Here is a 139,180-nt window from a genome sequence, read left to right as displayed (position 1 = left end):
CTTTTTTACACGAGCAGCTCGTCAAAGTTCAGGGCCCTGGGGATGTTCCGGTGGGAAGGAGAAATTGATGGCGTCTGGTATTTTCTTTGATGCAATCTTCTTTAGTTTCAAGGACTGTACAAAAGTCCCGTGTCTCTGCATGGAGAAAACACCAACATCAAGAAGAGCAGTGTCTTTGCGTACAGCCCCCAAGCCTCTCCAGTCAACACCAGACTCCAAAGCACTCGCCCTTGTTTTTTCCAGGGTCACAGCTCCTGCCTCTGCCTCTTGTCTTCTCATTTCTGGTTTCTGTGAGTTCTCTCATACACCCACCCACCTGTGGTCCCAATACCCACTCGAACCCTTTGCCCACATGGTGCTAGTTTCTGGGCAGACTCTGTGGGTATGTCTACACAGCAAAGAAAACCCATGTCTGGCCCTTGCCAGCCAACTTGGGCTTGCAGGGCTGGGGCTGCAGGGCTGTTTCATTGCTGTGTAGACTTCTGGGCTCGGGCTGGAGCCTGAGCGCTGGGACCCTCCCACCTCACAGGGTCCTAGAGCCCCGGGGTCAAGCCCACGTTTGGAAGTCTGCACAGCAATGAAGCAACCCCAGAGCCTGAGCCCCGTGAGTCCAAGTTGGCTGGCGCAGGCCAGCTGCAGGTGTCCAATTGCTGTGTAGACATACCCTGCTAGGCTTCATTTTAGGTGTGGCCCCTTAACTGTCTCTCACAACTCTCTTAAGTGGAGGACCCTCAGTTTGGATGAGGTTTTTAACAGCCCGTTACAAGGTTTCACCCAGCTCATAACAATATAACACGGAGCTCAACAACAGCCACGAGATTCATCCAACAATCTCCAAGCACTGTCTGAACCTCAGTACAGCTTCACAGCCCCCTCTGGGAAGTAGATATTCTTCCCCTTTCAAAGGGGGAAACTGAGGCACACAAAGAGCTCAAGTGACTTGTCTGACGTGCCAGAGCTTGGCCCACAGCCCAGATCTGCTGACTTTCAGTGTGGTACTGAAACCCCCAGGCTCTGTATCCAGTGAACTCAGCAATGCCCCTTTCCCTGGCAGGATGAGAATAGGACACGGCTGCACTGCCGAGTTACCCTGAGCTCTTACCGGGGTTTATGAGCATAAGAGAACTCACTGCACTGTTGACACACAGAAACCTTGTACCTGGGTTTGGAGGTGCTTTATGCCCAGGGTAGTTTACCCAGCTTTGGGGGTGGGGGGTTAGAGCCTAGGCTCTGCTTTAACTTTGTCTGGTGCTTTCCCCTCCCCCAATTTTGCAGTGGGGACACAGGCTAACTAACTCCAGTGCTAATAGTCCTCCAAAGCACCCCCACAGGCCCCAGATGGAAAAATAACATCTCTCACGCTTGACAGAGAACGAATCCTAGCGTGTCTCAGCACAAAGCACTGTGGGAAATGCCCCCAGGCAGGCACAGGTGAGCAGAGAACCTGAGAGGACCCAGAGATGGGGGTAGAGCTTTGCAGTGGGGCTGTTCCCACACCTGGCCTAGGCTGCAATCACCTGAGTTCGCTGTGCAGCATAGCCGTAGTCCTGGGGGTGGGCGTTGGGCAGGGGAGCATAGCACAGAAGAGAACCAGATAGTTCACTCAGCTGTCTGCCCCTGATGCCTTCCTGACTATGAGAAGCAAGCCCTTCAGGGCAGGAAATGCTAGCAGACCAGGACAGCCGGCTCCCCTGGGTATACTCTGACCAGGAGGAGGACTGCATTGGGATGGGAGTCTTGGAGGGCAGGTCACTCCTTCACCTAGTGACCGGGTGTCACGGGCATAATGAGCCCTAGTGCTGGTGTGGGAGATTCAGTCATTGTCCGGCCAGGAAGACTGACTAGCTTTAATGAGGCACAGTGCCAAAGACCTGGGTGAACCCAGCCCCCTTCCGCTACAGCCTTTCTCTTCCAACACGCTGTCCTGCAGTAGGGAAGTGCTTGAAACAGAGCCGGAGGCCCATGGACACGGCAGTGTCATCATGAGGAGCCCACGGTGCCAAAAGCCCCATGCAGGAGAAATGTCTCAATTCTGTACACAGGACGGTGCCCTGAAGTCATTGGCTCCTGTGGGGGAAACCTGCCTGCTCCCTCCCACTGAGGCCCTGGAGGAAAGTCCCAGTGACTTAAATGGGAGGCGGATTTATGATAAGAGGCGAAGGAATGTGGCTCTGCCCTGCTGAGAAAGGGCCTGGGGCCTATAACGAGGTGGCCTGTCTTGTTGCAGGTGGTGGGAGGAGCCAAACCCTTGGGGACTACAGGTATCCACCCTTCTGCAGGAAGCAGGTGGGACAGGCTGAGCTGGGGGGGAAGCTGCAGGGAGATGGGGCCTGCGAGGCCCCAGGAGGGAAGCACACGCTGCTGCTTCGAGTCTGTGAGTAGCTCCTGGATTGCCCCTCGCTTTGGTGAGACCTGCTCAGGTGCAGTGACTCCCTGGCCGTGGGTCTAACCACGGGGCAGGTGGGGGGAGAAAGGCACGTGGGTGAGCTGGGCTGGTGCCTGAAGTGACCCGGTGCTGAGTCTCCTTTGCAGAGTGGCGTGGCGGGTGGGAAGGGAGGCGGCTGTGTCTTGCTGGACAGTGAAATCGGATTTGTGTGAGGGAAGAAGGGTGGTAGCTGGGGGAGGGGCATGGCTTTTATGTCAATGGGTGCTCTGCCCAAGCAAGGGCTGAGAGGGGGCTTCAGGGTTTTGCCCCCATGTTAATAGTGAAGATCAGCAAGTATTGACACCTGCTGAGCACGATTGGGCAGCAGCTCCTTGCCTGTCTGACCCTCTCCTTCCCTCCTCCTGAGGGCAAGGGTAGAGAGTGCTGGGTAAGTCGGGACCTTCTTAGCGTGCTAGGAAAGTGTGTTGTCTCTGTCTGCCCTCTCCTGCACCTTCAGTTTCTGAGGCCTTCGCCTCTGTGAACAGACAGCAGCTGTTCTACTCTCCTAGCTGCTGCATCTCTCTCATGGGGCTTCTGCTTGGTTCTTGGTACAGTCGAACCCCCGAGAGACGAGCCCCTGGGGAATCGAGGTTGTTCATAACTCTGAAATGTTCATAATGCTGAACAAAATGGTCTGGTTCTTTCAAAAGTTTACAGCTGAGCATTGACTTACTACAGTTTTGAAACTTCGCAGAAGAAAAATGCTGCTTCCCCTTTGGTTTCTTGGTAGTTTATGTTTAACACTGTACTGCACTTGCTTTGGGGGGGTGGGGTGTCTCTGCTGCTGCCTGACGGCGCACTGTCAGTTCCGAAGGAGATGTGTGGTCGGTTTGTAACTCTGGTGCTCGTAACTCTGAGGTTCTGCCATATTCCTGCCATGCCAATAGCATGGCTGCTTTCTGTATACGAAAACAGAATCTGGGCCCCTTTGACTCGTGGTTCTAAAGGTGCAAAATCTACCTTTTGCTGAAGGATTGCACTCCACAACCTAAGCTTTCTATCCCCAATGGTCATTCAGAAGAGCTTCCACATATGGTTTGAGCATTGGCCTGCTAAGCCCAGGGTTGTGAGCTCAAGCCCTGAGGGGGCCATTTAGGGATCTGGGGCAAAAATTGGGGATTGGCCCTGCTTCAAGCAGGGGGTTGGACTAGATGACCTCCTGAGGTCCCTTCCAACCCTAACCTTCTATGATTCTATTATATGAATTGCGTGTGACTGAGGCCTGCCTGAGTCTGCAGGTGGCTTGAAAACAATGGCTCCACGAGTGAAATCCAGTGGTGCAGGTTTCACTGTCTGCGGTGTTAGCCATTTCACTGATTTATTTTAGCATCTCATGATTGTCCTCCCTTTGCAACCCCAAACTGGCTTCCCCGCCTTCCTGGGTGCCCTCAGCCCCAACTGCCCCCTCCTCAAGTTTAAACCCTCTGGCTTCCTCCCTGACAACTTGCTTAAAACAAACCTGTGAATTCTGCAGCAGGCAGAAAATTAAAAATGTAGAGAGCAGTGTAGGATAAACAGCATTGAACAACGTTAAATACCAGCAGGCAGAGGGGTGCTGGTTGAGTTATTCATTCTCCTGTTTAATTCAATAAAACCCTCTGTCTCCTTAAAACGGGTAAGAAGCTGCCACTGACTCTTGGGCGTGCTGCAGGATATAGAGCAGTGGTTCTCAACCAGGGGTATGTGTACCCCCGGGGGTACTCGGAGGTCTTCCAGGAGGTACATCAACTCCTCTAGGTGTTCGCCTGGTTTTACAACAGGCTATGTAAACAGCGCTAGTGAAGTCCGTACAAACTACAATTTCCTACAGACAGTGACTGGTTGAGACTGTTCTCTATGTGCTATAAACTGAAATGTAAGTGCAATATTTATGTTCCAATTGATTTATTTTATAATTATATGGTAAAAAAAATGAGGAAGAGAGCAATTGTTCAGTAACAGTCTGCTGGGACACTGTTTTGTATTTTTATGTCTCATTGTAGAAGCAAATAGCTTAAGTGAGGTGGATTTTGAGGGTACGCAAGATAAATCAGCCTCCTGACAGGGGTACAGTAGCCTGGAAAGATTGAGAGCTGCTGATTTAGAGCCTGCGTGCTGCACAGCATGGGGCCCTCAAGTGTAACGCACAGAGACAGGTGCACGGTGTTCTCCTCTGTAGCTTTAATGTGATTCCCTTCGTGAAAGGCAGTTATTAATTCAGCCAACAGGGCCTGCTGGGCTGAGCAGTCTCTCCAAGCCTCTCACAGTTGTGGCTATTGCATTAATCAAAGCTCCTGATGCCATTAAACTAAGACGGAGCACCTGGCAACTCGCTGAGGGCAGAGGCACGGGGTGCTGGATTCTAGAGGAGACAAAGGGTTAAGAGCAAATTGTTCTAGGTGTCCTAGCGTCCGGACCTCCAGGGTATGCCCACAGCTGGCCCAGGTCATGGAGGGCTTGGGCTTAGGGGCTGTTTAGTTGCAGTGTAGATGTTTGGGCTCGAGCTGGATCCCAGGCTCCAAGACCCTCCCACTTTGCAAGGTCCTAGAGCCTCAACATCTACCCTGCAATTAAACAGCCCCTTTAGCCTGAGTCGGCTGCCACAGGCCAGCCATGAGTTTTTAATTGCAGTGTAGACGTACACTGGGAGACTGGGCATCCTCTGAGAGTGACAGTAAATACAAATAACACTTGTCTCGCTTCATAGCACTCTTCAGCCATAGCTCTCACAGCGCTTCACAAAAGAGAGTAAGCATCTTTATCCCCATTTTTCAGCTGGAGACAACTGAGGCACAAGGAAGGACAGTGACTTGTCCAAGTCACCCAGCAGGCCAGTGGCAAGCTAGAAGTAGAATCCAGGTCTCCAAGTCCCAGACTGCTCTTCTACCCGCTGGCCCATACTGAATGGGAGCTGGAGAGTAGGGAACGGCCAGTCTGAAGCACTTGGGTAACGGGGATGGGGAATCTCGGCTGAACCCGCTGGCTTGCAGAGAAGCTGGGGAGCTTGTCCTTTGCCAGGGCCTGTCAGGTCTTTAGAATCTGTGGCGAGTGGATGGCGGCAGCATTCTCAGCTGTCTCTTGCCTTTGTCAGGGCTAGAGGATTCCTATTACATGAGCCTAAGCAGTATCGCCTTGGGATTTACGCCTGGATCTTTAAACATGCTGGACTCACAAGCCCCGCTGGCAGCTCTCTGTTTAGAAACTTACAGCGTGCTGTAAAACTAGAGTTAATTCTGACCCCAGCAGCAGGCTAAAAACCAACAAATGCCCAGGGCTGCTGCTCCTGTGGCCTCGAATAATCTGTTAGACCATGCCTGATCCAGCCCAATGCATCCACCATACAGAGGGGGAGAGGAGGAGTCTGTCCTCTTTGAAATGCTTCCTCAGAACCAACTTGAAATGCTTCATTTTTGTCTAGGACCGGCACTCTGGATAGGAATCAACCATTTAATTAATTTTCATCCAGCCTTGATCAGATCCTCCTTGTAACCAGCAGCGGGGCTGTTAGCAGGGAACTGCTTTGCTGTCCCAAGAGGGGATTAGCCCAGCATGCTGTCTGCTGGAGCAGATTGGGAATGGATTATTAGGAGGATGGCAGTGACATGTTTAAGTGTCCCTGGTGGCTCCTGATCTCTCACTGCACAACCCATGTTTACAGGGCCTGCCTCTGATCTTGCTGATGCGGGTATAAATCTGGAGTGGTGCCACTGGGGAGAGTGAGTTACACGGGTGTAAATCAGAGCAGGCCCTGGCTTATAGAAGGTGTTATGGAGGGAGGTGTGAGATGGGGCTGTGTGCAGAGGGCCCCAGCTGAAGCCAATGGGTGTGAAAGGGATGGTTCCTGCTGAGGAGCTTTGGATCAGGCCTCGGGGCAGATTTCCAAAAGCCCTCGATGGTGGCCCTATGCTGCCCTCACTGCAGTCGATGGTCAAACCCGCACTGAGTAGGGTGGGAGCAGAGCTTGGCCAACGTGGAGTGCTTCTGGGAACCCCCAGCTGGACAATGTATGACCCCAGGGGTATGCTCACTGTCATAAATATAAAAGGAAGGGTAAACACCTTTAAAATCCCTCCTGGCCGGAGGAAAAACCCTTTCACCTATAAAGGGTTAAGAAGCTAGGATAACCTCACTGGCACCTGACCAAAATGACCAATGAGGAGACAAGATACTTTCAAAGCTGGCGGGGGGAGGAGAAACAAAGGCTCTCTCTGTCTGTGTGTTTTTGCCAGGAACAGAACAGGAATGGAGTCTTAAAACTTAGTAAGTAATCTAGCTAGATATGCATTAGATTCTGTTTTGTTTAAATGGCTGATAAAATAAGCTGTGCTGAATGGAATGTATATTCCTGTTTTTGTGTCTTTTTGTAACTTAAGGTTTTGCCTAGAGGAATTCTCTGTTTTGAATCTGATTACCCTGTAAGGTATTGACCATCCTGATTTTACAGAGGTGATTCTTTTACTTCTATTAAAATTCTTCTTTTAAGAACCTGATTGCTTTTTCATTGTTCTTAAGATCCAAGGGTTTGGGTCTGTGTTCACCCATGCAAATTGGTGAGGATTTTTATCAAGCCTTCCCCAGGAAAGGGAGTGTAGGGCTTGGGGGGATTTTGGGGGGAAAGATGTTTCCAAGCAGGCTCTTTCCCTGTTAGATGCTTGGTGGTGGCAGCAATAAAATCCAAGGGGAAAAAGGTAAAATAGTTTGTACCTTGGGGAAGTTTTAACCTAAGATGGCAAAAATAAGCTTAGGGGGTTTTCATGCAGGTCCCCACATCTGTACCCTAGAGTTCAGAGTGGGGAAGGAACCTTGACTCACTGTGGAAGGGATTAAAGTACCCTTGGGGTGGAGAGACAGTGCTACATTTAGGAGCAAATTCCACTCTGGATTCCCCCACTGTTAAGCCAGAGTTTCACTCTGGTGGCATTTAATCTAGATTGACAACAATGTGCCTGTAGACAGAATCGGGCCCAACCTCTCCCAGCTCTTCATTTTCGAATCCCCCACTCGGCCCCTCTCGCAGAGAAATACAGAGCGATGAAATCTTCCACTGACACTGCAACGTGGTCTCTCTGCCTCGCATGCTACCGATGAGCGCTGGGCCCAAACTCGAACAGACGCAATGACTTTTTCCCTTCTACGCTCTATCCCTTTTTCACTTGCCCATTTTTTCATCAACACCACCTTGGTCACAAACCTACATGCAGCAACCGTTATATGTGTGTGCGTGCGTGGGTGTGCACTTCTCGGCTGTAAATACAGCCCCTCCCTGTGCACCAGCAGAAGGCGGGGGGGGGGATAGTGGTGGTGGGGAGTTGGTGGGTAGGGTGGCAGACAATTGCATCAAGGAGTTATTGAGTTCAGTCAGTCATTGGTTCCCAGACAGTCCTGAGTGGCTCATTATCAGCATCTGAGTAAGTCAGGAAGGGCCTTCTCCCTTTGATCAGCAGGAAGGTCAGTCAAAGAGGATGATTCACTTTCTTTCCCTGGCAATTTGTCACCGCCTAGATGACACATCTCAGTGGCCCAAACAGCTTTTGAATGAAGAACAATGGGGCTCAGGAGTACTTTCAGGGCACCTTGGCTTGTAATTCTCAGTTTCATCCCTCTCTGGAGGAGTTCAGGTTGTTTTCCAGCTATGATGCGTGCACTGAAGCCTTTGGATAGGAAAGGGTGAGGGACATGGATTTGGGAGTTTAGTTGTCAGGGCAATGCAAGGACACTTGGAAGGTTTGCAACAAGTATTTGAGGGTCAGGCCAGAATGCCTTTCTTTATGTTTGTCTCGAGTTGCAGGACCGCGTATTGTCCTTCCAGCCAGGCACACACATATGGTGTGTAGCGCTACACACAACAGGCAGTGGGAAAGGGCCAGGGAGGCCAGATGCTGAAATATTAGCCACTAAGCTGTCATCTTGTCGGGGGAAGGCAATCAAAGAGACGGGGGATAAAAAGTAGACCCTGTGAAGTCTGGCTGGGATGGATCTGCTGGGCCTCTGACTTGGGCTGTGGGATCATCAGAGGATTCAAATTCCAAACCGTGAGTTGGGATGGGGAATGTTCGCAATGGAGCAAGTTTTGCTCTTGGTTTTGGAGAGGACTTGCATAGCATGCTTCCCAGAAAGGATCCTAAAGTGACCCACAGTGATACATGGGAGGGGGATCAGTGCGTAATCTACCAGTAAAATGCAGCTGTTGCTGGTCTGAAATGCATCAGCTGTCTGACAGCAGTGCTAAACCATGGTTGAAGACCGGACATGGAGGATGTTGCCTCCTGTTGAAAATAGAGGCTGGAATTGAGGCAGGAGGTAGAAGTGGTCTGGGTACAAACCCCACGTCATAACTGTCGGAGGAAGGTTCTGCAACTGGAAAAGGAAATAGGGAGGGAACACAGTGGCAGAGAAGGTTGTCTGTAGTTTTGTCTAGAGGGGAAAAACCCCAGTTCTTCTGTGTCTAGTCCCTCACTATCTCCACAGACACAATGCCTCTAAAAACATCAGAATGGCCAGACTGGGTCAGACCAAAGGTCCGTCTAGCCCAGTGTCCTGTCTTCCGACAGTGGCCAATGCCAGGTGTCCCACAGGGAATGAACAGAACAGGTCATCAAGTGATCCATCCCATCGCCCATTCCCAGCTTCTGGCAAACAGAGGCTAGGGACACCATCCCTGCCCATCCTGGCTAATAGCCATTGATGGACCTATCCTCCATGAATTCTCTGACATCCTTCCTCCCAAGAAGCCGTGACTTGCTCTGCAAACCGTGCTACTGAAATCCAAGTCCAGTAACACACACCCACCTACCACCCGAGCACACAGCAGGCGGGGGCCTGAGAGGGAGCGATCGGTGTCTGAATGAACGGATCACAAATGCCAACCTGAGCCTTGACCACACTTGGTCTCTGCAGCGGTCAGCACAGCTGCCGGAGCAGGGCTAGTTTGATTCTGTAGTGGGGGTTGCGGGGGGGGTGATCACAGGGAGGCAAGAGTTGCCTCTTGGTAATGGTCAGCAGCATGGCTCTGCAGCTGCCTGCTATGCTCTGCCTCTGTAGTCTGCTTTTGATGGCCAGTGTGCTGATCTCATGAGAGAGCAGCAGCGCGGCTGGTAGCACGTCGCTGGGGCTGGAGCTTGGCTGAGGCGCTGGAAGAGGCCATAAGCTCTTAGGCAGGCGCTGGTGGGGCCGGTGTTCCAGCTCTTCTCCGGAGACGGGCCTGAGAGCAGGATCCAGCCCTCTCTGAGCACCCGCTAGCAGCGTGAGGAGACGAAAGCGCAATTTGTTGTCCATTGTGAAAGGGCAGAGCAGCAGCAACAATAAATCCTGTTAGTTCGTCTTTAAGTGCAAGGCCAGGACTTTCTGCGGCTTGTGGCTTTTGTCCAGCCGGGAAACAAATGAAACCTGTGTTGAATCTGCAGGGATGGCGCTGTGTGTCATTGGCTATTTGCTCCTGGGAGAAGGGATCTTTGTGCAATTCACTGGAGGGCCCTTCTTACATTGCAGCACATCTCCTCTGCACTGGAGGCAGGCCTCCAGATGCTTGGAGCATCCTGTGCTCTCTGGACTAGCTGACCTTCCATTCTGTAGCATCGGGCTGGGGAGCCGCGTGTGCACAGATTTCCTTGCCAGAATCCCAGCGCTTCTGCTCCTGGCTGGAACTCCCATGAAGACGGACTCTGGCACAGGGCTGAAAGCAGAAGAGCTGCTAAGATGGGCTAGGATGTTAATGAGGCATTTCAGAGCCTTGGGTTTAGTCTATTCGGGAATGTCAGCGAGACTTTTTTGAGGGGAGTGGGGAGGGAACCAGCGTGCTGTCTTCTGAACTGGGTCTGCCCTCTCCCTGTATGATCTGTGCTGGGACTGGGTGGGGGTTTTCTGAGGTGGGTACCCAGCTATGATACTCTGCCCTGCAGGCTGTTTGCTGAACGTCCGCATGAGGGGCAAGTGCAATTCGATTGCAATTTGTGCAGCTGTATCTTGTATGGAAACTCAGAGCCTGCTGGTCACTGAGAACCAGTGCAGGAAATCCTGCAGGACTAGAGCCTGCTCTCCTTGAAGTCAATGGCAGAAATTCCCCTCCCTTCAGTAGATGTCGTGTCAGGACCCTAGTTCAAAGGCTTGAGCTTTTGGCCCCCAAGGTCCTTGTCATCAGCAGGGATTGGACCTTTGTTGACTGTACCCAGACCTCTAGCTTCATTGATTTGTATTGTAGCTGATTGGGGCCAGTGGAGTGGGCGGGGACCTATTTGTATTGCCAACTGCAGGCAAGTTTATACAACCATCAGCCTGTTTGTTCCATGTGACTTTTCCCAGTGCTAGGTGGGCACATTAGAAAGAACCCCGGTAAGCAATGCAATATCTTGTTACATAGCAATTCCCACACACACACCCCCGCCCCAGCATGTATTTGGGGTTTCATCCTGCTCCCACTGCAGTCAATAGAAAAATTCCCACTGATTTCAGCGGTGGAGGATTGGGCCCATTTCCCTGAAGCATCCAGGCTAAGCTGTCCATGCAGCTTGTTCTCAACCTGCAGCTCAGAGCCCTCGGCTCACAGGGTGAGCCCACGGATCCGGAGAGGGCACTTCATGAGCACCAGCCAGCTAAGCAGGTAGTCCTTTCCTCCCTTGGACTGTATCCTCTGCTCCCTGAGAATTGTATCACTGGCTTTTGAATAGCTTATGCTCCCCACCATTTGATCTGCTACACCTCCGTAGAACAAATGCAGCTCCCTTTAACCCACGGCACCGTGTCCTCCCTGGGTAAGCAGGGCAGGATGCTTCGCATCTAGCTCATTTTGACACTAGACTTGTTCCTGGGGTGAAGTCATTGACATCAGCGCTGTTACAGAAGGGATGAAAGTGCCAAATACCGGCCTGGTCTGACTGAGTGTATTAAGGTGCATGGAGTCAGACCCTCTTGCTCTGGGTCTAAATTTGCCCTGTTGCCTATGTGTATACGTACAATTATCAGCTGCCTTCTTGCCAGCTTCTGTGAGCAGGGCCTGCCTATGGCTCGGAGCTTAACTTTGCTTTTTGTTAGCAAAGTTTTGACCATTACTTTAGTTCAGGCCTCCCTCTCTGGAGGGAGGAGCAAGTGGAACCAAAATACCTGCCTCCTGCTTTCTGAATGGAAAGTAAGTGAGACCAGCCTGTCTCCAGTCCCCAAATGGATGGGAGTCTTGATTTCCCTGCAATATACACTCTAGCTGCCACAGTGGATCCTGGCCTGGGGAGACAAATCCTCTGTTTGTAAATAGCAGCTTTAATCCTAGGCTCTCCAAGCACTTCCGGGGTCATTGACAATTGCCAACTCCCAGCAAGCTCAGTCCCTGTGACTACAGATGGGGAAGCCAGAGGCACAAAGGGGGTGAATTCTCATCAGGGGGTCAGAGCTGGGAACTGCACCCAGGAGTTTTGATTGCCATCCCCCTGCTCTGATCTCGTGACAGCCCTCCCCTAGCTGAGGGCCACCACAGGCTAGGTTAAAGGTGACTCCTAACCAGTGAGTGGCCTAGTCAGTCGTACGGTTGCCCATCTCCTCCTCCTCCAGGCAAATATTTCCGCCGAGCACTTTGGACTCCTTGAGGAATCCAGCCCGCCCCATGATGACCAAAGTTGCTAACCCCCAATGAGTGCAGGAGTCTGCCGTCCTATTTATTAGAGCTTTAAAAGGCACTGTCTGGCCTCCCAATGGAGTATTTACAGAACTGACACGAACAGCTGTCCCAGTCAGCTCGCTCATAACAAATTGGACCGCTGGCTGGAATGTGGTTTTGCTGCAAGGGAGTAATACATCTTATTACTAAACAATGAAGCACATGATGGATGGTGATGAGTCTCTTCTTTCTCTCTCCCTCTCAATGATCACACAGAAAAATAAACATCAAACCACCAGTTGTTCCTGGAGACTGAGCAAAGGCCGTTCGCTCCACCAAGGGGACACCACTTTGGAAGACCTGGTGCCAGCCGTGGAAAGTTCTGCGGCAGGATATTCGTTACGCTGTCTTCTCTCCAAGACCCGTTGCTGTGGGGCCTGGAAATGAAGGGAGGAAGGAATGAGAGGAGAGGGGGTGGAGGCAGGGGAGCAGATACAGGAGAGATGTAAAGAGACTGGAGGGATGACTTGTTGGCCATTTCCATTCTCTCCCCTTGAAAAGTTCTCAGCTAGCTGCACAGAGCCAAATATAGTCTTGGTGTAAGTCCAGTGGGCCAGACTCTCCTCTCACTTGCACCAGGAGGAGCTTCACTGGACTCCACTTAAAAAAACAGTGGGAGTCAGAGGAGAGTCAGGGCCTGTTGACATCACCCCAGAGCTGGGTGGGTTCTACGCCGTATAACTGGGCCCTCAGTCAGAGGGGACATCCCCATCACTCTGAACTCGGAGAGCTGTGAAACCACAGGGCACAACAATCCACGCAGCCTCACCCTGTCTGAGCGGGGAAGCTGGCAAGATAGGACCAGCCGGCTGGAGGAGTTGCAGGCTTCCCTGTGGCAGGCTGAAGCTGCTGACAGGCCCATGGTACAACCATGGGAGGTGGAAGGCAGGGCCATGTCTGTGGAGTGGCTGTGACTCTGAGACGCTTTTCCCCCTCGATACAGACAGGAGCCTGTCACTGACATTACGAGTGGGCCTCATGGTTCCCCTGCCTCCTTAGTTCTGGGTGGCTTGGAAGGCCTCTGCTTGTTGTCTGTCTGGGGTTGGGTCAGTGCGAGGACAGTATCCAACTTCTCTGCTGGCTTTGATATTTATTAGGTGCTTGATCCTATGCCACTGAATGGGGGTTACACTACTGACCTCAAGCGGGAGGAAGATTCGATTAATGCTGGATTTAAGACCCCAAGTCCAACATGAAACCATATTGTATGGTGGGGAGAGGAGGGAGGGGATTCAGGGAGGCATGATCAGTCCTTGAGCCATATGGGTTTCATGGTTTGCATCACTTTAAATTCTTGTCTGCATGGGGTTTTAATCAGCGAGGGCCATGGAATCAGCGAGGGCCAGACTATTTTCATTCACACCTGTGTAAATCTGGGGTAACTCTGCGTAGTGTCACTGGAATTAGTTTGGATTTAAATGGGTTTGACTGAGATCCGAAGCCTCTGCTTCTGAACAGCCACAACTAGATACAGGCCTGTTCTGGTATGTTAACAAGGGGTCAGACCCAAAGCTTATCTAAGAACACTGCAGGCATGTCAGCGGACTTTGGGGTGTGGCCCCACAGGAATCCTGTGAAAGTAGGAGGCGTTTTGGGGTTAGCTAACTTCAGGAGGTGACTCACGACTGTTTGCCGCACGCACTGCACCTCCTGCTGTTTTTGAGAGCAGCTGGCATGGGGGTGATTGGATTTTTTTTTCCTGTGAGCATGTTTCCTCCTAAATTGAGACTGACGTGCTCAGAACAGGTGGTGCTGTGATTTCACACCAACTAAATATGGGTTGGAATGACGCTGGGGGCGAGGAAACCAGCTTTCCCTTCTTTCAGTCCGGAGAGCCTGGAGAGGAAGCACAGAACAGTGCTGTCAGATTGGGATGGGGAGATGGAATTTGGCATGCAGCCCACAGAGGAGCTGCACTATGCACAGTGTCGGGAGGCCAATTAAAGCTTACTTAAAATATTAGCATATCAGCAGGCAGGAGTTTTTTTCCAGTTGGATTGGTTTCACTAGGGGACCAGGGCCAGTATTCAGCTGGCAATTTTTCTTTTAACTAAATTACCTCCATCATCCGACCTGCCGGAGCATCGTCGGGAGCTGCTAGAGAAAAGAAAGCTAAGGGCTAGACCTTCAGCGGGTGCAAAACTGGTGTCATGCTGTGGAAGTTGATGAGGCTGCGCTGATTTCAAGTAGCCAAGGATCTGGCGTTCTACTCGGGAGCTGGGAAAAGAAACAGCCCCTGTTCTACCATGTGTAAAAAGAGCTTTCCAACCCACCCTGCAGAACCTTCCTTCTCTGCGTGCCATGCCCAGCACATATTTAAACTTTGCATCTCTTTGGGTGAAACTGCTAAGTGTTTTTCTGGGAGATGCACTCACTCCTGAGTGGCCTTGTCAGTCAGACAGCGAATAGAGTCTGAATGGAGCATAAACTGGAGAGGGTGGATTCAGATTACAGGTGTGAATATTCCAAGGGGTGCCCAGAGGTGCTAACCAAGTTTGGGCCCACATACAGGGTGCTGTACAAACACACAGGGAAAGACCATTCCTGCCCCAAAGAGCTTGCAATCTAAAGCTCTGATCCAGACCTCACTGAAATTAATGGGAGTCTTTCCATTGACTTCAATGGGCTTTGAATCAGGTCTTACACAGACCAGCTGGCAAAACAGGTGGGAGCATGATAATCCCATGTCACACATGGAGAGCTGACTTGCCCACCATAGCACAAGGACACTGGAGTGAATCTGGAGCATCCTCGTGAGTGACTCTGGATTTCTACCAGGGGAGTTGAGCGCAGAGTCTGACCTATTGAATGAACCGCTGGGAACAGCAAACTTGGATCATTTGGATAACACAATGCAGGAAAGGGCTTGATTTTTTTTTTCTCACAAGCAAGACCTGTTTAGCACAGGCTTTTGGGCCATGCATATCTGTCCCTATTTCTTTCCCTATGGTATGGATCCAAAACTTGCCAGGGAGGGAGAAGCTGGAGAGAGGGTGTGAAGAGGAACAAAGAAGTATTGACCATTGACAGCAATCTTGCATTTATAGGCTGCAAAATTCAATAATTGCCTGGGGATATGTGCTCTTGTTGACCGTTCTGCTCCTCTGGCACAATGGGCCTTCTCACCATCAGGGTAAAGCTTGTCTGTGTAGGAGACTGTTTTCTCGGTGGCTGGTCTAGGGCATGAACTCCTCCGGGAACTACTGCCCATCACAAACCTCCCCACTTTCCTCACAAGTGCAAGGTGCGCTTCTTTGACGTTGCATTCTCCAGCATAAACACAGAGCAGCATGGAAGGTTTTTTGTTTTTGTTTTATTTAAAAAGCAAACGAAAACCCTGCCCTGTACACCCAATTCTCCCTGTTGGAGAGATGAGCGAGAACAGACCACGTGTGACAAATATATTAGCCACTTTGCTCATTGCGCTGCTGGAAGAACCTCTGTGGAATAGAAATAATGGGTGCCCCAAGGTAGATGCCTAAGTCCAGGAGTTCAGAGGTGCTGAGCTTAACTTCAGAGGGAGCTGCAGAGTACTCGCCACTCCTGAAAATCCACCCGCTTAATCAGACACCTAATCATGGATTTAGGCTTCTAACTTCAGGCACCTTAGCCACACAGCTGCCTTTCCTCTATATTCACCCCAAAGAGGCCCAGCTGGGTCTGCTGATCATCAACATGGCAGTTGGCTGGCTTGCTTCTGAGGTTCTCTTTCCCCTTTTGAAAATATGTAAAGAGACAGAATAAATAGCCAGAGAATCCAGTGTTTAATAATGTGCTGAATGTTTCTAATTACAGCAAAAATTAAATTATTGTGCCTCCCTTCCAGAATATTGGAAGCTTCAGATCTCATTCCTGACTGCTCGCATATGGTTACCGAAAGTTGAGCCAAGCAAACAATTCGCAACAAATAATTTATTCAGTGGCTGCTGCCTCTCTTTCAGCTTGTGGACTATCTGAGAGTGCATCGCGGTTTCCTCGGATTTATTGCTATTCAGACTTATTCAATCAACCGGTTTTCACTTTTTTATTTTCTGCTTTGCATATTGATATAAATATTCCAAATCTGAGCTATGTTGGTTAGTTGCGACCGCACAGCTTGGAAGAGGGCGCAAGCAATTCGGATGTATGTGAGAGAAAGAGAGTGAGTGAATACGGTGTGTGAGACACTGGGACGCCACACCATGGTACAGTAATGTAGGGCCAGGCTCTGGGGACCTTACTGACCGGAACAGATCTATTGAAGTTGTTGGCAATATGCCTGTGAATAACTGCTTCCCATTGGCAATCGAGAAGTTGCAATCTGGACCCTAGATCAAAACTTTGAAATTCACTTTCTAAGAATGCTTCTGGCCAGTGAAAATCTGTTATTCATGTTTACAGGGGATGGAATTCCCCCCTGTGCAGAGGTCTTTGCCTGAGTGGGAAATATGCTGTATACAGGCCTCACGTTGGCTTTTCGCACAGGGGTGAAGTGCATTTAAAAAAAAGAAAACAGCGCGAATGTGGCTGAAACCAACTTCGGTTAAAAACATGCACAGAGATTTTCAGAACAGTCCTTTTCTTACCATGATTTCCTCTGCTCTAATTAGCAGGCTGGCTACAGAAAACCTCCCATTATAATGTTCATGAGAGTGGGTTTACATTTGTTTTACACTTCTTCTTAGGAGGCCTCTTCTTAAGGGGGTTTAATGTTTTCTCACCAAGAGGCGTGGGTTATGAAGCTTTAAAATAACACGCATCTGGAAAAGCCAATTAATAAAATAAAACAAAACAAAACACACAAATCTGGTGTGGCATTCTCCTAAATTAACAATTTATAGATAATTTATAATTCTCATGTCATTAGGCAAATGTACTTTAAATTGATTTCAAATTAGTGGGTTAATGATTTCCCCCAGGTATCATTTAAAATGGGCAACAGGCGTGGTGTTTTTTAATAAAGGGGCAGGTTGCAATACCCAACTCTTCATTCTGTAATTGAAGCAATAATTGGACTGATGGTCACATTCGAAAGCTGCATTGATCTGCATCAGGAGAAACTGCTGACTGTCTCTATTGGTAGGACCAAGAGGGGGTGGGGAGAAACTCGTGACAATACTGCAACCGTGGCATATTTTCTATTTTATAAAATAACTTCCTTTTGCTTTAACTCCAGGAAATGGGCTAATGCATCCGATTGATTTAATATTGTTAAATAACCTTGCAATTTATAGCACTATTAAAAGTTATTCAGCAACACAGCAATCCTAGCTATAAGGGGACAATACTCCCCAACAGCATTACAATAATTCAGTGGTTGTCACATGGTTTCCAAGCTCTTAGGAATAAGAGATCAGCCCAAGGCTATAAGATTTAGAAGACCGATTAGAAGGCCACAAGCAGAAACTAGGTCAGTTCTTTTGTGGGGCCATGCATTATTTTGTCATCTAAAGTCTGAGAAACTAAATTTAATGCTGCAAAAACAGCATGGTCTGGTGGAGTGGGCCCTGGGCTGGGAGATGACACCTGGGTTCTATTCTCAGCTCTGCAAGTGAGCTTGGGTAAATCACTTCACCTCTACATGCCTCTCTTTCTCTCCCCCCTGCCCCTTTGTTCCATCTTGTCTAAGTTGTAAGCCTTCTGGAGCAAAGACCAAGTGCTTATACAATGACAGACGCTTGGTTAATCTAGGTGCCGCTGTGATGCAAATAATGAATCTCTCAGTTTGGCCAGTTATTATGGGACACTTACTGGTCCTGCTAGTGTAAATGCAGAGTAACTTCATTGCCTTAAATCGCCTTACTCCTGGTTCACACAGGCAAAACTAAAATCTGGGCACCCTTGCCATGTGGTTATATATGGTGTCCATTAAAGAATTGATCCTCTGGGAAGTAAGAAATGATCATCCTCATTTTACAGAGCTGAGGAGTAGAGAGAAGAAGGCCCAGATCCTCAAAGGTGTTTAGGCTCCTAACTCCTATTGAAATCAGTGGGAATTAGGCACCTGACTACCTTTTGAAGGTGTGGGCCTAACTGACTTGGCCAAGGTCACAACATGAAGTTTGTGGCAGAGCTGGGAACAGACTCCTATCCCTTGAGTCAAGTGCTGTAATCACAAGCCCAACCTTCTCCTCAGTGGGACTATGAATTGTGGTATAAGTTGGGAACAGCCTGAGCAGTGTTGGGCTATTATTATTCAGCACCATGGATGGAGACTTAGGTTTAATTTAGAGTTATGGAGGATTGTACTTTTAGCACCATGGACAGTGACTTGTGAATTAAACAGCTATGGAAATGGATTTTGTTGGCAGTACATATTTGTGAAGTGCAATCTCCCGATGGCTTGCTGTTTACACAAACTCTATTGCTTCCAAGCTTTGTATAACACAATTAAATTCCTCCTGTATTAAAAATTGATATTGGATGAAAAGATCAGGTATTGCGGGGGCAGGGGAGGAAGTTGGAGAGAATGTTGTGCTCTCCCTCCCCTTTCAGGCATATCGTTCCCATAAAAGCTACCATAGAGATCCGACCCACAGTTCTTATGATTAGTTTCCATCAGTGCTGTTCACAAGGTGAGAAAGATGCCTTCAAATCGGGGTGATCCCGCTAAAGATGAAATGCATACAAACTAGGAGAAAAGCGCCCCTTAGCATCTCCTTCTCTCCACAAGTGTTGCAAACAATTTGCAGGGATAGATTTATGAGCGAGTATCTCCTCACAATATGTTTGAGCTTCAAGGACACTGAAACAGTCTATCGCTTATTGCACAGAGCCACTGCTGTGAGTACACTATTCAGCTCATAATTATAGTCTTTCATCTTATTAGCATATGTAAGAGTTTTTATATAAATTTTATCCAAACATTCTTAATGTATTAGGCGTCCTCTTTGTGTCTGTTGTACCTTCAGGGCATAAGGAATGCTCCGCGCTTGGTTTTTTTAATGTAAATTAGACCTTAACGATGCACATAAATCTGGAGACATGCTCCTACCATTTAAAAAGGATGCCATAAGATGTGTATGAAGAGGAGCTTAATGATTTAAAGCCCCATCTCTGCACCATGCAATACAATTTATTTTTATATAGATATCTCTTCCTTTGTGTGAAATATAACGACATGCTTTACAGTGAGTCAATTAAAGCAACATGGAGAATTGTGGGGGAGGGCGGAATTATGGTGAAGAAATTCAAGAGAAGTGGCATGGTGCTGGGGGAAGACATGGGCTTTGTAGATAAGATGGGGGAGCAGGAGCACCCCAAGCTGCAGAGAGCCCAGAGGAGAGGGGCAGGCAGGAGAGCGAGTTGTGAAGAGCAGGAGATGGAACTAACCCCAGACTGGAGGATCAGCACAAAACCTAGCTAGGCACTGCCTAAGTGGCCCGTAGGCCACATGCTGGTGCTCTGCACAAGGGTGGATTTTCCACAGAGTGGGTGGGTAGGGGGAGTTGCGGTGTTTTCACTTAGCCGCTGGGTCTGGGATCAGGGTTGGTTCTGAGGCTAGTAGCTGCATCCGAGTTCAGAGGGGCATGATGGAGCCTGTGCAGTATGGGTTTTGATCCCTTTCTGAAGCTGGGTAAGAAGTCGGTGTATCCGCTTCGTTCTTCCATTTCGCGCAGCCTGAGTGCTCCAGCTGCAGCAGTTCTCACCCTGCATAGGTGAGCATGTGATGGGCTTTGGAGCAGGCCCTTGACCACAACTGGAGTCTTCCTGTTGGCTTCCATAGGCTTCCTAATGGATTAGTCCTGTCCCTGGAGAAGCCAATGACATAATGCCCACTGACTTCACTGGGTGCAGCAGTCGGTGGGGCTGGCCTGATGTAGCAGGGAGGAGAATTTGCCCTATGTTCCAGTTGTAAGTGGCCGAGTTTCTTCGTGAAATTGTGCCAGGGCTTCCCGCACGCCCTAGCAGGTGACCGAGTGGTTTGTCTGGTCATGCCGATATTTTGTTCTCTATGTAGATTCCTTCTCCCGTTAAAATGCATTTGATTTATTTCTGCCTTTTTGGCTTCAGACATATATTCCGAGTCCACAGGAATTGTGACCTGATGGGACTATCTGTCTTCAGCACAATGCAGTTCTCTGGCAGGTACGATGTGTGTCTGTATGCAGAGAGAGAGGAATTGCAGTTTCTGTAGGCTACCGTTGCTGAAATTTATTTGCTTTCTTAATGTATAAAGACTGTCTCTCGGGATTAGCCAGGGTAGCTAACGCTATTGATTTCTCCTCTGGGGTGGGGAAGGTTGGGAGAAGGACCAATTTCAAAAGCTGCGTCAGACGTGCTTGAGCGTCAAAAAGCCTTCGTTAGGTAATCGAGGTTTTTCATTTTGTGTGTATTGAGGCCTGATCCAAAACCTATTAAAAACACATGGAAAGACTCCCACTGACTCATTCCAAAGAGTTGACTCTACAGGAAGGTAGAAGAGGGGAAGCATGGTCCAGTGGCTAGGACCTCTGGGTAGCTACTGCTATAGGAGAGTCTTGCAAGCAATTGTCATTTAGCATTAAGGTAAATACCTTGCAACTGTGAACAAGACAAAGGCAGAGAGCTCATATGCCTTAAACAACCTCCCCTTGGTTTCACCACCTTTTCCAGCTGATTTTAAAACTGCATCTTTCAGTACTCAAACCAAAGTGTTTAAGCATCAGATTTAATACATAAGAACCACCATACTGGGCCAAACCTGTGGTCCATCTAGCCCAGTATCTTTTGTCTTCTGACAGTGGCCAGTGCCAGGTGCTTCTGAGGGAATGAACAGAACAGGGAAATTATCGCGTGGTCCATCCCCTGTTGTCCGGTCCCCGCCTTTGGCAGTCAGAGGCTTAGCCATCTTGGCTGTTAGCCATCAATGGACCGATTCTCCATGAACTTTTCTAATTTTTTTTTAACCCAGTTACACTTTTGACCTTCACAGTGTCCTCTGGCAATGAGTTCCACAGGTTGACAGTGCGTTGTTTGAAGTACCACATGCATACCCACACTGTATTGCTCCAGGAACAGTGTGCAGTAGTGCCGATGGTAAAACTGGGAGGCAGAAAGCAGGGAAAATGGGAAGGAAACTTTATTTTACTTCAGCTCTTTCTGTCTGTCTGTTTCTCCGTCTCTCTCTCACGTCAGGACTGATGGTTAGTTGATGCAGGGCTGGTGCTGAGTGGTTGGATATGTAAATGAACTCTTATTTTCATCGGGGATCTTGGTAACAAGAAAAAATCATTAACGCCATCAAGGCTCATCTCTTTTAACACCTGGCTCCTCTCTGGAGAATAGCTAATCGTTTCTTATAAGACTCCAGTGACTTTTCCTTAAGAACTGTGCTTGGGGGGACAATTTCCAAACCATTTTCTTTTATTTCCAAATTAAAATCTGTCACTTTTTTTTTCTCTTCCCCCTTCTAAATGAATAGCTTTCACTTCTGCTGTGCTCCTGGCCTGCAGCCGCCTCTCTCAGTTCATGCTAATATAACCCAGACTGATTAACACAGCAGTGAAAATACAAGGTGAGAGTCTCATTCCCGGTCCCCGCCCTCCTCTCGCTGAAATTCAATGGGTCTGCATGAGTGTAGTGGTGCACAGAATCAGGTTCCATGGGCCAGCTGTCAGATGGTGCAAATCTGCAGGATGGAGGCAGTGTGGGCTAGTGAGTAGGGCAATGGGAGACCTGGGTGCCATTTCTGCCACTGCCTGCTAGGTGACCTTGGGCAAGTTGCAACTTGTCCGTGCCTCAGTTTCCCCTTCTGTGAAATGGAGATAATACCTCCTTTGTAAAGCACTTTGGGATCTATGGGCAAAAATTGCTATGTAAGAGCTAGGGATTACTATTGGCCATTGTCTTCAATGGACCTCTGCTGATTGGCTCCAGCCCATGGGAGGATCATGTGCTTGAGCTTGCAGTGAGTTGGTTTGTTTCATGGAAACCTTGAGCTAGGCCAGAGCTGTCTTCTGAATCAGCCGTAAAGGTGATGAATGGCTTTCCTGGAACAATAGTTTTTACCTGAGGATTGGAGGAGGGAGCGGCGGGAATGGCTGGTCCCCTTGAAACAAAGGGAAGAGATCTAATTAGACAATTTGCAGCCTCATTCCTTTTTATAGCTGTGGTGCCCTTCACGAGAGGGAGGGAGAGCGGGGGAGAGGGTGTGGGAAGGGTAGAGCTTGCGACAGAGGAAATGCGGGCAGAGGAGAAGCCCAGACACCGTGAAGGGAGGGAGCCTCGGTGAGTGGTGGAAGAGGAAGACGTGCATGGGGAGAGGAGGAGGAGGTGGGGAGGAGGAAAGAGGGTGAAGAAAAGGGGAGGAAGGGAGAAAAGAGGAAGAGAATCTCTCTGAAATATCTTCTCCATCCCTCCAGAGGCCTCTAGCCTCCTCCCTACTGAGCCCTGGCTCCTGCCACTGCTCCAAACCCTGGGAGGGGGCACAGGTATGCTCCTGGGGAAACCTTAGGAAATGTCCCAGAGAGGCAGGTCTCTCTCTAGCACCAGCATCTCTGCTGGTCACTGGAAGGAATCTTCCCTCTATGACCAACTTCAGTCTAATCACTGGGGAAGCGCTGTGGCCACCAGCCCTGCGGGTACCAGGGGAAAGACCAGAAGATCCGTATAGCAGCAGCTCCACCAGCCCCTTCTGTGCCCCCAGATGGTCCCTGCACACTGCAGCAGGGCCCTGCACTGCATGGGGGCTGCCTGCTCTCTCTGGAGCCCCAACAAATTCTGTGCCCCCTCCCAGTGATACTTCTGCTGGGGCTCTGCACACTTGGTGGAGGTCGGGACAGGAGAGGTCCGCAAGGGAATCTGACCTCGGCACCTCTGCTACTGTCCCATCCAGAAAGCCCCTTTCTGGATGGGACAGTAGCAGATGTAACTGTCCGGGAGTGCCTCTGTTATTGTATGGCTGTAACCTGGGGGACTGCGGCAAAGATCCCATTAGAAAGCCGGGTACCGGAACAAAGTTTTGTTTTTGTGTTTTAAAGGGGGAGGGGGCGCTTTGGTTGGAGCCATTGTCGCTAAATAGCTTCTTGTGGCCCTGTTGGCCTCTTCTTAAATTGACCTTTGCCCCCGGCTCTCTCCCTTGGCCTGAGGGCAGTTCTGGTGCCACCGAGAACTGTGGTTCTCAGCCCACGGGCCATTTGCGGCCCGGTCAGCACACAGCTCTGGCCCATGTGACATCCTCAGGTCCATATAGAGAGTATCTATGTTGTGTGGATGCGGCCCATATAACATACAGAGCTGCATATGCAGCCCACAGTGGGAAATAGGTTGAGAACCACTGACCTAGAAGGACCTTCTCCCTAAACAAAGGGCCCCCCTCTCCCACACTTGTATGGCTCGGACTCCATACAGAAGCAGAACGACCTGCTGCTGCTTCCTCCTTCCTGCTCTGCTGCTCCGGGAGAGCGAGCTTGACGTTAGCATCTCTGCTGCAGTCCTAGCAGGGCATGCTGCCAGGGCCATCTTCTCTGCAGCCCTCCCTCCCTCGCCGGAGGCATTGGGCCCAGCTGGATCTGTTCGAGCTCTGGACAGAGGACCGGACGCTGCTGGGACAACGGGTGAAAGATGGCCCTGGTCGAAGGCAGGTGTCCTGGCTAAGGCTGCTGTCAGAGGGCAGGGCATGCTGCCTGGGGCTGTCTGGATGAGCTTTACGTCATGCTCCCAGAGGAAAGGGAGCCTTGGCCTGTCTGCTGCAGTTGTAAAGGGAAGGGGAGAAGCTTCTACATTTTGAGAAGCTTTGTGCAGCAAGCACAAATCCAGCTCTTCCCCGCGTAACGCGCTTGTGCCCCATCCCTTACACCCCCAAATGCAGAACTCTCACACCCGTGTCCTCCTTGTGCAGGGCACACCTAGAGGGTGGGCGTCCAGTGGATGAAGCTCATGTGGCACATTTTGCTAGGCAACTGTTAGGTGCCTTGTTTTCAGTGCACTGTTCCTTTAATCTGATTTACTATCTGCAGCCCTTTCATGGTCAGCCACGCATGCATTGTGCACGTTCTGCCTGGTTTTGGTGGCCTCCTTATCTGAATAACTGGCAGCGTCTGTCTGATCTCTACGACTGGAGACATGCAACTGTTCTGTGTGCAGCTGCTAAAGTGAAGGCCCCGGGTTGGAGCTCTGGCCCTGCCTGGCTGCTGTCCACTGGTCACAGTCAGAAGGTCCCCTGTGTTGGCACTGACCTATCATGGAGCAGATCCTCAGCTGGTGGAAATGAATCTCATGGTGTTGACTTCAAATCATGACTGATGGGAGCTTGGTGATTTGCACTGGCTAAGGTTGCATGATTCCAGTACCATTTTTACGAAGAGTTCTTGGTTGCCACAGCTAAGATTTCAGCGTCCTTGTTGCTGCTCCAGTGTTTGCCCTCTGGTAAAGGCCAATGATGCACTCTCCAATTGAAGAGATTCTTCCAGATGGAAGATGAAGGACAACAGTTCTTCCCCCCCCAGAAAATCTTCACAACCCAGCAACGTGTCCTGTCCTGGCTCACTTAGAGAGATGCAAACGACAACTGTTGTGTGCAAGCCACGGCGCTCATGCTTTAACGGCACTGCAAATTACACTCATAAATTTGGAGCACAACTAATTGTTTTATAGAGTAGATGGTATTTTTTTCTTTTAATCTATAAACACTCCGATACCTTGTTGAGCAAAAGGCAATTTATACAGGGTGGGAGGGGAAATCCTGCCAAAGCCAGGAAAAGGGGGTGGGTGTAATTAACTTCTGAAGAGCACTTTGGGAAGAACCTGCTGAAGACCCATTCAGCATTAGAATACAACACAGCTGAGCACTTCCAGCAGACCGCCGAACGCCGCAGGCTTTGTGAATTGCGCTGTTGTTGTTTATGTGACGGTAGTGCTCAGAGGCACCAGCTGAGAATGGGGCCTGGCTGGGTTAGGTACGATACACCTGCATTGTGACAGATTCCTGCTCCGAAGAGCTTGCAAATAGATGAGATGGGTGAAGGGAGTGTGGTGGTCCTCCAGGGTACAGATGTGGAAAGGTGTGTAAAGTATCTGTGAGCATGAGTCAGTGTATTGGACTCTGGCCCTAGGTGACTGGCTTAGGGTCGCACAGGGGAATCGGTGGCAGAGCCAGGACTTGAGCCCATATCTCCAGAGTCCCAGTCTAGTGCCTTAAGCACTAGACAATCCTTCCCCCACAAGGGCTTCGTCCCACATTCATGGAAGCAACCAATAAAGCCCCCATCGATTTCAATGGTGGTGTATCCACCTCTGTAACCCTCCGAAGGGAGATTTTAGTCCTTCTCTGCTAGCCGCCTCTTGACAGCTACCAGCACTCACATCACTTGACATTTTGGAGTCTCAACGTTTTCCGTGAGGAGGACTCTGCTGCAGGGCATGGGAATCCCATCTCCTCCCTCCCCACCTTCGGGATCTCTCCCTCTCTTCACCGTGAGATCAGATCATTTAAAAGGCATGTTTGGTGCAGCCTCTCTGGGTCCCCTATTTATCACCTTCCCTCCTCCTTTTTTTTTTTTTTCCCCCTACCTGGATTCCCTGCATTCGATTGGCTTGCTCTCTTGAATTTTAAGAGGAGTGACTTTTTATGACTGCATTTTAATTCTGTTTTTACTTGGCAGGACAGTTTATAAATAGAACTCCTGTATTTTATACTCTCTCGTGGCCAGGCTCTGATCTCGGTTACTCCAGTGCAAATTGGAGGAATAATTCCACCAGAGCTGATGGAACTGCTCTTGATTTGACCCTGGCGTAACTGAGCTCAGGATCTGGCCGTGCATATCAGACCTTTTGAGGCTGTGGGTTTCCTCCGGATTTTAAATAGGCAGCGAATGTGCATTTTAATAACAAATCTTCACCGTGAGCATAGCTTCTGCTGAGTGTGCACGATTTATTTCCACATTACAAGAGCTGGAAAGGTTGGTGCTGGCTGAGCTTGATATACTGTTTGGGTTTTGGCTTTGCTTCGGTTCAGTAGCCTCTGGCATCGCTTTGCGCGTGGGTGATGGGCTGACCGTGAAGTCAGCAAATATGGCTCTGAAAAGGAGGGGTGGTAAGTGGGGGCTTGGATTGCAGAGTGAGAGATGCCGAAGAACTTGCCTGGAGAGAAAATAATGTAAGAAAATGTCCTAGAGGACTAAATATGACACTTTAATAATTAGTAATAATGAAGCTTAGCGCTTAGCCACTGATTTGTGTTCAGAGCATGTTAGAACCACTTGTATGGAGTAGGAGAGTGAGTGCTAGGATTCCTGCCCGCTCTGCCCCCAGTGTGTTTGGAGAGTGCCTAACACAAGAGGATTCTCTTGAAAATGTTACCCTGGGTCTAAATTCCATTTTCAAAAGGGATGTGGATACTGAAGCTCTTAAATCACTTAAAGGCTTTTGAAAATACTTAGCCCTGCATTGAGTGCAAGGGACTGGACTAGATGACCTCTCAAGGTCCCTTCCAGTTCTATGATTGTATGAAAATGTTCTACATTGTCCCTGCCTCAAAGATCTGGTAAGCAATGTCCCTTAGGCACATGCTTAACTGGAAGCATGTCAGTAATCCTTCTGAAGCTGTTTTCTAGATGGAGGCCCCAGGAAAGAAGTAAAATCTGAAGGGCGAGGAGAAGAACGTAATCCAGATGCATGACCTTGTAGTAAATAAATACGCAGCCATCATGAATATCCTAATCCTTAAGGCTCCACTTCAGCCAACCCCTCAAATACATGCTTAATTTCCACTGAAGTCAAGAAACCTAAGCGTGTGCATAAGTGCTTTGCTGAATAGTGATGGATGGCTGAATCGGGGCCTACTGGGCTGCTAAGGGGGTGTCTGTGACCTGGTGTGGAATAAGATGTTGTTAAATCCATTGGTCACGGTTGCAAAGCCCAGCAGTTCAGAGCGGTTGGGGTTTAGTGTCAAGTTATTGCTGGAGACTCCCATTGGAACCATCACTGTTTAAAAGCGGGGGGGGGGGGGAAGGAAAAACCATGATAAAAAGGGGGTGGCAGCAGGAACCCGAATCTCTCACCCCCAGTGTTAGTCAGGATTGAGTCAGAGCTGGTGGAGATGGGAGCCGGGTGAGATCACCTCTCTCTGGCTTGCTGTGGGCTGGCTGTCCTGGGATCAAGACAGTGGCAGTGTGGGTCCTGGAAGATGATGGGAGTGGCAGCCTTGATGGTTTAAAGCTCACTGCTTCCAGTCTATCCCTCCCACTGCTCCGTTTGGTGACATGTTCTCTTCCCCCACCCCAATTAAACAATGCCCCAAAAGGAGTGTTGGCCTCATCCCGTTAACATTCACCCATCAAAACACATTCTAGTGATTTCAGCCATAATCATTTCCTACCTTCTGGCATCTCTCTGCTCGTTACTGTGCTCTCCAGGCCTGCATACTGGGAGCCCTGAAGAGCCCTTAGCCCAGATCCTTCAATTTAGACTGGAATGAACGAAGCTGGTTTTGCTGAATTTTCCAAACAATTCTCTCTAACCTTGGACAACTTAGGTCGGTTGGGCAGAAGCCTTGGTTCTAAGAATGAAACTCCCCTTTCACGCAGCCTGACTATTCTGTAACCCTCGGGCCTTGTCACTTATGAGTAACGTGAGTCGTGTCCAGTCCGGTGTCAGTGTGGGAGTCTGAAACCCCGGCTTCTATTCTGTACTGCCGGTGTCCCTGGGTTACAATGAGGCTGATATTTACCCACCTCTGATTGGGCAGTGCTGTGTAAGTAGCTTACTGCTCGTGTGAGCTGTCGTTCGTGTGGCATGAGTTCGTTAGGACTGCATTACTTACCGGCAGCATTTTACTGCTTGGATGCCTACACTGCACTAAAACACCCAGGGCTGGCCCGTATCCGCTGTCTCCGGCTGGGGCTGAGGGGCTGTAACATTGCAGTGTAGACCTCCGGGCTCAGGCTGGCACTAGGGTCTCTGAGCCCGAATGCCTACGCTGCAGGTTTGAGCCCTGCATCCTGAGCCAGCTGACCCAGGCAGCAGTGGGGGTGTTCTGTTGCAGTGTAGACACGCTCGGTGAGGGTTGCAGTTGATTGCAAACGAATACTAATAAAATCTTTAGCCCGCGCAGCAACATCATGTCTTGTCTTTGTGCAGCATGTTAAGGGGACGTTATTTTTTAAAAATGTATAACGTTAACAGTCTTGGCTTGGTGCTACTTTCCCTGTTCCTCCGCCTCCAACGCCAGATTCCCTTTTTTACGAGGTGGGTCATTTGGAGTAGCAAAAGTTAGTGCTAGAAAAATATAATCCCCTCTTGGCAGCAGGGTTGAGCTCTGCTATCTTGCAAGCTCCCGGGGCGTAGCACCATACAGCAGGGCATTTCAGCTTCTCAGCAGTGTGCACGCACGCATGTACAAATGTATGAAGTGGGGGAGAGGGCCACACACACACACACACACACACACACACACACACACACACTCTGTAATTAGAGCTTGTTTTGAAAACAATTTATTGTAATTTTGGAAAAACTTGAATCACTCTGAGGTGCTTAAAAGCAGCAGCAGCAACGTTTGATTTAAAAAAATCAAAATATCCCAAATTGGTACATACGTCAACCAGCTCAATTATTTTTATATGTAAAAAAACACTGGAAACAGCTGCTGGGTGTGTGTGTATAGACATGTGTGGTGACCTCTGAAGGTCCCTTCCAGCCCTACATTTGTATGATTCTGATTAAAACCCAAAGCAAAACCATCCAAATCAAATCAGGTGTTCCCAGACCTAGTGACATACCAGATATGGCTCTTCAATCTGCCCCTAACGCAGGATTGAATATGTCTAATCCTGCTGCTTACACTGGTGCAGACTTCATTCTCAGCTTTTCCTTGATGGGCTGGTCGGGGAGGAGGCAGGAGAGAATTACTGGCTGGTTTTGAAAACGACTCTGTCTGGCATGGTAGAAGCCATTACACCAGCATAAAACTGTTTATGCCAGTATAGTTTACTCTGGTTTGTCAAAGAGAAATATGCTGTAACCCTATCAAGTGCCTTGTACTGATATCACTGTGCCCACATGAGGGTTTTTACTGGCATAACTTTGTTGGTTAAAAATCACATCCCTCATTGACCTAATTATGCCAATAAAACTCTTAAAGTGTAGTCCAGCCCTTAGTGGGCAGTGGGTGAGAGAAAGTTTGGCCTTTGCACACAGTGTCCCCAGTTCTCCAAAGCATATTTAAATATATGCTTAATGTCAAGTGCGTGCTTAAGTCCCATTGACTTAATGAAGTCAATCAGTACAAATAGATCCAAGTTAAATGAACTTGGTTTTGTGACCTTGATAAGTGCCCACCCACCCACATGGCCATGATAATCCTGGAATAAGTGCCTATAAGCACATGCTTAAGTGCTTGGCTGAACTGTTGAGGCCTTGATTCATCAAGTTGTGGAGTTTATCCCATGATGGCAGAATATGTGGGTGGGTTATGGGTACACATGTGCTTCCTCTCCTTTACCAAGACCACAAAATAGAATTCACTGGAATAAACCTGCCTCTGTGTTTCTGGAACAAATTCCAGACACTCTATACGAAGCAAGAGGGAGGCAATCAAAGAAATGAGGTTTAATGTAATTGTCATTAGCATTCAAAAGAGGAAGCTCCTCTTTTTCCACCCCTGGAAACAAATTGTCAGCCTCTGTCTAAATACCCAGCAATGCACTGACGAGTAAATAAAAAACCTCTCAGGCTGTGACACTTCTACCGCGGCATGATCGTGTTTTTATTTACTGCTTCATTTAGCTTTTTAGCCGTCGCTTTAGCAAGGCTCAGGGCTGGTGTCTGTGCTGACTCATGGCCTGTGCGATTCCACTGACTGCCGTGTGGTCTCACGGGCAGAAGAATGGTGGCTCTTATTAAAGGGCCCCTGCTGGAACAGGTGGGACTGAAATTTTTGCTGCTTAGTGGGTTGTGGCTGCCACTTACTAAAGCTGGGCTAATGGTGTGAAGGGCCAGACAGTGTATTGCTCTGCAAGCCCTACTCTCCCCAGGGAGGGGTAAGTCAAAAGGGGGCAGGGTTAAGGTGGGGCAATCGCTGCCCTGCCCCCCTCCAAGACGGGCTTGCAGAGCATAGAGTGTGCTGGAAGAGGGAGAATTGCATGAGATCCTGTGCTCTGGGAACACTGTGTTTGTCTGCAGTGCGGCCTCCTCTGTGCAGCATCCAGTGCAGGGCTAATGGCTAAACCCAGCCCCTAAGCATTTTTCCTCCCTCTTCCTGGTAATCCGACTGTTTGAAGGAGTTTGCTGTGACGGTGCTTTGTCACCTCCTTGGGTGCGGGCATTTCCCGCAGCTACCCAGGCCGTTGGGTTTTACTCGTCTGCGTTGCAGTATCCGATTCACACGCGTATTTGTGGCAGAAATCAGGGAACCCCAACGATACCGTATGGCTCACTTGGCCAGTCATAACTAAGCAGCACAACTCAAATGTCTGCTATTTGTGGTCAATTGAGGGGATAATCTAGTGGCTGTATAATTCTGAACATCTAAATTTGCAATCTGCTTGGGGATGTTCCGTGAGCAGATAGAGGCGAAATCCATCTGGCGTGACTTGCTGGGAATTGTTCTCTCAGGCTTGGCTCTTCCGCACTGCCACTTGTGGGCAGGTTGGAGAGTGCAACGGCAGAGAGCAGGATTGCTTGGGGGTGGCTGAGGGGTGTGTGTGTGTGTGTGTGTGTGTGTGTGTGTGTGGAAAGAAACAAGGAACTTTTTGTTGCTGAGAAAGGTGTTGTCTGCCCTGGAGCCTGACATTGTCATTGGTGTGTCCAATCCAAGCAGAGCAACTGACCCCGCTTGGCCCCCATACCACTGGGCCTCAGCCCTGGCCATCTGTGGGGAATGAATGGGGAATTCTGGATCTCTGGCCCCTCTGCTGAGAGACACCACCCTCTTGCTACGGTGTAAATGCCTCGGCACTAGGAACAGGCCTGAGACCTGTCAAACTCGTTTCACAGTGCACTGATGAATAGCAGCAGCTCTGTGCCGTGACCCACCCAGCTGGATTTGAACTGGTGATGTATGGGTGATGGGCTCTGCTCCCTTGAACCATCCGTTTCACCCTCCCCTGCCCCTGGATGCTTGCAAGTGTGAGTCTCTTTCCTGCTTGCTAGAATGAAGCAGGCAGGTAGAATGAAGGATTGGGGGATGCACCACCATATTCACATGTAAACCTGCCCAAATTGGAGCTGGCAGAGGGGCACAGATCCCTGCTTCAGCTATCTCACTCACTCTTTCTCACACACACACCCGTCTCGTCCCACCAACCAGTCCTGAGCAGGGTGTCTCCCCACTTCGGGGAGCTGGGATCAGAGGTGAAAGGGAGCCGATATGCAAAGCGGCTCCTTGACGCTTCCTTGTCACCTCTCCTCAGCCTCTGAAATTGCCCGTTTATAGCTGCTAACAGCAGGAAGCGCGGAAATGATGTCTCCTTTGACATTTAAATTGTAGACTGCATTTCCAGTGAAATTTCCCTTCCCCGCTAGATGTTGGTTCAGGTGTTTTTTAGCCTTTTTATTTTATTAGGATGATTATTTGTTGTCAGGCTGCTCATGATTCAGAACTCACCGGCCTTTTGCTAGGAAGCTTGCGGAAAGCATTCTCTGCTCATAACCTTTGCTGGTGCATGGGACTCTGGCATTGGGCATCCAGCCAATGGGACAGGAACCAGCCTCCCGGCTCTCGTGTGCTCGGATCTGCAACCCCCACCAAACAGAGTGTGCATCAGTCCAGGTGCTCTTTAGCTATTGACTCTTCAGCTGTTACCGCAGGGACTAGCTGCTAAATGAGAAAGCAGCCAGGTCTCCTGGGAGCTCCCCTTTCAAAGGGATAAAGTCTGGGATTTAGAATCCAGCCTTAACATCTCTTTATTTTAAATCCATCGTTCTGTGGGATGGATAAAAGTTGGCTTGTGTTTTTTGTTTTTGTTTTTAACGCCTCATGATGAGAGATGCTTCTTGTGAGTGCTGTTAATTGGCTGGGCTGGGAAACCATATTGTACCAGTGCAGAGAGAGACTCAGAGGCTGGAAGAGTTTGGTGGGAGGGTTGGGGATGGGGGAGAGAAAGAAAGAAGCCTGACCGAGTGAATGAAGAAGGTGGCAGGCAGGTGAGGGAGGAGGGGCGGAGTACAATGGGGAGTCTGTGTGTGTGTGCATGACCATGTATAATGGGATGATACTGATTTGTGTTTTGTGTCCTGCTCTCTCAAGCCAGCCTCAGAAGAAATCCTGGGGGAAAGACCTAGTGGTTCTACCTCCTCATCCAGTTATTTCCCACCCTGGGCTGACTGGGATTCAATCCATTGGCCCAAAAGTTATTTGGTGCATCTGTATCTCCTAGGGAGACCTCTTGCTGGTGGATGGCATTGCACAGTGCTGACCCTAGGAGGTCAAATGAAGGGAAGGGAAGGGAGAAGGAAACCCCACCTGCCTGAAGGCTGTTGGATGCCCCACTCCTGCAGAGTGGGGGAGGGCTTTCCATTCTGTCGTGCAGAAGTCCAGCTGTGCAGTGAGATCTAGCTGCCTCTGGGGAATAGCTGTCATAGTGCTTATTGGATAATAACCAGCAAAAGCTTTGGATCTGCCAGCAGGAGAGTCACAAAACACTCAGAGGAGTTCGCCATGTGCCTTGTGTTTGCTTTCTGCCCAGCGCGTTGTGTTGCGGCTTTCCTGAGAGACCCATGGGGCCTTTTCATCAGCCCGGCTTTACGGAGATGCCCTGGGATCCAGCTGCACGGCCAGCTTTGGCATTGCAATGAGTGTTGCCACAATTTAGCTTTGTGGGGAATTGTCGCTAAATCCCCTTCTGCTGCTTTGCAGACGTACCTCTGGTCATGTCACGTTACTGCTGCTTTGGTCAGAGCCAGCTCTAGCCCAGCATATTCAGGCAAGGAGAGCAAGGGCCCGAAGCGCTGCTGTATGTTGCGGGCCCTCCTGCCGAATAAATGCTTGTCAGGATTCTTTTAGCATCAAAATCACCTGCTTTCAGTTATACGAGTGCAAAGCCAGTGGGGTGCTTTGTGAGCACGTTTTGGCCCATTGCCTTTGTTCTCTAGTATCCAAATTGTATAGATGTGAGGAACCACATAAAACCTCCTGTGGGATCCCTTTGAAACAGACGCCTCTAGTGCTCTTCTTCGGCCACCACAGGGTACGTGTCCATCCCCGGGACCCTAGCTGTGGTGTTGACTGTAGGCTGCTAGCAGCTACATGGCACAGGTTGTTTTGCCTGGGAACTTGTTCTGAAGTCCCATGGTCTTGGCCAGGCTTTACAAATGCCTCCTGCCGAGCTGGTCTGGGTCTGAGGAGATGCAGCTGAGTCTCATTAAGCGAGTCAGCCAAGCAGGGCAGGTAGCCTCTCTTTACACTAGAAAGACTATTTAAAAAGCTGTGGAAAGGGAGTCTGTCTGATCTGGAAAGGAGTGAGTGATAGTGTTGTCTGGAGAAAGCAGATACATAAAGAACTGGGATAACATGCTGGATAATTAGGAGGGATTTTTAAAATGCTGTTTAGTTCTCAATAGGGTTAAGATGTATTGGATAAAAATACTGCAGGTAGGTTCTGGACAGCAGTGCTTTTAAGTGGAAGGCTCAGTCTGCAAATGAAACCAAACCCCTTTCACATCCTTGTTTCTGTGGTGTTGAACAGCTGCCCTGTCCTGGCCCAGAAGTGGCTGCATTTTAGTAGTGGGTGAGCTAATTCTTGTATAGGTGGCCTGATTTAGTTGGTGTTGGTCCTGCTTTGAGCAGGAGATTGGACTAGATGACCTCCTGAGGTCTCTTCCAACCCTAATCTTCTATGATTCTATGGAAAGATTCAAAGTGCTTTGGAATCCTTCAGGATGGGAAGGGATTCATCATTGTGAGAGGCCTGATTCTCCTTTCTCTTATGCCAGTGTAAACCAGTAGTAATGCCATCAGTCAATGGAATTACCTGGGGCTAAATCAGACCCCAGCTGATGACTGAAGTGTATGGTGTGTCTGCGCCGAACAAACAAAATATTGTAACTGCAGCAAAGATGACCCTTTGCATCTATGCAGCCTCTTTCATCGGCGTTTCAAAGCACTTGACAAACATTAATGACCTGAATCCCACACGTCCCTGCAGAGTAACATAACCCCCAGCTCACAGAGGAGGGAGATACGATACTGAGGCTCAGGTCAGAGCTTTCACAAGTGTCTATGAAACTTTTAGGATGCCCAGCTTGAGTTACGTAGGGTCTGATAATTGTTTTAATAGGTGCTGAGCACTCACAACCCCCGTTCACTTCAGTCTCTGGGCCTTCACTCGCCCCAGGTCACATAGGAAACTTGGAGAACAACCAGAAATAGAACCCGGGCCTGCTGATTACCAGCTCTGTGCCTTTAAAAGGTGCTCTGATCCTGTACTCAAACCCCGCTTGCACCCCACTGACCTTATGGACTTACTCCTGACTGACACTGGTGAGCGAGAGGAGAATGGACCAGAAGAGCATCAGTGACGGAAGAGCTCCATTGAAATCAGTGGCCATATATTGGGTTCCGTTCAGCAGTGCAGACTGAGGGCCCTCACGTACAATAGAAATACAATGGTGTTTGAGCGTAGCAGAAACACTAAAAAACTAATCAATTTCCGTTATAAATTTATTACGGCTACTTATCTTTTTAAGGTTCCCCCCCCCCATATATATTTTCTCTTAATTGACTTGGCTTTATTTAAAAATTCTGTCTCCATAAATCTTGAGCGACACTGAGTGTTGTAGAGTATATCAGCCCGTGGTAACATTTCCGCTTGGCTTCTAATACTAGATGGGAAAGAATTATTAGGCCAGCTAGCTTGTCTCTGCTCCCTACAGTATATTTTCCCCTATGTTTTGAGTGGTCCAGGCTTAAATTGGCTTGGGGATCCCATACTTCTTACAGGAGAAGATTCCCCAGTGTTACAGACATTTTTTTTCCTGATGCCCTGGGTTATTTATATTCCCCTTTACTCCACCGACTACCCCCTGCTCCTTCCCTCTTTAGATAAGTGTCTCTCTGAGGGTTAGTATCTGAGAGAGGTCGGATGGTCTTGGGGCTAAGCACCTGACTGTGGCCCAGGAGAGCTGGATTCAATTCCTGGCTCTGCCCCAGGCTCCCTGCATGACCTTTGGGTAAGTCATGTAGGGCCAGGTTGTGTGACCCCTATGGTCCCATTGGTGTCAATGAAATACTACTGATTTACTCAATAGAATAAGAGGCTCATAGTCTGGCCCTTACTGCCCAGGTTACTAGTGGGATAACAATGCATTAACTTTCCCACCCTTTGTCTGGCTGGTCTATTTCGACTATAAGTTCTTTATGGCAGGAAGTATCTTACTATGCATACAGCACCTAGCGCATTAGGGGCCTCGATCTGTTGGGGCTTCTGAGCACTACCACATGGCAGATAAGAATGGGACCAAGCTCGACATATTTAGCTCTCCGAACCTTCTCAGACTCTGCTCCTCCAGAGCATAGTCAGCTTCACAGCTGTTCTCTGCCACGTCCGCACTTTGTTCACTACTTTCTGGTGCGAAGAACTTTACGCAGCCAGGTTCTTATGGCTTTTGTTGTCTCGGTGACATTGCACGGTGGTCTAAATACAAGAAAGGAGGTGGATCACTCGAGTCTTAGGTATTACACAGGTCCCCGGAAAATCGAGGTTAATTGCTGAGGTTCTCTGGGGTAGGAGAGCCCTTTACCTTGGGCAAGTTCTATGGGGACTGGTGAAGGGAGGGGCCCACACTTCACCCCGGCTAGGTCCAGCAGCACCATTTCCAGAGATCTGCTTTTCAGAAGGGTGGCCGGCAGGCTTCAGTGGTGGTTGTGGAGCATGAGGTCAGGGTGTCTTGGGACACAGCTGGTGTTGGCTGGTAATAACCGCGGAGGTCAGTGACAGCTCTGTCTGTAACTGATCAGTGAAAGAACAAGCTCAGAACTGCAGGTCAAGAAACAGCAGCTGTCCTTACCCTGGAAAGTCTGATAACATAATCTTCTAGTAATACCAACATCATACTAGCAGCTGTTGGGAGAGAGGGGGAGCAGGGAAATTGGAGCTCTGAACTGGGGGTGGAGGGAGGTGGGAGAGAAGAGGTTCAAGGAGTGAATGTCCCAATTGATGGCTGGAGAGATGTCCAGAATCAGAGTTTTGGGATGGGGGTGGGGAATGCTCCAAAAGTGAATCCCTGAAATGAGGAGGCTAGTTCTGGTTCTGACTTACTGTGGTGGTTTGGGGTCACATTTTGAGTTGGCGTCTCCCTTCCCTGCTGAATCCCACATTTTGTCACCTTGTCCAACAAAGGAGATGCACAGAGCACTCTATGGGTCCGCTCCATGGGCTGGCTGGCTGCACTGGTTCTGTGTGTGTTAGAAAACTTCCCTCTCCCCTGAAAAGGAGCCATTTCAAAAGGACCATGCTGATCTGCTTGGCAAGGGTGGTGACTGGAAATCAGCAGTGACCCCTGGGCTGGCAGGGCTGGATTAACGCAGGGGCTTTAGGGGCTGCAGCCCGGGGTCTCAGGCTAAGGGGAGCCCTGCAGGCCCGTGGGCCGGATGGGGCCTACTGCTTCTTTTCGTCTGGCCTGCGGTGCTGGGAACAGTCTTTCTAGCTACTTCCCTGAAAATCTGTTACAGGCCAGGCTGCTGTTCCACCAACGTGCATGCAGCAGATGTAAGCTGAATAATATGATTTGTGGCATCAAATCTCTCATTAACCAGCAAAGCCAGGAAATAACCCTCTGAACCATTGGGAAGCTGGGACTCCCAATGTCTCATAGCAGGTGTTTCTAACACTAGTGACTCATGAGCTATCAGACTATCCACTGGTCCCTCAGGGCATGATGGGCCACTTACGAGGCTGGGATGCTTCCAGCATTCAGGGCCGATGGGGACCCTGGCTTCTCATGAGACATTAGCCCAGGGTCCATCTACAGAGCCTGATCTCATCTGTGCCTCCATCCGTAAAATGTGGGTAATGACACAGCCTCCTTTACGAAGCACTTTGAGATCTGTGGATGAAGAGTGCTCGGTATTACCATTAGGATTCAGACGTGATGAACAGTTTTCCCCTTCTTGCCTTGTTCCCCTCCCCTCGGGCCACAGAAAGTAAGCAGGCCTGCTTAGGCAGCGTCTCTTGCTGGGATATCCCAGGATAGTCAGGGCCCTGTGCAGCCCGGACATACCCTGCTCAGAAGGGAGTGAGATGCACGTCGCCACTTGAGAGGCGATGGCCAGAGATCCTGGAGTCTAGAGTGGCTGCCCTTGCTGGACCATAGAGGGGAAGCACAGATGCAGTTGGCATGAATTGTGACAGAGGGAAGGCTGGGTTTGGTGGGCTGGGAAAGGGGTGGGGGTTTATTGGGTGCGGGTGCATGTTACATTTTTAGCATGTGGCTATTTTTAACTCTCCCCCGCCTTCCTTAGCACCCTCCAGCCCATGAGAAAATTGCCCTCCAAAATTCAATGCCACAGCATATTACTCTCCAGCTCATTGCTGTTTAATTTAATTACCAAATGTCATTTATCCTTCCTCCTCACCAGAGAGCTACCGATTTCTTTTACGTTTCAAAGGAATCGCTGCTTATTCTGCCATTCTGGGGGTTTCATGTGTAATTGTAAATTGCTGAGCCTGACCAGTTGAAAATGAGCCCTGGCGCGCTCCTCCCTCGCACAGGTTAATCTAGGTCCATCTCTGGATTGTTCACCTCCAGAACCAAGAGACCTGCCCCACAGAAAAGCCCAGAGACACTCTTCCTCCCGCCCTCCCTCCTGCCCTCCTGTGTGTTCCATTAGGACTTGGTGTCTCAGCCTTTCCCTGCCGCTGCTCAGCTTAGAATGAGCTGCTTCACTCGGCCACGCCTTGCCGGGCTACGGAGCCAGATTGGGCCACGCTTGCACTCGACACTGCCTTGCTTTGCAAGCAGCCTTCAAGCAGAGCGAAGTATTGCCCAGCATGAACAAGAGTGGCACAATCTGGCTCTATGTGGCAGACCCTGAGCTGCTGCCCTGGGATCTCTTCTTTGGAAGCTGCAGTCAAAAGTCGATTTAGCGAGAGCTGGCTAACATGGCTGCTGGGGCGCTCAAGGCAGCAAACGTTACAATGGTAGACGATATGCTTCCCCTGACACCCCTCCCCCAACAACAACAATAAAAAGTGCAATTCACCTGTGGAACTCATTGCCACTGGACATCAAGGAGGATAACAGCTTAGCAGGATTCCTAACCAGGACTGGAGGCTTGTGTGTAACAAGCACATCCAGAGTGACAGTATAGCAAGGATTTTAAAAAAACATTGGCAGGGATTTAAATTTGTCAACATCCTACCTCCAACTAAGGGGATTAGAGTGAAATTTTCCTTTTGCATAGGTTGTCCAGCAGCTGCCTACTGCAGGGTTTCTTGCCTTGTCCTCTGAAACACCTGTTGGAACCTTTGCTGATCTGATCCAGCAATGCAATTCCTGTGTTTCCGAGAAGCCCACAGCTCCTGGCCCCCTTTATTAATTGGGTCACATTCTTATCTCTCCCTGTGTCGCACTACTAGATACTTGTATCATCCTCCTCACTGATTTGAGCACCCGTCCTCTTTTTACCATGAGACTTCTTCCATCTCCCGGAGCTCCACCCTCCCCAGCCAGTGCAATATTGTTGAAAAACCAGTTTTCTATGGGGATGATCTTTTTATCTGTCAATCCAGCTCTCTGCTCCTTGAGTCTGTGTCCACTGTCCTCTGTGCAACTCGGACCCCTGGGTCCTGAGCCTTGCCCCCTTATTAGCTTGCTGGATCAGCTCTTCAGAGCTGAAGAGACTGTTTGTTAAGGAAATTCACAAGAGGCCAGATGCAGGCAGGCAATAGTGAGAAATTTGCAGGACGTGAAGAGGGGATTCAATCTTCAGGCTCATTTCTGGGTGGAAAAGAAGCCGAGCACTGCTCTCTACTCAGCGAGAGCCAAGTGCGCAAAACCCACTGGGTCTGTCGTGCTTGATACTCTCCCTGCTGCTTTGACACAAATCCAAAGCATCTCATTGATTTTCTGTTTTGTTCACTCTGAGCTCAGCAGTATCAAATTACTCCTGTTTGCTAGGCTGACTTATTGCCAGCCATTTCCAATTAAACTACCTGGCAGAAGAGACTCTAAGAGGGGGGCAGATTTGTCCTCCCTCCCAGGTGTTCCCCTCCCCCACTTTGCAGTGGGACAAAGAGCCACAACAAAGAGCCCAGTGGATTAAGATCACGTTGCAGAACCCGCACAGCATCCCAGTAGGAAACCAATTCCCCTTGTCTGAGCCTCCTTGTTAACGCTCTCAAGCTAAGCAGGGCCGGGCCAGGCCAATGGTTCAATGAGAGACCTTCAAGGGGCTTGCCAGCACTCCTGGAAGTGGTGTGAGTGACTGGAGAGGAAAGGTGGGGCTCTCAGTACTGAACTGGTGCCCTGGCATGGCCCTGGGGCCCTGTGCGGCTGGCAGGGTTGTTTTTCACATGAGGCATAATGAGACTTTGACAGACTATCTAGATGGTAAGTTCTTTGGGGCAGGGGCTGCCTTTGTGTTCCGTGTTTGTACAGCGCCTGGCCCATGACTCTGGCTCCTGGGTGCCATGATAAAATTAATAGTAATAACTTCAGTACTTACCTGGACCCCCTCACTGCCGTGTCAGAGCATTTCACAATCTTTAATGTATTTATTCTCACAACACCCCTGTGAATGCAGGGTAGTGTTATGCGCATTGGACAGGTGGGAAACTGAGGCACAGGCTAACTGACTAGCCCAAGGCCACACAGGGAGTCTGCAGGGACTTGAATCCAGGTCTTCTAACCCCTGGACCATGCTTCCTCTCTGTCACTAGAGTTCCCATGACACTTTTTTTTTTTTTTTTTTTTTTTAAGACTAAGGGACATCCTATGTACTGATCTCATTGCAACTTTTGCTGACTATCCCACCACCCTGAACTTCCTCTGCTGTTTAGCTGAATGTGGTATTCTCGCTAGAGGGACGTGGTACGAAGCGTGTTCTGTGATTCTACCTGCAACACAAGTCTGTCCCCAACATTTTGTTTCTCTGTGTTTACACTTTGAATGCCCCCCCATACCCTACTTATCTGTGGCTTAGGCAAGATGGATTATGCAATGTATGTCGGTATTTTCCCTTGTGAATCGTTCCTTCCAACCCCCTCATGGCTCTTGATGTTCCGAGGAGATCAGCAACTCATAAAGACCGTAATGTTCCTACAGTACGTTTTATCTTGACAGCACCCCCTCAATGAAAGGGGGAGGGAACCTGGGCGTGTGGCTTACGGTAACTTCACCAATGTTCTGGGGACTCTTGCAGGGCCCACCGTCTGCCATGCAGCATTAGGGGAAGGGGAACAGCAATAGGCACTAGGTACAAGTCGGCTTGATTCAGTAAGCACCAGGGCACGAGTGGGCCTTTAAGGCCATCTGGTCCGCCCCAACACTTGACTTTCTCGCCAACTCGTTACATTTTCAGTCAAGCCCCTTTGTGTTCTCGGCCATGCTGCCCCTTGCGTTTCAAGGAGCTCCCTGTAAACATCTGCGAATCTGCCTCCTTGCCCTCTTTAAAACTCTCCTGCCAAGTGCTCGGCGGCTGGTGCACTGAGACAGGTGCCATGTGCTCGGCGCTGGTGCACTGCCTGTCATGCTGACCCATGCTGCCTCCTTGTTGCCTTGTTCTCCCCATGGCTGTCTCCAGCTGTTGTCTCTTGTCTTACGCTTTCGATTGTCAGCTCTTTGTGTTCTGTGTGTGTACAGTGCCTGGCACCATGGGGTTCTGGGCTATGGCTGGGGCTTCTGGGCCATTCCTGCAACACAAGGGACCCTGCAGAGCATCTCCAGTCCTGGAAGCTTTGCAGCTTCCCAGAGCTGTGATCTTTGTGCTGGGCTTTCCTCTTCAGCTTCTCTTTTGGAAGCCCAATTTCTCTGTTGGCTGCGAACTGGGGGAACGCTATTTCCCGTCGTTTACTGCGAGCACCAGAGACCCGGCCACACGCTGAGCGTTTGTGATTCTTGGTGAACAATCTCTTCGCAAACCTTGTTTCCCCAACCTGTTGTCAGACTTATTTATTTTTGGACCTAATATACTTTTGACTCAGCTCTAACTGAATGTGTGTCCTGGCATTTTTCTTAATGATCTCCTCTGATTCATCCATGTTCGTGCTTAATTGGAGATTAATTGGGGAAAAATGGTGTTTGTGCATCCCAAAAAGGGAAACGGATTGTCCGCATATGTCTTGTGCAGCCCTGGCAAACAGCAGGGAGGAGCCCAGCAATATTTCTGGCTTGCCCTCCACCTTGATTTCAGCATCCCCGTTGCTCACCCACCCCTGTCTAGGCTTCGGAGCCTGAGCGCTAACCCAAGCCGCAACGTCTACACAGCTATTCTGAGCCTCACTGACATCGGCTGTGTAGACGTACCCTGGTGGCACCAGCTTAGGTGAATCTTTTAAGAGTCACTTAATCAATGCCCAACTCCTTCTCCTCCCTATGATCTGCAGGATTCCAGCCCTTGCAGGATTCGACCCCCACCAACATTTGGGGCTCAGCATTGAGTGCCCATGCTGGAGAGTAAGGAGGCATAAGGAACCCTTTCGCTTCCCTGCATGGGCTGCCTGCATCACAAGACCCTAGTGATGGAAGAGCAGCTATTGCCTGACTCCTAGTCCCCTTCCTGCATGGGTGGGGAGGGAAACCCCACCCCCATATGCTGCCCAGTGCTGCTGAGCTGCCAGAAGGGGATGCAAGCCTGGCCAGGAGTAGGGCTGGCTCTGGTTACTTCACCCCATGGAGCACTGGGGAAGCGGGGACCAGCCTGAGATTCTAAGTGGGTCTCGATCCTGCAACCACAGGCTGTCACTGCCGCGCAGGTAGCCAAACCCACGTTAGCTTCCCCTCCCTCGCTCGGGTACCAGAACAGCAAAGTTACAGCAGCATGGACCTCAGCTGCCTGGAAGCCCGAGTCCTTGCTCCAGTGTCTAACCCGCCTGAAAATCCATGCGGCTTTGCAGCTCCAATGCCCAAGCTGGCCAGATGAAAGCTAGCTCAGCCATGCCTGCACAAGCTGTAGTCATGCCCCATGGTTGCTGCGCAGACCTACCCTTAGAGTACAGGTCAATGCCTGCCCTGCTCCCCGGGGCAGGGCAGCTGTGCACAGCCCCTTCCTCAGGCTAGGTTGCCAGCTTCATGATCCAGCCCTCTGCAGCAGCCTGTTTGTGGTGTAACGTCTTAGAGAAGGGCGCATGCTGCACAGTTCAGACCCCATAGCTTGGAGGGGTCTGGATTTCAAGGGGTGGCGGGAGGAAGCTGAGACCCTCGCTGGCGTCTGTCAGCTGCCTCCAATGCAGGAGCTGTAATCCCAATGCAGGGGGGCTGGAACAATTTGTACAAGGGGGGTGCTGAGAGCCATTGAACCAAACTGTAAACCCTGTATAGGGTGGAAACCACTTTGAGCCGGGGGGACAACGGCACACCTAGCTCCAGCAACTATGTCCCAGTGTGATCTGAGGTCCTTGGAAGACAGGTGCAGGGTGTGTGTGTGTGTGTGCACGCCCAAAGGTGGCTTGGCTTCTGATTTAACATAGCTGCTTATTTACACCTTCCCCAGGAGCTCCTCTGCTGGATCGGCCCTAATGAGGGAAGAGGCAGCGGCTGGGCATGAGCAGACCAAGGGAGACGGGCTGTGATTTCTCTGCCAAGCCTCAGGGGCACTAGCCCATTGTGGATAACCAGAGACTCATGGTGGAAGCAGCTGAACAAAGAGCTGCTCCCTCCCCGCCCCCGGTTCTGGCTACCTACATGAGCCTCTAGCCCCTGCTCGGCAGCCCTGTAACGCTTGTTCAGTAACTGTCTCCTTTCAGTCACTGAGTAGGGAAAGAGAAAATAGTAGAAGGGCAAGAGGGTGTTTGGCAACACGAGTCGCCTGTCATCCCTGGCTAGAAAAGCTAAGCTGGAGGCCCGCTGGGTATTCCTGGCTCACCTTTATCACAAGCAAGGGCTAAAGAGATGATAAATAGAGGCTTATTCCAGCAAATACACCATTATCCATTAACAAGCAGTTAATGGCACAGCGATTCAATAACCATCTCTCATAACAGACAGGGCGTTCACACTGACAACATCTTGGCTAAATGCAGAGGTTGGGCTTCCGGGGGAGGGTTGGGTGGGATCTCTTGCTGGAAGAGGGTTTAGGGGTGGGGGAAGTTTGGGGTTGAGTGAACCTGGAGGTTTTAAACTCCTCGCTCAGCCCCAATCTGGTGACTTAGGACAGGTATTTCAGTCCAGCGGCCCACAGCTCTGCCATGGTGAATGCCGACCTCCAGCACGCTGCAGCTCTTTGTCGTGCTCCCCGCCTCCCCAATACAGGCACTGGCTTGCAGGCCCCGCTACGATCCCTGCATGCCCTGGGTGGAGAGGTATGAACACAGGGCAGGGGAATCCCTAGGTTGTGTAAATCCACCAGAGCCGGCTCGATACCACCCACTTCTGGCACCGGGGGTGTACTGGGGTAAGGCCAGAGCATGCTGAATTCTCTTGAGCCTTGAGGCTGCTGTAACCAGTGGCCATACCAACACACCCAGGTACCGTCAAGATCCGGAGGTCCGAAAGGTGGGAAGAAGTCAGCTGTGCCTGTCTCCAGATGTGCCAAGTCCAGCTCAGGTGCACCTGAAGATCTAACCCAGGATATTTAAATCTCCTTCAGACTCCTGAGGCCTGATTCTCCACAGCCTACAACCTTGGGACAACAATAAGACCCAGCTCTTGTATAGCTTCCCCCTGCCCCTCTCCCAGGAGTCCAGCTGAGTGAATGCCCTACCCGTCTGAGATGGTAGAATAGTGCCTCTGTTTGCACTCCTTGCACAGGCGCAGGGCAATGGAGAATCCAGCTCTGGGGGAGGCGTGCTTGGCAACACTAACTCTCATCATTCATGCCTGTTGCCAATTTTAACCGGCCACACACTAGAGAAAAGGAGCACGTTTGAAATATGAAGCTCCACGTTCCTGCTTGTCTCTTAACAATTCCCATTCTTGCTGGAGCTACATGAACCAGCTTGTCACTGAGCGCGCCGGGTAGAAAATAGAGAACCTTGCAACCTCTCCCTTCACTGGTAAGATGTGGGGGAAAGCTTCAGTCATTTTTCAAGGGAGCTAAGAGACTTTCTTTAGTGCCAGTGGACGATGCACTTTTGTGGAAATTGACATAAAATCTATTGCATGCTATTTAACCAGAGGGAGTTTGGTGTCGAGGAATTGGTTGTGCTACCAAAGTGCATTCATGATGGTGGTTGCAAAATATTCAGGTTTTGTACTTGAATAGCATCTTTCATCCAAAGCCCTTTGCAGGTGCTCACTGATTAAGCCTTGAACCAGCCCCGATAGGTGGTATTGTTCTCATTTTACAAAAGGCAACCTATGATATTCAGGCCAAAATCTTCACAACTGTCCATTCACTTTAGGAGCCTCCATTTTCAGCCTCCCCACAAACATCTTGCACTCAATTATCAGAGGTACAGAGCCCTCAGAATTCCCATGGACTTCAACTAGAGTTGTAGGTGCTCTGACCTCTGACAATCCGACCCCTCGGTGTCTCAAGTTGGGTACCCAAAAATGGAGGCACCTCCAGGGAATGGGCACTTGGGGCCTAAGGGACTCACCTAAGGTCACTCAGGGTGTCTATGGTAGAGCTGGGTCTTGAACCAAGGCAACCTGCCTCCCGGTCCCTTTCTCTAATCACTAGGCCATTCTCCAACAGTGCTGAATTAACCAAAATATACTTTTTACTGGGCCTTTTTACTCTCTCCCCCTGTTCTTGGAATGCTTCTAAACCCAGATCGGGAGGGATCACCCCATAATGGAGCGTGTGGACAAGACTGTCTCCTTTACCATCTTGGGCTGAGCGTCCCTGTGCCTACTGTCCCACTAAGGAATTTAAGCCATGACCCAAGTGATGAAGGCACCATCTACACTTAACAGGGAGACCCAAGTGTCTCTGTTGTATAAGTAGGGGCATAGCGAGCAGATCGAGGGACGTGATCGTTCCCCTCTATTCGACATTGGTGAGGCCTCATCTGGAGTACTGTGTCCAGTTTTGGGCCCCACACTTCAAGAAGGATGTGGATAAATTGGAGAGAGTCCAGCGAAGGGCAACAAAAATGATTAGGGGACTGGAACACATGACTTATGAGGAGAGGCTGAGGGAGCTGGGATTGTTTAGCCTGCAGAAGAGAAGAATGAGGGGGGATTTGATAGCTGCTTTCAACTACCTGAAAGGGGGTTCCAAAGAGGATGGCTCTAGACTGTTCTCAATGGTATCAGATGACAGAACGAGGAGTAATGGTCTCAAGCTGCAGTGGAGGAGGTTTAGATTGGATATTAGGAAAAACTTTTTCACTAAGAGGGTGGTGAAACACTGGAATGCGTTACCTAGGGAGGTGGTAGAATCTCCTTCCTTAGAGGTTTTTAAGGTCAGGCTTGACAAAGCCCTGGCTGGGATGATTCAACTGGGAATTGGTCCTGCTTCAAGCAGGGGGTTGGACTAGATGACCTTCTGGGGTCCCTTCCAACCCTTATATTCTATGATTCTATGAACTTGCTTTTGCTGGTAGCTCCTTTGTACCAGCCCCACAGCGTTACATCTCAGTGAAGTCCCAAGGGATATAGTTGCTTAGAAGAAGAATTAATCTCCTTCCCTTTGGTCAATGAACGTCTCTAGAGAGACCCCAGCAGCAGATACTGCTCTGGGAGGGATGCTGGCACCGGAGGAGATTTCAAGCAGCTGCAAGAATGTGGATGAAGGATTGGCAGTGAATTGACTCCTAGATTGTCTTCTCACCTCTTGTTCATAGCTGGTTGGATCTACAGTCGTTGGCCCATTGTGAGAGGTTTGGGGTTGAGGGGAGGAAGGAGAGATTCTTGCCAACCTCAGTTCCATCAACAACCTCTTCAATTGTATCTCCCCAGCCCAAGTAGTCTAATAATGTATCGATTTCTGTCTTCGCGTTTTATACAGGTTGCTATCAATGTTGGGCACTTGAGTCAGTCAGTAAGATGTGGACTGGGGACCTCAGCCAGGATTTAATCATTACACCATCAGTGGTGACATTTCAGGCGACAGATGGCTCATTAACTAACTGGACAGCCCCTGTTTGGCTTGTTCCTGAATTGCTTTTTGTGACCAGCTGATACTTTGTTTTTTGTTGTTAATTCACTTGGAAATGTTGGTTCCGTTGGGCAGGAGCCTGGGATGGCCTATGGCAGTGGGGTGCAATGGGGGGATGGGGGAGTTCAATGCCTGAGCCAGGGCATTTCCAGATGAGGACCAGCACTGCAGTTGTTGAGGTCTCAGCGCCTCTCCCTGTCACGTTGCAAGCGTCATAACGTTTGGCAGAGACTGACAAATGTGTTCTCAGCTATTCCGTGCTGGGAAGCTGCATGGGCACCCCAGATGGTGATGCTGCGCCATCCTGGAGAGGGAGGGTGCGGGGGGGGGGTGGAGAGATGAATTTCTCTAATCCTAACTGTAAGTGGCTAACAGCGGCATTTACTGTGCGCTAAGCGTTTAATTGTGAGGCGCTGGAAGTCCATTGAGTCACCCGTGATAAAAGACCGGTACGTGCAGATGGCAGAGATTGCCGCTGATGAGCCTGTTATGTACTCGCTGAGCAATAAACACGATGAGAGGGGAGCAATGGCTCATGCTGATGGCTCGTGGGCAGGGCTCCTTGCAAATGCCGGCTGCGCCTTTTGCCTAATTTGTTTTTTGGTTTTTGATTTATTTATTTTTCCCTCTTAGGGTTTTTTTTAATGTTGCTGCTAATTATTTGTGTATGCGACAGTTCCACACTGCCCTCTAAGCATCAGCATCTGTGCATCCCACAGAGTTGCTGGTAGTGAGCTTCTCTCTCAGAAGCATAACCTGATAACTACAGTCTTGATTGCTGAAGAGACACTGACCCAGACCCCAGTGAGAACTGTCCCTGAGACAGAATCTGTTGGGGGTCCAGGTCCAAAGCCAGTGCAGACAAAGTAAAGATTCCTGGGGTTCCTAAGGTACCAAATGGTCTCAAATCCTCCTTGAAGCTAGTTGCCAGAGGGGGCACTCGACACTTTCCAGAATACACCCATCAGCTCCCAGGATAAGGTCCTTAGTAGATCCAATCTCGTCTGTCCTGCGTGGTGCAGTATTCTAACACTTGATTAGATGGTCAGACCTGCAGAGATCAAATCTCTATTCCAATCCCAATTGGAATTTCCCAACATTCAGGGGATGTGCCTCAGGGGTTCTGGGCCAGACCCATCTCAGCTTTCAGGATTTGATTTCCTTGGTTTCCCTTTCCCTGCACAGGATAAGTCTGTAAGGAGTCCTCCTGAATGCAGGCTTGCAGGCCCTTGGGAGCGATTCCGACGGCTAGAAAACCATGGAATAATAAATGGCTCAATCAGTTGATATCCATACAGCAAATTGAATATGCCTGGGGCTATGTAAGTGTTAGGCATGTGATCCGTGCTGTGTGGTCGTGTGAAAGGCCCAGTACGTACTTCTAGAACAAGGCCATTCCAAGATGAGGGTGTTGAGCACTTTTCGGGATAGAGCTCGTTATGGCATGCGTGGCAAATTGCCGGTACGATTATGATGGGTCCCGCGCTTCCTCTTCTGGGGGGGTCGGGCGCAGTTTCCTGCCCTGTCCCACTAGTAACCCAGAGAAGGGTAGTGGAGAGGGAGGGACCCGGGCCCGCCCTCTACTCTGGGTCCCAGCCCAGGGGCCCTAGGGATAATGGTAAACCACTTGAACTAGTGCTTCCTTCCCCTGGGCTACTTCCCTCTCCTGCTCTTCAGCTTGTGGGGCTTCCTGCCCTCCCCTCTCTCTGTCCCCCCGCCCCCAGCTGGGTGTCTCTTTACCTAGGGCCTTGGTCTTCTAGCCAGCCACGGCCCTCCTTCAAACGGCACTCTGCTCCAACTCCTTCCCCTGGCTGATTGAGGCAGGGGGTTTTTAATCAAGTGACTAGCTTCAGGTGCTCTAATTGGCTTCAGGTGCTTTTAATTTATAGAAACCTTTCTTCCCTCGACAGGGAAAAAGGCTTCTCCTGGGACTTACATATCTCTCCTATGTTACTCTCCTGTTGCCTTCTGGCTATGCTGTATCACACATGATAGCCCGAATCAGGAAATCAGCAGGAGCAAAATGCCTTTTCCAGGTGAATATGGATTATAGCTCCATGCTATCATGGCAGCTGATGTGCCACTTTTTGGCCTTGGGCAACATTTTCAAAAGCACCAAAGTCCCATTGACTTTCAGTGACACTTGGGCTCCCGAGCACCTTTTGAAAATGGGACTTAAGCTGCTAAATCACTGAGGCAATTCTGAAAATCTTGCCCCTTGTTCCCGTTGTGACATCACAGCTGGCTGCAATCTAGTATTAAGACACTCTGCAGTAAAATTTGAAACCCTGAGAATAGGGGGTAAGCGGGGTGGGGGTTGGCCTTTTTGTTCTGATTGTGTCAAACAGGGTCCAACCTCCTAAGAGATCCTTGAAGTGTCGCCATGTCCCTCCGAAAATGGGACCGTATTCAAAAATGATTTGATTTAGTAAAACCCCTTGACACATCCAATATTGGAAATGTCATTTAGACAAAGCTCCATTTTCTCATTGAAATGTGCAACAGTTTTCTGGCCTGCCGCTCTGCGAAAACTTCTAAAAGCAAAAAGTATTCGGTCACTAAGCACCAGGTAGCGCTAGTTACTGGGTTAATGATGCTGGCCTAATGCCTGGTGGAGGGGACCTCGTGCGGAGAAGTGCACTGAGGAGATGTCTGCAAACGTGCTTGAAGGGGGAAGGTAACCTAGGAAGTGGGCAAGCGTAACTGGAAAAAGAGTGTAGCCAAGAAATGTGGTGTGTCCCCATCCTCCACCAGTTCAGCTCCCATGGAGCTCTGGCTGTGAAGCTAAATCTGCCCCATATCCTAGCAGAAACCTCAGGGATGGGTGGTGACCCTGCCTATCCCCCCAGGGTGTCATGCCCCTTGCCTTGCTGGGACAGCGTTACTTCCGCCTTCCTGCATCAACATTAGTGAATCTGGCTCTTAACCTGGAATTCCACCAGACTTTTTAAACTGATTTGAACTTCTTGGGGCGAGAAGATGGTCTCGTCCAGTGCCTAGCACAGCAGGTCCTTGATTGGTGCCCCTAAGCGCACCCACAACCCAAATAATAAATCCCCTGTTTGATTCCTCCCTGAGACCGAGCCTGTATTGTCCCACCAGCTCCAAAGAGCTGGCTTTGTGTTGCTGAACTAATTAAAAAATAGCAACCAACTTCACGACTGTCCCTTGGACCCGGGTTCCCAGCAGGATGAGCTAGACCTGCCCAGTGGCCTGGTGCTAACTTGTTGGTCCTGGCCCCTGCTTGCTGTGGGGAGCAGAAAGCCCTCCACTTCTTGTCCTGTCTTTTGTCTCGTGGAACCTGCCGCTTCCCCACTGAAAAGTCGTCCTCTTCCTGCTCTCGGGTGGTCCAAGAGCAAGGCCAGCCTCCTGCTCCACCTTCACCTCGAGCTGCCTCTGCCGAACGGAGACCACGTCATGAGCAGAGCTAGAGAGACAGCGCTTGCTTCCCTTCCGCTCTGAATCCTGCTGCGGCGAGCGAAGGATCAGCGTGGTACTCACTTGTATGAGGGAGGGAGGGAGGAAAGCAAGCCGGTGCAGTGTCATGTGCCCCTTTGCTGGCCTCCTTCCCTGGGTTTAAATCCTTGGGCATTGCCTCTTGCTGTCCTGGCTTCTCTCTCCCCCCGTTGGGTCTCAACAGATGCCGTGAGGAACACTGGCACCAAACATGCAGAGAAAAGTTCCCCTCCAGCAAAACAGGCCGGAGAACTTCGTGTCTGGCAAACCTTATGCGCCTGCCTCTTTGAAACAGCTTCAGCATTGATTGATCCATCCATCCCCTTACTATCCTCTGTGATCATTTTGGTCTCAAATGGCTGATTTCATGTCTCCCTGACTGCTTTCCGCCCCCCATGGTGTCCTACTTACTTTAGTATCCCTTCTTTGCTATTATCCGGTGTTTTGCTGCTCTTCCCGGAATGCCTGGCAGCAGATCACTTCCTTTGCGTGAAAAATGAGTGAGATTATTCAGCAATTTTCACAGTCCTTGGGCCGCCCTTGGTCAGGCCGGGGAATTAATATCCTTTCTCGCTATGGCCCCCTGGCACCGGCCCAATTCTTCACGAGACATTGCAGATCTTATGCCCATGCCTTTCTCTCCGGCGCTTTCCATGAGCCCAGTGGGCGCAGCCTCCTTTTGCAAGACGGGTATGTTCTCTACGTCCCGTTGGCGAGGGAGAGCTCTGCAAAGGCCGCTCGGGGACTCCTTTCCAGGCTGTAGAATAGAGCCAGTGCCTTTGGTTCAAAGGTCTCCTGTGGTTTTCCACTGGGCTTTCCCTGCTACCTTGAAACCTTCCTAGGATGGAAGGAGCAAAGGACAAGAGTGCCCCACCTGTTCCTCCCCGTGCTCCATCTCTGCTGTTGCTGCTGTCTGTGGGGCTCCTTCTATTCCGTCACAGCTGCCATCCTGCAGAGTGTCTCTTCAAGCCAAACAACCTGTAAGTTTCTGCAAACTGTCACTCTCTTCAGGGGAGAAAAAAGAACGAGGAGGACTTGCGGCACCTTAGAGGCTAACAAATTTATTTGGGCATAAGCTTTCGTGGGCTAAAACCCACTTCATTGGATGCATGCCGTGGAAAATACAGTAGAAAGATATTTTGACAAAGTTCCTGTTCTACCTTGGTGGGTCTTGTGCTTATTGGAGGGGAGGGATAGCTCAGTGGTTTGAGCATTGGCCTGCTAAACCCAGGGTTGTGAGTTCAATCCTTGAGGGGGCCATTTAGGGATTTGGGGCAAAAATTGGGGATTGGCCCTGCTTTGAGCAGGGGGTTGGACTAGATGACCTCCTGAGGTCCCTTCCAACCCTGATATTCTATGATTATTGGCGGATTTTGCTCGCCTTGGAGCTTCACGGCAGCCCTTAGCTTGGCCATTTTTCTGAACCCACAGTCCAGGTCGACTCCTGTGTCCGACCAGGAGTTGGGAGGATTTGGGGGGAACCCAGGCCCACCCTCTACTCCGGGTTCCAGCCCAGGGCCCTGTGGAATGCAGCTGTCTAGAGTGTCTCCTGGAACAGCTGTGCAACAGCTACAACTCCCTGGGCTACTTGCCCATGGCCTCCTCCCAACGTCTTCTTTATCCTCACCATAGGACCTTCCTCCTGGTGTCTGATGATGCTTGTACACCTCAGTCCTCCAACAGTCCGCGTTCTCACTCTCAGCTCCTAGTGCCTCTTGCTCCCAGCTCCTCACACGCACACCACAAACTGAAGTGAGCTCCTTTTTAAAACCCAGGTGCCCTGATTAGCCTGCCTTAATTGATTCTAGCAGCTTCTTGATTGGCTGCAGGTGCTCTAATCAGCCTGTCTTAGTTGTCTCCAGAAGGTTCCTGATTGTTCTGGAACCTTCCCTGTTACCTTACCCAGGGACAAGGGACCTATTTAGCCTGGGGCTAATATATCTGCCTTCTATTACTCTCCTATAGCCATCTGGCCCGACCCTGTCAACACCCCCCCACACACACACACAATGAAAAAATTGTGGGGTGTGTGTGTATATCTTGCTACTGTATTTTCCACTGCATGCATCCAATGAAGTGGGTTTTAGCCCACAAAAGCTTATGCTCAAATAAATTTGTTTGTCTCTAAGGTGCCACGAGTCCCCCTTTTCTTTTTGCGGATACAAACTAACACGGCTGCTACTCTGAAACCTGTCTTCAGGGGAGGGAACTCATGGCTGTCTTCATCCTGGCAGCACCGGAGAAAGCGTTTTAATCTTCTTTCACAGGTTGGTGGGCATTTGTGTGTGTTCTCCCCATCACTTGCATTCCTCTAGCACCTCTGACCTCTGCCTGTTCTCCACACTCTTCTCCCAGCTGCTTGGGACAGGACTGAGGACCAGTGCTGACCTCATTCTGAGGCTTTGATCCATTAAGAGGTCAGGGTTGCCACTCTGGTACCCAGGTACCAGGTCTGGGTACCCAGAGCTCCTTAGTTCAGGGCATTGATCATGTCTGCCCTGCCTGGGTGGTCCCAGCAGCAGTGGGGTCAGTGTAAAACATGAGCTGAATACTCCAGTGGGGGAAGGGGGCTTAAGTTGGGTTGCACCGGGGCTCTGCTTGGGAACTCTCTCTAGGCCATTACTCAACTGAATTTAAAACCCTGGAGGTGAAATCCTGGCCCCACTGAAGCCAATGGGAGCCTTGCCATGGACATCATCAGTGGGGATAGGGAATTCACTCACGGTGGTAGCTGAGGGTCACTTCTTCACGTTCAGCCTGTCCCTGTTATGCTGGGAGTTGTAGGAAAAGGTCTGATTGGGGCAGCCTTGCCTGGCGGATGGGTCACGGCACTGGGAGTTGGAGACTGGGGTTCTGCTCCTTGGTCTGCTACTGACCCGCGGTGTGACACTCGGCTAGTTACTGCATCTCCCTGTGCCTCGTTTCCCCTGCCCCCTTCTGTCTGGTTTAGTTCGTTTGCAAGGTCTTGGACAGGGACTGTCCGTCTCTTACAGGGTGGGTGTGGGCAGGTCTATGCGTGCACCTGCAGCGCCTAGCACAGTGAGGCCCTGACCATGCTTGGGGAATCCAGTTGCTGCTGTACTAGAATTTAATAAGTGGAAGATGGTTGGGATTTCAAAAGCAATTAGTGCATTTCGTTGTGGGGGAGGGGAATGTTGACAAGTTTTTTACGGCTCTTTCTGCTCATGGTCGAAGTGATCAGCGGGGTTGAAAACCCCAGTGTCAGAGGTTGGCCGGCTAATCCAGACACATCTACCCGCTCCAGCATGAGTGACCAGCGTTGGACGACGGGCTACACTGAGCTCTGTGGGGGCCATTTGGGTCCTGCTCACAGCATGGGGACATGAGAGAAACTCACTTGTGTGCTCTGCCCAGGCTGCAACTGTGCCATGGATTAATAAAAGGCTTACAGCCCCGGGGCTTGTCAATCAACACGTACAAACTGGGGAAGGGAATGATGGTGCTGGGGGATCCTTTCTAGAATTCAGCTAGCTCAGTACAAAGCTGGTTGGGTCCGTCCTGTGCAATGCATCCGGAAGCAGCAGGATAAATGACCAGGAGCCTGGCTAGTTTATCACAAGACTCACTGCAGCACAGAGCCATGTAAAACTTGGGGACCTCTCAAAAGTAATTGACTTAACCCCAAGGAACTGGTGCCTTTATTTTTAGCTCTCCCTGACAGCAAGCTGAAAGCTTCCTCTGAGCCTCTCCGGAGGGGAATCTGCTTCCTTCTGTTCTCTGGGCCTGTCTCCTTTCTAGGGGAAGGGAAAGAGTAATAGAGCTTGGAGATGTAAATACATCTCTCACAGTCTGGCGCTGCTCTGCAGAGAGCCCTCTGCTTTCCGACTGACCGGCCGGAGCCACACTAAGGCGGCGGGGTCTCCACAAAGAAACAGCCTGGCTTTTTCTCCCCAAGCTGAGACAAATCTAAATGAAAATGAAAGGCAGGTGCCGCCCAGAGCAAACATTCAGCACAGGTCTTTGCTGCCCTCCCATGCAGGGCAGACTGTTTGATCGCAGGCCACATGTGCAGCGAACGTGGTGTTCTCTGCTTAAGGTTTGAATGTGTATTGGAAAAACAGCACCAGGGCTTCCTGACAAGGGCAAGGATTAGAGCAGGGGCGGCCAACCTGAGCCTGAGAAGGAGCCAGAATTTACCAATGTACATTGCCAAAGTGCCCCAGTAATACGTCAGCAACCCCCCCATCCGCTCCAACCCCCTGCTCCCAGCGCCTCCTGCCCACCGGCTGTCCCACCAATCAGCACCTCCCCCTCCCTTCCCGCACCTCCCGATCAGCTGTTTTGTAGCATGCAGGAGGCTCTGGGCGGATTGGGGGAGGCACGAAGGCATGGCTGGCTCAGAGGAGGGGGTGGGAAGGGGTGGACTGGGGGCAGGGCCTGTGGCAGAGCCAGGGGGTGAGCAGTGAGCACCCCCCGGCACATTGGAAAGTTGGCGCCTGTCGCTCCAGCCCCAGAGTCGGTGCCTGTACAAGGAGCCGCATATTAACTTCTGAAGAGCTGCATGTGCGTGCTCTCACGCTCTCTCTCTCGCCCATCACTTGGATTCTCTCTCACACGTCTCCACGCCTTCACACGCTGCCCCTAGTGCACGTAGAAAACCCCTGATAAAATCGGAACAGCCACTGCCTCACCTTCCTTCTGGCCCTTACTCCACTATAAATATTTACTGCTCCGAAGGGCCTCACTGTGCTAGGGGCTGTACAAACCTAGAATGAAAAAAAGTCCTCTGGCCCAAAGATGTACCGCTGTCCAGCGGGCGCTCTGGTACATGCGCTGTTGCTGTTCAGTATCCCGAGATGCACCACCCCATCCTGTCTCTTTAATCCAACTATAGTGGCCCACGTGTTCAAATCTGGGAGATTAGCTGGGCATCTCAAACTGAGATTTAGCCGTCTAACGAAGTGATTTGATTTTCAGAGGTGCTGGGCATCCAGCACTCTAGCTACAGCTGCTCTTCCCTCCCCGCTCCAAATTCGGTGCCTAACTGTAGTCCTGGAGGTTGGAAAGCTGCCGTCCGACCCAGTCAAACTCCTTGGCCAATAACGAGGAAACAAAGTAACTACAAGACAAGCAAGTTAGCACAGGGAGGGGGTTTCTTGTCCATAAGCTGCATCCACTCTGACTTCAGCCTTAAACCAACTCCATCTCCAACTGGCCACTCCCTAGATCTGTGCATCCCACTAAATTCTGAATCTGTAGCAACCAGTTGCAGGCATGGCTGTATTTAAAGCACCATAAACCACAGCTGGTTGGAGCAGACGTTTCAGTAGCTTATTTTGGTAATATAAGCACTATCCGGTGTCCTGCCGCCACCTCCAATAGGCTGGCCCTGGCCCCTTTGACTGGATGGAGGCCTTAGCTTTACTCTGACACGAGAGGAGAGACACAACACACACGTGATCGCGGCTTCCCCAGGCTACGCCAGCTGCGCCCGCATAATCGCTGTTCCCCTCACTGAGGCTGACACCCCACCCAGCTCCTGCTAAGCCGGGGTACGGTCAGGCCCTGATTGCTTGTTGCTCTCCACCTGCTTTTGGAATAGCTGTTTGAGTCTTTCCTCCCTCCAACAGCACCAGCCAAAGGCCGTTCGTGCCGTCGGTTGCGTGCTGGTGATGTGCTCTGCACTCTACAGCGTGCAGAACCAAAGACAGTCCCTGCCCCAGGGGGCTTGGGCTCCGATTTTTAAAGCATTTTAGGCATTGCTGTGCTCAGTGTCACAACGCTTAACTGATTTGGAGCCTAAATCTCTTCAAAAGGGATTTAGGCGCTTAGTCTAAATCCTATTGACTGGAACCCTAGAAGCCAGGACAAGGGAAAGCCAAAGGAGGGGGCAGCTCAGTGCAGGGGTCTTCGCATGGGGGAGGGGGGGTGTTTGTGACTTACCATGTACTGGTATCAGGGTCATGACTGCCCTGCCCTTTCCCATATTGCTGAATGGGAGGGAAGGGCCAGTGTGGAAATGGCTTAGAACCCGTGTGTGTGTGTGAGAAACTCACGGGGAGGGGCAGGGGTGGGAGGGAGCATTGTACAGTGTTGCCACACGTCTTGTGGGCACCATATAATGGGCCAGATCCTCTGTCGGTGTAAACTGGCAGAGCACTGCTGACCTCAGCTGAACCACTGCATGTTGACCTTGGAGGTGTGACACCAATTTACACCAGCGGTGGCTCTGGCCTAGTCACTAGCAGTTGCTTGTGCAAAGAGCCTGGAATGGGCCTAATTTTGTTGTACCAGGCGGTTTTTTAATGGGGATCCAGCTGTGCACGTTGACAATCGGCATAGAAATAAAAAGCTCTCTATGAAGAGGAGCTCTTGAAGACGTTACCCTAACCATACGAATGCTCTCTTCATTAAAGCCTTACTGTAATGAGAATTGTGTCAAAGGCTTTGCTGGAAAACCTATTAAAACAGATTAGAGCATATATCTGTACCATAAAGAGTCTTTCTAGAAGAACTGCCCATAATTTCCAGCTGTCACACAACAAAGACACTCCTGAAATGCCCTCCGAGCAGACATTAAAACAGGGGAAGTCTCAGTGGCATGGTCCTGCTTTGATTGTTTTCAATGCGGAAAATTCTTTGACCCTTGGGCTGTCATTGTCTGTGGAATATCTGCCTGGAGGAATTATGGTTGCAGGGTTGTTGTAGCCGTGTGGGTCCCAGGATAGCAGAGAGACCAGGTGAGTGAGGTCATATCTTTTATTGGATCAACTTCTGTTGGTGAGTGAGACAAACTTTCGAGCTTACACAGAGCTCTTCTTCAGACCGGAGCGCTGTGTATGATCAAAAGCTTGTCTCTCCCCAACAGAAGTTGTTGGTCCCATAAATGGAGCAATTTATGACCTTTCACTAAACCGAGAAAACTGTCACCTCAAATCCCAGCTGACTGTAGGGAGGAGGAGGATACTGCTCTTGCTTCCCCACTTTTGCCCCCAAGTTGGAGCATCCTCTAGCAACTCCTTCCACCGATGTTTCAGCCAGCCAGTCAGACAAAGGCAAATCCGATGCTGAAACAATGGGAGGAGGTCGTTTTCACAGAGCTTGGACAAAGGATCCTCGTGTAAGAAGAGACCTTCAAAAATAAGTCAGTAGTATCTGTAGTAGGGCATGGAGACTTTCAATGAGAGCTGGTTGGGTCATATCTCTTTTACCTGTGAAATATTGACACAAATGGAAAACTGTAATTGAAAATTTTTCTATAAAGTGTTTCAGATTTTTATATACATAAAAAAAAAAAAACCCACAACCAACTTCCCCCAACAAATATCTGAATTTATTTGTACAAAACTGGATTATTTTTTTTCTGTGAAAGGTTGCTACATCCGTGTCCTCTTCTACTGGGTTGAAAAAATTGATGGGGAAAAAATCTTCATCCAGCTCCGGTTGCTGCTGGAACATGAAATTGGAGAGATGAGGACAAATACTGGATGAAGGCCGAGTTGTGAGGTATCCGAGGGCGAATTTAGGAAGATTCAGATCAGCATCTCTCTATCTTTTTCTTTCTAGGTCCTAATCTAATAACTGGTAAAACAGTCCCGCAATACTGGTTTTGATCCTTTTGAGTGTGGAATATAAAAGGAACACTCCTCCATATTCAGCAGCTGCTTCTGCACGAGTAACAAAAAGAGAGAGAGGCAGAGAATCTGCCTTTGTTTGAAGAGATGAGAGTGTGAAAAGGACCTTTTTTTTCATATATAAAAGTTTTTGGAATTTAAAAAAAAATCGAAGGGGGGGAGATGAAAAGTGAGGAACCCCAATTCAATGTGTAAAAGTCTCCTATTGTTGGTATTTATATGGTGCCCATTACTGTTGTATCTGAACGTCTCATAATCTTTAATGTATTTATCACCCCATGCGCCTCTGTGGTAGGGCAGGGCTGTTATAGCCATCAGACAGAGGGGAAACTGAGGCACAGAGAGTCTAAATGACCTTCCAAAGGTCCCACCGGAAGTCTGTGATGGAGCCGGGAATTGAATTTGTCTCTTGAGGTCCAGGCTAGCACCCCAACCACTGCACCATCCTCTCTCTCTCTCTCAAGCCATGTTGAGGAGATGCCAGGTTGAAGAACAGACTGTCCAACGAACATGGGGCTTGGTTGTCCTGTTTTCCCCCAGGATGAGGGTTGGGGTCCCTTTGAGGAACATCATGTTGGAACGAGGGAGACAAGTGCTTTCCTAAATCAGGGCCTTCAAGCATCCCTGTACAGGACAGCACTCAACTATGTGTTTAACTTCAAGCATGTGCTTAAATCCCTATTGAATTCATTGGGACTTTAAGCCGGTGCTTAAGTGGTATCCTGAATAGGGATGAATCTGGGCTAAATTCCTCTTTCACCCATGAAGAGCAAAGCAATAAAAGCCTCGTTATTGTGCCAGTCAGTTGGATTTTATTTGTATGGTATGAAATGTATTTTCTAGTTAATGAACCTGCCACATTTATGACCTTCCCATTTTCAGTCCAAGGGAGAGAGAAAAGGAGGGAGGGGAAAAGCCAGCAGTATTTTGCCTGCAACCAGCCTCCTGACAGCAGCAGCTGCCTGGGAACCTGTGTTGAGGGGTACGGAGAGGTACAACCGTGGGCTGCAGCCCATGGTCCTTCCCAGGTCAGCTCTAAGCCTGCCTTCAGCACACGGGCTGCCTTGATTTAATATGAATATTGAATCATAGAATCATAGAATATAAGGGTTGGAAGGGACCCCAGAAGGTCATCTAGTCCAACCCCCTGCTCAAAGCAGGACCAATTCCCAGTTAAATCATCCCAGCCAGGGCTTTGTCAAGCCTGACCTTAAAAACCTCTAAGGAAGGAGATTCTACCACCTCCCTAGGTAACGCATTCCAGTGTTTCACCACCCTCATAGTGAAAAAGTTTTTCCTAATATCCAATCTAAACCTCCCCCACTGTAACTTGAGACCATTACTCCTCGTTCTGTCATCTGATACCATTGAGAACAGTCTAGAGCCATCCTCTTTGGAACCCCCTTTCAGGTAGTTGAAAACAGCTATCAAATCCCCCCTCATTCTTCTCTTCTGCAGGCTAAACAATCCCAGCTCCCTCAGCCTCTCCTCATAACTCATATGTTCCAGACCCCTAATCATTTTTGTTGCCCTTCGCTGGACTCTCTCCAAATTATCCACATCCTTCTTGAAGTGTGGGGCCCAAAACTGGACACAGTACTCCAGATGAGGCCTCACCAATGTCGAATAGAGGGGAACGATCACGTCCCTCGATCTGCTCGCTATGCCCCTACTTATACATCCCAAAATGCCATTGGCCTTCTTGGCAACAAGGGCACACTGCTGACTCATATCCAGCTTCTCGTCCACTGTCACCCCTAGGTCCTTTTCCGCAGAACTGCTGCCTAGCCATTCGGTCCCTAGTCTGTAGCTGTGCATTGGGTTCTTCCGTCCTAAGTGCAGGACCCTGCACTTATCCTTATTGAACCTCATCAGATTTCTTTTGGCCCAATCCTCCAATTTGTCTAGGTCCTTCTGTATCCTATCCCTCCCCTCCAGTGTATCTACCACTCCTCCCAGTTTAGTATCATCCGCAAATTTGCTGAGAGTGCAATCCACACCATCCTCCAGATCATTTATGAAGATATTGAACAAAACCGGCCCCAGGACCGACCCTTGGGGCACTCCACTTGATACCGGCTGCCAACTAGACATGGAGCCATTGATCACTACCCGTTGAGCCCGACAATCTAGCCAGCTTTCTACCCACCTTGTAGTGCATTCATCCAGCCCATACTTCCTCAACTTGCTGACAAGAATACTGTGGGAGACCGTGTCAAAAGCTTTGCTAAAGTCAAGAAACAATACATCCATTGCTTTCCCTTCATCCACAGAACCAGTAATCTCATCATAGAAGGCGATTAGATTAGTCAGGCATGACCTTCCCTTGGTGAATCCATGCTGGCTGTTCCTGATCACTTTCCTCTCATGAACCCTGGGGCTAGCATTGTGATTGCCAGAAAATGTGCTTCTAGCAAAACAACAACAGCCGGGGAGTTTGCATCGACCGAAGGGCGCTTTAGAACCACACGGATGGGCTCAGAGGCCCAGTTACATGTTCCTAGCATGCTCTGTGGGCTTTCCAGGCTCTGTCAAAGGTGAAGATGTGAAACAATTCCCCTGCTGTTGCCCTGCCTTGGAGCCCTTGACTCTCTCACAGGGTCACGGCTTCGCAAGCTGCAGAGGGTTACTGGTGCCAAGTCAATTTGTTGGTTATGGTGACAGCCTGTTGCCTGCTTTCTGTCTAAATGTAGAACCAAACAAAACAGTCCCCCTCCTCTCTCTCCTCTGGTATGACGGGCTCCTTCTCCAGATTATCAGGCCTCTGCTCCTGCACCCCCACCCACATCTCTGCGTCATGGCCTCCTGTGCTCCGTCTCGTGCCCTTCCTCGCTCCCAATGTCCCGAGCATTCAAACACGAGGAGTTGGGTCTCAAAAAAAAAAAAAGAAAATCATCATGAGGTTGGCGTGAAAATCCTGGGGATGAATGTTGGGCTCTCTCGGCTCTCCGAGCCTTTAGGCTACACTCGGGGTCACATTTTCAAACTGTGAGAGCTGGAAACTTACTTAAAAACTGAGCCCAGAGGCTCACTGAATCACTGGTGTCCTGGAGCTGCAGCAGTAAAAAACACACCCAAAATTGTGAGAGGTGGCAATGCCCTTCATGTCGGGCGCCCTTGGGCCCAGGGCGGAAGGGCGCTGCAAGGGCTAGGTGCCATTTTGATCCTGCTTCAGCTCTCAGAACAGGGCAGCACTGATGCAGAGGCTGCTGCAATGGGCAATATTCACCTCTGCTGTGACTCTCTTCTCCTGCATCATCCCCTGGGATGTTTCCTCCCAGTGTCGTCTCCTTACGCCTGGAAGAGCCTCCCACTTCCCCTGGGCAACGTGCCCTCCTCAGGCACCAGATCCCCTCTTTATGCCTTCCCTAAAGCCCCTTTCTGCTGGTCCGCGCAGCGTGACCTCAACGCCTACTTGTTCCTGAACTGTTGTCGCAACTCAGCTGTGTCTGAGTTAGTCTGAGCTGTTTGGGGCAGGGACTCTCTCTCCCCAGATATTCCATGGATACTTCTGCTGCCCATGCTGCAGGGAGTCATTTGCTGGAATCGTCTGGGCATAGCTCACTTAATCAATTCCCTGACGTTGCCGGGGGCTTGGGCATTGGCGCACCTCGGTCCTTCCTGCTCAGTCTATGGCACCTACTAATCTAGTCTCCTGAAGGCTGTAAGACTTTGGCCTAATTCTGGTGGGCATGGGGTTGGCTGGGGGGTGTTAGTGGGTTGTGATAGGCAGGAGATCAGATTTGGGGAGCGCTTCTGCCCTCCAACCCTGACACTGAGGGAGCACTATGAATAAGGCATTGGAATGAGTAGAGATGAACCCCATCTTCAGTTGAGACCTTGCTCAAAGTTTGGGGGTGTTTGTATCTGAGGGTTTGGTGAAGGCCCATTCCTAGTACCTATAATTACTACCGGCTAGTGAGAGCCTGCAGCGTGTTACCTTTGCAGTCTGCTCTAAAGCCTATTGGAGTCAGTGGGAGATCAGGCTCTCGAACGACATCATGCAGGAGAGGATAGGGGCTGGAGTATAGCGAACTCTGCTATGAAAGGGGTGTGTGTCACGGGAGCCAGGTGGAACGGAACCGCCAGGTTCCTTCAACACGTGTAAATGGCATTTCTGGTTGCGCCGAAGCCCCTGTTTGGAATGAAGTTCTTCTGTAAAAGAAAACCCCAGCACTAGGCATCTGAGCTGCAGGGCTCTGGGCGGGGGCTGTAAAAGGCTGTCGTATTTTATTATTTTCCATTTATAAAGTTTAATTGACTGACCTGCATCCTGCGTAGAGGCAGCTGTAGGATTCTGGTTGAACGAGTTAGTGGCATTGAGGACAGAGGCAGCTGGCTCCTCTAGGCGTGTGTGACAGAGAGGCTCATTTATGTGGTTTATGAATTATGTTTCACTAAAATTGACAGGACCATCTATTTAAAATAAATTACCGTTTAAAAATATGAAGGCTGTGTGATTTGTGAGATTGTCTTACACGCACACACATGACCCAGAGTCTCTCCTGGGCTAAGATCTGCTCCTACAAGATGGGAGGAGGTAGCATTAGGGAGTAAGTTGCACTTCTCCTAGTGAATTTGCCTGCTCTGACCCATCCATTTAAGAGCACCCTAGAGGCTGCTCTAGGTTTAACCATCTATGGTCTCTATGGGCCTATCTTCCTGTTTTGCTTTAGCTCCAACACCCCTACCCCAGTGGCTTTCAACCTGTGGTCTGTGGACCCCTGGGGGTCTGCAGACTAAGTTTTCCAAAGGGGTCCGTACCTCTGTTTGAAACTTTTTAGGGGTCTGCAAATGAAAAAAGGTTGAAAGCCACTGCCCTGCAGCGTGTGGGCAGTAGGCATAGGCTCTAGCTACCCCATTAGGAGAGAATGTGTCTCTGAACCATGGGGTGTATTTCTGCATGAGCTAAGAGCGCTGAAGGGATCTCAGTGGGGTTGCATGGGGTGCGCAAGGCACGGAGGGCAGAATTTAAACACCAGTAGGGGTCTAACCCAAAGTCTCTCCTGCTCTAGGCTTATCTGCCCATCATGATGTCTGATGTCAAATGTTCTGCCTCCTTCCCTGGTCCTCATCCCCTACCTGTGGGGCGAGACTAACTCTGATTAACCTCTATTGTCCACACTCTAAGGCAGAGGAGTGGGGCAGAATGGGACCTCAGACTGTAATATGTAACTGTGGGGGTAGGCAATATGCTGTTGATCGTTTCAGAGGAGCATGGTGGGTTGTTAAGGGACAGTGAAGGGGGTCATTGAGGGGCATATAGGGTTGTGCAGGGCAGTATAGGGCAGGAGAGTTTAGCTGGAGTAAGATTTTTATCCAGATCAGAGGAAACCCCAATGTGACTGTGATCCTGGGACAAACACTCAATGGTGGTCAGGAAACCGTGCCCACAGGGCCTCTTCCCATAATCCCTTGGGGCTCGATCACAGGCACTGAACTGTGGCTGCAGGATATCCATCCGTGTCAGCGTGAGCTGGAGTCAGTGGGAGGGTCTCCTTTACTGGTGCTGCTTGCTCTCAAAGGCAAAGCTCGAGTCGCCATTACCAAGGAAAATGAGGCTGGTTTTTGGGTTGTCAGAGCCCTGAGGAAGGCTTTAGTGTTTGTGGAGGCTCCAGGACTGGCCCTTTAATCCAGGGCACTGCTGCATTCGTGCTCTGGTCAGCATCTGGTATTAGGAGGTGAGCTAGGTAGATCCCAGCTTCGGTTGTTTCTGCAGGGCTCCAGATTCCAGACTGTCCTTAGTGCAGGACTGTTCTGGGCAGGGGTTGCTTGCAGGGACGGCAGTGATGGCTCTCCTTTGTACTCAGTGTCTGTTGTGTACTGCCTTTTCCCACCTGAACAGCTCTGTGACACTCCTCACCTTGTTCCCTGTAAACGTCTCCGCTTTCTCAAGACCTCCTGCACCCAATGACCAGGGGCAGTCTCCCACCAAGGTGAGGGGTGGGGAGCTGAACTGCAGCCATGTGTCAAGGGGGTTAGTAAAGTCACCTGGGCATCCCAGATAGGAAACTGTGTCCCACAGAGCCACATGGAGGTGTAAACTGGGCTTCCTGCCCCTGCCCCGCAGCAACCATGTATTCTGCCCCTCCAGGATTATGCAGAGTTCCAGCATAGGGTGGGGACACACAATTAGAACCTGCTCCAAAGCCCATTGAAATCAATGGGAGGGAAATGCCCATTGGATTAGGCTTTGGATCAGGCCTCTAGGCAAGGTAGGGGGCAAAGTGAGCCCCCAAGAGCAGGATGGTGGTGTATTGGGGCTGCCCACCACCCAAGAGATGTGTTGGCCACATACAGACAGTATATTGGCTGTACAGAATTGTCAATGGACTGCGCCTCTTAGGCTGCGTAAACACACATCCTCAAGTCAGCAGAGCCCTCGGTTTTGCATCACAGCGGTCCCACTCCTTACCTTGCTGGGCAGCTCTCCTGCATTGCAGAGAAGAACTCTAAAGGGACGCGCTGCTCACGTGAGGCAGAGAGAGAGGGGAGGCAGGAGAATGCCAAAGCCATGGTAAGTAAAATGCCACCTTGGGTTATTGTACTTTCAGGGCAAGGGGCTGTGATCCAGGACTCTTGAGTTTGACTCCCAACTCGTACTATGGAAAGACACATGGGCCAAAACTTTCCAAAGAGTCCACTAATTTCAGAGGCTTCACCCCTTTTTAGCTTTTAATTTAAGGCCTCCCATCACAGTCTTTGGTGAACCAGAATGCGCCTACCAGAATCAGGATACACCTGCCCCCCCCTTGTCACTGGGCATTAAGTGCTGCTTAGGCCACAGGAACCCGTTTGGTGGGCCTGATCTTCAGCAGCGCTCAGTCATCCGCAGCTCCAGAGGAAACCCACAAAGGCTGCAGTTGCTCAGCAAAAAAAAAAAAACAGGCCCGGGGGCGGGTCCTTCAAACTCAGGCCAAATTAGAAGGTGAGAAACAGGAGCCTGCAATGCCTGTGGCTAAAGCCCAATTTCCATCTTCTCTCTCTGGTAGTGGTGGGGCAGCATCTGCCATCTCTGTGTCACCAGCGTGTGCCATGCTCAGGGTCTGAATAGCGCCCTTAGTAACTCTGCTAGGAGCACAGCGCATGATTCCCCTCCCCACCCCCCCGCCACTGCTTTGTAACATCAAAATAAATCATTTTCTATACCAAAGAGCCTGCAAGGTAATTAATATCCCAGCCATTAAATTTGGCTGTAATACGCTCAATGTTAATAAGCTAGCTAAGAGCTCTGCTGGAAATTAATAAGTTGCAAATGACCCAAGGGCTGCTGCTTCTTACCTCCTTTTCTTCCCTTTACCCACCAAAAAAAAATTTTTTTTAAATCAGAATTTAAATGGAAAAGCAATTTTCATTTATGAGCTGGTATCATTATTATTAATGGAGAATTGTAGGGACTAAAAAGCCTTTCCAGTTAATTAGAAACCTGAGCATCTCTGGGAAGGAAAGAAGAAATCCCAGCACAAGCTGGAGAGGGGGGGTGGATATAAAATGCAGATCCAAAGGAAAGAAAACATAACTTACACCTATGAGAGAGTACTTTCAAATGTATGATCTAAAGGGCCTGGCTTTCCCGCAATGCGGGACTCCAGCCACCTGGGGAGAACAGGGCTGGAGTGCAAGGAGCTGTCTCCAAGCTGTGATCGCCACATGCCCAATGTGGGGATTCCCCCTACTTCCCATGGGCTGGTCTCACTCAGGAGATTGAGAAGAGGATGACCAATCAAGAGGATGACTGAGTGATGATGGGGGGCCAGAGAGTTGGTGGAGATGGAGAGGGAGCGGTTGTTGAGAGTAAGACTTTAGGAGAAAGCGCTGGTGCTCCATAGCAGTCTCTGGACGTTCTGACCCATGCTGCTCTGGCCTGTGTGCACTGGGAAGTCCCGGGGAGGGAGGCTCAGGTGGCACATGATGGCTTGCGAGAGATGTGAGGCAGAGTTCTTAAATCGCGCAGCTGCCTGGCATGCTGTATTCGCGGGCACAGAGGCTTGTGGTCGCTCTTCTCAGAGCCTTATGCAGCAGTTTTGGCTCCTAGCTTCTTTGGTTGGTGTCCAGGTGGAGTTTCAGGTACCTACAAAGCCCGCAATAGATTGGAAGCACCCTACTTGAAGGACTACCTCTCTCCCTGTCTCACACTGCCACAGCTGCGATAAGCAGGGATGCCAAGCCCGATCCCCTTTTTTAGTGGTCTGGGACTTGCTCTCCTCCACCCCCTGGTCCAAAATAGCCTGAATTTGGTGACCTTCTGGGCATGTGCAACTGCTGAGTTGTGTTCCCAACTAGTAGCTGAAAAATAAGGAATAAAGCCAAACTGAATTCTTTAAAGTTTGAACTTCCAGGGCACTCACAGATTTAATTTAGTGGAGGACTGTGAATGACATGAGTGATTAAAATTAAAGACTTTTATTTTAAATAAAAGTTAGTTAAAGCAAACAGACATCCCAATATAACAGTACATCGCATTGATACCCACGGTCTGAGATGGAACGATGCATCTGTCCCTGGTCATCAGTCCATGGGTAAGAAAACTGGTGTCATCCTTTTTCTAATGGTACCGTCTGCCTACAAAAAGGGAGGTATGCTGATTTTAAACGCTCACAGTAACACCCCACAATTAATTAGGATTACGCCAGAGCTCTTCTTCAGGTCGGTGTAAGCTCAAAAGCGTGTCTCTTGCACCAACACAAGTCGGTCCAATAAAAGATATGACCTGACCCACCATCTTTCTAATATTCTGCGACCAACACGGCTACACCAACACTGCAAATATCACTGTAGACTGTGTCCAAACTATTCACATTTCATCTAAAACTCTTATTAAACCAGGTCAAGTCAACCACCTTTACGACATCACCTGGGGTTATGTCCTGCCTTATTTCCAGCTTGCCTCTGAGCTGTCTCACTTCACTTGACTCCTGTTTTACCAGGCCTCACTTGACGATTGTCAAGCCTATTTTTAGGAAATAAAGTTTTGGGCCTTCTTACATTTCAAGACATTTCTCTATAGCATAAGCAAGCCACATTCCTCGTGGCCACAACATGCTGTGAACATCTGCTCTGAAAGTGGGGTTTTGGAGAAGGTAGAGGGTGGATCTCCCAGAGCAATGGAGTGGGGGCAAGGAGTCTTTTGGTGACTGACTAAGTTCCTGCTGAACTGATTCGTTTAATGCTGTTGACCTTTCATTGTATAATTAATGGTGTATTAGGGCTTTGGATAGACATCTTTTTAGTATGCTATAAATCAACATAAATAAAGACTGTTCTGATTAAACCCACTGCTGGAACACACCACCGTAGACTGACGCCTCTTTGGATGAGAGGAACTGGGAGGGGAATTGTGGCAGGTTGTTAGCAGAGGCACATCTGGACTGCCTAGGACAGACTAACATGTATGTCTCTCCAGGGACAAGAGCAGATCAGGGTAAACTTTGACGTTCTCCTAGGGTGACCAGAGAGCAAGTGTGAAAAATAGGGACCGAGAGGGGGCCGGGGGAGGGTATAATAGGTGCCTATAGAAGACAGAGCCCCAAATATCAGGACTGTCCCTCTAAAATTGGGACATCTGCTCACCCTACGTTCTCCAAGCAGTGCCAGGATTTGTGTCTGGTCACTTCTTCTCTGACCTGTTGGCTTGTGGCTACGGGGAGAGGAAGAGCTTCTGCAAGCCCAGGAAAAGCAGCCAGAGCTCCCCAGTATGCCTGTCCCTCTGACCCTCTCCTGTGTGCAGCCTGAGGTACCAGGTGGCAACTCACATTATATTTGGAGGGGGTTTTGATAGCTGCAGCTCTTGGAGTCACGTGAATCAGGTGAGACTCTGGTCGTTTGTTTAAAAAGAACAAAGTGACTTTCTACCTGATGGTTGTAAAGAGAGGCTGGAAAATGTGACCCCGAATAACTTGGAAAGCAGAAGGCAAAATAAAAAACAAAACACATACTTTGGGGTTCTTTTTTAAGATCTTATGGTTTTTTAGCCAGCCTCATGATGTTTGGGGGCCCAGCTCGTGGTTTTGAACCCACAGAGTTTGACAGCTGCTCGTGCTCTTTTTTCCTAAAGTCCACGGGGCACTGCTTTGGGTGGGAGAGGCCCTTTGCTTCGTGTCTGATTCTGCTAGGCTTGCATGATTCCACCTTGTTTGACGCCCTGCCCTATGCTAGGCCATTGCAGTGACGTTTGGACCCTTTCCTTGTATCTGGGGCTGGTTTCTCCTTCCCATTACATCCTTGTGCAAGGACCGTGGGACTGCGGCATGCCTGCTATCAGCAATCGGACCTTCTTCTCCGTAGAGTCCCCCTCTTCTGGGATACATTCGTGAGCTAGGCTGTGTTGTGCCCCTCTCTGTTAAACCTAGTTGGGGGGTCAGTCAAGTGCTGCTTTCGCTCAGGCCATTCTATGGGCTGAAAGGTGGGGGGAGGGGGGGGGAGGGCTGTGAGCTTGGAAATCCTCTGTTCCTCTTATGTTTGTTGTTTGTGTTGCAATCGAGTCCAGGCAATAAAGCCAACAGCTCAGCTGCAATCCGCTGGTGGCCTGTGATCCTCTGCCTTTACCACACCGGCTGCCCTATAGAGCTGGCTGTGGCTTTAGACCCTTTGCTGAGCCAATCCCTGTGCATTAAAGCCAGCCAGCTCTGGCCCTTCTGCCATCCCACCACTGCTTGTTTGTGCTGGGGCTCTGCAGGGCTTCACTTTAAGGTGATCAAAGAGCCATAGAACCTACTCAGCAGGAGAGGAGAGAATGGCGCTTTATCGGTTTTGCCTACGTGAATGCAGCGCTCGGCAGTGCACCATTAGGAAAAGTAAACGGGATTGAACTGAAAGATGAAACCATGGGGGGGGGGGGGCGGGTTAGTACATGTACTGCATTCCTGTTTCTGGGCCAGTCCCTTGCCTTAACCCTGGATGGGCCAAGTCAGGGCAGGATTGCCTTCAAAGCAGTTTGTGGTCCTCCCTCCGCTTTGCTATGGATACGTGGCCGGCAGAGATCACGGTTTCCAGCATGCAGTGCTCCGTGAGACAACCTGCCTGGAAGACTGCCCGGGGTACGGTTGGGTATTAATAAAGAGCAGGGTAGCTGCAGTCAGCCCCATTGCATGGAAAATTAGTTGCATCCCTTCCCCACCATCCCCAGCAAGCTGCAATATGGTTCTTGGGCAAAGCCTGGGTGCCGTGAAGGCCATCGGGTGGCTTTTGCAGGAGCACTGGCTTTTGTAAGCTGCACGCCAGGAAGGAAGGTCTGACTCTCCCCCTCCCCCCCATGCTCCAGACTGGTTTAAATTGGGAGTAACTCCACTGAAGTCAAGTGGTGTAAAACTGGTGTAAATGCAGAATCCTGCCCCAAGTTCTGCCACATGGGCAGGGTGGCTCTGTGCCCCACAAAAGAACCTAGAGCCCTGGCGATCGAGCTGGTGCCTGAGGGTTGGCGTTTGCAGTGCAAGTCCTCTGTCTGCGGGGATTTGATGAGGCCTGGCAAGCGCTCTGGGTACTAGAGGTGCTGTGCTGTGTGGATTCCTGTGAGTGAAGAGCACAAGAGCAAAGAGACCTGCGCCCAGGACATGGGTGAAAGCGCGCATCTCCTGGAAACTGGCTTCCTTCCAGCCGAGGCTGTAACCCCTTTCGGGCGCTGTGAAAGGGGATCAGCTTGCCACTGAGCCATGTGCAAAGTCCTCCCAATTCAGAATGATGTCCCAGGCATCCTGTGGCAGCCTCTTTGCCTGTTTAAAATGCAGGCCAGGTTGGCAGAGAGAAGTTACCACCTGACGGCAGCTTGGTGACGCACAGGCTGGGCTGGAGGTTTGTTTGCTTCCTAATGGACAAGCACCTGCTTGGCCTCAGCAGAGGAGCTGAGGGTTGATGGGCTATAGAGAGTGAATGACCCCCTCACCCTCTTAGATGTGGTCCTGCCAGCCCAGGAGCGAGACACAGGCAGCCTAGGAGAGGCACTTGATCTGTGGGGAACTGCAGGACTTGGGCTTGCAGGGCTGTCAAGCGGAGACCTCCATCAATAGAATCCCTAATTAAAACAAAACTGAGAGAGAGAGAGTAAAGAATGGGAGCTTTAGGACTGTTCTGCTAATTAATTAAATAGTTTAATTATTTAAACCTGGCAGAAGATCCAGGTTTGTGCGGGGGTGAGCGGATTTTAAAGTTGGCGCAAGGTGCCTGGCGGTTGGGCCTTGAAGACTCTTGTTCCCTTTTTGGTGTCAGTCATATCCCTGGATGTTGCATTTTTCTTTTGCGACCGCAGTAGCGGTGTGCTTGCTTATTAGCTCTGCTCTCCCCTCCGCTCATTTAGAGCGTGGCATGTACAGCGATCCTCCAGGAACCGGAACCGTCTCCAACTCGGCACATCATTATTCTGTCACTCCAGCTCCTTAGCCTCTCGTCTCTCCCCAGCCCATCCCTCTGGGACAATTAGGGAATAGCTTGTACATTCATAATTATGGACCTTTTCAAACGAGGATTATTTCCTCCAGTCTATCAAGTGAATACATATTTATAAGTTTTTAAAAATGCGCCATCCTTTGCTCAATGGAGTATAATGAATCCATCATGTAAATACATTTTCAGGTGCAGAATAAAAATCTTTAGGGCATTTCTTAAGATTATTAATAGATTTTTTTTGTATTAAACCTTTGAGATCTTGGCTGCTTTTTAAACTAAAAGCAATAATGACAATAAGAAGGATTTAACTATCCCACACTCAAATCACTTAGCATCTCTTTCTCTTATCAAGAGCATCCTGGTGTCAGATGGACAAATAAAGTCTGTTTCTGCTCTCCTTGTAACCCAGGGGGAACTGCATTTACACCAGGTGCAGGAATCACTCCAATGGAGTGTCACGAGGTAGGTGCCATCAGGCCCCTCTGAATCTGGTGGCAGCTAGTTACAAAGCGAAAATGAGTTCATTGGCTGATCCAGGAAGCAGTCTCTTCCTGGGGTGAAGACTCTGAGAATCAAGGTGCAGCTCAAGGTGGCCAATTAGAAGCTCTCTTCCTCTTTGGCCTCTGAAATATTTAGTGGCTACGGAGCTTGGAGCAGCAGCCTCGCCACTCCTGGGTTCTTGAAAGCCCAGGGATTCTTGTGGCACTCCCGAGGGCTTGCCGGTCAACCCTCCAAAGCTGAGTGCTGGGGCAGAAGTTGGCTGGTAGCACTGGGCCTGCTCAATGCTCCGTTGTCTTCCGTGGGGAGCTGCGCAGCCCAGCAATCTGCCCACGCACCCGTCAGTTGCAGGATTGGAGCTCGACTTTGGCGCTGTGTATCCTTATGTAGGTTGGCCAGCCAAGTACCAGTGGAAAAGCGGGCCAGAGGGCAACTGTGGTCTGGAGGATTGAACATAGGGTTGGGGATGAGGGGACCTGGATTCCAGCACTAGCTCTGCCAGTGATTTACTGCCTGGCATTGGGCAAGTCACTTAGCCTTTCTGTGTCTTGGTTTCCATACCTGTAAAATAGGGATATGGGCCCTTTCTCACCTTGTGTATGAAGCTGTGAGATCTGTGATTGAAAAGTGCAATATTTGCTCAGTACGTGTGCTATGCAGTTGCTGCCTTAGGACAATGGGCCATTAAAATAGCACCTGTTTCATTGAAAGCACCGCACGTTCAACAGTGCTAGTTTATAAACTCTGGTGAGTACAAAGGATCCCTCTTCTTTTGTTCTTGGTACCATGGGGAACTCTGTCGCAGGGGCGATCACTTTCTACTGGCTTCCTCACCTGTAGGATGAAATACCCTGAACATCAACCCTCTTCCCATTGCAACTGGCCGGGTTCTTGTGCTGTAGGGAAGGCGTACTTAGAGACAGCGGAGGGGTTAATGGGTCACTAGGCTGCTGGGTGGGGTGCAGTTAGGACAGTTGCTTGTGGCGATGGTTAAATAGTCCCATTTCATAGCAGTGATGGAGGAACCCTGCAGGTTCAGAGATTGGCATTGCTTTGGATGCACAGCTGAGACAGTCGAACCTCCTGCTTTCTGCAAAACTGAGCAGGAAGGAAACCTCCTTGGTGCTGCAGTTGCACTTTTGCATCTGGTTCTCCAGGTGCAGAGGTCACAGTGGGCAAAAGACTTTTGATCCATTCAGTGCTCTCTTTCAGGAAGGAAGTGGGGTCTGGGAGATTTAGCACCAGGTTGGGAGCTGGGTGACCCTGTGTACTAATTCTTGGCTCCGCCACTGACTCACTATGTGGCAAGTAGCTTCATTTTACCTTCTGTACCTCAGTCTCCCCATTTGCACAATGAGGATAACCACCTCACAGGAGGTCATGAGGGTTAGTTCATCTCTGTACTGTGCATTGAACATTCAATATGCAGCTTATTCTTATTAAAACTTAAAATAAGATTAGGGTTAAGTGTCAGTGGGACAACTACACCTGTGATTAAATTAGGCACCTAATGTAAGTGCTTTGCTGGATTGGGGCCAGAGAGCTCAGCTGCTTGCAGGATCGAGCCCTAAGTGAGAGAGAGGCTCTTGTCTCCTTAATCCCTCTGGCTCTCTGCCAGGTGGAACTTGCTGGTTCCAAACAAATCCCCAGATTGACCCTCTAATCTCATGATGCCTCTCCATCACACTGTCTGGCTTGCACCTGTGAGGCACCTTTATAAGTTTCCAAGCCAAGCTAGGAATAATTGCTGATTCCTATTATGATGCTAATTAATTGAATCCATCTTACCTTCATAGCATGCTGTTAATTAGCTTATTTATAAAGGAGAAGGCTATTTTTGGATGTTAACAGTATCCTGAAGCCAGGTTTAATGTTCATAACTGATGGTGCAGAAGGGAATCCAGAAGCCTATTTGGTCTGTACAGTTCTCCAGGCTCTGGGTGTTAAAAGGGAAAGGATTATCTTTAGCCAGAGAAGTGAGAGGGCATTTTACAAACCCCATGCTAGGCGATAAATAGAAGAGGGGGAAGTCTGAGGTCCACCAGTGTCCATCTCCTTACTGCCTGGGATACTTACACTTGATGTCCATTAAGATTTGCCCAGTGGACGTTGAAAAGAACCATAATTCTTGCCCAATATCATGAGGGGTGGGGGAAATTTTCCTCATCGCAAATGTGATGAGCAGCTAAACCTTTGCATGTAAGTAAGAGCTACTGAAACTGACCATTACTCCATACCAACCAAGACATACCGGAACAAGTCAAGATCAGGCCCTAAATCTAACCCTATTTAATAGAGACCTGAATGAACCTTCAGCAGCCCGGCAGGAGGATATGGAGTACATAATCCCTGCATGTGTTTCTGGTCCACATGGCCAGCATTCTACTCAACCCCACTGAGAACTAGGCTGGCCCTGAAAGTGAAGGCTACGGTCCCATGTCCCTGCAAGAATGGATGAATCAGTGAAGTACCCTCTTTCGGATGGATGGGCTGTTCTGTGTTGATGCCACTCTCAGCTGGAGAGTAAGGGAGCAGAAGAGAATAGAAACCATATAGGCTGAGGTTTTCCAAGCTGCCAAAGGGATTTGGGTACTGTTAATTTGAAGGGGAATTAGGCATCAAAATCCCCTAAGGCAGCTTTGAAAATTCCCCCCTCAAGCTGCGTGATTCTGGGGCAGATTTTGAACATCCCAAAGTTCCAACAGTGTCAGCAGTTTGGGTAAAGGGGGTGGTGTTTTGTTATCTCTGCCTTGACACGTGGATAGCCTGGTCTGTGCAGACCTGACGTGAGGAACCCTCTTCTCATTGAAAGCAGGTTTCTCTGATTGAGCTCTAGGAAGTCTGTACTTTTCCGGCTAAAATGAAGTCACCTGTATAATGTTCTTTGATCTAGTTTGGTGTTTCTCCACTGGTGGGCTGCGTCTCCCAGGGGGGTTGCGAAAGGCAGTCAGCGTGGAGGGGTCATGAGGCACCGAAAATGTTCGTGATCTAAAGCAAAGAAAATCTCTCTCCCCCACTGCCTGTACACCCTTACCTTTCAAGGTCAAGTATTCTCTCTCAACCGCTTGGAAAAGACCCTCTCTGGCGCTAGTCTTGTTGTTAAGATCAGTGCATTTATTTTATTTCTTCTATGCTAAATGTAAGAAGAGTAGAGTGACCAGATGTCCTGATTTTATAGGGACAGTCCCAATATTTTGGGCTTTTTCTTATATAGGTTCCTATTACCCCTTCCCCTCCTGTCCCCCCACCCCCCCACCATGCCGATTTTTCTCACTTGCTGTCTGGTCACCCTAAAGGGGAGGAGAGTGAAAATTGTTGACTTCAGTTGAACGGTGGCCAGCCTGGAAAGTCTAAGATCTGCTGATCTAGTGGCTAGGTTTGGGTAGGGTTGCCAACTTTCTAATCTCATAAAACCGAACACCCTAACCCCACCCCTTCCCCGAGGCCCCCCACTCACTACATTCCCCCTCCCTCGGTAGCTCGCTCTCCCCCACCCTCACTCACTTTCACTAGGCTGGGGTGCGGGAGGGGTCAAGGCTCTACCTGGGGTTGAGGTTCTGGGGTGGGGCCATGGATGAGGGGTTTTGGGTGCAGGATGGGGCTCCAGGCTGGGGGGTGGGGCACAGGGGTTCAGGGTGCGGGACGAGATGAGGGCTCCATCTGGGGGTGCAGGCTCTGGGCTGGGACCAGGGATGAGGGATTTGGGGTGCAGGAGGGGGCTCCAGGTTTAGGGGGGCTCAGGGCTGGGGCAGAGGGTTGGAGCTCGGGGTTGGAGCGCGGGCTTACCTCTGGCAGCTGAGCTGCCGTGGCTCCCGGTCAGCAACGCAGCGGGGGGCCTAAGGCAGGCTTCTTGCCTGTCCTGTCTCTGTGCTGCACCCCAGAAGCGGCCAGCAGATTTGCCTTCTAGGTGGAGGCACGGCATGTGTCTCTGCGGGTGGTGCTATTCTTGCTCGCAGGCACCGCCCCCGCAACTCTCATTGGCTGCGGTTCCTAGCCAATGGGAGTGCGAAGCTGATGATCAGGGTGGGGGCAGCACACAGAGCTCCATGTTCCCCTGGCCCCCCAGGAGCCAGGCCTGCTGGACATTTCCAGGGCGCAGCACGGAGCCAGGACAAGTAGGGACTAGCCTGCCTTCGCTCTGCGGCACTGCTGACTGGACTTCTAATGGCCCAGTCGGCGATGCTGACCAGAGCCTCCAGGATCCCTTTTTGACTGGGTGTTCCGGTCAAAAACCAGACACCCGGTCACCCTAGGTTCGGGTGTGATATGCAAAGGAACTGAAGGGAGTTAGGGGCTCATTTCAGTGGTATTTGGCAGCCTAGCTCCCTGAGGTTCCTTTGAAAATCCCCATTTTAGGGCCTGATCTTGCCTATCCGAAGCTCCCTTTGAAGAACCCGGGCAAGGAATACAAGACTGAGCCTTACAGACTTGAACCAGCACTGGTTGCAGTTGATGGGAGCCTTTCCATTGGCGGATCAGATGTGCATTGAAGCAAACTGGAACTGACTGCCATGGGTTCCCCCAGCTTTCACCTTCCCTAGTATACTTTATCCCGTGTTGATATTATCTAAGAACAGGGCTGTTTTGTAATGTTGCAACCCAAAGGTGGTGTTAGGAAGGGTTTCATGAATTGTTGTAGCTTTTTATGGTTTTGATTAAAGCTTTTTTAATATGGGCTCGATTTCTGTAGCATAAATCTGTTTGTTCTCTTTTGGTAAATGTACTTTACAATCTAATTACAGTGGACTTTACAGCCTTAGCTGAGGGACAGGATTAATTACACTCTGCCCTTGCTCGTCTCTGGGTGGCTTTTCTAATTTTGTAATTATTTCTTTTCATGTCCTTGCCCTGTGAAGTTAAGGAACCAAATTAAAATCATCCGAGAAGGTCAGGGTGGCTTTTTTACAAAACCTCCTCAGTGGCTTTTGGCATCATAGCCCCAAACTAGGGACTGTTGAGATCTGAGTCCCATTTGATCTGGATCGTCAAAGTTCAGGGGGCAAGGGTGATTCTCCAAAAGACTTTAGTTCTGGACCATCATTAAAAATAAATGTAAGGAAAGTGTCTTAAATACAATATTGTCTAAAAATGGATTATTATCTGTATTATAGCACCTACAGGCTATCAACTGAGACTGATGTCTCATTGCGTTAGGTGCTGTACATATGTCAGGAAGAGCTTACGGTCTAGATAGGCAAGACAAAGAAATGGTAGAAGAAAGGAAGGGTTATTGTCCCTGCTTTACAGCTGGGAATTGGGACCCAGAGAGTTGAAGTGATTTGCTCAGGGTCACACACTGAGTCTGTGTCAGAGCTGGCAACTGAACCCAGATCTCCTGAGAGCCAGACCAATGCCTTAACCGCACAACAATCCTTCCTTCCAGTCAGATTAGAATATGCTATCTTGACGTTGTTGAGGATGCACCTTACCGTAGGGACATGAGCAAAGTGTGACAAATCAGGAGAATTTCAAAACGGGGGTTGCACGATAAGATGAGCCCTGTGGAAACAGTCACAAGGAGCCCATGTCATACGTGACTGGCGGCGTGTTTCATGATCAGCCGTAAACTCACACCAGGCTTGTTGGAAGATTTCCCGATACTTGAGAAATTGATTTTCATTGGCAGCCTAAAGCTCCAGCATAGCGGTGGCCTCACGTGGGTTGGCCCGGGAAGTAGCTTTTGAGGAGGGTTTGAAGGGGGATTCTTGAGAAGCAGCAGCGCCAAGCATGTATCATGTGCTGGGTAATAATACGAGAGGACTCCATGTGTCTAAAACTAGACTGGCTCTTTATTAAGAGAACCATTTATAGAGATGGTGCAACCGCAGGCAGCATTCCAGCCATGTGTACACAGACTGAGTGCCGGGTGCCTTCTCCAAACTCTTCCCTCCTGTAACCTGAGCTCTTTCTGCCAGGTTCCATGCTACAAAAGGGGCAGCGCAGAAGGAGGTGTGAGGGCAAGAATGGGAGAAGTAGATAGCAAGGGGAAGTGGTAGCATGGGAAACACTGCCAGGGCTCTGTTACAAAGCAAGGCTAACCTCTCTAAAGGGAGGTTTTCTGTAGGGTGAGCGGGGTTCACACTCATTAGAAGAGAGATTTGAGCCATTTCTTTGTGGGCGGGAAATACACCCGTTTCACAGGGGGAAAGGAGTGTATCTGATGCATGGGGAAAGGGCTCATATTTCCTGACCCCATTGGAGTAACACATACCCTAGCCTTCCGGGCCAGCGGGCATTCACTTTTCTGTCCCTGGTGCTCTTTGTTTTGTCATGATTTGGTCACATCCTTGTGTCTAGAGCTTTCGCCATCTTGTACAAGACACCGGTCCTGAACTCTCTGTGGAGTGATGGGTGCTTTAATATTCCCACACCACTTGCGTTGAACAGGTCACTGGGTCCTTCAAAGCACATGACCACAACCTCTTCCAGGAGGGGGCCTGTCAATGGGAATTCACCAACAGTTCACCCTTTGTCAGGGGCATTACAGTGCTTTTACAAGCTGTTTGTGAATTGAGCCTTGCAATCCCCCGGGGAAGGTAGGTAGGTAACTAGTCTCCTCGTTAGACCAATAGCCTAAATGAGGCACAAAGGGTTAAGGGCCTGCTGTTCAGAAGTGCTGAGCACCCTGCAGCCCCCGTTGGCTTCAGCTGAAGTTGAGCGCTCAGCACTTCTGGAAATGTAAGTTGTAAGCATTGCGGTGCGGAGAGCCCATGGCAGAGTCGGGAATAGAACACAAGAGTCCTGGCTGGCAATCTCCACCCTAACCACTAGCCCATACTGCCACTGTTGAGGGAGTGGGGAGAAATAGATCCTTCCAGCTCAGCAGACATAATGTAAGGCCCATTTCTCCTCTACCTGCAGATATTGGTGTGAACTGAGAAAGTCGGGATAGGGGTGCTGGGGAAACGCATTGGCTATTGAGCTGTTGTATGACTTTGCCATTCATCATGGCCAAAGCCAGATAAATCAAACATAATTACAGTGCTGTTTCCAGTACCCATCCAGAGCCAGGTGCAGATTCTTGTTAGTCAGGAGCAGGGATATTGGGAACGAGTAAATCCATGGGCCTTTTATAGAATTGCCTAAAGAAACAGGATACTGGCTGCTTGTAACTGTGACACTCGGGGCCAGGGCTGGGTCCTAGGGCTTCACTTGTGTGGCACACAGCTGGCCTCAGCTCCCTTTGTAACACTGGAGGCTTCCTGGTTGTTCTTACAGACCACGCTCTTGTGTTGCCCTGCTTGTCCCTCTTCTTTCCAGGATTCGCTCCGTTCAGAAGTTTAAGCAGCCGCTGGGTCGGCACTCAAATAGGTCTGGCACCGGGTTCATATTTCAGCCTCTGGATCCCTCAGACCAAGAGGGAGCGGAACTGGGGGCTGCAGGCACCTCTAGGTCCAACCGTTTTCTAACCAGTTGCCCTCTCTGAATGCTTTGCTGTGGACACAGCTCCTCCCAGATGAAATGTCCTGCTGCCAGCCGGACACAGGAGGTAGTGTCCCGTGCTGCTAGAAGGAGGTGGCGTATTTGTCCACCCAACATGGGTGGAGTCGTTTTTTAAGGTGACGTGTGCAGGGCACAGAGAGAGAATTCCCCAATAGCTGGGGCTCTGGTGGTTCATGTGACGATTCGCTCCCGTTTCTGAGGACCGTCCCCTTCTTTCCACCCCCGCCCCACCTGCCACTTTCTCTGGACCAATCCTGTCCAGCGAACGCACAGTACGTCTCCCAGACACTAACCGATGCTGAGCAATGTTGTGTTGCCTTAAAGGAGTGGCTGATTCTCCCGAGCTGTGGGACATAATGGTGAAATGAACAAGGGGGAAGAGAGGGAGGCCCCAGTATCTCTTCCTGCCCTTGGAGGGGAGGGATGGACTGTCCGGCTCTCGGGGTGCCAAGGTGTACGGGGGGCAGGAGGAGTCTGGAGCTGGGCGGGCAGATAGGAGCTGACTGGTGGAGACAGCTCTGTGACCCTGAGGCCCCTCAGATGCCTGCTTGTAATTTACTGGGGCCCTGCAGCTTATTAACTGCAGCCTGCAGATGATTAATGACTCTCTTGTTTAATGCAAACAATCCCTCTCCCGCTGCTGCTGATCTTGCTCTTTCCTTGGCCCTGCAGGGAGGGGCGTGAGCAGCTGAGCTGACTGTGTCGCTGGGGTGGGAATAAGGGCTGGTTTGGGCCACAGCCCATCCCTGCTCTCCTCTGCTGGCTGCTCTGCGTGTCCCTACCCCCCGCTCCCTGTTCTCCTTGCTTTGCCCTGGTCTGCCTGGCTCCCCCAAGTTGTCCTTTTCCCTGCTCTCTGGCTGGCCCTTCTACTGCTACACTTCCTCTACCTGCTTCCCCCCGTCTCCTCCCCTCCCTCCTCTTAGCCTTATTAACAACCCCATTGGTGTGCACCATCTGTTACACACAGAGACTAGACCCAGCCCTTCCAATCAAAGGGCCAAATCTGGCCTGGTTCACACCTCTTGCTCTATGGTAGACAGATACGCCCCAAGGACAGGGTGGAGAGGGGCCATACTGGGAGCCCAGAGAAGGGGGATGGTGCAGGGAGAGGACCTCCAGCGGGGTTTGTTTCTTTGGGTGGCCTTGCTTCAGGGTTTCTCGCTCTCCTGGTGAGGGGCAGGGACTGGCACCTGCATGCGAATGGCTGGTGGAGAGTGAGGCAGGGAGCAGGATGGAGAGGAGATGGCTGGGCAGGGGCCGACAGAGACTGAGGATAGGATGGAAGGAGGGAGATGGAAGGGGGAAGGGAATGGAGATGGCTGTTGGGTTTGAGGTGGAGAAGCCCTGGAGGCTGAGATGAGGCCGGGAGAGGGCAGGGAAGGAGAGGCTGGAGAAGTTTGCCCTGGTGAGCTCCTGAGTTGAGAGAGGAGGAGCCAGAGAAGAGCCAGGAAGGCTCCAGGCCAGGAGCTCTCCAAGGGCAGGGGAAGCAGAATCCGTGGCAAGGAAGATGGTGGAGGTGAGAGGAGAGTGGTCCAGCTTGACCTCTCCCCACTGCACCCTGCCATGCCTCACCCAGCTGAGCTAGGGTTGCATTTCTGTACCGGGGCACCTCATGCTCTGCCTCCAGGAATCCCAGCCCAGGGGCTCCAGCTGCAGCTCAGTGATACCGCAGGAGGCCTTCACCTAATTGTACCTAATTTATGCAGATCAATACCCCTGTCAATACATATGCCTCTAGTAGCTTCACACTCGCAGGTTGAAATGACCTCCTCAGTCAGACACTGACCTAATTACAAGTGAATTTCTCTCCAACTTCATCTCCTCCATTTAGATGAGAAACGCTGGGGGCGTAGCAGGGGAGCGTGGAGTGGCTGCAGGTTGGAGTGGGGCACAGCGGGGCCACCGTTGGTCAGATCATGGTCGGGGTGGGGTGCAGCTGGGCTCACAGCAGATCCAAGTGGGATGCAGGGGGATAAACAGCAGTGGTGGGTTTGTGATAATAGGCCCAATCAGAATAGGGAGCAGGGCACAGTGGGCTGCACAGACGGGCAGTGCAGGGACACTGCAGCATGCATGGCAGGAGAGGCTGGTGTGTCAGTGTGTAGGAAGCGTAGGCAGAGGCGGGCGCTGGGGGTGCAGCGTGATATTAGGAGCAGGGATGCGGTCGCCTGCGTGGCAGGTCAGATCAGGGTAGGTAGTAGTTCAGAGCAGGCTGCGCAGCTAGTTCCGGGTGAAAACACCGCTGTGCCTTGGCTTCCCCCCTGAAGCAGTGGCTGGGAAAGGGAGGGCAGCCCCACTCCAGCCGTGCCCCTGGCGGAGGTCTCGCATTTTATGGGCTGAAAGAGATGGGGGCACAAATAGGCTCCTCCCGCAGCTGCTTGGAAACTGCTACGGACGCTGATCATTTTGCTTTGAGGATTTGACTTGGTGCCCTAATGATTTGCAACAAAGAGTTTACCTGGCTGTTGTTGCCAACTCCAGCAATTTCATCTGTTGTTTTTCATAAAGCCCCAGCCCCTGGAGTCATGTGAATACCCCATCATCTCAGCTTTTATTTTTAATACGTTACTAGCCCTCAAACGTTACAGCCCTGTATCTGGTGGTGTCTCTGCTCCCCGATGGATGGCTCACGTACACAGTGCACATGATGCATTTCACAGTGACTGGAAACTTGCTCCTGGTGAATATTTGAGCTGTCAGAAGTAGTGGCGCTAGGAAAGCACAAACGCTCCTGGAAAGTGACCTTGAAAGAATTATGCTGCAACTGTTTGGAAAGTCACTGTAGGCTTCAAACAAATCATCCTAAGCAGTTTTCCTTCCCGCCTCCTCAACCCCTCCCGCCATTCAGATTTATTACGAGAGCTGTGGGAGTGGTTAATGAGTGGGAGGTCAGCCTGCTCCCAAGGGGAGGTGTTGGGCGGTAGGATGGGTCTGAGGGGGGGGTTGTCTGAGCTTCTGCTGGTGATGTAGTGTTCACACAGCTAATTTTAGCAAGCTACCACCAGCCCTGCCAGTGCAAGTCTGTCTACCCAGGCGGGGGGGGTTCTGCACTCTGCTGTTCCCCCTCCAACACCCTCACCGGTATGCAGGGGACCAAAGGGTCCTGTTCCCACTCCCCCGCCCCAATCTAGTCAGTGGGAGTTAGGCCATTAAGTTCGATGGCAGCCAGAGTTAGGCCCTGATCTTGCAGGGTCGTTCCAGGTAACCACGAAGGGCTCAGAGTTCTGGCTCCACTAGGGCTGCTCATGGGGAGCGTTGGATGAGTCTGAGGAGTAGAGGGTGGGGGTGGCACGTGCTGCCAGCTAGGAAGAGTCAAAGCAGGGCCCGAGCTGCCCTTATGCGCAGCCACAGCAAGAGGCCCCTTTCTCGGGGCCCCAGCATCCCATCCGCGCTCTGCAACTGAGTGGCCCTGTTTCCGTCGTCAGAAGAGAGACCGTCACTGCCTGGTCCTCTCGCCCACCCAGCCGCAGGACTGAATGGGGCGACCAGACGTTCCCTCCCAGCGGGTCAGGGCCATGCAAAGCATAAGGCCGGCCTGCCGAGGGGAGCGAAGCAGCAGGAGCCCAAGCGGTGCTGCTTGCCAGGCCCTGCAGAGCGACTGAGCTGGGGCTGGGTCCCCGAAGCCGGGAGCGAGCGCGGGTCAGGTGCAGAGGCAGACGGGGGAAGTTATTAATTGCTCGGCACTGCCATGTTACATGGCCCATTTGCAGCTTTTCCTTGTCTGTTTTGAAACTGTGAAATGAGGCGCAGTAATCAAGGAGGGTTTTAATAACCATCCTGGCTCTGACATTTAAATTACAGATGGCATTTTCAATTAAACAGGCGCTCTCAGCAGGTTTAATTTAGCTATCAGTTCTGCTCTGTTCTTTAAGTGCTTTCTTACAAACAGTGATGAATTTCAAACATGTTCCAACAGTGGGAGCGGGGGGCTGTGAGGGGGCGGAGCCAGCCACTGGAGAGGGACCCACGGCCGGGGTGGGATGCGACAGCTACTGTCCAATATCGACTTGTTCGCAAAGCCCCTCGCACACCCAGCTGCCTCCAAGACACTCGCGGTAAGTGGCTGTACATGTGTGTGCATGACACACTCTGCCGTCTTCCCGGCGCTGATGCTCTGTCCCTTGCACGCCATTCCCGTGCAGCCGCCCCCTGTGCGTGCGTACACCCCTGTGCGCACACATCCTCTCACTCACTACTCCTCGAAACACAGCCCACGCTCCTCTTTCCCAAATACAACCCCCCACCCCCGTTGTCATTAGCTCCTCTGCACAAACCAAACGCCCTCTTTCAAGCACTGTGCTCCTAGCAGGAGCTCTGGTATGACATGTGACGGGGTTAATCACACGGACACCCACAGTTCCCATCATGTGTACAGTATGCAGTCTGTCTCTCTCTCTCTCTCACACACACACACACACACACACACACACACACAAACACAAACACACACACACCCCTTTGCAGTTATTCAGCTGCGTTTAGCCCCCAGCCACACACACACATGTTCCCCTCTAAACCCCGCCCTGTTGGGCCTGGGGCCTCCCAGACAAGAGTGAAGTTGTGGCCAGCTCTGCAAACAGAGAGAGCAGCCAGAGGGGACCAGAAGGGAATTGGTGGGAATTATTCATTAACACTTCCTGGGCTTCCCGATGCCTGTGCTTTGCTCTTTGTTAGTGGTTGGCTGGTGACCTGTTGAGGCAGCTTTGTAAGTTTTTACAGTCCCTAGAAGCTGTAGCTTTGCTCCTAATCCCCTGGGGGGCTGTTCCCCAAGGGAGGCTGAGGGTGGCGAGCCCAGGACTACTGGTGGGAGCGGAGGAAGGGCACTGGTGGCTAGGGTTAAATTTCTTTGGCTAGGGTTAAATCTGCTAATGGAAACCCTCTCCTGCAGGCCCAGTTCTGCCTTGCTGGGTGCCCTGGGCTGCCACTTGCCCGGTGCAAAGTGTGTGGGACTCTCCACTGGCTCTGCGAGCGGCGCTCCGAGGGAAGGACACTGTCCTGCCACAAGGAGAAGCTGAACCAGTGCCTCTCCTCCCTAGGTGCTCAAAGCCGCAGTTCTGGTACCTGGAGCGGGGCCTCAGGAAAGAGCCTTAGGCCCCTCCCCATGGCCCCACTCTGCTCATTGTTACATTAATTCAGCCTTGGGCCCCTCAGCCCTGATTTGGAGGGTCCTTCTCGGAATATAGGGATTACCAGCTTCCGAGCCCTGCAGTGCACAGCTATAGGAGAACATGCCCCTAGGGAAAATTGCCTCCTGACTTCCATTAATGAAAGATTCGCATGCTTCAGGGCATAAGCCAATTTCTACCCATCCATAGCCAGGTCATTCAGTCCTCAGCTTCTCCCCACGCTGGCCTGGAGGGATTCCTGGATTGCTTGGGGCATGGCTCAGCAGGATACTGTCCTCCATGTACTTAACCCAACATCTGGGGAAAAGTGCTACCTCTGTGTCAGGGTGGTGATCAATGCGGGAGAGGACTAATGTGGAATAAGGAGACTGCAGCGCATTAGGGGAGCCCGGGAGAGACCCAGAGCAGAATGAGAAGATTGTTTTACAGCAGCTGTCACAAGCAGCCTCCCCCTTTCTCTCTGCTGTAAAACAGGGTTCGATAATTTCATCACCGCTAATAACATTCCTAGCTATACAAGCTAAGATAATGATAAGGGTAATTGAATCTCATGCTTCGGGGATAAGCCGAGCTCCTGCGGGGGATCAGGAAGGAATTTCTTTCCCCCTTCCTCTGTGCCGCAGCTTTGCACAGCTGGCCACGTGCGCTGGAAGGCTTGGTGCCGTCCTTGTCCTTGGGCTGGGGCAGGGGCTGGAGGCAGGTCACCAGCCTTGGTGAATCAAATGTCCCCCATGGCAACTCCTGTGTCTCTCGGGGACCATGCCCCCTACTGCCCCAGTCAACGGAGAGGACTGAGCTGGTGTCTGCCTCATGCTGGTGCAATGCCAGGAAAACAAAGCCAGGCAGAAAATCGATCCTGTAATTGCAAACGAGAGAGGTGTGAGGATGGATGTGACTGATGGAGGCAATTGGCATTTCAGGGCTTTGGGGAATTATTTGGTTGAGCGCCAAGAACCTTGGCTGGTACCAGTCTCTCCTTTAAGGGCCTGTGTAAATGGAAAGAGGATGGGATGAGCCTCTCCTTTGGGGGGAGCCAGAGAAGTAGTAACATTCTTCTCCAGCTTCATTCTCGCAGCTGGCTGGTGGCCTAGAGCTGCCCCAGCTTTCAGCAGCTAATTGAAGAGCTAGGTTGGCAGGGCCCTATTGCTTCTTGCGGACTGGTTGTGCAGCCGGGTCACCTTGTACCATGACTGCATGCTCGGCAGGCGCAGGCCGCCTCAATCAGTGGATAGGAGATGTTCCAGGGTTGATTGGGTGCTGGTGATTCAGTAGCGGGCTCTCTTCCTGTACTGCTGAGGTCTTTTGGATGAGACCTAAACCCTTGAGTCTGACCATATGTAGTTCTGTTAAGCTGGAGGGTGTTTGGTGGCTGCCAACCAGTGTGTCTTTTGATCCGTGGGTGGTAATAGGCCTCACTGAAGCTGTGAGGGTGCTAGTCACCTGCATTCAGGTTAATTGATGGAGCAATTAAATGCCCTTTTGTTTAGAGAGAGCTGAAACAATAGAAGCCACTGCCCAAGGTTATGGACTGCATGGGAAAACTTGAGCAAGAACTAACTCAGGAAGAATAAGAAGGGTTTCCCTGGACTGATTACCAGCACAGGGGTTAGACCTGAGTGTGTAAGAAGCAAACAGCACCTGAAAAGGCCTGGGCAGCACTGGAGAGTGTGGCTGTGGGAAGAAGCCTAGAGGGAGAGAGCTTCTTTTGGACACAGGACTGGTTGGAACGGCAAGCTTGGATGTGTGAGCAAGGGCACTGTTCCTGTTTTGTTCCTACTGTGTTCAGAGAAACAAGACTTTGTGTACATTCTTTGTCAATAAACAATATTGCATCAAGAATATACCTGCCTCAATGTATTCTCCTAATGGAAACAACACAGCAAGGCTCCGAATATTGGCTAACCGCTTGGGCCAAGGGACAAAATCATTAAAGAGCCCATGGCATTTTTCACAAGAGGTGGAGTGTTACCGTCAGTATCCTGGCCAAATTTCAACTCAGGTTGAACATCCTGTCCATTTAAATGACTCCTGCAGTTTTGACTGGATACTTTATTTTTCTTCACTTCCTGTCTCAAACTCATAGAATCCTAGAATATCAGGGTTGGAAGGGACCTCAGGAGGACATCTAGTCCAACCCCCTGCTCAAAGCAGGACCAATCCCCAACTAAATCATCCCAGCCAGGGCTTTGTCAAGCCTGACCTTAAAAACCTCTAAGGAAGGAGATTCCACCACCTCCCTAGGCAACGCATTCCAGTGTTTCACCACCCTCCTAGTGAAAAAGTTTTTCCTAATATCTAACCTAAACCTCCCCCACTGCAACTTGAGACCATTACTCCTTGTTCTGTCAACTGCTACCACTGAGAACAGTCTAGATCCATCCTCTTTGGAACCCCCTTTCAGGTTGTTGAAAGCAGCTATCAAATTCCCCCTCATTCTTCTCTTCCGCCGACTAAACAATCCCAGTTCCCTCAGCCTCTCCTCATAAGCCGTGTGTTCCAGTCCCCTAGTCATTTTTGTTGCCCTCCGCTGGACTTTTTCCAATTTTTCCTCATCCTTCTTGTAGTGTGGGGCCCAAAACTGGACACCGTACTCCAGATGAGGCCTCACCAATGTTGAATAGAGGGGAATGATCACGTCCCTCGATCTGCTGGCAATGCCCCTACATGCTTTGTAGCTCCACATATGAGCAGCTGTTTTCACCTGGAACGAGCCAAGTGTGGGAAAGGAATGCTTGTGAGTGATATTTGAATTTTGCAACAACTTTACTTCACCTGTATCCATGCCCTTTAGCATTCAAAGCCTGCAAAGGAGTTGACTCATAGGAACACGTGGTTAAACGGAATTTTAAGCGAATGCTTCTGAATATTCACAGAATGCAAATGCCAAATTCATCATTGCAAATGACAGCACTGGAAACCGGATATCCAAAGAGTTCCTCTGATCCAATCAAGGGTCTGGAAACCTACCAGCTGACCTACATGTTCGATCAAATTGGCCTGGATTTCATATATAAGAAAGCGCAGGCCAAGAATCCTTCACGGAAATTATTCAGCAAATAATTGTGAATAACAATTTGCACACGCGCGCACACACACACACACACACACACACACACACACACACAAAAACCCCAAACCCTGATTTTTGATGATTCACAAACAGGGGTAGAAGGCAAAATTAATTTAAATAAATGCATTTGTTCTGCATTTTTCTCCCAGCTCTTTCTCTCCACCCCAGAGGTGGCTGCAATTCCACAGCCTATGAAGTGATCTTGTTATATCCTTGCTGACTTCAAAGCAGTGTTGTGGGCTTCATGACTTCACTTATGCTTCTTGTGAGACTTACAGCAATTTGAGGTGCTGGGATGAAAGGTGTTAACGAAGTGCGTGGCGTTGTTCGTCAGAAATGAACACCACGATGATGTGACCCAGCTCAGTAAGTTCTTCCAGCCCCGGGCTCGTTTCAGAGCACTGTGATGGGGAAGGTGGTACTGGGGCAGGGAGGCGGAGGAGAGACTAGCAGACTGGCACAGAGTCACATGCTCTGTTCACACACCTGAACACACACCTGTTCATCCATTCCCCTCCATCTAGCTGAGTACTTATATCCCCCCCCCCAAACACACACACTACTGTAATACCTGAGCATCCTCACAACCGTTCTCTGAGGCATGCCAGTGCTATGATGCCATTGTACAGGGGGCAACTGAGACATAGACTAAATGACTGGCCCAAGGATACACCGGGAGTCGGTGGCAAAGCAGGGAATTGAACCCAGGTGTCCTGAGTCCTCAGCTAGCTCCCCTGGATCATCCTTCCACTCCCCCTGTCACTTCCTGCTGTGCCTTTCCTTTGCAGGAGGAAAGTGAAGAAGGAAGGCGCCATGCATGCAGACAGCTGACGACGGCACTTGGGGATTAATTGGGAGAGGAGTGAAAGGCAGCACTGTAGCGGGATGGAAGGACCTTTGGACTCGGACCCATCAAATACCAGGATCCCGAGTCCCTCCTGGGGATGCATGTGCCTCTGGAGTGCTCTGAGCTGTAGTGACAGAGGAAGCTCCCTCCCCCCCCACTAGCCATCTCCTGAGTGCCGACCCCTCCCGCATGGGGCTGGCAGTGAGGGGAGGATACACAACCATCTCTGCATGCACCCATCTGGAATTCCCCTTATCTGGGTGAGTGGAGGAAGGACTTCCAGATACCTTCCTCCCCAAGTGAAAAGCAACCTCCAGCATGACCTGAGCTCTCCCTGAAATTCTCTTCCCAAGACCCCTTGTGAGGCACTGAGACATGAGCCAAGGGACGTCTGTGGTGTCAAGCACCTACTCAGATACCAAACATCTGAGAGGGGATCGTAGGGGGGATCGTAGAGGGGATGGCCAGGACCAAGCCAGCAAGAGAAGAGCTCCCAAGCAGCATGGTCATGATTGTGATCAGTGCAGAGCAGCTGTCTGCAGAGCGAGGGCTGTGATGGGGCAGGTCTGGCTGCCTGGTAGGACTCCTTAAAGGCTGATGCACACTTCCTGTCCCACGAAGCAGTCAAATCCCTGGGCCTGCCCTGGGGCGAGTGGCAGCAGAATCTCGCCCTCTGATTCCACGGGCTTTGTCAGCAAAACCCTTCAGTGTTTAGAGTCTCTCTGTCCAAAGCCCGCTCGGTGCATATGGCTCCAGCAGTAGAGTGAATGGTGGCAGCTGTCAGAACCTCCCTCTTATCAGGGAGCGGGGGCCGGTTCCCTCAATGCAGGAGGCAAAGGGTAAGAGAGACAAAGCAGGAGGGAGAGGAGGAATAAAGGGGGGTGGGTATAAAAACCAAGAACAAGGAAGGTAGAGAAAGAGTGGCAAGAAATCCAACAGGGAATCGGAGAGAGATGGAGGTGAAGAGAGAATGATGGGGTGGGGGGGGAGATGAAGACTGAAAGGGCAGACTAAGAATGAGGAAATGAAGGAGCGATGGAGATTAGGGGACAGAGACTCAAGGTCTGGGCTCCCTGGGAAACACATTTCTGTGTGCAAAGGGGGAAGTGGCACAGCATCCAGGAGGGGGGAAGTCTCCATAAGCTACCCCAGACCAGCTCCCCTAGTTCAGGAAGGTCTGTACCCCTTGCACCATGCCCTAGCTGGCAGGCTGGGAACAGCTCACCCACCTCCAGAGAGCTGGGCTCTCCACTGACATGAAGTAAAAGGGGCAAGTGATTCATCTCTGGCATTTGTAAAGCACTACTCACCATAGCGAGGGTGGGCACAAGCCCATAAGGAAGCAGGGGAGGATCCATGCGCTCTGAGTCCTACACTAGTGAGCTCTTCCATTCCCAACTGAAATCCTAATAAGTGGGTCAGTCCAGGTACCCTGATGTCCGTCGTCGTCCTCCTCCTGAACTTGGAATGGCCCAGCGTGGGGATCTAGCCTGGGGACGATTGCTGGACCCAGGATGCTGTCATGGAAGCACAGAGGCATTCGGGCGCTCCAGGACACTTACCTATCCTGGACCTGAGGTCAGTCTTGAGAACCGAATGGGATGGTCCAGCCGTTCTCCCTCGGAGCCTAGCACAGGTCTACATGTGCCTCTCGCTTCTCTTGGGCTACTCGACTGCCCTTTCTATTCCAGAGTGCCTTTTGGTGGGCCTGAGATCTGGAGTTTCCGGAAGAAGGGCGCCCAGCTGAACAGAGCTTTTCCTGGAAGCAGCAGCCGACAGGGCGTTTGGTATTAATTTCTCCCATTAGCAACTGTACATTATTAATGATTCTCCTCTGACCCAGCGCTGGGCAAAGGGTTTCCGGTTCGTTATTTACTAATCCTGTCAGACGCTTTAAGCGCTTTATGGAAGGCTCCCTTTAGGAGCAGGAGAAGTTTCTCCCTCTGGAGCTTGACTACGAGAGTTGCTTGGCACCTGCAGTTGCATTACTGATTCCTCATAATGAGGCTGCTGGAATTGATTTACAAGGAAGGCAGTTAAAGGAAAAGGCCCCAGCCTTTAGGGAGCGTAGTGTGCTGGGTCTGCTGTGGCTAAGAGCAGCTTGGGTGGTAAATGTGCTCATCTGGAGATCCACCATGTTGGTTAGCTCGTGACTTGATTGACTGATAGTGGATAGACTCAACTCAAAGGGGAAGGGAAGGAGGTAGTGTCCATAATAGCTGCAGAGAGCATGCTGGGAAAGGCACATATGAAAAAGAGTGGACATAGGCTGAAATGTTGGTGTCGTCTGGCAGCCAGGGAGAAGATTGCTCTGGTTAATGTTGGTGAGACGGTCTATGTTCCTGATTAACTGAGGGTCAGGGGTCTTGGTATAAGAAACTCTGGGATTTTCGTGGTCAAAGCCCGGTGTTTCATGGAAATAGTGGGATTTGTGTCCTCCTTTTGGTTTCCTCCTTCGGTGTTGTTTCACATTCATACAGTACAAAATCTGGATTCCCGTCTTACAGCATCTGCTTCCAGTACTCAGAATTTCTTGCAGGGCACCTTGGCATGGGCTAGCTACACTGCCTGTTGTGAGCAAGGGTCTAACGCTTGGTTGTCTGTCCCAGTGAAGTGGTTAAGTCTGTACATGTGTACATGTGTGCAGGCAGTCATGGGCATACACGCGTGCCGGCAGCAAAGTCAGTCTATTCTTTGACCTGGCCTTTCTCCTTCTCTCTTCCTCCTCCTTTCTACATCTCATTCCAGCCCCAATGGTTTGAGCAAACAGAGCCATTATGAACTGCTACCACCATTCTGTGGAGGTTATTTTCTATTGGAGCTAATTGTCCTTATCTAGCGATTTGCAGACACACACATTTGGTAATTTTGCAAGGTGGGGATGTGATAGTCTGGAGCAGCTAATTGGTCTACGTGGTCTCCAAGGCCAGCTTCAGACTCTTGATTACCTGTGTGGATGAGCCAGGTAATTACCGCTCTGCGTATTGAGGAAGGCAGGACTTCCATAGGAATAAGCTGGGCTGCAGGGTTAATGAGTCAATTTGAAGGTGCTCTCCCAAGTCAGTAGAGAGGAATGAATCACAGAGCATCAATTGCTCTGGAGGGGTCAGAACCTGAAAACCAGCAGTGTGGCCTAGTGGGGAGGGCACTGGGAGGCGGGTCAAGAGACCTGGTTGTATTCCCAGCTGTGCTGTGTGATACTTTGCCTCTGTTTCCTCTCCCACTCTTTAGTCTGGTCTACCTAGTCTGTGAGCTCTGTGCTGCAGGAAATCTCTTACTATGCGTTCGTACAGCACCAGGCACAGTGGGACCCTGCCCTTCATCGGGCCCATTTAGGAATACACACTATTACTAATATTAAATACTGCCAAATAAAATAAAGTGGACCTGAAATCCACACTGCTTCCTCTGCAACAAGAAAATGTTGGTGTGATTGCCATGATATAACAGGCTGAGCAAGCTCAGCTGAAATGGGTACAGTGTGGACAACAGGACGTCCTAGTTATGAGGTCCTGGCTGTTAGCAGGATTTAAAGCTGCGTCGGTTGAAGACTAGGGTCAGAAGGGGCCTGATTCTCTGTGCTGCCTTGCACCTTTGTCTTGCCATTTACACCTGTGCAAAATGGGTGTGAACCCCTTTCCCTTGTGGAGTGGAGAATTCTGGTGGGGGGAGCATCTTGCACCTGCTTTGCAGAGGTGTGTATATATATGGGCAAAATGTGTATCACATCCCCCTTTACTGATGGGTCCGGTAGAGGATAATTACCTACTACTACTGCTAGCTAATGGAGTCGCTCCTTGAGCTCCAGGGGCAGAGGTCTGTGCTGCAGCAGTGAGGACACGCGGGGGTTGTTACAGCTACCCACGTTACAGGGTAGTGGAGGATGGCACTCATGGAGTGTCCCCATGCTAGGGTGTTAGCGCTTTTCCTGGGCTGGGGGTGGGAATTGTATTCCGAGCATTGCATGTATTATTTTCTGTTTCTCTGAAGCTGTGGGTTTGACTGACTGACTGAATAAGCTTTTAAGTCCCAATCTCCATAATTAAACAGGTAGAACGGAATCGATTCCGGTTGGTGTCATTAGAGATGGATGTTCCTCTTCCCGAGCTGTTGGCTGCAGGCAGAGCAGGATGTGAAGGGCCGGAACCAGGGGGCTGGCAAGTGGGTTAAAAAGGAATCTGTGTCAGAGGCAGGAGCTGGAAAGCAGACCTGCCGAGCGGCTTTCTGGCAGGTACCCAGCGATTTAATGGTGTGGTTAACATCTCAATAGCAGGGTGGTGTGTTTGCGGAGGAGGGAGATGGCACCAGCCCGTCGGGATTGATGGAACTGGCAAGAGGTTAAATGTTTACAGGAGATTCATGCGTTCAAGGGACCCCGCCATCAGCATGGCCATAAACCTCAGAGACCCAGGGACGCTCCCAGGACTAGGCCCTGCAGTGCAACAGCAGCCATGCACCCCAGCTCTGCCTCTGCACCTCAATATTAGCCCAGCACCCTTAGACACTATCTGGAGTAACACACAATTCTGCCCTACACCCTAATGTTATCCCTGTACCAGGAGCCCTCCCCATATCTGACCCCTTCACATTGTAGCAAAATATTCTCCAATGTGAGCCCAGCCTCACGCCCTGAATGCAAGGTGGCAGAGGTGACTATCGGTGAAAGGCTGTTAGCATCCCTGGGAGCAGGGCTAGCCTTGTCAAACCCTAGTGACGGCTTGGGGGCTGGCTTGGCAACTCATGTGCCAGGCCAACTCCCCCTACTGGGATGGCAACAGTCCTGACGTAGAGAGATGACCTGAGAAAAATCAGAAATTCAGAGCCTACCTTCTCCATCTGTGACAAACAGCTTTATCTCCCCCGTGGTCACAAACTCAAATGCCTTCCTCTTCATTGTATGGCAGTTGGGCCAACTTTGCCTTTCTTCAGGGCCATACGTGTGCCACAGGTGGTGGGGGAAATGGACTGTACAAAGTCTTGTTTAGCATGGGCTGGTTGGTTAGGAAGGATGGTCTAGTGGGCAGGGCACTGTTCTAAGGCTTCATAGATCAGGGTTCAATTCCTGGCTCAGCCACAGACTTCCTGTGTGACCTTAGGCAAGTCACTTAATCTACCCTGTGCTCTGACCTCCATCTGTGAACTGGGGTAACACCAAGGGCACCCCCAGCAACTTTTCACCGGGTATGCACAGCTACACTCACCATGTAATGGTGGATTGGCTCCTGTCCCCCGGGGCTGGGCCTGCAAACCTGCTCTGGACGTTTGTGACCTGATGCATGGGGCCACCGGGCCAAATTTCAGTGGCATTGTTACCTAGCATACAGGATCCTAGCGCCACTCAGGTCTGACCTGGCCCTGGGTTGTAACGGCAGTCACTGAAATTTGGCCCTGCAGCCCTCTCCATCACGACAGAGGGGCTGCGGGGCTAAACCTGAGTGGCATTGTGACCCTGCGTGCTGGGTTGTGGTGCCACTCAGTTTGAGGGTCCTCTCAAATGGGGGCGCTGGGGCAAACTGCCTCTTTAGCCCCCACTCTGGGCAGCCCTGCCCTCAAATCGGTGCCCCTCCCATGGTACATACCATTAGTGACATGCATACAGCTGCTGGTGCCCCGGGTAATACTTCTCCACCTGGCGGGGAGGAGCTTGCGAGGCTAAATCCACTGACAATTGTGAAGCACTCGGATACTCTGGTTATGAGCGACGTATAAATACCAACCAATCAAGGCAGGCGAGACAAACACTCTACTGAGGGCATCATTCCCCACAACTCACTAGGGGCCTGTCATGTGAAGTCTGGGCATGCTCAGCACTGATGTTGCTAATTATCCTAGGTGGTGGTAGCTTTAAAGCTCTTGTGTCTACTTGTATGAGAATCCCCCAGGGCACAATTAGTGCTGTAAAAGAGCATTGCCCTTAGTACTGGAGACTCACAGGCAAGAAGGAAATTTCATATATTGGTGAAATTCCCCCTGCATAACCATGGGAGGCTGGCTGAGCCAAAGTCCATTAAATTGAATGGAAGACTTTCCTTGTTGGCTTCAGTTGGCTTTGGGTCAAGCCCGAAGTGGGCAGAGTTAAGGTGAAATTCAGCGCTTTCACACCCTGCCTTGCCTGGCTTTGCAAGGGTTGTTTTTTATTTATCAACTCCAGCCACCTCGTATCGATTTTTACCCTCCTGTATAGTCTCTGCCACTTTAATAAAACGTGACCTAACGTGGGCACAGCATAAAATCTGTGGGCTGTATCCAGCTTATTGTCTGCCCTATGACCAGCCCGGGCTCCACTGAGCCAGGATCATAGCCGGCATGCAGGCGGGTGTGATGTTTTTGTGTGCGCTTCTGCAAAGCACTGGCCTTCAACCACTGCCTGCTTTTTAAAAGTTGCTTGGAGACCAAACTCAATTTTATCTAACTTGGCTGAATCTGCAGTGCAGAATTCATGGCGTGAGCAGAAAGGACGGTAGGGGTTTTTTATTATTATTATTTTCAAGGGTGTTTTTTATTTATTTTTACAAGGAAATAATTCATTTTTCTGCTGTTTGAAGAAGGCAGTAATTGATCTAGGGCTTTGCCACTTGCCTCCCAGAACGGTTTCATTCTTAATGTAGGAATAAAACTCTGTTAGGTCAAATACACGGCAATAAATACAGGAATATATTGGATTATTCCACTTGGTGGTGACGAAAAAACCAAGATCTAATTCCCCCGGCAACACAAGCAAAGAAAATCACTTTCCCTGTCCATTTTTCACCTCCTAAGTCATTTTTGTCTGTCAGTGCGAGCGCTGCGGGCCTCAGATGGACTCCATTTTTTTTATTTTGAACCGGTGTGAAAGAGAGAAGTATTTCCTCTAACGCCAACTAAATCGGCCACAAATTCACTCAGCGCCTTTTATTTCTGGCGGATATGGATTCCCTCTCTGGCAAGGCACTCGGTGCTGTCAACGCAGCGGGAGCGGTGATGAACTGAACAAGGTGTTTGCTTGGCTACCGCAGTCAGGCGTGGGAGAGTGACTCAGAGCTGGGCGTTCTCCTCTCTCCTCCCGACCCACCAGTGCCTGCTGGGACTCCAATGCCAGAGCACCTCTTCTAGAGCAATTTGCAAATGTGTCATCCCATGACCCATGGCTTCGATCTGGTGCCACGGTGCTCCAGGGCCATCAGCTTCCACTGGAGGCTGCCATCCTGTGCCGCCATTTGCCATTGCCGTAGTCTCTCTCTACGTGCTGTCTGCTTCCATCACACGCTACGTTCTTCCATTGTCTCCCATGACATGCCGTGGTCTTCCACTGCCAGTGTCTTTCATCAAATCTCATGGTCTCTGCTGACTCTTATGGCATGGTTTTCAGTGATATCTCAGGGAAGCAGTGGTTTCCGTTCCATCTTTTACAGTCCCAGAGGACCTGCTCCCCTATTTCGCGTCAGTTACCTGGTAACACGACAGGAGAGGGTGCAGGAAAGCCAAAGAGGCCAGGCTGGAACCTTCTTGTTAAATCTCGCCATCTTTGCACGGCGGGTGAGAAACCTCCCTCCCTCCTGTTCCATTTGCACAACCCCTGATGGCGAGGGACACCTGGAAAGCTGCCGGGGGGGCGCATGGCTAAATGCTTCTTCGCATTAAATTCCTCCGTCCTGCCAGAGTTATCGCGACACCAAAGCAGGCCACCTCCACCTGGTCCCTCTCTGCCTGTATTTGTCTAAGATCAGACTCCACAGACATCCTGCTGGCAATTAATTGGCTTTTGTTCAGTAAGAGTGAACAAGATCTCATCTTAATCTTCTTCATTATTTCTCCTTGTACAGCAGAGTCAACACAAGATTAGGTTTAATTTACAAAAAAAAAAAAAAAAAAGCCAAGTCATTACTCATCTCTGGATCGGGATGTTATCTGCTTCGCTTTGCAATACTCTGCATGGCAGTGTGAACAAGAGGAGCTGCTAGTGGCTGCAGGACCCTGGGGGGATTCCACTCACGTGGCTCTGAGATTTCCCTCCCAGCGCCCTTGGGAAGCTCCAGCTTCCAGGGGAGAATAATCTGTTTCTCAGAGACAAGAGGCTCAGCACAGCAGAGACATTCCGCTCTGATCTCCTGGGTCTGCTGGGGATGGAGAGCCCTGGGGATGGAGCGGTGGAAGGCAAGAAAATGAGTTGACAGACTTTGCCTACCTGGTAAAGGATCCCCAGGGATATGCCCTGCATCCTGTTGCATTGCCTCATCACAGCACGGGCAGGGCTGGCTTCCACTAAACAGCCCCTCCAATGTGCCTCCCTCTGCCCTGGGCTAGAGAAGCTCCTTAGGGGTGAGAGGTGAGTTCCGTCTTTGCCCTCCCAAGCTGATGTCCCCCGTTAGCGTGATGGGGTTTAGGATGTGGGCGCCTGCCCACAGGGTGGAGTGGCCCTGGAAAAAAAAAATCTCCAAATATAGGCAGGTCTGGTTGGGTTCAAGGCAACTCAAAGCAGGGGAGACGCCACTGATAGGTATTCCCGACAGGACAGCCTCACGCTGTCTGGAGTCGTCCTATCGCAAGGGATCCAAAGGGGTGGGAGGTTGGCTTCAGAAGTCAAGGAGTTCTTGGGGTGTGTGCACGCATGCCAGGGGGACAGCTGTAGAGATTTGTGTGTGCGCGCATGCATACTCTCTCTGTCTCACAACCAGTCTGCTTCAGGTCCCAGCGCAGCAGAGATCTGGCATGACAAGCATGTCTCTTCCCCCCTGGTGACCCGCCCGACAATGTTGTGTGCATCTCCATGGAGCACAGCTCCCAAGTGCTACCTGGGAAAGTGTCTCATTACCGAAACCCACTTATCTCCACTGCGGGATCACTGAGCTTCTTCCCTACACTGTGATTGAACATGTCCCCAGCCTCCCGTCAGCCTGGCCCGGCACTCTCTGTGCACTGATTTCTTCGTGGCCCTCCCTTTCTGTCGTCCCCCTCAAGAGTGACAGGTGACTTTCCTGTTTAATGGGTCTTTTATTCCCGCAAGCAAAGCAGCTGTGACTGGATAACTTTGGGCTGCTCAAACGATGCAAAGGAGGTTCTCCAAGGGCACGTGTCCTGTATCCAGGACTCGGGCTTCAGCATGCATTTGCCCCCAGCAGGCGTCTCACTAATAGGCCAGGCCCAGCGCGACTGGCTGCATGGGGGCGGGATGTGAGTCAGTTTTGCAGTTGAACTCAGCCAGCAGCATGCGTCTCTCTCTCTCTCTCTCTCTCTTGTTAGCTAAGCTCCCTTTTGCACCCGTCCTGCTGAGCAGAGATGGGCAGACAGCTGATTTTTCAGTTCAGGGCGTGAAATGAAAAATCACATCAAATCTATAGAGTTGCCAGGGCTGGGTTTTTTCTCTCCAAAATAGAAAACTACAAAATGTTGTCCTGGGTCAAAAGAAATATTTTGTTTCAGCCAAAAGTTGTGTGTATTTGGGGGTCACATAGGTTTGGGCTGCTTTTTGCCCTTTTTAAAAAATAAATAAATCTAACAAAATGTCCGAATGACATTTGCTTTGAAACAGGACGTTGTTTCAAAATGAAAAGGTGAAACGTTTTGTTTCCACAAGGTCCAAAGGAAACGTTTCAACTCCTTTTAGGCGACAAAAAACAACCTGGGGGTGGTGAAACTGTTGGCTGAATTCCACCCACCTTTGCAAATCGTTGGTCGACCCCAAACTGCCCTTTTCAGGGAATAAACTATTTGTCTGAGTGCCCCAGAAAACCATCCGTTCCTGTAGTATTAGCATAGCTACTCGGAGCCACTCCTCCGTCAGGCCCCAAGACAGCTAGTCTAAAGGGCCTGCGTTGGCAGGCAATAAAGCATCCACCTGCCTCTCCCCCCAGCACCCTGAGCCTTAGCGTACACCAGAGTCCGTGTCTCCCTCCTGCACAGCCAGGACCTTTGGATTGAAGCGCAATATCAAACAAGTGCAATCCATGTCCTGGTGAGTGTGTGGTCAGACTGGTGCTGCTAACCTCTGAGTCTGGGCTCCACGCAGAGCCCTATGGCAATCGGCTGATGCCTCAGCTCGTGATGCAATCGCAAACCAGCCGAGCGCTCGCACATCCAGGATCGAGAGGGACCTCTGTGGGTCCCGAGCAGACTGCTCAAAGGCACTGAGAAGAAACCCAGAGGCATGTGTCCTGCAGGCGCCGTCTGTCAAAAAGGGCATGTATAGAAATGAACATGGCACCATAGGCTGATCAGTCTCCCACTGACAGGTACAATCCAGAGAAAGACACAGACAGGCCACTGCCAGCTGTGACTTTTGCCAACTCATAAGCAGGGTCACGAGTGGGGACCTCTAGGGAAAAGCCGGGTGCTGCAGAAGTAATGCTGGTGGTTGAGTAGACCATACTTTTATTCCTGCGTGGTATCAAACCAATGCCCGAGCATAGCAGACAAGGGTGCCGTGCTGCTGGGGGTTCCTTGAGTTGAGTGTCTTGACCTGTGGTCAACCACGCTCTCGTTGCTCTGTTTTTGGAAGAGTGAGATGTTAGCCAGGACACAGAGATTCAGTTCTGGCTGGGTTAACTGTCATTAAACTTCCCCTGTAATTTGAACTAAATGTAATATAGTATTTCCCTTCCTATGCTAAACAGCTGTGTGGTAGTGAAGTGTTCCACCCCAGAGATGGCTGCATTCATGAACAGGGAAAGCAAGATTGCCCTTCGGTTAGCAAAGAGCTTTGGGATTCCTTTGGCTGAAATGTGCCATGGAAATGGAGACTGAATATTCCTTTAAAATTAGGATGTGCAGAAGAAAAGGAAATTGCTGAGGCTAAGCTACGTCTGGGGGGAGACCAGCTTCAGGAATTGGAAACCAGAATCAAAATACAGCATCAAATTTAAAACCTCTTCAATTATTCCAGATACTTTGCACTGCAGTGTTAACAGCTCCCAAGGAAAGAGTCTGGAAAACCGGAGAGCTAGAGTCCTGCTTCGCTGAAGCTACAGCCAGAGTGCCCCCTGCTGGCACTGGTGCATTATAACGACCTCTGCCTGCGGCTGTTAACACACCGCCAAACTGGGAGTCTGGAGAAAATGGCGAGAGCTCGGCTGAAATCTTGGCTCTGTTGAAGTCCCTGGGAGTTTTGCCTTTGATTTCAATGGGGCCGGGATCTCATCCCCCCAGCTTTGGAGAAACGCAGGGATTAAAAGCCCCCGGCACTCCAGCCATCAAGGGCATGGAAATAATAATAATGCCTTTATACAGCTTCTTTCCTGGGATTCTTAAAGCACTCCACAAAGGTGGGAAAGCATCATTAGCCTCACTTCACAAATGGGGAAACTGAGGCAGGGAGCAGGGAAAGTGACTTGCCTAGTATCTGAGGGAAAATCTGGGGCAGGGCTAGGGACAGAATCCGGGTCTCTTGACTCCCAGTACCCTGCTCTAACCAGCAGGCTACACTGCTCCCTTAAATGTCTTCATGATAGATCCCCAGAAAGGACAGCAGGGGATGGACATGTCAGGGATAGGGTGCGGAGGTAGGGGTAACTTGGCATCAGAGCAGAAGCATATCCTGGCTACCTGGGTGTGCTGATGCCCAGCTCCCTGCTGCTGCCTCAGAAAGCCACTTCATTTAAAGGGAATCAAGCTCCTCAGGAAACTGACTGAAGCAGTTGAGCTAGAGAAACACCAGATTGATTTTCCCCTCTCCTCCTCCTGTTTCTCCATCCCCCGCCCAATCCTGAATCCAGGCAGGGGAGCAAACTCCTCCATCTGGCCACAGAATGCCCCTCTGGCTAATAATAGCTGCTTCATGTAGAAAATTCAATTAGGCCCAACAAAGAGACAAATGTTAGTGCTTCCTCGGCAGGCCCCATCCGGTTCTGTTCTGTTCCTCCGCAAGTGGCTAACTGCAGGGGCTATCATGAAAGAACCCTTTCAGTTCTTGTGGCATTTATAGCTAGGGCTGGCTGGAGAGGGCTTTTCAGAAAGGAAACCTGCAGTGGGTCTCTAGCCTGGTGATTGGCCATTGTGTGCATCGGATGCCACGTACGAGATGGGACACCAGCTGTTGTGGATGGCTAGGGGTTGAATACAGGCTGTGTCTAGCGCTTTTCTCCTGGCATCTCCCTGAGCTGTTGGCAGGTTCGTTAAAGATTAACACCCTGCTTTCTCCGGCAAGAAAGTCAGTGCCGGTTTCCTGGCCACGTTTGGGTAACTGTTCTGCTTTCATAAAACCACCCCCTCATTCATCCACTTCTGCTGCAGGTTCCGACTAGAGACAGCAGACTTCGCCATTTCCTGACATAGTTGCTGAGGGCTTGTTCGATTGCAGCCACGGTACACCCCAGAGGTGGCTGCAGTGTAATTTGGGGGGTCAAAGGCGCTGTGTAAGTGTGAGCTGCCATTACTCTCCTGGCTGTTCTTGGCCCTGGTACAGGCAGGTGCTTCACTCCTCCAGTCCCGATTTAAAAGTAGGTCTGTTCCAGAATGGCAGATGGTGGCGTGTAATCGAGCCTGGAGAGGAAGACTTTGGTGTTTCTAAGCGTTGATGTTCCAGTAATGACAGGGTTTTGTATTTGTTTTACTGGGGGGGTGAGTTTGTTTAGGGGGAAAAAAGCAGAAGACCGAAAGAAAGAACAACAAAAGTAAAACTGAGACGTCTTTAACACAATCACCTCAATTTAGGCATCCTTAGTAGACACATCCTTAAGTGAGGGGCCTTTAATCCAGCCATCCTTAATGTGTATGTCCTTAACTGAAGCATCCTTAGCCCTTCCATTTGGAATCATCCCCCCATTTATTCAGTGGTGAAGGTGGGAGGGAATTGCTGGGGAGGTCGCGTTGGTTTCCTGGGAGGCAGGGGCACAGTGTAGCAGCTGGGGGGTGGGGGGGTTCTTGGACCACGGAAGGAGGGAAGCTGAAGCAGCAGTAGGTAGCATGGGAGAGGTGGGCAGGCACCAAAGGATCCAGCTGAGAGGAACCCAGGGAGGATGTATGCTGGCTGCTGCTGCACCAGCTGGTTGAGGGGAGTAACTGCCATTGGATAAGTGCTTGGGGTGAGAAGGAACTTCATCAAAGCTGACTCTGCTGCGGGCATTGGGTAAGGCAGTGTGGTTGAGTTGATAGGGCACTGGACTGGGACTCAGGACACCTGGGTTCCATTTCCAGCTGGGCCACTGACCTCCAGGGTGACCTTGGGGAAGTCATGTCTCTGGGCCTCAGTTTCTTCTTCTGTAAAATGGGAAAAATGGGCTTTGTAACGTGCTTTGAGATCTGCTGATGGAAAGTGCTATTGTAAACTCTTTGGGGGCAGGGCCTGTCTTTTTGTGCTGTATTTGTATAACACTTTGCACCGTGGGGCCTTGGTCCATGACGGGGGGAGCTAGGCACTATGGTAATACAAGTAATAAGTAAAAGCTAGGTGGGGCTGCTGTTTACAGAAAGGGCAGGAAACCCTTTGGTCACTGAAGCTGTCCATGGCTCAGCACTTCAATGGCACAGTGATGTTTAAGGGGGAGGGCCCTTCTGCTTCTTTGTCATGGGTACATTAACTCCCATTGGGTCCCAAGTACCACACCAATGGTGGAGTGTTAGCCCCAGGAATTACACTGAAGCCTGTTACATGGGGCAGCCCAAGGATCCAGCCATGCTCAGTTGGCCTAGTAGATGTATGTTGTGAACTGGGAGACAGTTGGATCTCTGAAGAGAGGGGTTGGGGGGGGGTCCTTGGGGCAGATTTCATTGTTGGCTGCAGGAGGCAGGTATGTGGGGCTGGCTGCAAAGCAGGGTGCTGGAACACTTTTTAGAGTGGGGGTGCCGCACCCCACCCTTAGCCTTGTCTGTGCCCCCCCCCACCGCACCTAGAGCTGGGCCAAGAGCAGGGCCATGGCTCTGGGAGGGGGGGATGTGGACAGGAGTAAGGGGGCCACGGCTGGGGCCATAGGCAGAGCCCTGGGCACGGGGCTGGCAGCTGGGAGCCCGCATGCAGGGCTGGGAGAGAGCCCCCAGTTTCAGGGCCAGCAGCCAGAGCCCCGCATAAAACCTGGGGGTGCTGCAGCCCCCTCCCCCCCCGCACCCCTGGTCCCTGCACCTGTGCTGCAAAGGGGGGCAGATGCAAAGCATTTAGACCAGACACAAGGGACAGGATTTTCAAAAATGCCTAAGGCCATGTTGGCACCCCCCGTGGCACTGCTCCGGGGAAGAGTGGACGCTCCTCCATCAACAGGAGGGTTTTTTCCGCTGATGCAGTTACCCACCTCGCCGAGAGATGGGAGCTGGGTCACTGGAAGATTTCTTCCATTGGCCTCGCTGCGTCTGTGCCGGGGCTCAGGTTGGCGTCGCTCCCTCAGGCAGGGCGTGAAGTTGTTCACGGCCCTGAGCGATGAAGCTAGGTTGACCTAATTTTTCAGTATAGACCAGGCCTAAGGGAGTCAGGCACCCAACTTCCATTGCCTTCCCAGGGGAGTTAGGGGCCTAACTGGCAGAGGTGCTTTTGTACCCCCCGCCCAGCAGCCTGGCCCTGGCAGACTGACGGGTGAGTTGCTGTCCTTACCCACCAAGCCTGGATGCGTGGCGTGAGCGGCTAGAAGGACACCGGAGAGCAGCGGGGGGAGAGGGTGCTTTCAGGCGTTGGGGCGAGCTCAGAAAATCCACATCGTGGACCTGTTGTGGTACCACAGAGCCATCTGCTGGGCACAGGAGATGCCAGCCAGCCACCGTTATGGAAGGTGGGCCCCCTTCCGCTAATCCTTGTCCCTCAGAGCTGGAAAGCCTGGGCCTTTGTTTGAGCTCTTACACCAGGTGTAAATCAGGAGTGGCTCCTCTGTCTTCAGTGGAGTGACACAGGCGTCAAGCTGGTGAGAGGGGGAAATCCAGCTCCCTGTCTAAAGGCGGCAGGGGGCTCTGGAGTGCAGGCATAAAGAATAGGCAGGACCCCACTGGGACCAGAGTCACCCCCACCCTTGGATACAGGCCCAGGGCAGGCATGGTGGTAGCACGAGAATCCCCCCAGAGTACGGGTCAGGGGCGTTTCCGGGATCTCCCTCTGGAAATGGGCGGGAGTCATCCCCAGCCAGGCTCTCTAAGCACAGGGCCACTCCTCCTTTGCCCAAGGATCCTGTTTACCCTGTTGTTCCCCACAGGGCCAGGCTGAGCTACTGGGCCTCCCTCAACCTCCCCGAGGGCTCCTGCTGGCCCATCCACAGGGACTCTTGGACCTCAGGACTTCCCTTCTGTAGACATGCACCGTCAGCCAGTGGAGCGATGGGGACACCCAGTGCCTGAGGAGGTGAATGTCAAGCCTGCCCGTGTTACATGGGGTGGGACCACAGGAACCAGCTCAGGTGCAAGGGATTGTATCGTGGCTGGTTGCACGGATCCCTCTGCTGCCTGTATCAATTCCCTAGGGATATTCCAGGCTCTTGTCTCTTCCAGGGGGGCTGGCAGCTGATAACTGGGCTGGATATTGACTAGCACCATGCTGAGCAGCTGAGAGAGCCCCTGTGTGCAGTAGGGCCGGGTACAGAGACCTACCCAGCAAGCAGGGAGTTAACACCAGGCTTCAGTCCCCCAACTAGGGCAAAGTTGTGAACCAAGGGAGGGGAGTCGGGGCCCAGCCAGGGAGGCAGGTGGCAAGAGGTCTCAGACTCTGAGCAGGCAGAGCCTCGTCTCCCATTCGGCAGGGGCCAGCTCACAGCCCGAGGTGAGCCCTTTGTACGAACTGTGTCTTGGCTCCTAGAGCCCAAGGGAGGGGAGGGGACGGGACGTGCTGAGTGAAAAGCTCTTGCTGGCCCCAGACCGGCAGCTGTGCTGTCCCAGCCCCCCGGCCCCTTCGCCCAAGCATAGCCTGCTCCTTAAGGGGATGGGTATAGCTGGGATGTTGGCATGGGCCCTCCCTGTGGGGGATCCAGCATTGAGGCAGGCATCCTGGCCCCGCACCCTTTGGCTGGAAGCAGCTGCCATAGCCCAGCCCCACCCATGTATCACAGGAGGAAAGCATGCTGAGCCCAGAGACACAGACACACCCTCCAGGCAGGGCTCATACACACAGTGCTTTTATTTGTGGTCTTCAGCCAGAGAGACCATCCGGCTTGGGACAGGGGCCTAGGATGCAAGAGGGGCCCACGTGTCCAGGTGCAGCAACTTGCAGAGAGCCTGACAGAAGGCTGGACACACGAGGTGGCGGCTCAGAAGCGCTTGCCCAGGGCCTCCTTTGTAATGAAAGAGGGGCCGGGGCTCAAGCAATTGTTTTACTTCCATAACTGACATGGCAAGGCCAGCGGTGCTGGGGCTCTGAACTCCCTCTTTGAGCTGCCCCAGCGTCTCTGGGCTCTGAACTGCCAAGCCCAGAGGTGCCACCCTGTCCCAGATCAAGCACTGCTCTTGCCTTTTGCAAAAGAAACACGAGCGTGTTGCATTGGCTAATGGCAGTTTGGTGCTAGGGGTTATGGGTGCACTGTCCTGACAGCAGAGGCAAAGAGGACACACTTTCTCTCCAGCCACCCACTCAGCCTGCTTAAGGGAAGGGGCTGCCTAGGCTCTTCCACTAGGATTGGTTGCTGGGTGGTGGGGGGCTAGTCTCGGCTCAGCTAAGTTTAGGACTTTCTGTTCGGTGTTGTGGGCGTGGCCCAAGGCCGTGGCCCAAGGCCGTGTCAAGAGGCAGGAAGGGGGAGGATGCACGTACGTGTTTCCTGGCACATAGGCGTGTGCCTTCGAGGTGGATCTGTGTTTCCAGAGGCCCCGTGGAAACAGCCAGGTCTCATCCTTGGGTAGATGACGGTTAGCAGCAGCTTCTCTGGGCTCCAAAAGCCTGATTAGCATGGGACTCGCTGCAGGCCCTGGGCAGTGCTCAGAGGCTGCAGTGGGTTCTTAGGCTCTGGAGCATGTGACTTTCTGCATTGCCTGGCCTTCCCTTCCACCTGTTATCTCTAGCATGCGACGTCAGAGCCTGGGCTACATCCCACAGATACCATCCCCAGGAGCTTCAAGCCCAAGAAATTCCAGAGGCGTCAGAGGGGGGAGTCCAGGAGAACGTCCCCCAGAGGAAGAGAGTGAGGGCACTTGGGGGGGGGGGCACAGGGGCTAACATGAAAAGGGGAGTGAGCAGAGGGGAGAGATGAGGAGGATGGAGAAGAGCAGGGGGAGATGGAGGTGGGGCAGAGCGGGGTACATGGGTGAAGCTGATTTGCAGAGGATGTGAACCTGTTACCGCCCTTCCCACCCAGGAGCCTTGGGGCTGTAGCTCAAGTGATAGCCGGTCACACCTTGAGCTCTGGTGGTCCCTGGTTCAATCCCTGGTGTGTCAGCTGAGATAGCGGCTCTCATGTATGCCCTTCCCTGGTACGTGGGGTGCAGCACGCAGAGGAGGCTGGGAGAGAGAGCCAAGGTTCCCAAGGGATGAGGCAGAAGATGTTCTTGAAAGGAGGGTTCCTCTAAGAACCTCCCTCTGTCCTGCCTACAAAAAGCAAGAGCCTGAGGTCAGGATTTAGCCCAGTCTAGAGGCCCCTTGGGGAAGCTGGATCTTGTTCCATTCACACTTACTCTCTCTTTCTCTCTCCCATCTGGATTATTTCCAGCTGATCTGCCTGGGCTCAGGTCCTGGTCTCTTTCCAGACTTTGGCTTATGCTAGCTAAGCTGCTTCATTTTTAACAAACTAGACATGGCTCCAGGGCAGTCTCCACCTTCATCTCTATGTTCCCTTCCTGAGCCCAGCCTAAGACAAAAGGCACCCTCCTCTCTCTGCTGCTTTGCGTTATTAATAATAATAAAGAAACCAGCCACCCAGCAATGCAAACTTTAACGAGCTCTCTCTCCCAGGAGGTAGGCAACTGTTGTTGTTATAGATGGGGAGAGAAGCTAAGTGACTTGCCCCAGGCCACAGAGGGGCTCAGTGGCAGAACTGGGACTCAGGGCTTCCTGGTCCTGTGTTGAGACCATAGGGCCATGCCTCTCTCTTGAAGCGTCTAAAAGATGAAGCCTGCATCCCTCTCAAAATGGACTGTATCTGATGCTGGTAAGTGGCACCGTGAGAGTCACTGTTCAGCGCAGCTGCTGGGGAGGGAGGTTTAGGGTCTGAGGTGACGTCAGCCCAAAGGAGAGGGAGGGTCCTGGGATTATTTATAGCCAGCTCGCTCGTTCCCCCTACTCCAGCCTTGGCACCACTACAAAGCGACGCTGGGGGTGGCTGAAAGGGCGTCGGGCGAGTGGGGCAGGGGAGAGCAGTGAGGTTTTTTTAAAGCTTTCTAAGGGTTGGTGCATTAATGGACCCCAAACCAGCTACTCCCAGACTCTGCATAACTCAGTGAGGAAAGATGGGACACACACACACACACACATGTAGTTATATACTCTCAGCCTGGCGCTCCCGCCTCGTCTCTGGAAGCAGCGTCATGCAGAAACCATCCAAAGCCCATGGAGGACCCAAAGGGTCAGCTGTGGTGAACGGGACCCGGTCTAGCTTGAGGGGCCATGGCCCGGCTAGGGCTCCACCATCACGCTGCTGTTGGTCACGCGGACCCCGTACCATCCTTTCCAGAAGAGTGTGTCCTGGCCTCCGTGTTCAAAGCGCACAAAGCGAGCCCCGGGCCCATAGTTGGAGAAGGTGTGGGAGAGCTGAGGGGGCAGAGCGAGACACAATGGCTTCCTGGAAGTCACAAACCACCCCTGAATCTCCCCTTGTGGAGTGAGGCTTTGAACCCCGCCCTGTGGGGATGGGGTCACTAGTTGCTATAGGGAGATGGACTATCTGAGGGTCTTCGGGCCCCACTGCTACGCTGGGGCCATCAGCAGCTTTCCCCTTCCGGGCTACTTCCCTCTCCCCCACCCACTCAGGTGGGTGGGTTGGCAGGTCACTGAGCTGCATGGAACCCAGCCTCATGGTCACAGCTGCACAAGAGGAGGGAGACCCCCCACACACACCCAGCCTTCACCCCATCCTGCTCCTTTCATAGCTGAGCTCACCAAGGGAAGCCCCTTCCCATCCGGCTTTGCTTGTGGCCCCGGGCATGCACTGCCCTGTCCCGTTGCCCTGGCTCTGCCCAGCCGCTCGCCGGGACTCACCTCGGTCCAGTTGGCAGCGTTGTCCTGCGGAATGGCGACCGTGTCACTCTGGTACTCGGCCAGGACGTCCTCGTGCTCTGACAGCAGCTTCACGTGCAGCTGGTAGAGGCAGCCGGCGTCGCTGCGACCCGCGTACCTGCAAAGAGACCCGAGCTGCCAGCCTCACCCCTCGCGGCCGCTCCGCAAACAGGCCCGGTGCTGAGTAGCGCGGCTGGGCCCGGGCTGGGCACCGTTCTACGGCAAGCACAGACAGGGGCAAGCCATGTCCAGAAAGCAAAGCCCCAACTGCCTGGATTACTGTGAGCTTGTTCCAGGCTCCCACCGCTGCTCGCTGTGGGGGAGCACTGGTGTAGACACGGGGCTGGTGTTCTCCTCGGTGTGTCTGCAAGAGGCACGGAGCACTAACCTGCCACCTCTGCTACCACTGATGGATCCATACCCATGTAAGCTATGGTGGAAAATAGGGGTCAAAGAAGCCCAGTTTAGACACAGCTCTGGCCTCTCCTCATCTCCCTCTCTCTGCTTCCCTTGGCCTTTCCCCTCTCTCCCTGCCAGCCCAGCACAACCGCAACCCCCCTACTTACCAGTCCTTTACCACAATTTTAGGCTGGGTTGTGTCCATCAGCTCCTCCCAGTAACCCTCAGCCCTGAGGTCGATGACCTGAGACTTGCGGCACCACCTGGAAGACAAGAGGTTACCGGGTGAGCGCAGCCCTGTTTCCTCATATGCCAGCGTCGGGTAGAACCCAGCCAGAGAAGGGGGCAGCCTTACTCGTAGGAGGTGACGAAGTATTTGTGGACTCCATCACTGGGAAATTCTTTTCCAAAGTCTCCCGGCAGGTCCTCAATTTTCCAGCCATCACCTCCGTTCTCCACTTCCCCCCAGTGCTCTAAATTCTCTGCAGGTAGCAGAACAAGAGAGAGGCTCTGGGTTACAGTCACGTGGCTTCAAAAATCTTTCACCTTCCTACGTGGAGATTTCTTTAACAGATCCAGGCAAGGAGTTTGACTTGTGTTGTGCTTTACTCCACAAGCGAGCCCATTGACTATCTGCAGTGCAAGGTACTGTTTGGTAGGACGGTTGTAATCTGGCCCTCGATTCTCTGCACCACTGCTCTGATCATTGCCTTAGCAGCCTCCCTTCACTAGAGAGCCCTGCCCAGCATTTCAGGCTGGTCTAGGTACATATTACAACGGTTAAACTACAGGTGTGGCGTTAAATTGCTGTGACTTTGTGTGTGGGCCAGGCCTTAGAGAGATGCTTGTGGGGTCAGATTTAGACCAAAAATGCCAGGTTGGTAAAAAAAAACAAAACAAGTTTTTACAAACCCCAACATTGATCGTAATGGTTCCGTGATCATTTAAACAAGTCCAATGAAAACTCTGTTTATTGTATTTCAACATTCCCAGGGCTGCCACAGTGGATTAGTGCAGGAGAGGACTGATCCATTTCCTTCTCCAAGCTGAAATCAAATGCACACAGCTAACACTTGGCATCAGTAGGGACAAGCTCATTAAAATTTTTAAAGCTTTCTTAAAGCGTTCATAAGAGAGAGAGGTTTTCTTTGTAAAGTTGGAGCCAGGATTCCTTGCTTAGCCTTGTTTAAACCCTCCTCTAACGTGGTCAGAACAGACCAAAAGATCCACCACCACCACCACCACCACCACCCCCCTTTTGGCTTGAGCATTTTCAGAATTATATTGGAAAGTTGGGAGCAGATCTGCTCAACTGTTGGTGAGTGATACAGCCAGAAGCAGCGTGATCCAGTGGTCTGTAGGCAGAGCAGGAACCAGGGGTTCTTGAGCTCTAAACTCTGCCACAAACTCACCGTGTAGCCTTGGGTACGTCATTTAAAAGCAGATTTTTCAAACAAGCACTGCCCATGTTCTCCTTCGAAAATTCCCCTTGTTGTTTTTGTTTTGAGACCCCAATAGTAACCAAACCCTATGCAGAATCCTGGCCCAATGGAGACCCTTTGAAACCAACCCTGTAAGTGAATTGCCACTGAATCCGAAGCAGAACCAAAAGGCACCCAGGTCTCAGACCCTGCAGTCCTGTGCCTTGACCAGCACCTCGTCCTTCCTCCTCTTTGTAAGCTGGAGTGGAAGCTCCCAGGTTGTCGGGGAGGGTGGCTTACAGGACTTGGGAAGGGTAAAGCACCACAGATGGCGGTGATGTTGTTATGCTGCAGTGGCCGCTAACCACGTGGACCTGAGCACGTGCCCCCTCCTGGAAATCCCAGCAGGTGCTTGTGTAAAGAGGATCCAGCACCTGGCCACCATCCCTGTTAATGGAACCCCCAGGCCAGCTGCTGTTGATTTAGTCTCACATGCAGTGAGACAGGTGCTGCATCTCACCCCAACCCAGGGCCTCTTAAAGTGACCAGAGCTGCACAATGCTCAGGAACCAGCCCAGTCCTCCCCTCGCCGGGCGAGGGTGTTACAAAGTTCAGTCACTCGCCTTCGCCGCAGGGGTTCTTGATTAAATTCCTCTTCCTCTTACTCAGGAAGTAGAATGTTTGCCAGTTCTCGGCCTCCTCTTTAGGCTCTGCCCCGGTGAAGCCCTCCTGCTGGCACTTCAGGGTCCAGAGAGCTGCTCCGTCCACGAGGTTCTTCCACTGGCAGCAGACCAGGCGGCATGCCAGCACCAGCTCCACCGCGGGGATGGAGGCCAGGATCTGGATCAGGACGGCTTCGGGGAGGGAGTCCATCCTCCGGCCAGGCTGGGCGGAGCTCTCTGAAAACAAGGGGAGAGGAGTTATACCCCTTGAGCAGGTAATTGGTCCATTGGGGCTGGTATCCCACCTTTGGCATTAGCCAATGCCTGCAGCCTGAGAAGAAGGGGGAAAAGACAACCCAGCCCATCTTGCAGCAGTGTCATCACGCACTAGTGTCCAAGGGGGAACGAATTCCTCCTGACCCCTGAGCACCTTGTACCTTGAAACATGAGACTAGGTTATTCCTATATTAAGTTCTTACAGAACTGCAAGAACTTTCTTATTGAAGCCTCTGACTTCTGGCAACAGTGAAGTAACAGAAAATTAAAATGTAACAGCCCACGGGTGAAGCCTGTGAGTGCTTGAGGTTGGGCATTTTCACTAGCCAGTCTGTGCCTCGGGAGTGCAATCCTTCCAGAAATTTGCTTATGCAGGAACCTGGCTGTTTGTAGCAAGAGCTGCAAGACACCTGGCCTTGCTAATGGATTCACTTCCAGATGAAAAGCTGCAGGCATCCGGGTGTTGGGTTTCCCTTCATAAGATGACTAATGTCTTGGTGTATGCCATGTAATGGTGCCAAGATACCATGGTGATGGACGCCCTGTAAATCCTTGACAATGCGTCAGATTTAGTTGGGTGCGTTCGAAATTTGCAAGCCCTTCATATCACAGTGGCCCCTTTGCTCTCATGTGACAGGACAGGACAGAGTGATGCACTTTGTGTAATGTCACATATCTCAGTCGAGTCCCCTCTGACTCTCCAGTCCTCCCTCCAAAGCCTAGGAATCCTAACAACAGGGTCAGAAGTGTCCCTTAGCACTCGCCCTGCTTCAGTGTGTGGACTCGGAAACCTTCCTTGTCACTGAGCCGAGCCCACCCCTGCAGGCCCAGCCTTTGGAGCCAACTGCGACGGAGTAACCAGAGATGAGTGTGCGGGTTCCAGACCACATCATTCATATGGGATGCACCATGACGGTGCTTTTATCCCATCTGACTCCTGCTGTTGAGAAGCAGCTGAGGCTGCAGCAAGGTGCAGTCTGGAGAGGATCTGACCAGATTGGCCAGGAGCAAATCATCGCTTTCTTCTAGCGCTAGGCTCTATTCTGTCCATCTTCTGAGTGCTGCTGGGAGCGAATGGAACCAAGCGGGCAAACCTGGCATGCCATTTGGAGAAACCTTGGCAGCAATATACAGCCAGGCCACCCCCACGAAGTGCTGTCACTTGAGTAAGGCAGGGCAGGATGCAGAGGCCATTGCTGTTGGTATTCTGAACCCAAAAGCTCAGAGCTCCAGGTGTCTCCCGTCTGCCCTGCACTGGCATCAGATGGCAAAATTCCACAGCTACGAGGGGCTGTATCAGCACCCTGCCACCCAGCCAAGTTACAAGCTCAGCGTTTAACATGAAGGAAATTCCTGAAGGGCAGAACAAGCCAGACTCGGATCACGCAGGCTGCAGTCCCTGCTGACTTCATCATCTGCAGCAGCTTTGCTGCACCCTCCCTGACAAGCTCACTGCGTCTCCGGACTAGCCAGACTCATCGGTTCTCCTTCAATTTCACCGCCTTGCCCGAGTCTCGGCCCCCGCCCTGCTTTCATGTCCTCCCCTGTCCCCTTCCCAAGAGTCTCCCCTTCACTTAACCTGAGCCCATAATGAACTGAACAACTTCCGATTCCAGTTCTTTCCCTATTGGGGGGCATACCCTGGTCTCCTCTGCCAGGTGCCCTGCCCTTCCCAAACCTTTCCTGTGCCTTGTTCCCCTATCTGCACAAGCCTTAAAGCTGCACTCTCTGCCTTGCAAAGAGAGCAGGAGCGCTGCAGGGTTAAAGCACCTGTCCTAACAATGCCCGTAACACAGCAAGGGTGCTGCAGCCTCTCCAGCAGCATCGCAGCCCTGCAGGGAGAGAGGAACAGGAGATGCTGAGACGCTCCTACCTCACTTGCTGCTCCTGAGACGGCTGCACCGTTCTGGATTGGTCTGTCGCAGGCAAGTAACTAATGCTGGCTCCGCTCTGCTAGAGCATGGAGCTGGCAGAAGGGGTTCCTCTCTTAAAGGGGCAGCGCATCATCCGCTGCAATCCAGGAGGCTCTCGGGTATTGGCTCTTGGGATATTGCTGACCTGGCTAGAGTGTTACCTAGGGGTGTGTGCATGAGTCTGGGAGACAGGGACTCCTGATTTCTAATTCAGGCTCTGTGTGAGCTTGGGCAAGTCACTCTGCCTCCTGACCAGTCAAAGGGGGACGGGGTGTTTACACCTACCTCCCGGGGTGTTGGGAGGATGAACGTGCCCTTTGCCACCCTGTATTGCCCCAGCATTAGGTGTTTCATACAAGAGCCCAGGGCAAGGGGAGACCAAACTGCACGTTAATGTGAGGGGCCAAATAGGGCCTGCTGTACAGGGCTAACTCCAGCTGTACCCCGGATCTATCCCTGATGCTCTGCGCTGCAGCATTGGAGGTGCTTGCCCACTTTGAGCACTGGCTGGGGGGCACCCGGTGGCTGTGAGATGCAGGTTCTCATGTACCACACTGCTGAGGGTGGTATAAACAGCTAGATAGATTAGATAGAAGGAGGCTCCCGTAGGGTCTGGCTCTCTAGGGGCAAAGAGAAATCCCAGCTGGGATGTAGGCCAATGCCACCTTCCATACCCAGCTACTAGGGAATGGGAGAGGCTAAGACCCGGCAGCTCATCCTCACAGACTCTGTTTTGTGTTAACAATGAACCACATGAGTAAATTCAATCTCTAAGTGCAACTGACATTCCCTTCTCGAATCTGCCCCCTGTCTTACTGTCGTCTTCTACATCCGTCTGGGGGCTCTCCTCATCCCCTTTGGAGATTTGCATAACCATGCCTCAACTCCTGTTTCCGCCTCCTCCCACCGTCTCACGCTCCTCTCTCCTCCCCAGCGGCAGGCAAGCAGCCGTATTCTCCAAAGCGGCCGTGAACTTGTGGGCACCTCCACTTTTTGGGTGCCCAACTTGAGACCCCTTGGGCCTCCTTTTCAGAAAGGTCAAATGCCTGCAGCTGTGATTGCAGGAGACCTACTCACATGCATCGAATTACTAGTGTGCATAAGTGCTTTCAGGAGCTGAGCCTGCACTAGTTGCCTGGTCCAAGTCGAGTGACGGGGGGGAAAGAGAATGGGCCCCGTAACTCTTGTCGTTCTGCATGCAGGGCTCAGGAATGTGCTCAGTGCTTTGCCCAGTAAAGCCAGCGCCAAGTGACGGTGATTAGCCACAGGGCCACAGGAAGGTCAGCGTTTACAGTAAGAGCATGATGTGGAGATTCAGTTTTGTTAAGAGCAAATCTTTACAGCTCCTAGGCCCTTAGCATTTTGATTGGTTTTGGTATCGATGGTGAAAAGTAAACTGGGTTTGTAAAATGATTTCACTCCTAATCATCCAAGTGTGATTAGCAGCTACGGGGGTGGAGAGGGGTTTGTTTATAACTTTTTTTTTTTTTTTTTTTTTTTTTTTGGTCCTAGACATCCCCTTACTCTCATTTATCTAAATCATGTTTCTTGTTCTTTAGTTGAGTGAATGCCCACTCTGTGCTAGACGCTTTCCAAACACTTCTGCTCCAAGGAGCTCTCAGTCCATGGCAGAGGGTTGGGCAAGAACAATAATTACTTGCGTACATAACTCACAAAAATGGTTCCCTCTGTCTGAAGGTTTTTTTTTCTTTTTTAATAATGAAACTTTTCCCTTCATTTTGGTTTTATTCTTCTGCCTCTTGTAACTTTAATTCCTCCCTGTTAAAGTACATTTTTCCTTGAGATGAAGCAGATTCCTATAACAGAATAGCCAGATCCAAGTGATAACAGACGCTGTGGGTACTATGCAGGGTGTTCCCCCCCCCCCCCCCGCTGTCCACCGAGCTCGGCCCAAGTCTACGCGAGCAGTGATTTGCAGCGTGGTACGGCGATACTGGCCAAGCACGCCTCTATCAGCGTCCCTGCACTTCTGTCTGCACAGCCGCCTCTAGTGTCCGGCCTGTCTGCCAGCAAGTGTAGACGCAGGTATACAGGCTCACTTTTGCTGGTACAGGTTAGGGGGCCTGCAGTCACCTCCCACCCCGACCTGCAGGCCCCCTAACCTGTATCAACAAAAGTGAGCCTGTATACCTGCGTCTACACTCGCTGGCAGACAGGCCCCACACTAGTCACGCCTCATGGTACCCCGTTCGACCTAGCCAAGCTGCCAGGAGTTCCTAGCGTAGCTGCGCCCTGGGTGCTGGTACCCTGTGCTTGTCCCTGTAGTACCCAGCCCGTCTCCCTTTCTCACTCTTCAGTTTTATGGTTTAGGGGGGCTGGTGTAGCGCCCAGGAACCCCAGTCGTGGCCCACGACCCTGGTGCGCTCGGTGCTGTACAAAGACCAGCCCCTGCCCTGAAGAGGTGACTGTGAGGAGAAAGGAGAGACCGGGGCTGGCTGACCGCCAGAGGGAGCTCAGGGCCGGCGTGACGATCGCGGCACACCGGCAGTTTTACCTTCCTTCTCCTCGGGCGGCCGCGGCAGCTGGCCCCGGCTCCTGGACGCCGGGATCTGGCGGGCGGTGAGCTGGCGCGGGGCAGGAGGGAAGCGGGGCTCCGGGGGCGCCCCGCGGGGGTGGGAGCCGGGGATCGGGGCGGGCGCTCCGCCGGGGTGGAGGGAGGTCTGGGCCCCGCGAAGGGAGGGGTCGGTTCGCACTTCCTGGCCCTAACCCGGGGGAGGAGACGCAGGCGGCGGCCCGGAGCTCGGCTGCAAGCGGCTGGGGCAGCCTGGCCCGGCCGGGCGGAGACAGGGTTTCTCCGCCCGGCAGCTGGGCAGGAGCCGGGGGCGAGGGGGCCCCGCTGCTGCCCGTGTATGGGGCTGGGGGCCGGGATCCCTTGCGGGGGTGAGTCGGGCTCCGGGGGCGGGGAGGGCGCTTTGCATGGCCGAAGGGAGCCCGTGGTGCTGGGCACCCCCCGGGGGGTGCTGGGCACCCTGACACATTTCCCAGGCGCCAACTAATGGTACCAGCTTGGAAATGCAAAAAAAAAACAACCAAAAAAAACCAACAGATCCCCCCCCCCCCCCTTCCCGCAAGGCACGCCTGCCACAGCCCCAACCACAAGGCAACTTCGCCTCCCCCCCACCCCCACCTTTGAATGGAGTTTGGCTTTAGCACATGGCTCAAAGTCCAATGTAGCGGTGGCCTAAGGGCCAGATGTTCAGAAATATGGAAGAGCCTAAAGACATAGATGCCGTGGGGGGGTTTCAGAATCACCTATGCAGGTTAGATGCCTGACTCCTGTAGGGGCTCACGCATCCAGCTAAGCCCCATCTGCATTTAGACACCTAAATATCTGGCCTTAAGAGCCTTGCATAAATGGGACCACAGTTCACCCTTGGTGAGAGATATTGGTGGCTATCAGGTTCCATTTTTGCCAGTGTAGCCACAGCCTCAGTGCAGCACTCTGGGATGTCTGCCTAGTGCAGTGCTTTATAAATCTGACTTCCATGTCCTAACTCCCTTTCCTTCTCCTGCCTTTCCCCTCTCTCACCACAATTCAATGGGAGACCTGCTCTGCTTATTGTGTTCACACCCTTTCTGGGCGGAACGTGCCTGGTGACTCTCTCCCTGGCCTGCATTACAGGCTGCTGGGGCCCAAAGAAAGATGGCAAACATCGGTGACCTGCCCGAAGATGTCCTGGTGGAACTCTTTTCCCTGGTCCCCGCCCGGGAGCTGATCTGTAACTGCCGGCTTGTCTGTGTCCTGTGGCGGGATGTGATCAACTTAGCCACTGTGTGGAAACGCAAGTGCCAGCGGGAGGGTTTTAATCATGAAAAGTGGGACAAGACTATCCAGGACTGGAAGATCTTCTACTTCCTCTGCAGCCTGAAGAAAAACTTACTCAAAAATCCCTGTGCTGAAGGTTTGTTCCTTTTTATGGGAAAGTGGGGGTGGGAGGGGAATTCCCCAGCAGCTAGGAGGCTGGTCAGTTCATAGCCTTGCCCAAGGCCTAATCTTTCGGGCCTCGCCTGTGCTGTGGATTTGCCCTGGCTACAGCCATCTGTGTAACCACTAGCGTAGGCTGGTAAAGCTGCACCTGTAACCAGGACAAATCTCCAGCATAGGCAGGGCCTCGACAGCATGCAAGTGGGATGCCAGTTTAAATGACACGGTGATAAAATCATTGGCTGCTGCACCCTTGGTCCTTCCACTCCCCCCAACCTGCGTTGGCCCCAGTGCAGCTGAGCAGTGGGGAATTGATCCTTAGGTCGCTCTAGGATAGGCGAAGGGGTTTGGGCAGGCTCGCGCTCCTGTGGAAGTGCGTAGCGGGAGCCTTTGGTACGAGGCTGATGTAAAGGGGCGGCAGCACGTCGGTTTGCTGGGGGGCCTGGTCTGTGCTCCAGCACTTGGCTGTGAATGAATGCTGCTGTTTAGAGGGAGTGCTGGCTGATGGCCAGGCTCGCCCATGGAAGAAATGGGTAGATTAGGCTGGAGGAGACTCTGCAGCAGAGAAACTAAATACACCTTGAAATCACTGGGAACGGATTCCCAGTCTGCTGCGATATCCCGGGGACAAAGCTGCCACCTCCCACCCCGCCACTCGCTTTTTAAAGTGAAAACTAGATGCTTGCGGAAAATTGAGGTGGGGGCTGAAAACTTCACGTTCTCTGACCCTTCTGCTCTCCCTTTTGGGGATTAGCCCTCCGTTGGGTGGCCTCACTGTCCCCTTTCTGATCCCTTCCTAGAGAGCTTTGAGTTCTGGAATCTGAAACCGAACGAGGGAGATAAATGGAAAGTTGAGGACCTGCCTGGGCATCACGGAAGAGACTTTCCCAGCCCACAAGTGCGCAAATATTTTGTCACTTCTTATGGGTAAGAATCAGATTCTCGTGCTCTGAAACTGGGCCTGGAGGGAAGAGGGCACCCTGGCTGTTTGTTTGAGAATGGGTGGAAGCGGGTGGAGCTGGGCCCAGGAATAGAAAGAGGAAGAAGTAACTAGTTACCTTGTGGAGATACAGGGGGAGCATCCTCTCTGCCCTCTTATGAGGCATACTGCCACCCAGGCAGTGTCTCAGGGGCACCCAATGGCTATAAAACCAGTAGAGGTTTTTTGGTGGAGACGGGAAGCTCCTCACAGATCAGATTTTTGTTTCTCTTCTGATAGAAGCATTGGCCAAACAGCTTGTGTAAAGGTTTGGGAAATGGGTTATATCCTAGACAGAAGCTTTCCTCGCAGTCCTTTGCCGGTAAAATGGAACGGAGTTTGTTCCAAACCTGTGGGACAGTCGGATTCGGACTCTGTGTGTGTGTCTGGGTCCAGCGACCCCCAATGAAAGCAGTTGAGTAGGGGTCAAAAGTGAGGATTAGCTGCTGTTGAGTGGGCAGGATGTCTGCTGCAGCATCCCTGACACCATGTGCTGTCTGGGCTAGCAGCATGTACCGCATGGTACCTGGGTGTTACTAATCTGGGGATGAGCCCTGGGCTTTAACTAAAGAGAACCACTAAACTCCAGTGGAGAGATGAAGAAGTAGGCTCAAATACAAGTTGCATGTGATGCTAAAAACTTACATATCTGTTCCCAGGAAGTGTCTAAAGTCTCAGCTCATTAACCTAAAGAAAGAGGGTTACTGGGATCAGCTGATGGATGAAATACGGCCTGATATTATGGTCAAGGACTGGTGAGTGCATACATAAGAACTAGGCTCTCTGCATATGCCAGGACGACTCTGGATTTCAGCTGGGATGACATCAGTGGAGTTCTTTGACTCTACCTCCAGGGACTGTAAAGATTTAATAAAGAACAAGTCAGACTTGGGTTCTGTTCCTGAGTCTGGAAGGGGTCATGATCTAGTGTTGAAAGTCACAGAGCCAGGACTCCAGAATTCTGTCACTGGCTCACATGGTGTCCGTGCCTCAGTTTCCCCTCCAGGGCATGATGATACTCCCTGGTCTGTACAGCTCTTTGAGGTACTCTGAAGAAAAATGCTAGGTAATAGTAATACCACCTTTGGGTTACGACAGAACCGGCGATGCCATTACAGATATGGGGCGCACGCTGGCTTTCCCATCTCACTGGTAGGCTTCAGCTCCATTTCCGAGTCCCTGTATAAAATGACTAACCCTTGCCATGCCAAGAGCAGGGATGGCTTGTCTCTGGCAATGGGCAACCCCAGAAGGGTGACTGTCCCGGCAGGTGTGTGTATCTTCCCAGTGCCTGACCTCTCTCTGTCTCTCCAGGTATGCTGCCAGGTTTGACTGTGGGTGCTGTTATGAACTCTCTGTGCAGCTGCTCTCTGCAGACTACATCGTCCTTCACGAGTTCCGACCCGAACCAGTGGTCATAGAGCAATGGAGTGATGCTGAGTGGAGAGAGGTGAGGAATCCAGGGAGTAGCTGTGTGGGCAGCAGCTTTAAATCAGTGCCATGTTTCTAACATGTGACTCTAATCTGAACAGTGGCGGGATAACAATGGGTCCTCCTTCCCCAGCACATCTGCTCTCTGTGGGCATCCAGCCCTAAAGTGATTCCGTAGTGGCCCTGCAGAAGCCACACAGCTGTGTGAGAGTGAGCTAGGTTCAGTAGGGATTGCAGATGCTCAGCGCTTCCTGCATCTATTTCAACATGGAGGGGTGAAATAAATGCCTAGCGAATAGAGAACATGACCAGTCAGGTCCCTAATGCTTTGTGTGGACATTCTTCTGATTGAGAATGGAGCAAAACTACTTCTTGAACCTCGACCAACTTTATCATGAGGTTTCGAGGGCCTTGTCTAAACAAGAAGGTTGCCCCAGTTTAATTTTGAATTGGCTCTTAAACCATTATAGTTAAACTGGGGCAAGACACTGTGTAGACACTATTTTGGTTTGTTTTAAACCTGTTCCTAATCTAACTAAACTAAACAGATAAGCCACTCTTAAACCAGAGTAAGAGCACACCGGAGTATTTTAAGTTATACTGGAACAACTTTCTTGTGTAGATAAACCCTAAATTTAAGGGACACTGGCCGCGTCTGTTCTGTGTATTAGCCCTGACTTTGCAGCTTTCCTTGTGTATAGGAGGGTTTGCTCTTGAGCATGTAGGCTGGCTGCTGGCCACAACTGATTGAAGTCAGGGTAATTTCCAGTGTAAACAATGCAATTGTCAGAGGAATCATTTTTATTTTATGTTTTAAACAAATGTCCTGACTGTTGCTAACCCTATTATTAAAACCTGAGCACTTTAAAAATTGAATGTGCCTATTCCTGTTCTAGTTTGGTTATTTTTCATCATGGTGAATGTGAAGCTAGACCAGTGTAGTTTCACTTCTGTCTCCTGCTTTTAGCAAAACTTTTTGTTTGGTTGGTTTGCAAGGCTTAAAGGAGAAAATTTAAAATCCAAATACTTCCAAATAAACCTGCCACTACAGGAATTTAACAATAATCGCACTGTAAACAGATTTCTCTATCTCTGGCACCAAATCACCCATCACATATTAATTGAAAAGCTTTGAAAATTGATCTTTGTTCCCCTCCCCTGTAATGTCATTTGTTTTCTACACTGTGTAAGCTGTGAATCCAGTTTAGTTTCACTTTCAGGCTCTTAGTTCTTCCTGTTTTGGTTGCTCATGCTGCCAGGAACTGTTCGCTAACAACCAGCTATTCCACTGGCATTTCCAAATCCTCTCTGAACATATTGCTATAAGTTTTTTGTCAAAGCAAATTTTTATTTGTATAGAAAAGCCAAGCTGAGTCAAATGTCAGTAGTTTCTCTTTAGTGGGTCTTTAATTTTGCATCTGAGTTCCCTGCACCCTTTGTTTTAAGGCCTGTGATGTACCTCTTTCCTGAAAGTATTTTCAAGTGCCTGCCTTAGGCCTCAATCTTACTTAAAATGGGAGAGGCAGCAGCCAGAGGAGTGATTGCTAAGCAGCAACTGGCCCTGAGTGAGGGGGGAAGGGGAGCTGATCTGTCAGAAAAAGAAGGGAAGTTTGATAAAGGTGACCAGAAAAGGATTAAGAAATTGGGTGTGTGCTTTGTATGACTTAGATAAAGAGCTGAAGAGGTAGGGAGGGTGGGGGGTGTTTCTCTGCTTGCTTTTCTTAACTTTAGACTTAGGAGGAAGATTGATTTTTCCTAGCAGCGTAGCTGGGAGAGAGGGTAGATCTCAGAGGTGGCATTTTGTGGGTGCTCACTTTATTTCAATGTTTTCTCAACGCGGCGGCGGGAGGGAGGATAAACCTCCTAAATGTGAAGCCAGTGTAACTGGTGCAGTGACGTCAGCCTCAGGCCTTGTCTACCCTAGAATGGTTTGTCAGTAAAGGGGGGCCAGCTTCCAGTCACCGCAGCGTGGGGTTGAACACGTGGAGCAGAGCGGTCACTGCGCATCATGGGCCTGTTGCTGGAGGACTCTTGGTTGCAGTGTAGGTAATGCAGCATCCACACAGGCACTGTGCTGGTAGAACAGTCCAGGTGGATGGGCTCCGGTCACTCGAACTAGTGTAACTTCACTGGCGGGAGGTCAGGGCGGTGCTGGCAGGACTCATATTTGAGCATAGACGTGTGCACGGCTGTGCCAACAGAAGCCGAGTTTTGCTGGGAAATCATCATCATTAGTTGTTGCAACAGTGCCTCAGAGCCTGAGTCAAGGACCAGGACCCATTGCGTTAGGTGTGATGTAAACTCAGAACAGAAAGACAGGCCTTGGCCCACAGAGCAGCCAACCTAATATAAGACACATGACCGAGGGATCCAGACGGGCTGCACAGGGGAACAATGAGCCAGAACTGGCCAGCAGGATAGGCAGTGGTTGGTGCACACCAGCAGCCTAAACCTAGTAACCTAGACCAGGCCGCGGTGATTTCATGGAAGATGCGTCAAAATCCCTGCAACTGGTTTGAAACCATCAAGTGATGATTCTTCACCTGCAGTAGCATGAGTCTGTGCTCAAGGTCCTGATTTAGCAAGGTGCTTACGTCCTTTCCAGTGCCGTGGCTAGGATAACAGTGGTTAAACGCCCCAGGCCCGTCTGCACCACTTATCCCCTGCCATGATGAACTGAATGTGGGAGAAGTTGGGGTCTCTAGTATCCTACTATGGACATCAAGGAGGCTTGCAAGCTAGACAGGGCCTGGATTTTTTATGTGGAACTTTATTTTAACTTTTTTGGGCCTTCTGTCTAGAGCAACACAAGCCTCTCTCTCTTTCAGCTGAGAGAGGATGTTCATGAGCTAATTTCTGCACAAGGTCAGAGCTCTTACTTTACCATAGGGGATGCCTACACTGTTTAAAACCCCCCCCAAACCAACCCCCACGCTGTAGCAACACATCTCAAAGCCTGGGTCAACTGACCTGGGCTCCTGCTACAGGGCTAAAAATAGCCCGCTTGGGTGGGAGCCCAGGCTCTGAGACCCACCTTCTTGCTGGGCTGACCTGCCCCTGAGACTGGCTGCCTTGGCTTATTGTTGAGATTTTTGCAGTACAGACATGCTCACAGTCACAGGACTGGGGCTGAGTTCCTGAGGCAAAATGAAAGATTTTTTTTCCCCTCAGATCTCTTACACCTTTCACAACTATGAGGCTGGAGTTCGTCACATCCTGTTCCAACACGGAGGACAGGACACCCAGTTCTGGGCAGGATGGTATGGGTGCAGAGTGACAAACAGCAGCATCACCATTGAGCCAGGGATGTCACCGTAGAGAGGCCATGGGGCAGGTGCCGGCTCGGGGCTCTGGAATCAAAAGGCCGCTCATAGCGCTTGAGGTAATCTACGTGAGCTCTTCCAGTTCAGACTTGGGCTGGTGTCAGCGTTTTGGTTTTTTTGCTGCCCCCAGCCTCTCCGTGACTGTATTTTCATACCCTGTCTGAAGAGCAACTGCTCCTGGGTGACACCAAGCCTCCTACAAGCTCTGCCCTCTGAAGTGACTTGTCTTCCCTGCGACTCCACATTCTCCTCATGCATCTCTCACCAGTGACATCAGCTAGGCCAAGCAGCTGAGTGTCTTTCCCATGACAGGGAGTGTGCTCCGGGGCTCCTGTCAGCCAAGGAATCTGCCTCGTCTAACCTGCCTGGCCTTGGCTGCAGCACCTGTTTAAAGGAGACCTTCAAAGGGGGCAGGAATTGAGCATTTCTATAGAATATCTCACAGGTTTAAGAGCTTGAGGGGGCGGGGAGGATGTAACAGGTGTGTGCTAACTCAGCACCCTGTCCCTCATCTCCTCCTCTGTTCACACTAATTGAGCTTGGATTGAAAGACAGGCCCTTGGCAGAGGAGGCCAGTTAACTGAGTGGGGGTAAGGCTGAGGGGTTTGGTGGATGGAAATATCTCCAGCAGCTACACCCATGGAAGGAAGAGGGGGAGCCTGGAGGAAGGCAGAACTGGCTGCTACTACTCCTGTCCCCCTTTGCTTCTGGGTCAGGGTATGCTGCAGGCTCGCTGTAAACCAGGAATGGACCTTTTTGGCCTGAGGGCCACATTGGGGTATGGAAACCATGTGGCGGGCCATGAATGCTCACGAAATTGGAGATAAGGGTGTGGGAGGGGATGAGGGCTCTGGGGTGGGGTAAGAAATGAGGAATTCAGGGTGCAGGAGGGGGCTCTGGGCTGTGGCAGGGGATTGGGGGACCCTCAGGGGTGCAGGCTCTGGGCAGTGCTTACCACAAGTAGCTCCCAGAAGCATGTTCTGCTCCAGCAATGAGGCGGTACCTGCAGACGGGGCAGTGTGCAGAGCCACCTGGCCGTGCCTCCACGTACTACGTAGGAGCTGGAGGGGGTGGGGGGTCATGTCGGCTGAGTCCTGGGAGCTGCCCGGTGCTGGGCAAGCCCCCACTCCCTGGTGGGAGTGCCGGAGCAGGGCAAACCCCCGACCTCGCTCCCCCGTGGGAGCTGAGAGCCAGATTAAACGGTCTGACGGGCCGCATATGGCCTGTAGTTTGTCTACTGCTGCTGTAAACATAAAATACACTAAACCAGGGTGGTGGTGAAGGAGAACTGGTGTGGTTGTGGTCAGTGGTGAAGGCCTAAAGGAACTCTCAGGGGACCACGTGTGGACAGGGACCTTTTGTTGTTTTCCCTACTTTATTGTCAGGATTTTTAAGTCTTTATTGTGGCACTTTGCTTTGGAACACGAGCTCTCTCTCTCCCCCTAAATTAGGAGCTAGGGTTGTTTTGAATCTTTCAAGAGCTTTGCTTCCAACTGTTAATAGTCTGAATTAAAGTGTTTTCTTGGTATCTCTAATCAAACATCTGGGTTCTCCAGGCAGCCACAGAAGCTTCCTTGGAAAATAAGGTGAGACTCCTATGTGTAGTGTGTAAAGCAAGCAACAACAAAAAAATTGCACAGCCTCTTTTATATGCTGAAAACAAAATCAACCGACTGGACCTAAGCCCTCTTCCCCCTGTATGTCACCTTGCCATGTTTCCTACAGCTTGGAAAGAAACTAGACCCTGATTTCATTCTTGGGTGACAGCTGCAGATTGACTAAGGAAAGTGAAGCTGAGGAGACCAGGTTTGTAGCTCTAGAGAACTCTCCCCCTGTACGCTAGCCCTGGGCATCATTGCTTTCGTGTGTGGACAGAGGGAAGGTGCAGAGTGATCCTAGCACCCAGGAAAGGGAGTTGAGGGTGAGGAAGAGAGGGGTTATTTTTCTCTTCAGGTGTAAGGCAGACAATTTATGAAGTGCTTATGCTAAGGGCTAGCCACTAGGAATGAATAAAGTGATATGTATATTCCTAGTCTCTTTCTTTACTCTCCTTTGTCTAATGGAGTTCTGCTCTCGGATACTGGGAGTAGGGCATCAGGTGATTCCATGCTGGCTGTCTGACTGATTCATCATCAAGGGAGCTCAGTTAAGTAAAGGTGTTTCTTTGCCAACACAGTCTAGGGCCCAATAGTCAAATGATGCTCTTCCCTGTTCTACCCTCACCACTACAAGATTCTGTGGGCCCCTTTGAGGCCTTTTGCAACCATGTTTTTTCTAAAGGGTGTTGTATAAACTTAAGTGAAATCCCACTTACACTGCTCCCAGTAAAGTCAATGGGAGTTTTGCCATAAGTTTCAATGGTAACAGAGTTGAGCAACTTCAAGTGCTTTTTGAAAAACCCCTCCCTCAAACTCCTCTTGTAGGAGCACAGACAAGGAACAGACTCCAGCTTGCAGAGTAACAGCACTGCACATCAAAGAGGGCCCTGACTTGGGGGGAGGGAGGTCGGCAGCAGCTGAGCAGCAGATGGGCCTATGCTATATGGACAATGCATCTGCCTATTGTTTCCCCCACAGGATGGAGTGGAGACCCTTCATAGAGAGGCAAGAGGCTGGTGCTGTATTACCTTTGCCATGGGAACCTCCTCTCCTTGAGAGAAGCCTGAGTGGTGGCAGCATGTCACCAAAGTAGCTGTGATGTAGACAGCATGTGTCCCAACACCTTGTGCACACAGCCCTAGTTTCCTGGGGACCCATGGGATCGGAGGGCTGGATCCCTCTCCCTCTGGAGCTGTAGATGTACAGGAGGAGATTGGGACTCCGAAGGAATCCAAGGGACGTTCTCCACCCCTCCTAGAACTTTCCCATGGAAACATGGGCCATCACTTGTGTCTAACGCTGAAAATGGAGAGCAAGTCTACTGGGTGCAATGGTGCCAGTTATACTTGGTCACAAAGTGAAATGGTGCTCTGACCAGTACAGTCCTGTACATCTACCACCCTGGGGGAGGCTGCCTTTGACACAATTCAGGCTAGCTCCGTGATGGTAGAACTCACTCAGTATTTATTGACAGCTCTACAGATCACTCACCTCACAGTGGACACACACTGTAGATAAGGCCCCACTCATCCCTGCTGTAAGTCAGGCGATTTCAGTGGAGTCACACGAGCGTAGGCTTCCCACAGAACACGCCCAAGTTACCCAGCTGGATGCTCAGAGGTACATGCACAGAATGGACATGCACGTACCAATGTGAAACTGAGCTGCCCTATTAAGGCTTAAATCGGGATCATAAAGAGCAAGTGAGAAGTACACTGAGTCCCACTGGCAGTTTACACGACATCCCTCACTCTTTGCAACTGTGGATTTGCTGTGACAATCTGCGCGTACACACACACACACACACACACAGGAGTCAGTTCTATGTATGGATTTGCTGTGACAATCTGCGCGTACACACACACACACACACACACACACAGGAGTCAGTTCTATGTATGGATTTGCTGTGACAATCTGCGCGTACACACACACACACACACAGGAGTCAGTTCTATGTATGGATTTGCTGTGACAATCTGCGCGTACACACACACACACACACACACAGGAGTCAGTTCTATGTATGGATTTGCTGTGACAATCTGCGCGTACACACACACACACACACACACACGAGTCAGTTCTATGTATGGATTTGCTGTGACAATCTGCGCGTACACACACACACACACACAGGAGTCAGTTCTATGTATGGATTTGCTGTGACAATCTGCGCGTACATGCACACACACACACACAGGAGTCAGTTCTATGTATGGATTTGCTGTGACAATCTGCGCGTACATGCACACACACACAGGAGTCAGTTCTATGTATGGATTTGCTGTGACAATCTGCGCGTACATGCACACACACACACAGGAGTCAGTTCTATGTATGGATTTGCTGTGACAATCTGCGCGTACATGTACACACACACACACACACACAGGAGTCAGTTCTATGTATGGATTTGCTGTGACAATCTGCGCGTACACACACACACACACACACACACAGGAGTCAGTTCTATGTATGGATTTGCTGTGACAATCTGCGCGTACACACACACACACACACACACACAGGAGTCAGTTCTATGTATGGATTTGCTGTGACAATCTGCGCGTACACACACACACACACACACGTACGTAGGAGTCAGTTCTATGTATAGCGGTAAGAGCACTTTCAACCCATAGGCCGCATGGCCGTCAGGAGCTGCTCAAAGGACATTAAGTCACTTAGGAAGCCAGCTGAAGAAGCACCTGTTAACAAGGTAAGTTGCATCCCCCTAGAAGACACTGGATTCCACTGGAAGATCTGAGGCTTGGCCAAGGTTGAAGGTGATGGGAAGAGTCAGCATCAGGTACCTTTGTGGGCTCTTTCTTCTACATAAAGCTGCATCTAGGAGAGAGTAACAGAAGGGATCCAGAAAGGTAACCCTGCAGGGTAACCTAACAGGGCGAGTGTAATAGCCCTGGCAGTATTGGTTTAATACCTTCTTAGGGGAACTGTACTGTAGAGGGAAGAAACCAGACAGGTCTTCTATTTGTATGAGATGGTGTAAGCTGGTGCTGTGGGGCAGCAACAAAAAGCTAAGGATTCACCCCATAGATTTATTCTTGCTCTAGGGCCTAATCCTTCACGAGGACAGTTCCAAGGGGAATTCTGGATGCTGGGCACATTTCCAAGAGGTGCTCAGCCCCCCCGCCCTGACTATTAGTGGGCAGGGGTTGCAATAAAACACACAGCTTTGACAGATGGGACCTACAACCCAGCCCTCCAGCAGTGGCTGGGCCGTGGCCTCTCTCACCTCTGACGAGCAGGGCTGGGTGTTCTTTGGCTTGCCTGGTGGGCACCTCACTCCACAGCCCCTGTACACGCAGATGGGCTGAGCCGGGCTGAACTTACTGGTGATGGGACAATAGGGTCAGTGCATCCTGCTACAAACAGGTTTCATACTTTAGCTGGGGAAGGTCCTGCCCTCCCACGCTTGCCTGGGCTCAGTGCACTCATTAATACCAGCCTCCTGGGTCAGCAGCTTGTGCTGGGGTAAGATACATCACAGCAGTGTCAAGCCCGGTAGATGACGGCAGCAGGAGACAGGTTCCCCTCACCCCAGGGAGTTTGCATAGATTGACGTAGTGCTCATGCGAGCCTGGGCTAGAGCGCTCCGCTCACCTTTAAGATATCCGAAGTCATGGTCTTCAGGGGGATTAGCCGGGGGTCATGCATGTGCACGTCCTGCTCATCTGCCAGGATCCATGGGAAATCCTGGTGGCAGGAATAGAAGAGGCTTCTTCAGAACAGGGGCAATGAACTGCAGAAAGCACCCTCCCTTTCTGGGCTCCTCAGAGGGCTGGAAATGGGAGCAGCAGTGGGTGGAGGTGGCAGGGACCCACTACTGCCCCTCCCTCTGGCCTTCTGCACCCCACAAGTGCTCCCCCCATCCCCTCCTTCCCAGTCATGGGGTCTATGGTAAAGGAGTAAGGAGGGATGCGGGGGGGAGAAGGGGAACATGAGGATTTGAGGGGGACCATAGATCAGGCTGGGGGAGGACCAGAGACAGAGCACACACCTCAGCAGAGGGACATGAGGTGGGCAACCCAGCCTGGCTGGGGAGGTAACAGGGAGCCCACAGCTTTAAAGACTAGTTTATCCTGGAAAACCTTGGTAATCTACACACTGACAATGCCCACCCTGCCCATCCCTCAGCCAGGGTTTAAAAGCAGAGGCTGAGCTGAGGTCTCCAATTACTAAGGGCTCATTACCTTATGCACGCAGAGACCTCAATCTCCTCCTCCAATTCCCTCCCCAGACCTCCACTTTCAGGCTTTACCTCTGCCCTGGGGCTACAACATAAGAACTCAAAGTGGGTTACGTATCCCATAGGGGAGAGGGGGCTCAGCACCTTGCAAGATCAAGCCCTTAGTGACTTGCCCATCTGGAAGACAGGTATGCTATTTCCCCAGTGGGGTGTTGTAAGGATGTACCAGCTAACATGCAAGTAGGCTGCTGGCCTGTCCACCTGGCCTTAGGGGCACTGCCAGCCTGCCTGCTGTCTGGTTCAGGGCCTTCTTCACAGGGTTTCAGCTTGAGTTGTTTCACGTATAACTGGTAAATTCCACTTCTCAAACTAGTCCCCTTCCCCTGACCCAGGGGCTGCCAGTCAGCACCTCCCATGACTGGCGGCTCTTCCCTAATCCTCCTACAGGTCATCTGCCTGGGATCTACCTTGCTCTAGGGCAGTGGTTCTCAAACTGTGGGACGCCAAAGTGGGTCGCAACCCTATTTAATGGGGTCGCCAGGGCTAGCTTAGACTTGCTGGGGCCAAAGCCTGAGCCCCACTGTCTGCCTGAGGGCTTCAGCCTTGGGCAGTGGGGTTGAGATTACAGGCCCCCTGCCTGGGGCCAAAGTGCTTTGGCCCCCAAATCCTGGGTGGCAGGGATGAGGCAGGCTCTGACTTCAGTCCCTTCTCCCGGGGTCATGTAGTAATTTTTGTTGTCAGAAGGGGGTTGCGGTGCAATGAAGTTTGAGAACCCCTGCTCTAGGTCCCACCTGAGGAGCCAACCTACTTCCTATAGCCCTAGTCCAAGGGTCTCCAACAGGAGCCTTCCTGCTCCCTGCAGCTCTCCCAGCTGGGCTACTTGTTAGCTTTTATAATCACCTGATCAGTCGCAGGCGTGGCTGGGCGCAATGCCCCTCAAAAGGCCAGACACCTGCGACACTGCATGTAAGTTTCACATGCAAAACTTCACACCTTCCTTGTTAAGGAGAGGTCTTTGGAGAGCTCTTCTAGACATCAGGAATTGCTGTGGCCCAGCCCTTCCAGGGAACGATAATATAGTCCCCCCTTGATGAAAGGAGAATCCAGAGCTGCAGCACCTTAATTCACTTCCATCCTTCTTTACTGTGCAGCTCACCGCAAGCAACAAGCAGACAGAGGCATCACCTACCTTTATCACCTGGATCTTCTCCATGTTTCGTGTGGCAGCCTCCCGCGTATGAACCAGGACAGTGAAGGTGCAGCCTACAAGGGAAGGGGCAGAGATGAGAGGAAGGCACTGTAATCATCTGGCCAGAAGCCTGGGAGGTAACAGGGGCCAGGGTATTATCTAGACAGTGCCCAGACAGAGCTAGCTCCTCTGCATGTTTCATCCACAGCTAGGTAAATACCAAGACATGTTCCTTTCCAAAAGGGACTGGGAAGGTAACCTGTCATTTTCTGATCTCTCTGGACTTTGCTAGTGCTCTCCTTAGCACCACAATTCAGAAACCGTGGACCCCTCCATGGTCTCCACCTTCCCCTCTCCTGTAAACCTAACGCCACCTCCTGGCCTCTGATGCAACTGGCCCAGGGCACCTTTCATAGGATTCGGATTTTGCTCCAGTGCTCGTGATCAAAATTTTTTTTATCCTCACCTCTTGAGCGGGATGCTCTTTACCAGTTGGCTGCTGTCTTCCACCCAGAGCTGGTTGCATTTCAGTGATGCTGCATATGTCTAATATGCACCATGCCCTGTGATCTTTTGGGGATTAAATCCCCTGTACCTTTTTTTAATCTCCATTTCTGCCTGTCTGGGTGGCAGTGAGCCCAGCTATGCAAAACAAACTCCCTCGTGTGTTTGTCCAGGAAAGACATTTTACCACCCCTTACGCAAAGAAAATCCGGCAGCGAGGCTATCACCGGAGCAGCAGTCCGAGCCCTCCCTATAAAGGGAATGCTTTCAGTCCTACCTGGGGGGTTGTTGTCGAGCACAGCATCACACACGCTAATCTTCAGGATGAAGGCACGGAGCAACTGCTCCACATGGGACAGCAGCGAGTCTGAGCTGGGGAGGAGACCGAGATCATTAGGGGAGATCCCTGGCCCAAAGGGACGGGTAGTTGTTTCTAATATCAGCTCCCAAAGTCGAACACAGAGAGAGGGAAGCAGGCACTGGCTGCACTGGGCTGGTAGGAGGGAACCTTTACCTGATGGAAAGTAGAGGTGGCTGAGTGATCTCAAAGACAAATCTCTCCACTGGATGGTGCTCTTTATCCAGGATTACTACCACCACCTTCTCCACATCATTCTGCAAGCACAGACACCAGGTCAGGAGCTCTCCGCCAGACCGTCCCTTTCCCTCTGCTTCCCCATCCCCGTCTCTGATGCTCCCTATGAATCAGGAACATACTTATCTGCTCTAACCCCACATCCCTTCAGTGTTTTCTCAGTGCTTTAGAGAGGCCGCTGGATTGCTCTGGCTACAATCAAATGCCCTATCAGTTTATTATCGGATACGAGATCCCTGTTGGGGGACTACCCCCAAGACTTGTAGGGAGCTGCAATCCACCAAATGGGACATTTCCTGCTCTGGCTACTGCTACATGGAGAGGCAATGTGCAGCCATCATAGGCTTCCACTTCCCACAGGGGATTAGACACAAGGCATGCAATATACACACTCCCAACTCATGGGCAATACAAGGCAGAGGACAGGTCACACACTCAGCCCAAGTATCTTGGAGTAGTACAGTAATACTGTGCTTCCACATGCTCAGAGCAAGAGAATCCACAAAGGGAGCGTGTCAAAGAAGCAGAGTTCAAAGGGGCACCAGTAAGGCAAGTTTGGCTCCATAATTTAGTTTATGTAAAAATAAGCGTTTAAAAATCCTTAAGCCAACAAACTATTATTTATTGAGTTACAAAGAGTGCTTAAAAAAATAAACCAATGATATTCCCCTGGAGCGTTAGCTACCAACTACTGCAGCTTTGTGGCTAATGCTCAAAAGTGAAATTGATGAAAATTAACCAGGAAGTGAAACTGCCCTATTTCAAGCCTCCAAAGGGAGAGGAATGCCAAACTGCGAAGATTAAAAAACAGACTAAGGCAATGAACTCTGCACAGCCAGACCTCACTGCAGGATCGGGGCCTTAAGCAGGTGTCTAACTTTGCTTGAATTAATAGTCTCCCTCACTTCCATAAGGCTGTTCACATGACTAAAGTTACTTGTGACTAAGTGTCTTCAGGATTTATAACACCCACCCCTTTTTTTTTTTTTAAATATAAAGTGTTTCAGTTTTAATCATTTGTAACATACCATAGTTAAGGACATATATATATTTAACAGTCTGCTGGTATCCCTTCACCTGTTTCAACCTAAATAAATGACCACCACCAAACCTGGACCCTGGCTTTGGGGACTACACCAGTGGTCCCCAAACTGTGGGATGCATCCCTCCTAGGGGGGTGCAGAAGAACTTTGGGGCAGGGGGAGGAAGTAGCAGACCTGGGCCAGCCCCCATGGGGGGCAGGGAGAGAACGCCACACAGCCCTGCTCTGCCCCCAGCTCTGCTCCGGCCCTGTCCCCACCCAGTCCCGCTCCCAGCCATGGTTCCGGCCACAGCCCCCACCCACAAGCTCGACCCCTGGCTGTGGCTCTGTTCCCGGCCCCAGCCTCGGACCCCTCACCACGTTTCCCCACTCCCCCCGGGAGCTGCGGCCCCGGCCCCCAGAGTGAGGTGCAAACAGGGTAAGGGGGTATGTGACCCTGAAAAGTTCAGGGACCACTGCTTTATACAAATCTCTGCACCAAATAGAGAAAACATGATTGCTTACAAATCCTGTTTCCACAATATCAAGACAATTTATTTTAAAGTTCTCTATTTGTGACTAGTGCATTTGGGGCGGGGGGATGTGCCCAGCACAAGGTCTCTGGCATGGCCTCACCTTCTCTAACAGTGGCTTCACACAGTGCAGCGTGTCCTGGATGTACTGATTCAGCTCTGGATGACAGGACATCTGTGCAAACAGAATGAGAATTCAGATCAAACAGCAGAAGGGCTGGTGGGCTACAGGGCCTCAGGGGGTTGCTACTGTGATGGAATATTTTACCACTAGGTTGCCAGTTCAAATCCAGCAGAGGTAAGTGGTGATTGGAAGTTGTTGGCATCTGATGACTATGCAGTGGCTTAGGAGAAATAAGTCTAGTGGTGTCTGCTGACAACTAGCCCAACCAGTGTCCACCTCACAATTGGTCTTTCTTAGAGACAGTCCCTCCCAGCCAGCATTACAGCACACTGGGGGGGCAGCATGGGAGAAATCTGTACTGTTGTTGCCCGTGATCTATCTGTTCTGTGCATAAGTGTAACGCTTCAAACTCCAGGGTTGTTACTTCATCCCTTTTCAGGACCACTCAATTCACTTTGAAAATAATTCAGGGTTTGCGTTTGTTCAAATATAAGCTAATTCAGTTAGGCACCAGCCAGAACAAATTAACCCCTAATATTTCATTCATGGCCACAAATGCCATTCTAATAGCACCTCCTTGAGCCTAAGCATTAACCATACCTGCCTCCTCTATAGTGCTTTTGAACATACAGCATGCTCCCTCTTAACTGTGTATTTCCTCATAGCCATAGAGCTGCAGGAGAGACTCCTACCTGGACTGGTACATTGTATTTTTTCCTCTTCTGAAAGATCCCAATGGGGTAAACTTCTCTAACGTAAAGGATGAGGTGAACAGCCACTTCAAGAAACTCGGAGAGAACATCTGCAACCACTGGAGAACAGAACAAAGAGGTGGTGGAGCAAAGCAGGTAAAGAAAAACAAGCCCAGCAAATATTTCATGGCTGCAGGAATCTGTTGGTTAACTGCTGCCCATGATCATCATCTTATCTGTACACTGCTTGTTTTATAAACTGCAGTGACATGACTGTCCTCCCAAAGTGTTTTACCCTTGAGATCACGGCATTCACCACTGAGATGTAACCACCTCTAGGGTGGAATGCGCCAGCCATTTAACACCACAGCAACACTAAACAACCCTTTATGACCGGAAGTAAAGAAGAATCCTGTATCCCGTTGAAACTGCAGGTGAACTGGAAGAAGGCAGAATTTAATGATACACCCATGTAAAGATATTATAATTATGCCAGTTGACAAGGATTACAAGTGCTCCTTACAGGTCTCACTTCCAAGTAATGAGACCAGAGCTACCCCTGCTTAGATTGTGAGTTCCAAAGACCACAACAGGGCAGCTGCAGTGGTCATCTTAACCTCTAACCTGCAATACTACAACCCACCAGCAAGGCATAAAGGTGTCCCATTTTCCCGGGACACGTTTCACCCCATTCGCAGCAGTAGCTGAGGGGTAGAAGACCAACACTCCAAGGCAGAGCCAGCTCTACCTCCACATGACTCCCTGTGCCATCAGGAAGCATCGTGAGCTTCTGGAGAGCAGCGTGCTTTGCTACCTTGTCCAAAGTTGAGATCCTGCCGAGTGAGGGTGGTCATCTTTCCAGTAACCTGGAAAGGAATTGGGAAAGGAGTTTTTCCTCTCAGCTCATGGCGCCATTCAGATCCCTCTCCCCAGTTACCTCCATACCCACACTCTAGATATTTGTGCGCACACTAACTGCTATTACACAAACCAACAAAGGTCCTGATTTCCAAAGGCTGCATAGCCCCCATCTACTTGAATTGCCATAGGGGTTGCTCGCAGATCCGATCTCAGGAACCCAGTTAAAGCGATAGTGGGTTACAAATCATAATTTTGCACAAGATGACATCCGTCCTCGTGTTCTTGATAACGCCTCAAATTGCAAATCTGAATGTACTCAGATGGGTTTCTGCTGTTTGTGGGAGTGCTGTTTGTTAGTTAATGTTTTGGGATGTGTGATTTTGTTTTGTTTGGGGGAGGGGTGTTTTTGTTTTTTTGCATTAGCCTGGGCAATGAAAATATGCTCGTCAGTTTCACAGTTTTTTGTCCATTTCCCTTTCTGGTTCTCCTGCCCTAACAAAATGCAGCAGTGCAGGGGAAGGATTAAAGCCAAACAAAATTGTATTGACATGGAAAAAAGTGTTTTATAAAACCAAACTCCCCTCCCCTATGAGGTACTTATACGGCCTCTGTTACACAGTTGCTGAGCACCTCACAATTATTAATGTATTTATCTTCACAACACCCTAGGAGGTAGGGAAGTGCCATTATCTGGGGAACTGAGGCAGAGAGAGACTAAGGCCATAGATTTTAAAGGTATTTAGGCAGGGCTGCCCTCAGTGTTGCAATGCCTAACTGATTTAGAAGACTACATCTCATTTCCAAAAAGGATTTAGACACTTCAGAACCTAAATTCCATTGACAGTCACCGAGCGCAGCAACGCCTAAATACCTTTAACAAAAATCTAGGCCTCCACCCCGGGACATACAGGGAGTCTGTGGCAGAGCAGGGAACTGACCCAGCTCTCCAGTGTCTCATGCTCGTACCTTCAACCTCAGACCATCCATCCTCTCACAAAGACCCTAATCCTGCAGACACCTGAGGACAATTGCAGGACAAGACCACAGTTTTTAATCCCTAACCCTCCCCCCGGCCCCAACATAAGGTTTACTATGGTGAGGACAGAGGGCCATGGGTCTGACCTGGATAGCCACCAAGATCAACAGGAGTCCTTCCCTCCATTACAATGGGTTTTGGATCAGGCCCCAGGTGTGTCCCTGGATTACAGTAGATAGGAAAATGTACTGATCCACTCAGCCCAATGCAGGGCTCTTGATATGGGTTTGGGAGGTCCCAGTGGATGGAGGGTGTCTGAGTTCTTAATGATGCTGTTTGGAAGCTGAGCGTCTTGTCAATGGAGACATTATTACTACTTTAATTTGGTACCATCAGATTTTTTTTAATATATCTTTTCAGGGCAGTTGGCCAGACAGGATCCTGAGCAAACCTGGGTTTGGCAATCGGGGGCAGTCGCTCCTAAACCCAGCAGTGCACCCCCATCTCACCCCCCGGTGATCGGTTCACTCTCACAGCACAAGGCCACCCCCAGTAGGGCTTCTCCCGGGCAGCAGGTGGGTGGCTTCGCCCCCCACACCCACCCCTGCGCTGGGCACCTTGCTGGGGGGGGCGGGGTGTTTCTGTGAGAAATTTGGCACCTTCCAGTAACAGGGTCGCATGTGGGGCCCCCCCACCCTCGTCTCATTTCAGGGCAGACGCAGGACCGAGCCCACCTATGCTCCCTCCCATGCTAGGAAACATTCTGTGCCCCCCTCCCCCGTGCCCCCCCTTTCGGGGCACCCCCGGAGAGCCCCCCCCCACCAATCCAGCCCCCTCTCCCTTTCGGGGCACCCCCGGAGAGCCCCCCCCCACCAATCCAGCCCCCTCTCCCTTTCGGGGCACCCCCGGAGAGCCCCCCCCCCACCAATCCAGCCCCCTCTCCCTTTCGGGGCACCCCCGGAGAGCCCCCCCCACCAATCCAGCCCCCTCTCCCTTTCGGGGCACCCCCGGAGAGCCCCCCCCACCAATCCAGCCCCCTCTCCCTTTCGGGGCACCCCCGGAGAGCCCCCCCCACCAATCCAGCCCCCTCTCCCTTTCGGGGCACCCCCGGAGAGCCCCCCCCACCAATCCAGCCCCTCTCCCTTTCGGGGCACCCCCGGAGCCCCCCTACCAATCCAGCCCCCTCTCCCTTTCGGGGCACCCCCGGAGAGCCCCCCCCCCACCAATCCAGCCCCTCTCCCTTTCGGGGCACCCCCAGAGGCCCCCCCCACCAATCCAGCCCCCTTTCGGGGCACCCCCGGAGAGCCCCCCCATTATAAGCCTTTCTCCCCCCCGGCACCCCCTGGGCCCGCCCTTACCGCGGGGCGGCGGCCGCTCCCCGCCCGGGGCCCGGTTGCCAGGCTCGGGGGGTGTCCGCCCGGCGCGGCCCTTTGACGTGCCTCGCCGCCCCCTGCCTTCCGCCGGGTCCTAGCGCCGCCTCGCTCAGCTCCCGCGGCGCCCGGCCGCTCACAGCTGGAGGGCCCGGGGCTGGGGGGAGCCGGGGGCCCTGGCGAGCTTGGTGTGGGGATCTCCGGGTGGGGGTCCCCCCATGGGCGGGAGGCTCATTGTGAGCCCAGCTGCGCGGTGTCCCTTCCTCTTCAGATAAAGGGTCTCCAGAGTGCGTGTTCCCACGGGACAGGCAGGGCCTGAGCCAGAGGCAATGGGACTGGGAGCCTGGCAAGGGGCTTTGAATCAGGCCTTTGAAAGGGAGTCCGGGGGGGGGGGGGAACGACGACACTGTGGGGTTCAAAAATCACCTTAAAAACAAACACATTTCAGAGCTCTTTCCTTAGTAACACGCTCGAAATTGAGTTTAGCACTAACATGCTTCTCTTCATCTGATGGTCTCATTTTACAGGTAGGGAAACTGAGGCACAAAGAGGTGAGTGACTTGATCAAGGGTTTTCAGTGAGTCCCTTTCAGATTTTTTTCTACTCATTTTTCAGCACCGTAGGGATGTGCAATGCTGCACTCAGAGTGGTGGACATACTCTGGAATTTAGGGCCCAATCCTGCAAACCATTATTCACACAAATGTTCCCATTGATTTCCCTAAGAATTATTCCTGCCAACGAAGGTAAAGGTTTGCAGGTGTGAGTTCTTACATTACATAAGAAAATATAGGAACAGCATTTCAGCTTTGTCATATAATCGTACAACCATAGAGTGAGAAGGGACTGCAAGGATCTAGTCCAGTGGTATTCAAACTTTTTTTCTGGTGACCCAGTTGAAGAAAATTGTTGATGTCCCCAACCCGGAGGGGGCTCAAGGCTGGGGCAGAGGGTTGGGTGTGGGGCTGCGGGGTGGGGCCGGGAATGAGGGGTTCAGGCTGTGGGAGGGGGCTCTTGGGTGGGGCAGGGGTGCCGGAGGGGGTCAGGGCTCTGGGTGCAGGCTCTGGGGTGGGGTCAGGGTTGAGGGTGTTGGGGTACAGGAAGGGGCTCTGGGTTTAGGGGGGCTCAGGGCTGGGGAAGGGGCTTGGGACACAGGGTTGGGGTGCGGGCTTACCTCCTGCAACTCCCGGCCAGTGGCGCAGCTGGGGTGCAGAGGCAGGCATAGTGCCTGTCCTGGCACCGCAGACCATGCTGCATCCCGGAAGCGGCCGGCAGGACCGGCTCCTAGACGGAGGCACGCAAGTGGCTCCAAGCAGCTCTCGCCTGCAGGCACAACGCCGCCCCCCACCCCCAGCTCCCATTGGCCAGTTCCCAGCCAATGGGAGTTTAGAGCTGGTGCTCAGGGAAGGGGCAGTGTGTAGAGCCACATGGCACCCCCTGCCTACAAGCCAGACCTGCTGCTGGCCACTTCTGGGGCACAGCGCGGTGTCAGAACGGGTCAGGACTACTAGGTTTTACTGGCCAGCTGCCAAGGTCCCTGGGTGCTGAGCAAGGCGACCCAGTACTGGGTTGTGATCCAAACTTTGAAAACCACTGATCTAGTCTAACCTCCGGCCAAGATGCAGGCTTTGTTGTGTCTAAACCAGTGGTTCTCAGACTGTGGGTCGAGACCTCAAAGTGGGTCGTGACCCCTTTTTAATGTGATCACCAGGGCTAGTGTTAGACTTGCTGGGCCTGGGGCTGAAGCCCAAGCCCCACTGCCCGAGGCCAACACCCAAGGGCTTCAGTCCTGGGCAGCAGGGCTCAGGTTAAAAGCCCCCCACCTAGGGTTGAAGCCCTTGGGCTTTGCCACCCCACCCCTCCACCCCCGCCTGGAGCATCAGGGCTTGAGTGGGCTCAGGTTTCGGTCCCCCCTCCTGGGGTCATGTATTAATTTTTATTTTTTTTGTCAGAAGAGGATCACGGTGCAATAAAGTTTGAGAATCCCTGGTCTAAACCATCCAAGACAGATAGCTATCCAGCCTCATTTTGAAAATCTCCCTCTTAGGGGGACACGTTTAGGTCAAATTTGGCCCCAAATTCTGCTTCTTTAAGTCAAAATCCTTTAAACCAGTTTGAAGAAAGACTGTGACCAACAGAAATATCTCCATTCATTTTTATTAATTCCACTGAATTTTAAAAAAACAAACAAGTAAACATTCCCTTTGGTGTTTACAGCCCACACTGGGCATCATTGTGTCACTGCTTGAGAGCCAAAAAGCAAAATTCTCTATATACACATCATAAATAAAGACAAAGGAACTGACTTCCGTGATTTTCATTGTCCAAATTTAAATGCAAACATTAAAAACAAGTTTTCAGAGTCTGTCATTCTTAATAATCTAAAGTGATATGAGTAGCACAGGAATGGAGAATTAATAATTAAATATATATACACACACATATACACACACACACTATGAATTTTGTTGAGTCCAATCACCCTTGATGAGAGGCAGGATGGTCCAGCGGTTAGAGCAGCAGCCTGGGCACAACACTGGCCCAGATGCACTGCAGTAGTTGTGCCGCTGTAGTGTAGACATAGCCTTAGTGGCTCTGTGCCTCAGTTTCCCCATCTGTAAAGTAGGGATAATGGCACTTCCCTACCTCAGAGTGGTGTTATGAGAATAAATGCATTAAAGACTGTAAGGTGTTTAGATACCACCCTGTAGAAGTACCTTAGATAGATTGATTCTCCTATCTCACTCAGTCATTCCACCTTCTAAATTTTCAATACCATATTTAGTTTGACAGGGGATCATTACATTGCACAGTCACTTCAAATTTCAGATACTCCACTTTTGTGCACTGGACCCTTTTACTATAGCGCTGATGACGCGGGAGCCGAGGAGGAAAGCTTCTAGATCTAAAAAAGAAAAGGAGGACTTGTGGCACCTTAGAGACTAACCAATTTATTTGAGCATAAGCTTTCGTGAGCTACGGCTCACTTCATCGGATGCATCCAATGAAGTGAGCTGTAGCTCAGGAAAGCTTATGCTCAAATAAATTGGTTAGTCTCTAAGGTGCCACAAGTCCTCCTTTTCTTTTTGCGAATACAGACTAACACGGCTGCTACTCTGAAACCTTCTAGATCTAGTGGGACTTTTCCGTTTGCCATTTTAAAATCTGTGGATTGGGGGACACGGCTCTGGTGAAATCTAGAGCCTTTTGCAACAGGCCTCTGCAGTACCAGTTTCACATTCTGCATGCCAAGCTTCAGCCCTCCCAGTGCACATCTTCTGGGCCCAGTCCTGTTCCTAGCGAGGCCAATAGCAAAACATCGCTTGGTTTTAACAGGATCAGAACTGAGCCCTTTGAAATGAATGAATGCAAAATCCAGCTGTGCGCTGAACATTATGGCTCAGATCTGAATCACAAAACCAGTGAGGCCATGGCAAATTAGGGTTGCCACACAACCCAGGGGTACTTTCGTTTGCCCAGACGCCTTAACTCCTGTGAGTAGTTCCAAAGCAGTCAGCAGGATTACTTCCCTGAGTAAGGAATATTCATGAAGGAGGAGGGCAGGACCAGGGTTTACATTAGCTCCACAGAGCCCCAGTGATCGCCCCCAAAAGTCCGTGGATCTGCCAGAAACAGAGAGTGTGACGCAAAGGAAGGAGGGAAAGGATGTGGGGGAGACCATCTGAACCGTCAACCACCTCCTGGGAATTAAAACAATGTCTGTGCCAGAAGCAGTGAGGGGGAAGTGAAACCCCAGGTGTGTCCTGGCTTTGTAGAGACCAGGGTGGAAGAAGGGGGTGACTTTCTCTTCTCTTCTCCCTGCCAACACAGATGTCTTCAAATCAGGAGCTCGTGGGGGGGATTCCCCCCACTTTTACAGCCTAGTATGATGTGTGTGTGTGGGGGGGGATCATCAAACAGCCTAACAACTCCCCCCTCCCCCTATTTGTTCCATCCCATTTGGCAGCAATGGAGACGAATCTCTTTGGGGACCGAGCCGGGGCTCGCGGGCGCGGGACAGACGCTCCCCCAGCTGAGCAGAGCCTTGATCTCATTGTGTCTTGCGGCTCGCTGCACCGTGACTCCGGAGGCGGCCCCAGTCCACTGGGACGCGCTGCGGGTGTGAACGGGGGCGGGAGCAGAGCCCCGGGCCGGCAGCGGCTGCAGGCAGGTGAGGCATGGAGCTGTGCAGCCCCCCCCAGTCCCACCTGGCTCCTGAGCCTGGGGGACTTCCCTTCTCCTTCTCGCAGGCCTGGCATCAACTTCTCCCCCCGGGGGGCTCCCTCCTGCCTTTGTCTCCTTGCCTTTGTCTCCTTCTCTCTCTGGGGACCACCAGCTGGGGGAGCAGCCCCGCGGGGGCGCGCCGGGGCTCGGGAACGCGCACTCTCCCTTGCCTCCTATTGCAACGCCAGCCCTTGTGTATCTCCGCACCCCACCCCAGCTCTATTGCTAGCAGCTCCACCTGATCCCCCTCCCCGGGGCTTCCCAGCTCCTCTGCCGGCTCTGCACATTCCCCCACTGCCGCTCGCCTCGCCCTCCCCTGTCTCCTCCTCTTCTCGAGTGTGGACAGCCCCCCGAGCCAGGCAGATCGGCTGCTCCCTGCCCTTCCAGCTGACTCCAGAGCCGAGGAGCTGCAGACAGGTAGGCAGCGGATCTCTCCCTCCCTGCACCCCTGACCTTGTAGCTGGGCTCAGTCCTCTTCTCTGGGGCGGGGGCAGGGAATGGGCAGATTCTCTCGTTCTTTGGAGGGCCCCCCCCCGCCCCTCACCCACACACCTTTCCTGCCCATCCCTCCCTCCCCGGCTGGGAATGAATGACTGAGCCGCGGCATAAACCCCTCAACTTCCCGAGGCTGCCCCGACCCCGATCCCTTCCCCCTCTGGGGTTCAGCGCCCCGCATTCACAGCCCCTCTGGAGGGGGCTCCCCATCCCCCCCACACACCTGGGCTGCTCGGGATCCCGCTCCCCCATGCCACTCTCTGCTTTGGTCCAGGTAGCCTTTGCTGATTTCAGTTACAGCTGCTGATACTTGGGAAGGGGGAGGGCGGGGGGAGAGGTGACCCCTTTACATCATGTTCCTGCTTAGAATCTCCTGGACTGGGGGGAAGGGGGGGGGCTCACGCTGCTGATCTCATGTTTTTGGTTGGTGCCAGTCTCAAGTCACTTTTAGCCAGAGATGGCTAAGCTCGGGGGAGGCAGGCAGCCAGCCAGCCTTCAGCTTTCATTGCAATTACATGATCCCTCTCATTAGTGCATTGTTTGATTTGTTGTTCAACCTCCCTGTGCCTGATTCCCCCCCGGATTTGTGGCTGGTGCAAAAGCTGTGGATGGGATGCAGCTTCATCCATTCAAAGGCACCTCAGGCCTGGTCTGTTCTGAGTCTGGTCGCTCACCGGGGTTTATTAGTTATTTCATTGCTTATTTCACACCCAGGCCCCTTGCCAACAGGGTTCGTTATTTTTGCTGTGGCGGGTTCCTCCGAGTCAGCATGATACAGTAACTATCATCTGCACAACAGATGCCAGTTATGTGCCTTACTGCAGGGCAAGAAGGTGGTGGGACTCAAGAACCTGAAATATTT

The 139,180-nt window shown here is 51.2% G+C and overlaps 4 protein-coding genes across 8 annotated transcripts in view; 2 read left to right on the top strand and 2 right to left on the bottom strand.

Annotated features, from left to right (window-relative positions):
* The first annotated feature begins 18,713 nt into the window (after positions 1 to 18,713).
* LOC125624247 (F-box only protein 6) lies at positions 18,714 to 120,048 on the top strand. Of its 2 annotated transcripts, none has more exons than XM_075121084.1 (6): positions 18,714 to 18,809; positions 113,889 to 114,168; positions 114,992 to 115,118; positions 115,830 to 115,925; positions 116,485 to 116,620; positions 119,773 to 120,048. In XM_075121084.1, the coding sequence occupies exons 1-6, from the start codon at positions 18,729 to 18,731 to the stop codon at positions 119,917 to 119,919; spliced, it is 867 nt and encodes a 288-aa protein (XP_074977185.1). In that variant the 5' UTR covers positions 18,714 to 18,728; the 3' UTR covers positions 119,920 to 120,048. The 2 variants fall into 2 exon arrangements, with proteins under 2 accessions (XP_074977185.1, XP_048680687.1); XM_048824730.1 differs by lacking the exon at positions 18,714 to 18,809 and adding an exon at positions 112,721 to 112,825.
* On the bottom strand, positions 102,536 to 112,914 carry FBXO2 (F-box protein 2). Of its 2 annotated transcripts, none has more exons than XM_048824732.2 (6): positions 112,761 to 112,914; positions 108,018 to 108,293; positions 106,329 to 106,455; positions 106,141 to 106,236; positions 105,557 to 105,692; positions 102,536 to 105,109 (listed from the first exon to the last, which is right to left on the bottom strand). In XM_048824732.2, the coding sequence occupies exons 2-6, from the start codon at positions 108,265 to 108,267 to the stop codon at positions 104,975 to 104,977; spliced, it is 744 nt and encodes a 247-aa protein (XP_048680689.1). In that variant the 5' UTR covers positions 108,268 to 108,293; positions 112,761 to 112,914; the 3' UTR covers positions 102,536 to 104,974. The 2 variants fall into 2 exon arrangements, with proteins under 2 accessions (XP_048680689.1, XP_048680688.1); XM_048824731.2 differs by lacking the exon at positions 112,761 to 112,914 and adding an exon at positions 110,206 to 110,319.
* A 2,918-nt stretch (positions 120,049 to 122,966) lies between the features above and the next one.
* Positions 122,967 to 133,692, bottom strand: MAD2L2 (mitotic arrest deficient 2 like 2). Its single transcript, XM_048824734.2, has 9 exons — positions 133,589 to 133,692; positions 131,208 to 131,259; positions 130,394 to 130,512; positions 129,681 to 129,752; positions 127,943 to 128,043; positions 127,706 to 127,800; positions 126,925 to 126,998; positions 125,150 to 125,242; positions 122,967 to 124,372 (listed from the first exon to the last, which is right to left on the bottom strand). Exons 2-9 carry the CDS (start codon positions 131,245 to 131,247, stop codon positions 124,331 to 124,333), a joined length of 636 nt encoding a protein of 211 aa, XP_048680691.1. The 5' UTR covers positions 131,248 to 131,259; positions 133,589 to 133,692; the 3' UTR covers positions 122,967 to 124,330.
* Positions 133,693 to 137,675: 3,983 nt separating this feature from the next.
* The window catches only part of DRAXIN (dorsal inhibitory axon guidance protein), a 20,689-nt gene continuing 19,184 nt past the window's right edge, over positions 137,676 to 139,180 (top strand). The window contains exon 1 of one of the 3 annotated variants that reach the window (XM_048824728.2): positions 137,676 to 137,770. The gene's annotated coding sequence lies outside the window, so the exon portion shown is untranslated. Of the gene's footprint in view, positions 137,771 to 137,933; positions 138,241 to 139,180 lie in introns of those variants that run through there. The other 2 variants (XM_048824726.2, XM_048824727.2) reach the window with 2 other exon arrangements.

The sequence above is a fragment of the Caretta caretta genome, chromosome 18 (genome assembly GCF_965140235.1).
Source record: "Caretta caretta isolate rCarCar2 chromosome 18, rCarCar1.hap1, whole genome shotgun sequence".
Classification (NCBI taxonomy): Eukaryota; Metazoa; Chordata; order Testudines; family Cheloniidae; genus Caretta; species Caretta caretta.
Note: the sequence above shows the minus strand (reverse complement) of the source record. Positions and strands in the feature narration are given on the sequence as shown.

What these genes read in the sequence shown, in the direction of transcription:
- LOC125624247 (XM_075121084.1), top strand. Translation starts at nt 18,729, where the DNA reads ATGAGCGAGTATCTCCTCACAATATGTTTGAGCTTCAAGGACACTGAA. An exon ending in TATTGCACAGAGCCACTGCT is followed by an intron (nt 18,810 to 113,888) that starts GTGAGTACACTA and finishes CCTGCATTACAG; the next exon opens with GCTGCTGGGGCCCAAAGAAA. An exon ending in CAAAAATCCCTGTGCTGAAG is followed by an intron (nt 114,169 to 114,991) that starts GTTTGTTCCTTT and finishes ATCCCTTCCTAG; the next exon opens with AGAGCTTTGAGTTCTGGAAT.
- FBXO2 (XM_048824732.2), bottom strand. Translation starts at nt 108,267, where the DNA reads ATGGACTCCCTCCCCGAAGCCGTCCTGATCCAGATCCTGGCCTCCATC. An exon ending in CAAGAACCCCTGCGGCGAAG is followed by an intron (nt 106,456 to 108,017) that starts GCGAGTGACTGA and finishes TGCTACCTGCAG; the next exon opens with AGAATTTAGAGCACTGGGGG. An exon ending in ACGCTGCCAACTGGACCGAG is followed by an intron (nt 105,110 to 105,556) that starts GTGAGTCCCGGC and finishes CTGCCCCCTCAG; the next exon opens with CTCTCCCACACCTTCTCCAA.
- MAD2L2 (XM_048824734.2), bottom strand. Translation starts at nt 131,247, where the DNA reads ATGACCACCCTCACTCGGCAGGATCTCAACTTTGGACAAG. An exon ending in GGATCTCAACTTTGGACAAG is followed by an intron (nt 130,513 to 131,207) that starts GTAGCAAAGCAC and finishes TCTGTTCTCCAG; the next exon opens with TGGTTGCAGATGTTCTCTCC. An exon ending in TGACTTCGGATATCTTAAAG is followed by an intron (nt 124,373 to 125,149) that starts GTGAGCGGAGCG and finishes ACTCTCTCCTAG; the next exon opens with ATGCAGCTTTATGTAGAAGA.